This window comes from Microtus oregoni, unplaced genomic scaffold, assembly GCF_018167655.1.
Source record: "Microtus oregoni isolate MIOR12 unplaced genomic scaffold, Mior012 000051F_ref0000332, whole genome shotgun sequence".
NCBI classification, from domain to species: domain Eukaryota; kingdom Metazoa; phylum Chordata; class Mammalia; order Rodentia; family Cricetidae; genus Microtus; species Microtus oregoni.
The window spans coordinates 9121433-9259083 of NW_024543811.1; positions in this window are offsets into that span (position 1 = coordinate 9121433).

Genomic DNA, 137651 nt, shown 5'->3' on the forward strand with positions numbered 1-137651 from the left:
ACCCAGCACCCTGAGTACTGAGCACCGAGCACCCCGAGCACTGAGCACCCAGCACCCTGAGCACTGAGCACCCAGCACCCCGAGCACTGTGCACCCAGCACCCTGAGCACTGAGCACACAGCACCCCGAGCACTGAGCACCCAGCACCCTGAGCACTGAGCACCCAGCACCCCGAGCACTGAGCACCCAGCACCCTGAGCACTGAGCACCCAGCACCCCGAGTACTGAGCACCGAGCACCCCGAGAACTGAGCACCCAGCACCCCGAGCACTGAGCACTGAGCACCCTGAGCACTGAGTACCCAGCACCCCGAGTACTGAGCACCCAGCAGCCCGAGCACTGAGCACCCAGCACCCTGAGCACTGAGCACCCAGCACCCTGAGTACTGAGCACCCAGCACCCCGAGCACTGAGCACCCAGCACCCCGAGCACTGAGCACCCAGCACACCGAGCACTGAGCAACGAGCACCCCGAGCACTGTGCACCCAGCACCCTGAGAACTGAGCACCCAGCACCCTCAGTACTGAGCACCCAGCATCCTGAGCACTGAGTACTGAGCACCCCGAGCACTGAGCACCCAGCACCCTGAGTACTGAGCACCCAGCACACTGAGCACTGAGCATCCAGCACCCCGAGCACTGAACACCCAGCACTCTGAGTACTGAGAACCGAGCACCCCGAGCACTGAGCACCCAGCACCTTGAGCACTGAGCACCCTGAGTACTGAGCACCCAGCACCCTGAGTACTGAGCACCCAGCACCAAGAGCACTGAGCACGGAGCACCCCGAGGACTGAGCACCCAGCACCCTGATCACTGAGCACAGAGCACCCCGAGGACTGAGCACCCAGCACCCTGAGCACTGAGCACCCAGCACCCCGAGCACTGAGCACCCAGCACCCTGAGCACTGAGCACCCAGCACCCCGAGTACTGAGCACCGAGCACCCCGAGAACTGAGCACCCAGCACCCCGAGCACTGAGCACTGAGCACCCTGAGCACTGAGCACCCAGCACCCCGAGTACTGAGCACTGAGCACCCTAAGTACTGAGCACCCAGCACCCCGAGTACTGAGCACTGAGCACCATGAGTACTGAGCACCAAGTACCCTGCGCACTGAGCACTGAGAACCCTGAGTACTGAGCACCGAGCACCCCGAGCACTGAGCACCCAACACCCTGAGTACTGAGCACTGAGCTCCCCGAGCACTGAGCACCCTGAGTACTGAGCACCCAGCACCCTTAGTACTGAGCACCCAGCTCCCCGAGAATGAGCACCCTGAGCACTGAGTACCCAGCACCATGAGTACTGAGCACCGAGCACCCTGAGCACTGAGCACCCAGCACCCTGAGTACTGAGCACCCAGCACCCTGAGTACTGAGCACCCAGCAACCTGAGCACTGAGCACTGAGAACCCTGAGCACTGAGCACCCAGCACCCCGAGTACTGAGCAATGAGCACCCTGAGTACTGAGCACCCAGCACCCCAAGTACTGAGCACTGAGCACCCTGAGTACTGAGCACCCAACACCCTGAGCACTGAGCACTGAGAACCCTGAGTACTGAGCACCAAGCACCCCGAGCACTGAGCACCCAGCACCCCGAGGACTGAGCACCCAGCACCCTGAGTACTGAGCACTGAGCACCCAGCACCCCGAGCACTGAGCACCCTGAGCTCTTAGCACCCTGAGTACTGAGCACCCAGCACCCTGAGTACTGAGCACCCAGCACCCTGAGCACTGAGCACCCAGCACCCCGAGCACTGAGCACCCAGCACCCTGAGTACTGAGCACTGAGCACCCAGCACCCCGAGCACTGAGCACTCAGCACCCTGTGTACTGTGCACTGAGTACCCAGTACCCCGTGCACTGAGACCCAGCACCCTGAGCACTGAGCACCCAGCACCCCGAATACTGAGCACCCAGCACCCTGAGTACTGAACACCCAGCACCCAGAGCACTGAGCACTGAGCACCCAGCACCCTGAGCACTGAGCACTGAGCAACCAGCACCCTGAGCACTGAGCACCCAGCACCCCGTGCACTGAGCACCCAGCACCCTGAGCACACAGCACCCTGAGCACTGAGAACCCTGAGCACTGCGCAATGAGCACCCAGCACCCTGAGTACTGAGCACCCAACACTCTGAGCACTGAGCACCCAGCACGCTGAGTACTGAGCACCCAGCACCCCGAGCACTGAGCACCCAGCACCCTGTGTACTGAGCACCGAGCACCCCGAGCACTGAGCACCCAGCACCCTGAGTACTGAGCACCCAGCACCCCGAGAATGAGCACCCAGCACCCCGAGCACTGAGCACCCAGCACCCTGAGCACTGAGCACCCAGCACCCTGAGTACTGAGCACCCAGCACCCCGAGCACTGAGCACCCAGCACCCTGAGTACTGAGCACCCTGAGTACTGAGCACGCAGCAACCTGAGTACTGAGCACCCTGCACCCCGAGCACTGAGCTCCCTGAGTACTGAGCACCCAGCACCCTGAGCACTGAGCACCCAGCACCCTGAGTACTGAGCACTGAGCACCCAGAGAACTGAGCACCCAGCACCCCGAGGACTGAGCACCCAGCACCCTGTGCACTGAGCACTGAGCATCCAGCACCCCGAGCACTGAGCACCCTGAGCTCTTAGCACCCAGAGTACTGAGCACCCAGCACCCTGAGTACGGAGCACCCAGCACCCTGAGCACTGAGCACCCAGCACCCTGAGTACTGAGCACCCAGCACCCTGAGTACTGAGCACCGAGCACCCCGAGCACTGAGCACCCAGCACCCTGAGCACTGAGCACCCAGCACCCCGAGCACTGTGCACCCAGCACCCTGAGCACTGAGCACACAGCACCCCGAGCACTGAGCACCCAGCACCCTGAGCACTGAGCACCCAGCACCCCGAGCACTGAGCACCCAGCACCCTGAGCACTGAGCACCCAGCACCCCGAGTACTGAGCACCGAGCACCCCGAGAACTGAGCACCCAGCACCCCGAGCACTGAGCACTGAGCACCCTGAGCACTGAGTACCCAGCACCCCGAGTACTGAGCACCCAGCAGCCCGAGCACTGAGCACCCAGCACCCCGAGCACTGAGCACCCAGCACCCTGAGTACTGAGCACCCAGCACCCCGAGCACTGAGCACCCAGCACCCCGAGCACTGAGCACCCAGCACACCGAGCACTGAGCAACGAGCACCCCGAGCACTGTGCACCCAGCACCCTGAGACCTGAGCACCCAGCACCCTGAGTACTGAGCACCCAGCATCCTGAGCACTGAGTACTGAGCACCCCGAGCACTGAGCACCCAGCACCCTGAACACTGAGCACCCAGCACCCCTTGCACTGAGCACCCAGCACCCGGAGTACTGAGCACGCAGCACCCTGAGTACTGAGCACCCAGCACCCCGAGCACTGAGCACCCAGCACCCTGAGCACTGAGCACCCAGGACCCTGAGTACTGAGCACCCAGCACCCCGAGCACTGAGCACCCAGCACCCTGAGTACTGAACACCCAGCACCCAGAGCACTGAGCACTGAGCACCCAGCACCCTGAGCACTGAGCACTGAGCAACCAGCACCCTGAGCACTGAGCACCCAGCACCCCGAGCACTGAGCACCCAGCACCCTGAGCACCCAGCACCCTGAGCACTGAGAACCCTGAGCACTGAGCAATGAGCACCCAGCACCCTGAGTACTGAGCACCCAACACTCTGAGCACTGAGCACCCAGTACGCTGAGTACTGAGCACCCAGCACCCCGAGCACTGAGCACCCAGCACCCTTTGTACTGAGCACCGAGCACCCCGAGCACTGAGCACCCAGCACCCTGAGTACTGAGCACCCAGCACCCCGAGAATGAGCACCCAGCACCCCGAGCACTGAGCACCCAGCACCCTGAGCACTGAGCACCCAGCACCCTGAGTACTGAGCACCCAGCACCCTGAGCACTGAGCACCCAGCACCCTGAGTACTGAGCACCCTGAGTACTGAGCACGCAGCAACCTGAGTACTGAGCACCCTGCACCCCGAGCACTGAGCTCCCTGAGTACTGAGCACCCAGCACCCTGAGCACTGAGCACCCAGCACCCTGAGTACTGAGCACTGAGCACCCAGAGAACTGAGCACCCAGCACCCCGAGGACTGAGCACCCAGCACCCTGTGCACTGAGCACTGAGCATCCAGCACCCCGAGCACTGAGCACCCTGAGCTCTTAGCACCCAGAGTACTGAGCACCCAGGACCCTGAGCACGGAGCACCCAGCACCCTGAGCACTGAGCACCCAGCACCCTGAGTACTGAGCACCCAGCACCCTGAGTACTGAGCACCGAGCACCCCGAGCACTGAGCACCCAGCACCCTGAGCACTGAGCACCCAGCACCCCGAGCACTGTGCACCCAGCACCCTGAGCACTGAGCACACAGCACCCCGAGCACTGAGCACCCAGCACCCTGAGCACTGAGCACCCAGCACCCCGAGCACTGAGCACCCAGCACCCTGAGCACTGAGCACCCAGCACCCCGAGTACTGAGCACCGAGCACCCCGAGAACTGATCACCCAGCACCCCGAGCACTGAGCACTGAGCACCCTGAGCACTGAGTACCCAGCACCCCGAGTAGTGAGCACCCAGCAGCCCGAGCACTGAGCACCCAGCACCCCGAGCACTGAGCACCCAGCACCCTGAGTACTGAGCACCCAGCACCCCGAGCACTGAGCACCCAGCACCCCGAGCACTGAGCACCCAGCACACCGAGCACTGAGCAACGAGCACCCCGAGCACTGTGCACCCAGCACCCTGAGAACTGAGCACCCAGCACCCTGAGTACTGAGCACCCAGCATCCTGAGCACTGAGTACTGAGCACCCCGAGCACTGAGCACCCAGCACCCTGAACACTGAGCACCCAGCACCCCTTGCACTGAGCACCCAGCACCCGGAGTACTGAGCACGCAGCACCCTGAGTACTGAGCACCCAGCACCCCGAGCACTGAGCACCCAGCACCCTGAGCACTGAGCACCCAGGACCCTGAGTACTGAGCACCCAGCACCCCGAGCACTGAGCACCCAGCACCCTGAGTATTGAGCACCGAGCACCCCGAGCACTGAGCACCCAGCACCCTGAGTACTGAGCACCGAGCACCCCGAGCACTGAGCACCCAGCACCCTGAGTACTGAGCACCGAGCACCCCGAGCACTGAGCACCCAGCACCCTGAGTACTGAGCACGGAGCACCCTGAGTACTGTGCACCCAGCACCCCGAGCACTTAGCACCCAGCACCCTGAGTACTGAGCACCCAGCACCCTGAGCACTGAGCATCCAGCACCCCGAGCACTGAACACCCAGCACTCTGAGTACTGAGAACCGAGCACCCCGAGCACTGAGCACCCAGCACCTTGAGCACTGAGCACCCTGAGTACTGAGCACCCAGCACCCTGAGTACTGAGCACCCAGCACCCCGAGCACTGAGCACGGAGCACCCCGAGGACTGAGCACCCAGCACCCTGATCACTGAGCACAGAGCACCCCGAGGACTGAGCACCCAGCACACTGAGCACTGAGCACCCAGCACCCCGAGCACTGAGCACCCAGCACCCTGAGCAATGAGCACCCAGCACCCCGAGTACTGAGCACCGAGCACCCCGAGAACTGAGCACCCAGCACCCCGAGCACTGAGCACTGAGCACCCTGAGCACTGAGCACCCAGCACCCCGAGTACTGAGCACTGAGCACCCTAAGTACTGAGCACCCAGCACCCCGAGTACTGAGCACTGAGCACCATGAGTACTGAGCACCAAGTACCCTGCGCACTGAGCACTGAGAACCCTGAGTACTGAGCACCGAGCACCCCGAGCACTGAGCACCCAACACCCTGAGTACTGAGCACTGAGCTCCCCGAGCACTGAGATACCCTGAGTACTGAGCACCCAGCACCCTTAGTACTGAGCACCCAGCACACCGAGAATGAGCACCCTGAGCACTGAGTACCCAGCACCATGAGTACTGAGCACCGAGCACCCTGAGCACTGAGCACCCAGCACCCTGAGTACTGAGCACCCAGCACCCTGAGTACTGAGCCCCCAGCAACCTGAGCACTGAGCACTGAGAACCCTGAGCACTGAGCACCCAGCACCCCGAGTACTGAGCAATGAGCACCCTGAGTACTGAGCACCCAGCAACCCAAGTACTGAGCACTGAGCACCCTGAGTACTGAGCAACCAGCACCCTGAGCACTGAGCACTGAGAACCCTGAGTACTGAGCACCGAGCACCCCGAGGACTGAGCACCCAGCACCCTGAGTACTGAGCACTGAGCACCCAGCACCCCGAGCACTGAGCACCCTGAGCTCTTAGCACCCTGAGTACTGAGCACCCAGCACCCTGAGTACTGAGCACCCAGCACCCTGAGCACTGAGCACCCAGCACCCCGAGCACTGAGCACCCAGCACCCTGAGTACTGAGCACTGAGCACCCAGCACCCCGAGCACTGAGCACTCAGCACCCTGTGTACTGTGCACTGAGTACCCAGTACCCCGTGCACTGAGACCCAGCACCCTGAGCACTGAGCACCCAGCACCCCGAATACTGAGCACCCAGCACCCTGAGTACTGAACACCCAGCACCCAGAGCACTGAGCACTGAGCACCCAGCACCCTGAGCACTGAGCACTGAGCAACCAGCACCCTGAGCACTGAGCACCCAGCACCCCGAGCACTGAGCACCCAGCACCCTGAGCACCCAGCACCCTGAGCACTGAGAACCCTGAGCACTGAGCAATGAGCACCCAGCACCCTGAGTACTGAGCACCCAACACTCTGAGCACTGAGCAGCCAGCACGCTTAGTACTGAGCACCCAGCATCCCGAGCACTGAGCACCCAGCACCCTGTGTACTGAGCACCGAGCACCCCGAGCACTGAGCACCCAGCACCCTGAGTACTGAGCACCCAGCACCCCGAGAATGAGCACCCAGCACCCCGAGCACTGAGCACCCAGCACCCTGAGCACTGAGCACCCAGCACCCTGAGTACTGAGCACCCAGCACCCCGAGCACTGAGCACCCAGCACCCTGAGTACTGAGCACCCTGAGTACTGAGCACGCAGCAACCTGAGTACTGAGCACCCTGCACCCCGAGCACTGAGCTCCCTGAGTACTGAGCACCCAGCACCCTGAGCACTGAGCACCCAGCACCCTGAGTACTGAGCTCTGAGCACCCAGAGAACTGAGCACCCAGCACCCCGAGGACTGAGCACCCAGCACCCTGTGCACTGAGCACTGAGCATCCAGCACCCCGAGCACTGAGCACCCTGAGCTCTTAGCACCCAGAGTACTGAGCACCCAGCACCCTGAGTACGGAGCACCCAGCACCCTGAGCACTGAGCACCCAGCACCCTGAGTACTGAGCACCCAGCACCCTGAGTACTGAGCACCGAGCACCCCGAGCACTGAGCACCCAGCACCCTGAGCACTGAGCACCCAGCACCCCGAGCACTGTGCACCCAGCACCCTGAGCACTGAGCACACAGCACCCCGAGCACTGAGCACCCAGCACCCTGAGCACTGAGCACCCAGCACCCCGAGCACTGAGCACCCAGCACCCTGAGCACTGAGCACCCAGCACCCCGAGTACTGAGCACCGAGCACCCCGAGAACTGAGCACCCAGCACCCCGAGCACTGAGCACTGAGCACCCTGAGCACTGAGTACCCAGCACCCCGAGTACTGAGCACCCAGCAGCCCGAGCACTGAGCACCCAGCACCCCGAGCACTGAGCACCCAGCACCCTGAGTTCTGAGCACCCAGCACCCCGAGCACTGAGCACCCAGCACCCCGAGCACTGAGCACCCAGCACACCGAGCACTGAGCAACGAGCACCCCGAGCACTGTGCACCCAGCACCCTGAGAACTGAGCACCCAGCACCCTGAGTACTGAGCACCCAGCATCCTGAGCACTGAGTACTGAGCACCCCGAGCACTGAGCACCCAGCACCCTGAACACTGAGCACCCAGCACCCCTTGCACTGAGCACCCAGCACCCGGAGTACTGAGCACGCAGCACCCTGAGTACAGAGCACCCAGCACCCCGAGCACTGAGCACCCAGCACCCTGAGCACTGAGCACCCAGAAACCTGAGTACTGAGCACCCAGCACCCCGAGCACTGAGCACCCAGCACCCTGAGTACTGAGCACCGAGCACCCCGAGCACTGAGCACCCAGCACCCTGAGTACTGAGCACCGAGCACCCCGAGCACTGAGCACCCAGCACCCTGAGTACTGAGCACCGAGCACCCCGAGCACTGAGCACCCAGCACCCTGAGTATTGAGCACGGAGCACCCTGAGTACTGTGCACCCAGCACCCCGAGCACTTAGCACCCAGCACCCTGAGTACTGAGCACCCAGCACACTGAGCACTGAGCATCCAGCACCCTGAGCACTGAACACCCAGCACTCTGAGTACTGAGAACCGAGCACCCCGAGCACTGAGCACCCAGCACCTTGAGCACTGAGCACCCTGAGTACTGAGCACCCAGCACCCTGAGTACTGAGCACCCAGCACCAAGAGCACTGAGCACGGAGCACCCCGAGGACTGAGCACCCAGCACCCTGATCACTGAGCACAGAGCACCCCGAGGACTGAGCACCCAGCACCCTGAGCACTGAGCACCCAGCACCCTGAGCACTGAGCACCCAGCACCCCGAGTACTGAGCACCGAGCACCCCGAGAACTGAGCACCCAGCACCCCGAGCACTGAGCACTGAGCACCCTGAGCACTGAGCACCCAGCACCCCGAGTACTGAGCACTGAGCACCCTAAGTACTGAGCACCCAGCACCCCGAGTACTGAGCACTGAGCACCATGAGTACTGAGCACCAAGTACCCTGCGCACTGAGCACTGAGAACCCTGAGTACTGAGCACCGAGCACCCCGAGCACTGATCACCCAACACCCTGAGTACTGAGCACTGAGCTCCCCGAGCACTGAGCACCCTGAGTACTGAGCACCCAGCACCCTTAGTACTGAGCACCCAGCTCCCAGAGAATGAGCACCCTGAGCACTGAGTACCCAGCACCATGAGTACTGAGCACCGAGCACCCTGAGCACTGAGCACCCAGCACCCTGAGTACTGAGCACCCAGCACCCTGAGTACTGAGCACCCAGCAACCTGAGCACTGAGCACTGAGAACCCTGAGCACTGAGCACCCAGCACCCCGAGTACTGAGCAATGAGCACCCTGAGTACTGAGCACCCAGCACCCCAAGTACTGAGCACTGAGCACCCTGAGTACTGAGCACCCAACACCCTGAGCACTGAGCACTGAGAACCCTGAGTACTGAGCACCAAGCACCCCGAGCACTGAGCACCCAGCACCCCGAGGACTGAGCACCCAGCACCCTGAGTACTGAGCACTGAGCACCCAGCACCCCGAGCACTGAGCACCCTGAGCTCTTAGCACCCTGAGTACTGAGCACCCAGCACCCTGAGTACTGAGCACCCAGCACCCTGAGCACTGAGCACCCAGCACCCCGAGCACTGAGCACCCAGCACCCTGAGTACTGAGCACTGAGCACCCAGCACCCCGAGCACTGAGCACTCAGCACCCTGTGTACTGTGCACTGAGTACCCAGTACCCCGTGCACTGAGACCCAGCACCCTGAGCACTGAGCACCCAGCACCCCGAATACTGAGCACCCAGCACCCTGAGTACTGAACACCCAGCACCCAGAGCACTGAGCACTGAGCACCCAGCACCCTGAGCACTGAGCACTGAGCAACCAGCACCCTGAGCACTGAGCACCCAGCACCCCGAGCACTGAGCACCCAGCACCCTGAGCACACAGCACCCTGAGCACTGAGAACCCTGAGCACTGAGAAATGAGCACCCAGCACCCTGAGTACTGAGCACCCAACACTCTGAGCACTGAGCACCCAGCACGCTGAGTACTGAGCACCCAGCACCCCGAGCACTGAGCACCCAGCACCCTGTGTACTGAGCACCGAGCACCCCGAGCACTGAGCACCCAGCACCCTGAGTACTGAGCACCCAGCACCCCGAGAATGAGCACCCAGCACCCCGAGCACTGAGCACCCAGCACCCTGAGCACTGAGCACCCAGCACCCTGAGTACTGAGCACCCAGCACCCCGAGCACTGAGCACCCAGCACCCTGAGTACTGAGCACCCTGAGTACTGAGCACGCAGCAACCTGAGTACTGAGCACCCTGCACCCCGAGCACTGAGCTCCCTGAGTACTGAGCACCCAGCACCCTGAGCACTGAGCACCCAGCACCCTGAGTACTGAGCACTGAGCACCCAGAGAACTGAGCACCCAGCACCCCGAGGACTGAGCACCCAGCACCCTGTGCACTGAGCACTGAGCATCCAGCACCCCGAGCACTGAGCACCCTGAGCTCTTAGCACCCAGAGTACTGAGCACCCAGCACCCTGAGTACGGAGCACCCAGCACCCTGAGCACTGAGCACCCAGCACCCTGAGTACTGAGCACCCAGCACCCTGAGTACTGAGCACCGAGCACCCCGAGCACTGAGCACCCAGCACCCTGAGCACTGAGCACCCAGCACCCCGAGCACTGTGCACCCAGCACCCTGAGCACTGAGCACACAGCACCCCGAGCACTGAGCACCCAGCACCCTGAGCACTGAGCACCCAGCACCCCGAGCACTGAGCACCCAGCACCCTGAGCACTGAGCACCCAGCACCCCGAGTACTGAGCACCGAGCACCCCGAGAACTGAGCACCCAGCACCCCGAGCACTGAGCACTGAGCACCCTGAGCACTGAGTACCCAGCACCCCGAGTACTGAGCACCCAGCAGCCCGAGCACTGAGCACCCAGCACCCCGAGCACTGAGCACCCAGCACCCTGAGTACTGAGCACCCAGCACCCCGAGCACTGAGCACCCAGCACCCCGAGCACTGAGCACCCAGCACACCGAGCACTGAGCAACGAGCACCCCGAGCACTGTGCACCCAGCACCCTGAGACCTGAGCACCCAGCACCCTGAGTACTGAGCACCCAGCATCCTGAGCACTGAGTACTGAGCACCCCGAGCACTGAGCACCCAGCACCCTGAACACTGAGCACCCAGCACCCCTTGCACTGAGCACCCAGCACCCGGAGTACTGAGCACGCAGCACCCTGAGTACTGAGCACCCAGCACCCCGAGCACTGAGCACCCAGCACCCTGAGCACTGAGCACCCAGGACCCTGAGTACTGAGCACCCAGCACCCCGAGCACTGAGCACCCAGCACCCTGAGTACTGAGCACCGAGCACCCCGAGCACTGAGCACCCATCACCCTGAGTACTGAGCACCGAGCACCCCGAGCACTGAGCACCCAGCACCCTGAGTACTGAGCACCGAGCACCCCGAGCACTGAGCACCCAGCACCCTGAGTACTGAGCACGGAGCACCCTGAGTACTGTGCACCCAGCACCCCGAGCACTTAGCACCCAGCACCCTGAGTACTGAGCACCCAGCACACTGAGCACTGAGCATCCAGCACCCCGAGCACTGAACACCCAGCACTCTGAGTACTGAGAACCGAGCACCCCGAGCACTGAGCACCCAGCACCTTGAGCACTGAGCACCCTGAGTACTGAGCACCCAGCACCCTGAGTACTGAGCACCCAGCACCAAGAGCACTGAGCACGGAGCACCCCGAGGACTGAGCACCCAGCACCCTGATCACTGAGCACAGAGCACCCTGAGGACTGAGCACCCAGCACCCTGAGCACTGAGCACCCAGCACACCGAGCACTGAGCACCCAGCACCCCGAGCACTGAGCACCCAGCACCTTGAGCACTGAGCACCCTGAGTACTGAGCACCCAGCACCCTGAGTACTGAGCACCCAGCACCAAGAGCACTGAGCACGGAGCACCCCGAGGACTGAGCACCCAGCTCCCTGATCACTGAGCACAGAGCACCCCGAGGACTGAGCACCCAGCACCCTGAGCACTGAGCACCCAGCACCCCGAGCACTGAGCACCCAGCACCCTGAGCACTGAGCACCCAGCACCCCGAGTACTGAGCACCGAGCACCCCGAGAACTGAGCACCCAGCACCCCGAGCACTGAGCACTGAGCACCCTGAGCACTGAGCACCCAGCACCCCGAGTACTGAGCACTGAGCACCCTAAGTACTGAGCACCCAGCACCCCGAGTACTGAGCACTGAGCACCATGAGTACTGAGCACCAAGTACCCTGCGCACTGAGCACTGAGAACCCTGAGTACTGAGCACCGAGCACCCCGAGCACTGAGCAGCCAACACCCTGAGTACTGAGCACTGAGCTCCCCGAGCACTGAGCACCCTGAGTACTGAGCACCCAGCACCCTTAGTACTGAGCACCCAGCACCCCGAGAATGAGCACCCTGAGCACTGAGTACCCAGCACCATGAGTACTGAGCACCGAGCACCCTGAGCACTGAGCACCCAGCACCCTGAGTACTGAGCACCCAGCACCCTGAGTACTGAGCACCCAGCAACCTGAGCACTGAGCACTGAGAACCCAGCACCCCGAGCACTGAGCACTCAGCACCCTGTGTACTGAGCACTGAGTACGGAGTACCCCGTGCACTGAGACCCAGCACCCTGAGCACTGAGCACCCAGCACCCCGAGTACTGAGCAACCAGCAGCCCGAGCACTGAGCACCCAGCACCCCGAGCACTGAGCACCCAGCACCCTGAGTACTGAGCGCCCAGCACCCTGAGCACTGAGCACCCAGCACCCTGAGCACTGAGCACCCAGCACCCCGAGCACTGAGCAACGAGCACCCCGAGCACTGAGCACCCAGCACCCTGAGTACTGAGCACCCAGCACCCTGAGTACTGAGCACCCAGCATCCTGAGCACTGAGTACTGAGCACCCCGAGCACTGAGCACCCAGCACCCTGAGCACTGAGCACCCAACACCCCTTGCACTGAGCACCCAGCACCCTGAGCACTGTGCACCCAGGACCCTGAGTACTGAGCACCCAGCACCCCGAGCACTGAGCACCCAGCACCCTGAGTACTGAGCACCGAGCACCCCGAGCACTGAGCAGCAAGCACCCCGAGCTCTGAGCACCCAGCACCCTGAGCCCCCAGCACCCTGAGCACCCAGCACCCTGAGCACGGAGCACCCTGAGCACTGAGCACTGAGCACCCAGCACCCTGAGCACTGAGCACCCAGCACCCCGAGCACTGAGCACCCAGCACCCTGAGCACCCAGCACCCTGAACACCCAGCACCCTGAACACGGAGCACCCTGAGCACTGAGCACTGAGCACCCAGCACCCTGAGTACTGAGCACTGAGCACCCAGCACCCTGAGTACTGAGCACCCAGCACCCCGAGCACTGAGCACCCAGCACCCTGTGTACTGAGCACCGAGCACCCGGAGTACTGAGCACCCAGCACCCTGAGGACTGAGCACTGAGCACTCTGAGCACTGAGCACCCAGCACCCCGAGTACTGAGCACTGAGCACCTTGAGTACTGAGCACCCAGCACCCCGAGTACTGAGCACTGAGCACCATGAGTACTGAGCACCGAGCACCCCGAGCACTGAGCACCCAGCACCCTGAGTACTGAGCACCGAGCTCCCCGAGCACTGAGCACCCTGAGCACTAAGCACTGAGAACCCTGAGTACTGAGCACCGAGCACCCAGAGCACTGAGCACCCAGCACCCGGAGCACTGAGCACCCAGCACCCTGAGTACTGAGCACTGAGCACCCAGCAACCCGAGCACTGAGCACTCAGCACCCTGTGTACTGAGCACTGAGTACCCAGTACCCCCGAGCACTGAGACCCAGCACCCTGAGCACTGAGCACGAAGCACCCCGAGTACTGAGCACCCAGCACCCCGAGCACTGAGCACCCAGCACCCCGAGCACTGAGCACCCAGCACCCTGAGTACTGAGCACCCAGCACCCCGAACACTGAGCACCCAGCACCCCGAGCACTGTGCACCCAGCACCCTGAGAACTGAGCACCCAGCACCGTGAGTACTGAGCACCCAGCATCCTCAGCACTGAGCACCCAGCACCCTGAGCACTGAGCACGAAGCACCCCGAGTACTGAGCACCCAGCACCCCGAGCACTGAGCACCCAGCACCCCGAGCACTGAGCACCCAGCACCCTGAGTACTGAGCACCAAGAACCCCGAGCACTGAGCACCGAGCACCCCGAGCACTGTGCACCCAGCACCCTGAGAACTGAGCACCCAGCACCGTGAGTACTGAGCACCCAGCATCCTCAGCACTGAGCACCCAGCACCCTGAGCAGTGAGCACCCAGGACCCTGAGTACTGAGCACCCAGCACCCTGAGTACTGAACACCCAGCACCCAGAGCACTGAGCACTGAGCACCCAGCACCCTGAGCACTGAGCACTGAGCAACCAGCACCCTGAGCACCGAGCACCCAGCACCCCGAGCACTGAGCACCCAGCACCCTGAGCACCCAACACTCTGAGCACTGAGCACCCAGCACGCTGAGTACTGAGCACCCAGCACCCTGAGTACTGAGCACCCAGCACCCCGAGAATGAGCACCCAGCACCCCGAGCAGTGAGCACCCAGCACCCTGAGTACTGAGCACCCAGCAACCTGAGCACTGAGCACTGAGCACCCAGCACCCTGGGTACTGAGCACCCAGCACCCCGAGCACTGAGCACCCAGCACCCTGAGTCCTGAGCACCCTGAGGACTGAGCACCCAGCAACCTGAGTACTGAGCACCCTGCACCCCGAGCACTGAGCTCCCTGAGTACTGAGCACCCAGCACCCTGAGCACTGAGCACCCAGCACCCTGAGTACTGAGCACTGAGCACCCAGAGAACTGAGCACCCAGCACCCTGAGGACTGAGCACCCAGCACCCTGTGCACTGAGCACTGAGCATCCAGCAACCCGAGCACTGAGCACCCTGAGCTCTTAGCACCCTGAGTACTGAGCACCCAGCACCCTGAGTACGGAGCACCCAGCACCCTGAGCACTGAGCAACCAGCACCCTGAGTACTGAGCACCCAGCACCCTGAGTACTGAGCACCGAGCACCCCGAGCACTGAGCACACAGCACACTGAGCAGTGAGCACCCAGCACCCCGAGCACTGTGCACCCAGCACCCTGAGCACTGAGCACACAGCACCCCGAGCACTGAGCACCCAGCACCCTGAGCACTGAGCACCCAGCACCCCGAGCACTGAGCACCCAGCACCCTGAGCACTGAGCACCCCGAGGACTGAGCACCCAGCACCCTGATCACTGAGCACAGAGCACCCCGAGGACTGAGCACCCAGCACCCTGAGCACTGAGCACCCAGCACCCCGAGCACTGAGCACCCAGCACCCTGAGCACTGAGCACCCAGGACCCTGAGTACTGAGCACCCAGCACCCCGAGCACTGAGCACCCAGCACCCTGAGTACTGAGCACCGAGCACCCCGAGCACTGAGCACCCAGCACCCTGAGTACTGAGCACCGAGCACCCTGAGCACTGAGCACCCAGCACCCTGAGTACTGAGCACCGAGCACCCCGAGCACTGAGCACCCAGCACCCTGAGTACTGAGCACGGAGCACCCTGAGTACTGTGCACCCAGCACCCCGAGCACTTAGCACCCAGCACCCTGAGTACTGAGCACCCAGCACCCTGAGCACTGAGCATCCAGCACCCCGAGCACTGAACACCCAGCACTCTGAGTACTGAGAACCGAGCACCCCGAGCACTGAGCACCCAGCACCTTGAGCACTGAGCACCCTGAGTACTGAGCACCCAGCACCATGAGTACTGAGCACCCAGCACCCCGAGCACTGAGCACGGAGCACCCCGAGGACTGAGCACCCAGCACCCTGATCACTGAGCACAGAGCACCCCGAGGACTGAGCACCCAGCACCCTGAGCACTGAGCACCCAGCACCCCGAGCACTGAGCACCCAGCACCCTGAGCACTGAGCACCCAGCACCCCGAGTACTGAGCACAGAGCACCCTGAGAACTGAGCACCCAGCACCCCGAGCACTGAGCACTGAGCAACCTGAGCACTGAGCACCCAGCACCCTGAGTACTGAGCACTGAGCACCCTAAGTACTGAGCACCCAGCACCCCCCCCAGTACTGAGCTCTGAGCAGCATGAGTACTGAGCACCAAGTACCCTGCGCACTGAGCACTGAGAACCCTGAGTACAGAGCACCGAGCACCCCAAGCACTGAGCACCCAGCACCCTGAGTACTGAGCACCGAGCTCCCCGAGCACTGAGCACCCTGAGTACTGAGCACCCAGCACCCTTAGTACTGAGCACCCAGCACCCCGAGAATGAGCACCCTGAGCACTGAGTACCCAGCACCATGAGTACTGAGCACCGAGCACCCTGAGCACTGAGCACCCAGCACCCTGAGTACTGAGCACCCAGCACCCTGAGTACTGAGCACCCAGCAACCTGAGCACTGAGCACTGAGAACCCTGAGCACTGAGCACCCAGCACCCCGAGTACTGAGCAATGAGCACCCTGAGTACTGAGCACCCAGCACCCCGAGTACTGAGCACTGAGCACCCTGAGTACTGAGCACCCAGCACCCTGAGCACTGAGCACTGAGAACCCTGAGTACTGAGCACCGAGCACCCCAAGCACTGAGCACCCAGCACCCCGAGGACTGAGCACCCAGCACCCTGAGTACTGAGCACTGAGCACCCAGCACCCCGAGCACTGAGCACTCAGCACCCTGTGTACTGAGCACTGAGTACGGAGTACCCCGTGCACTGAGACACAGCACCCTGAGCACTGAGTACCCAGCACCCCGAGTACTGAGCAACCAGCAGCCCGAGCACTGAGCACCCAGCACCCCGAGCACTGAGCACCCAGCACCCTGAGTACTGAGCACCCAGCACGCCGAGCACTGAGCACCCAGCACCCTGAGCACTGAGCACCCAGCACCCCGAGCACTGAGCAACGAGCACCCCGAGCACTGAGCACCCAGCACCCTGAGTACTGAGCACCCAGCACCCTGAGTACTGAGCACCCAGCATCCTGAGCACTGAGTACTGAGCACCCCGAGCACTGAGCACCCAGCACCCTGAGCACTGAGCACCCAGCACCCCTTGCACTGAGCACCCAGCACCCGGAGTACTGAGCACCCAGCACCCCTTGCACTGAGCACCCAGCACCCTGAGTTCTGAGCACCCAGGACCCCGAGCACTGAGCACCCAGCACCCTAAGCACTGTGCACCCAGGACCCTGAGTACTGAGCACCAAGCACCCCGAGCACTGAGCACCCAGCACCCTGAGTACTGAGCACTGAGCACCCAGCACCCCGAGCACTGAGCACTCAGCACCCTGTGTACTGAGCACTGAGTACCCAGTACCCCGTGCACTGAGACCCAGCACCCTGAGCACTGAGCACCCAGCAACCCGAGTACTGAGCACCCAGCAGCCCGAGCACTGAGCACCCAGCACCCCGAGCACTGAGCACCCAGCACCCTGAGTACTGAGCACCCAGCACCCCGAGCACTGAGCACCCAGCACCCCGAGCACTGAGCACCCAGCACACCGAGCACTGAGCAACGAGCACCCCGAGCACTGTGCACCCAGCACCCTGAGAACTGAGCACCCAGCACCCTGAGTACTGAGCACCCAGCATCCTGAGCACTGAGTACTGAGCACCCCGAGCACTGAGCACCCAGCACCCTGAACACTGAGCACCCAGCACCCCTTGCACTGAGCACCCAGCACCCGGAGTACTGAGCACGCAGCACCCTGAGTACTGAGCACCCAGCACCCCGAGCACTGAGCACCCAGCACCCTGAGCACTGAGCACCCAGGACCCTGAGTACTGAGCACCCAGCACCCCGAGCATTGAGCACCCAGCACCCTGAGTACTGAGCACCGAGCACCCCGAGCACTGAGCACCAAGCACCCCGAGCACTGAGAACCCAGCACCCTGAGTACTGAGCACCAAGCACCCCGAGCACTGAGCACCCAGCACCCTGAGTACTGAGCACCGAGCATCCCGAGCACTGAGCACCCAGCACCCTGAGTACTGAGCACGGAGCACCATGAGTACTGTGCACCCAGCACCCCGAGCACTTAGCACCCAGCACCCTGAGTACTGAGCACCCAGCACCCTGAGCACTGAGCATCCAGCACCCCGAGCACTGAGCACCCAGCACTCTGAGTACTGAGAACCGAGCACCCCGAGCACTGAGCACCCAGCACCTTGAGCACTGATCAAGCTGAGTACTGAGCACCCAGCACCCTGAGTACTGAGCACCCAGCACCCCGAGCACTGAGCACGGAGTACCCCGAGGACTGAGCACCCAGCACCCTGATCACTGAGCACAGAGCACCCCGAGGACTGAGCACCCAGCACCCTGAGCACTGAGCACCCAGCACCCCGAGCACTGAGCACCCAGCACCCTGAGCACTGAGCACCCAGCACCCCGAGTACTGAGCACCGAGCACCCCGAGAACTGAGCACCCAGCACCCCGAGCACTGAGCACTGAGCACCCTGAGCACTGAGCACCGAGCACGCCGAGTACTAAGCACTGAGCACCCCGAGTACTGAGCACTGAGCACCATGAGTACTGAGCACCAAATACCCTGCGCACTGAGCACTGAGAACCCTGAGTACTGAGCACCGAGCTCCCCGAGCACTGAGCACCCTGAGTACTGAGCACCCAGCACCCTTAGTACTGAGCACCCAGCAACCCGAGAATGAGCACCCTGAGCACTGAGTACCCAGCACCATGAGTACTGAGCACCGAGCACCCTGAGCACTGAGCACCCAGCACCCTGAGTACTGAGCACCCAGCACCCTGAGTACTGAGCACCCAGCACCCTGAGCACTGAACACCCAGCAACCTGAGTACTGAGCACCCAGCACTCTGAGCACTGAGTACTGAGCACCCCGAGCACTGAGCACCCAGCACCCCGAGCACTGAGCACTGAGCACCCTGAGCACAGACCACCCAGCACCCCGAGTACTGAGCAATGAGCACCCTGAGTACTGAGCACCCAGCACCCCGAGTACTGAGCACTGAGCAGCCTGAGTACTGAGCACCCAGCACCCTGAGCACTGAGCACTGAGAACCCTGTGTACTGAGCACCGAGCACCCCGAGCACTGACCACCCAGCACCCCGAGCACTGAGCACCCAGCACCCTGAGTACTGAGCACTGAGCACCCAGCACCCTGAGCACTGAGCACTGAGAACCCTGTGTACTGAGCACCGAGCACCCCGAGCACTGACCACCCAGCACCCCGAGCACTGAGCACCCAGCACCCTGAGTACTGAGCACTGAGCACCCAGCACCCTGAGCACTGCGCACCCAGCACCCCTTGCACTGAGCACCCAGCACCCGGAGTACTGAGCACCCAGCACCCCTTGCACTGAGCACCCAGCACCCTGAGTTCTGAGCACCCAGGACCCCGAGCACTGAGCACCCAGCACCCTAAGCACTGTGCACCCAGGACCCTGAGTACTGAGCACCAAGCACCCCGAGCACTGAGCACCCAGCACCCTGAGTACTGAGCACTGAGCACCCAGCACCCCGAGCACTGAGCACTCAGCACCCTGTGTACTGAGCACTGAGTACCCAGTACCCCGTGCACTGAGACCCAGCACCCTGAGCACTGAGCACCCAGCAACCCGAGTACTGAGCACCCAGCAGCCCGAGCACTGAGCACCCAGCACCCCGAGCACTGAGCACCCAGCACCCTGAGTACTGAGCACCCAGCACCCCGAGCACTGAGCACCCAGCACCCCGAGCACTGAGCACCCAGCACACCGAGCACTGAGCAACGAGCACCCCGAGCACTGTGCACCCAGCACCCTGAGAACTGAGCACCCAGCACCCTGAGTACTGAGCACCCAGCATCCTGAGCACTGAGTACTGAGCACCCCGAGCACTGAGCACCCAGCACCCTGAACACTGAGCACCCAGCACCCCTTGCACTGAGCACCCAGCACCCGGAGTACTGAGCACGCAGCACCCTGAGTACTGAGCACCCAGCACCCCGAGCACTGAGCACCCAGCACCCTGAGCACTGAGCACCCAGGACCCTGAGTACTGAGCACCCAGCACCCCGAGCATTGAGCACCCAGCACCCTGAGTACTGAGCACCGAGCACCCCGAGCACTGAGCACCAAGCACCCCGAGCACTGAGAACCGAGCACCCTGAGTACTGAGCACCAAGCACCCCGAGCACTGAGCACCCAGCACCCTGAGTACTGAGCACCGAGCATCCCGAGCACTGAGCACCCAGCACCCTGAGTACTGAGCACGGAGCACCATGAGTACTGTGCACCCAGCACCCCGAGCACTTAGCACCCAGCACCCTGAGTACTGAGCACCCAGCACCCTGAGCACTGAGCATCCAGCACCCCGAGCACTGAGCACCCAGCACTCTGAGTACTGAGAACCGAGCACCCCGAGCACTGAGCACCCAGCACCTTGAGCACTGATCAAGCTGAGTACTGAGCACCCAGCACCCTGAGTACTGAGCACCCAGCACCCCGAGCACTGAGCACGGAGTACCCCGAGGACTGAGCACCCAGCACCCTGATCACTGAGCACAGAGCACCCCGAGGACTGAGCACCCAGCTCCCTGAGCACTGAGCACCCAGCACCCCGAGCACTGAGCACCCAGCACCCTGAGCACTGAGCACCCAGCACCCCGAGTACTGAGCACCGAGCACCCCGAGAACTGAGCACCCAGCACCCCGAGCACTGAGCACTGAGCACCCTGAGCACTGAGCACCGAGCACGCCGAGTACTAAGCACTGAGCACCCCGAGTACTGAGCACTGAGCACCATGAGTACTGAGCACCAAATACCCTGCGCACTGAGCACTGAGAACCCTGAGTACTGAGCACCGAGCACCCCGAGCACTGAGCACCCAGCACCCTGAGTACTGAGCACCGAGCTCCCCGAGCACTGAGCACCCTGAGTACTGAGCACCCAGCACCCTTAGTACTGAGCACCCAGCAACCCGAGAATGAGCACCCTGAGCACTGAGTACCCAGCACCATGAGTACTGAGCACCGAGCACCCTGAGCACTGAGCACCCAGCACCCTGAGTACTGAGCACCCAGCACCCTGAGTACTGAGCACCCAGCACCCTGAGCACTGAACACCCAGCAACCTGAGTACTGAGCACCCAGCACTCTGAGCACTGAGTACTGAGCACCCCGAGCACTGAGCACCCAGCACCCCGAGCACTGAGCACTGAGCACCCTGAGCACAGACCACCCAGCACCCCGAGTACTGAGCAATGAGCACCCTGAGTACTGAGCACCCAGCACCCCGAGTACTGAGCACTGAGCAGCCTGAGTACTGAGCACCCAGCACCCTGAGCACTGAGCACTGAGAACCCTGTGTACTGAGCACCGAGCACCCCGAGCACTGACCACCCAGCACCCCGAGCACTGAGCACCCAGCACCCTGAGTACTGAGCACTGAGCACCCAGCACCCCGTGCACTGAGCACTCAGCACCCTGTGAACTGAGCACTGAGTACGGAGTACCCCGTGCACTGAGACCCAGCACCCTGAGCACTGAGCACCCCGCTCCCCGAGTACTGAGCAACCAGCAGCCCGAGCACTGAGCACCCAGCACCCCGAGCACTGAGCAACGAGCACCCCGAGCACTGAGCACCCAGCACCCTGAGTACTGAGCACCCAGCACCCTGAGTACTGAGCACCCAGCATCCTGAGCACTGAGTACTGAGCACCCCGAGCACTGAGCACCCAGCACCCTGAGCACTGAGCACCCAGCACCCCTTGCACTGAGCACCCAGCACCCGGAGTACTGAGCACCCAGCACCCCTTGCACTGAGCACCCAGCACCCTGAGTACTGAGCACCCAGGACCCCGAGCACTGAGCACCCAGCACCCTAAGCACTGTGCACCCAGGACCCTGAGTACTGAGCACCCAGCACCCCGAGCACTGAGCACCCAGCACCCTGAGTACTGAGCACTGAGCACCCAGCACCCCGAGCACTGAGCACTCAGCACCCTGTGTACTGAGCACTGAGTACCCAGTACCCCGTGCACTGAGACCCAGCACCCTGAGCACTGAGCACCCAGCAACCCGAGTACTGAGCACCCAGCAGCCCGAGCACTGAGCACCCAGCACCCCGAGCACTGAGCATCCAGCACCCTGAGTACTGAGCACCCAGCACCCCGAGCACTGAGCACCCAGCACCCCGAGCACTGAGCACCCAGCACACAGAGCACTGAGCAACGAGCACCCCGAGCACTGTGCACGCAGCACCCTGAGAACTGAGCACCCAGCACCCTGAGTACTGAGCACCCAGCATCCTGAGCACTGAGTACTGAGCACCCCGAGCACTGAGCACCCAGCACCCTGAACACTGAGCACCCAGCACCCCTTGCACTGAGCACCCAGCACCCGGAGTACTGAGCACGCAGCACCCTGAGTACTGAGCACCCAGCACCCCGAGCACTGAGCACCCAGCACCCTGAGCACTGAGCACCCAGGACCCTGAGTACTGAGCACCCGGCACCCCGAGCACTGAGCACCCAGCACCCTGAGTACTGAGCACCGAGCACCCTGAGCACTGAGCACCCAGCACCCCGAGCACTGAGCACTCAGCACCCTGTGTACTGAGCACTGAGTACGGAGTACCCCGTGCACTGAGACCCAGCACCCTGAGAACTGAGCACCCCGCTCCCCGAGTACTGAGCAACCAGCAGCCCGAGCACTGAGCACCCAGCACCCCGAGCACTGAGCACCCAGCACCCTGAGTACTGAGCACCCAGCACCCTGAGTACTGAGCACCCAGCACCCTGAGTACTGAGCACCCAGCATCCTGAGCACTGAGTACTGAGCACCCCGAGCACTGAGCACCCAGCACCCTGAGCACTGAGCACCCAGCACCCCTTGCACTGAGCACACAGCACCCGGAGTACTGAGCACCCAGCACCCCTTGCACTGAGCACCCAGCACCCTGAGTACTGAGCACCCAGCACCCCGAGCACTGAGCACCCAGCACCCTGAGCACTGTGTACCCAGGACCCTGAGTACTGAGCACCCAGCACCCCGAGCACTGAGCACCCAGCACCCTGAGTACTGAGCACCGAGCACCCTGAGCACTGAGCAGCAAGCACCCCGAGCTCTGAGCACCCAGGACCCTGAGCACCCAGCACCCTGAGCACCGAGCACCCTGAGCACGGAGCACCCTGAGCAATGAGCACTGAGCACCCAGCAACCTGAGCACTGAGCACCCAGCAACCCGAGCACTGAGCACCCAGCACCCTGAGCACCCAGCACCCTGAGCACCCAGCACCCTGAACACGGAGCACCCTGAGCACTGAGCACTGAGCACCCAGCACCCTGAGTACTGAGCACCTACCACTCTGAGCACTGAGCACCCACCACGCTGAGTACTGAGCACTGAGCACCCAGCCCCCTGAGTACTGAGCACCCAGCAAACCGAGCACTGAGCACCCAGCACCCTGTGTACTGAGCACCGAGCACCCGGAGTACTGAGCACCCAGCACCCTGAGCACTGAGCACTGAGCACTCTGAGCACTGAGCACCCAGCACCCCGAGTACTGAGCACTGAGCACCTTGAGTACTGAGCACCCAGCACCCCGAGTACTGAGCACTGAGCACCCTGAGTACTGAGCACCCAGCACCCTGAGTACTGAGCACCGAGCACCCCGAGCACTGAGCACCCAGCACCCCGAGCACTGAGCACCCAGCACCCTTAGTACTGAGCACCCAGCTCCCCGAGAATGAGCACCCTGAGCACTGAGTACCCAGCACCATGAGTACTGAGCACCGAGCACCCTGAGCACTGAGCACCCAGCACCCTGAGTACTGAGCACCCAGCACCCTGAGTACTGAGCACCCAGCAACCTGAGCACTGAGCACTGAGAACCCTGAGCACTGAGCACCCAGCACCCCGAGTACTGAGCAATGAGCACCCTGAGTACTGAGCACCCAGCACCCCAAGTACTGAGCACTGAGCACCCTGAGTACTGAGCACCCAACACCCTGAGCACTGAGCACTGAGAACCCTGAGTACTGAGCACCAAGCACCCCGAGCACTGAGCACCCAGCACCCCGAGGACTGAGCACCCAGCACCCTGAGTACTGAGCACTGAGCACCCAGCACCCCGAGCACTGAGCACCCTGAGCTCTTAGCACCCTGAGTACTGAGCACCCAGCACCCTGAGTACTGAGCACCCAGCACCCTGAGCACTGAGCACCCAGCACCCCGAGCACTGAGCACCCAGCACCCTGAGTACTGAGCACTGAGCACCCAGCACCCCGAGCACTGAGCACTCAGCACCCTGTGTACTGTGCACTGAGTACCCAGTACCCCGTGCACTGAGACCCAGCACCCTGAGCACTGAGCACCCAGCACCCCGAATACTGAGCACCCAGCACCCTGAGTACTGAACACCCAGCACCCAGAGCACTGAGCACTGAGCACCCAGCACCCTGAGCACTGAGCACTGAGCAACCAGCACCCTGAGCACTGAGCACCCAGCACCCCGAGCACTGAGCACCCAGCACCCTGAGCACACAGCACCCTGAGCACTGAGAACCCTGAGCACTGAGCAATGAGCACCCAGCACCCTGAGTACTGAGCACCCAACACTCTGAGCACTGAGCACCCAGCACGCTGAGTACTGAGCACCCAGCACCCCGAGCACTGAGCACCCAGCAACCTGTGTACTGAGCACCGAGCACCCCGAGCACTGAGCACCCAGCACCCTGAGTACTGAGCACCCAGCACCCCGAGAATGAGCACCCAGCACCCCGAGCACTGAGCACCCAGCACCCTGAGCACTGAGCACCCAGCACCCTGAGTACTGAGCACCCAGCACCCCGAGCACTGAGCACCCAGCACCCTGAGTACTGAGCACCCTGAGTACTGAGCACGCAGCAACCTGAGTACTGAGCACCCTGCACCCCGAGCACTGAGCTCCCTGAGTACTGAGCACCCAGCACCCTGAGCACTGAGCACCCAGCACCCTGAGTACTGAGCACTGAGCACCCAGAGAACTGAGCACCCAGCACCCCGAGGACTGAGCACCCAGCACCCTGTGCACTGAGCACTGAGCATCCAGCACCCCGAGCACTGAGCACCCTGAGCTCTTAGCACCCAGAGTACTGAGCACAAAGCACCCTGAGTACGGAGCACCCAGCACCCTGAGCACTGAGCACCCAGCACCCTGAGTACTGAGCACCCAGCACCCTGAGTACTGAGCACCGAGCACCCCGAGCACTGAGCACCCAGCACCCTGAGCACTGAGCACCCAGCACCCCGAGCACTGTGCACCCAGCACCCTGAGCACTGAGCACACAGCACCCCGAGCACTGAGCACCCAGCACCCTGAGCACTGAGCACCCAGCACCCCGAGCACTGAGCACCCAGCACCCTGAGCACTGAGCACCCAGCACCCCGAGTACTGAGCACCGAGCACCCCGAGAACTGAGCACCCAGCACCCCGAGCACTGAGCACTGAGCACCCTGAGCACTGAGTACCCAGCACCCCGAGTACTGAGCACCCAGCAGCCCGAGCACTGAGCACCCAGCACCCCGAGCACTGAGCACCCAGCACCCTGAGTACTGAGCACCCAGCACCCCGAGCACTGAGCACCCAGCACCCCGAGCACTGAGCACCCAGCACACCGAGCACTGAGCAACGAGCACCCCGAGCACTGTGCACCCAGCACCCTGAGACCTGAGCACCCAGCACCCTGAGTACTGAGCACCCAGCATCCTGAGCACTGAGTACTGAGCACCCCGAGCACTGAGCACCCAGCACCCTGAACACTGAGCACCCAGCACCCCTTGCACTGAGCACCCAGCACCCGGAGTACTGAGCACGCAGCACCCTGAGTACTGAGCACCCAGCACCCCGAGCACTGAGCACCCAGCACCCTGAGCACTGAGCACCCAGGACCCTGAGTACTGAGCACCCAGCACCCCGAGCACTGAGCACCCAGCACCCTGAGTACTGAGCACCGAGCACCCCGAGCACTGAGCACCCAGCACCCTGAGTACTGAGCACCGAGCACCCCGAGCACTGAGCACCCAGCACCCTGAGTACTGAGCACCGAGCACCCCGAGCACTGAGCACCCAGCACCCTGAGTACTGAGCACGGAGCACCCTGAGTACTGTGCACCCAGCACCCCGAGCACTTAGCACCCAGCACCCTGAGTACTGAGCACCCAGCACACTGAGCACTGAGCATCCAGCACCCCGAGCACTGAACACCCAGCACTCTGAGTACTGAGAACCGAGCACCCCGAGCACTGAGCACCCAGCACCTTGAGCACTGAGCACCCTGAGTACTGAGCACCCAGCACCCTGAGTACTGAGCACCCAGCACCAAGAGCACTGAGCACGGAGCACCCCGAGGACTGAGCACCCAGCACCCTGATCACTGAGCACAGAGCACCCCGAGGACTGAGCACCCAGCACCCTGAGCACTGAGCACCCAGCACCCCGAGCACTGAGCACCCAGCACCCCGAGCACTGAGCACCCAGCACCTTGAGCACTGAGCACCCTGAGTACTGAGCACCCAGCACCCTGAGTACTGAGCACCCAGCACCAAGAGCACTGAGCACGGAGCACCCCGAGGACTGAGCACCCAGCACCCTGATCACTGAGCACAGAGCACCCCGAGGACTGAGCACCCAGCACCCTGAGCACTGAGCACCCAGCACCCCGAGCACTGAGCACCCAGCACCCTGAGCACTGAGCACCCAGCACCCCGAGTACTGAGCACCGAGCACCCCGAGAACTGAGCACCCAGCACCCCGAGCACTGAGCACTGAGCACCCTGAGCACTGAGCACCCAGCACCCCGAGTACTGAGCACTGAGCACCCTAAGTACTGAGCACCCAGCACCCCGAGTACTGAGCACTGAGCACCATGAGTACTGAGCACCAAGTACCCTGCGCACTGAGCACTGAGAACCCTGAGTACTGAGCACCGAGCACCCCGAGCACTGAGCAGCCAACACCCTGAGTACTGAGCACTGAGCTCCCCGAGCACTGAGCACCCTGAGTACTGAGCACCCAGCACCCTTAGTACTGAGCACCCAGCACCCCGAGAATGAGCACCCTGAGCACTGAGTACCCAGCACCATGAGTACTGAGCACCGAGCACCCTGAGCACTGAGCACCCAGCACCCTGAGTACTGAGCACCCAGCACCCTGAGTACTGAGCACCCAGCAACCTGAGCACTGAGCACTGAGAACCCAGCACCCCGAGCACTGAGCACTCAGCACCCTGTGTACTGAGCACTGAGTACGGAGTACCCCGTGCACTGAGACCCAGCACCCTGAGCACTGAGCACCCAGCACCCCGAGTACTGAGCAACCAGCAGCCCGAGCACTGAGCACCCAGCACCCCGAGCACTGAGCACCCAGCACCCTGAGTACTGAGCGCCCAGCACCCTGAGCACTGAGCACCCAGCACCCTGAGCACTGAGCACCCAGCACCCCGAGCACTGAGCAACGAGCACCCCGAGCACTGAGCACCCAGCACCCTGAGTACTGAGCACCCAGCACCCTGAGTACTGAGCACCCAGCATCCTGAGCACTGAGTACTGAGCACCCCGAGCACTGAGCACCCAGCACCCTGAGCACTGAGCACCCAACACCCCTTGCACTGTGCACCCAGGACCCTGAGTACTGAGCACCCAGCACCCCGAGCACTGAGCACCCAGCACCCTGAGTACTGAGCACCGAGCACCCCGAGCACTGAGCAGCAAGCACCCCGAGCTCTGAGCACCCAGCACCCTGAGCCCCCAGCACCCTGAGCACCCAGCACCCTGAGCACGGAGCACCCTGAGCACTGAGCACTGAGCACCCAGCACCCTGAGCACTGAGCACCCAGCACCCCGAGCACTGAGCACCCAGCACCCTGAGCACCCAGCACCCTGAACACCCAGCACCCTGAACACGGAGCACCCTGAGCACTGAGCACTGAGCACCCAGCACCCTGAGTACTGAGCACTGAGCACCCAGCACCCTGAGTACTGAGCACCCAGCACCCCGAGCACTGAGCACCCAGCACCCTGTGTACTGAGCACCGAGCACCCGGAGTACTGAGCACCCAGCACCCTGAGGACTGAGCACTGAGCACTCTGAGCACTGAGCACCCAGCACCCCGAGTACTGAGCACTGAGCACCTTGAGTACTGAGCACCCAGCACCCCGAGTACTGAGCACTGAGCACCCCGAGCACTGAGCACCCAGCACCCTGAGTACTGAGCACCGAGCTCCCCGAGCACTGAGCACCCTGAGCACTAAGCACTGAGAACCCTGAGTACTGAGCACCGAGCACCCCGAGCACTGAGCACCCAGCACCCGGAGCACTGAGCACCCAGCACCCTGAGTACTGAGCACTGAGCACCCAGCAACCCGAGCACTGAGCACTCAGCACCCTGTGTACTGAGCACTGAGTACCCAGTACCCCCGAGCACTGAGACCCAGCACCCTGAGCACTGAGCACGAAGCACCCCGAGTACTGAGCACCCAGCACCCCGAGCACTGAGCACCCAGCACCCCGAGCACTGAGCACCCAGCACCCTGAGTACTGAGCACCCAGCACCCCGAACACTGAGCACCCAGCACCCCGAGCACTGTGCACCCAGCACCCTGAGAACTGAGCACCCAGCACCGTGAGTACTGAGCACCCAGCATCCTCAGCACTGAGCACCCAGCACCCTGAGCACTGAGCACGAAGCACCCCGAGTACTGAGCACCCAGCACCCCGAGCACTGAGCACCCAGCACCCCGAGCACTGAGCACCCAGCACCCTGAGTACTGAGCACCCAGAACCCCGAGCACTGAGCACCGAGCACCCCGAGCACTGTGCACCCAGCACCCTGAGAACTGAGCACCCAGCACCGTGAGTACTGAGCACCCAGCATCCTCAGCACTGAGCACCCAGCACCCTGAGCAGTGAGCACCCAGGACCCTGAGTACTGAGCACCCAGCACCCTGAGTACTGAACACCCAGCACCCAGAGCACTGAGCACTGAGCACCCAGCACCCTGAGCACTGAGCACTGAGCAACCAGCACCCTGAGCACCGAGCACCCAGCACCCCGAGCACTGAGCACACAGCACCCTGAGCACCCAACACTCTGAGCACTGAGCACCCAGCACGCTGAGTACTGAGCACCCAGCACCCTGAGTACTGAGCACCCAGCACCCCGAGAATGAGCACCCAGCACCCCGAGCAGTGAGCACCCAGCACCCTGAGTACTGAGCACCCAGCAACCTGAGCACTGAGCACTGAGCACCCAGCACCCTGGGTACTGAGCACCCAGCACCCCGAGCACTGAGCACCCAGCACCCTGAGTCCTGAGCACCCTGAGTACTGAGCACCCAGCAACCTGAGTACTGAGCACCCTGCACCCCGAGCACTGAGCTCCCTGAGTACTGAGCACCCAGCACCCTGAGCACTGAGCACCCAGCACCCTGAGTACTGAGCACTGAGCACCCAGAGAACTGAGCACCCAGCACCCTGAGGACTGAGCACCCAGCACCCTGTGCACTGAGCACTGAGCATCCAGCAACCCGAGCACTGAGCACCCTGAGCTCTTAGCACCCTGAGTACTGAGCACCCAGCACCCTGAGTACGGAGCACCCAGCACCCTGAGCACTGAGCAACCAGCACCCTGAGTACTGAGCACCCAGCACCCTGAGTACTGAGCACCGAGCACCCCGAGCACTGAGCACACAGCACACTGAGCACTGAGCACCCAGCACCCCGAGCACTGTGCACCCAGCACCCTGAGCACTGAGCACACAGCACCCCGAGCACTGAGCACCCAGCACCCTGAGCACTGAGCACCCAGCACCCCGAGCACTGAGCACCCAGCACCCTGAGCACTGAGCACCCCGAGGACTGAGCACCCAGCACCCTGATCACTGAGCACAGAGCACCCCGAGGACTGAGCACCCAGCACCCTGAGCACTGAGCACCCAGCACCCCGAGCACTGAGCACCCAGCACCCTGAGCACTGAGCACCCAGGACCCTGAGTACTGAGCACCCAGCACCCCGAGCACTGAGCACCCAGCACCCTGAGTACTGAGCACCGAGCACCCCGAGCACTGAGCACCCAGCACCCTGAGTACTGAGCACCGAGCACCCCGAGCACTGAGCACCCAGCACCCTGAGTACTGAGCACCGAGCACCCCGAGCACTGAGCACCCAGCACCCTGAGTACTGAGCACGGAGCACCCTGAGTACTGTGCACCCAGCACCCCGAGCACTTAGCACCCAGCACCCTGAGTACTGAGCACCCAGCACCCTGAGCACTGAGCATCCAGCACCCCGAGCACTGAACACCCAGCACTCTGAGTACTGAGAACCGAGCACCCCGAGCACTGAGCACCCAGCACCTTGAGCACTGAGCACCCTGAGTACTGAGCACCCAGCACCATGAGTACTGAGCACCCAGCACCCCGAGCACTGAGCACGGAGCACCCCGAGGACTGAGCACCCAGCACCCTGATCACTGAGCACAGAGCACCCCGAGGACTGAGCACCCAGCACCCTGAGCACTGAGCACCCAGCACCCCGAGCACTGAGCACCCAGCACCCTGAGCACTGAGCACCCAGCACCCCGAGTACTGAGCACAGAGCACCCCGAGAACTGAGCACCCAGCACCCCGAGCACTGAGCACTGAGCAACCTGAGCACTGAGCACCCAGCACCCTGAGTACTGAGCACTGAGCACCCTAAGTACTGAGCACCCAGCACCCCCCCCAGTACTGAGCTCTGAGCAGCATGAGTACTGAGCACCAAGTACCCTGCGCACTGAGCACTGAGAACCCTGAGTACAGAGCACCGAGCACCCCAAGCACTGAGCACCCAGCACCCTGAGTACTGAGCACCGAGCTCCCCGAGCACTGAGCACCCTGAGTACTGAGCACCCAGCACCCTTAGTACTGAGCACCCAGCACCCCGAGAATGAGCACCCTGAGCACTGAGTACCCAGCACCATGAGTACTGAGCACCGAGCACCCTGAGCACTGAGCACCCAGCACCCTGAGTACTGAGCACCCAGCACCCTGAGTACTGAGCACCCAGCAACCTGAGCACTGAGCACTGAGAACCCTGAGCACTGAGCACCCAGCACCCCGAGTACTGAGCAATGAGCACCCTGAGTACTGAGCACCCAGCACCCCGAGTACTGAGCACTGAGCACCCTGAGTACTGAGCACCCAGCACCCTGAGCACTGAGCACTGAGAACCCTGAGTACTGAGCACCGAGCACCCCAAGCACTGAGCACCCAGCACCCCGAGGACTGAGCACCCAGCACCCTGAGTACTGAGCACTGAGCACCCAGCACCCCGAGCACTGAGCACTCAGCACCCTGTGTACTGAGCACTGAGTACGGAGTACCCCGTGCACTGAGACACAGCACCCTGAGCACTGAGTACCCAGCACCCCGAGTACTGAGCAACCAGCAGCCCGAGCACTGAGCACACAGCACCCCGAGCACTGAGCACCCAGCACCCTGAGTACTGAGCACCCAGCACGCCGAGCACTGAGCACCCAGCACCCTGAGCACTGAGCACCCAGCACCCCGAGCACTGAGCAACGAGCACCCCGAGCACTGAGCACCCAGCACCCTGAGTACTGAGCACCCAGCACCCTGAGTACTGAGCACCCAGCATCCTGAGCACTGAGTACTGAGCACCCCGAGCACTGAGCACCCAGCACCCTGAGCACTGAGCACCCAGCACCCCTTGCACTGAGCACCCAGCACCCGGAGTACTGAGCACCCAGCACCCCTTGCACTGAGCACCCAGCACCCTGAGTTCTGAGCACCCAGGACCCCGAGCACTGAGCACCCAGCACCCTAAGCACTGTGCACCCAGGACCCTGAGTACTGAGCACCAAGCACCCCGAGCACTGAGCACCCAGCACCCTGAGTACTGAGCACTGAGCACCCAGCACCCCGAGCACTGAGCACTCAGCACCCTGTGTACTGAGCACTGAGTACCCAGTACCCCGTGCACTGAGACCCAGCACCCTGAGCACTGAGCACCCAGCAACCCGAGTACTGAGCACCCAGCAGCCCGAGCACTGAGCACCCAGCACCCCGAGCACTGAGCACCCAGCACCCTGAGTACTGAGCACCCAGCACCCCGAGCACTGAGCACCCAGCACCCCGAGCACTGAGCACCCAGCACACCGAGCACTGAGCAACGAGCACCCCGAGCACTGTGCACCCAGCACCCTGAGAACTGAGCACCCAGCACCCTGAGTACTGAGCACCCAGCATCCTGAGCACTGAGTACTGAGCACCCCGAGCACTGAGCACCCAGCACCCTGAACACTGAGCACCCAGCACCCCTTGCACTGAGCACCCAGCACCCGGAGTACTGAGCACGCAGCACCCTGAGTACTGAGCACCCAGCACCCCGAGCACTGAGCACCCAGCACCCTGAGCACTGAGCACCCAGGACCCTGAGTACTGAGCACCCAGCACCCCGAGCATTGAGCACCCAGCACCCTGAGTACTGAGCACCGAGCACCCCGAGCACTGAGCACCAAGCACCCCGAGCACTGAGAACCCAGCACCCTGAGTACTGAGCACCAAGCACCCCGAGCACTGAGCACCCAGCACCCTGAGTACTGAGCACCGAGCATCCCGAGCACTGAGCACCCAGCACCCTGAGTACTGAGCACGGAGCACCATGAGTACTGTGCACCCAGCACCCCGAGCACTTAGCACCCAGCACCCTGAGTACTGAGCACCCAGCACCCTGAGCACTGAGCATCCAGCACCCCGAGCACTGAGCACCCAGCACTCTGAGTACTGAGAACCGAGCACCCCGAGCACTGAGCACCCAGCACCTTGAGCACTGATCAAGCTGAGTACTGAGCACCCAGCACCCTGAGTACTGAGCACCCAGCACCCCGAGCACTGAGCACGGAGTACCCCGAGGACTGAGCACCCAGCACCCTGATCACTGAGCACAGAGCACCCCGAGGACTGAGCACCCAGCACCCTGAGCACTGAGCACCCAGCACCCCGAGCACTGAGCACCCAGCACCCTGAGCACTGAGCACCCAGCACCCCGAGTACTGAGCACCGAGCACCCCGAGAACTGAGCACCCAGCACCCCGAGCACTGAGCACTGAGCACCCTGAGCACTGAGCACCGAGCACGCCGAGTACTAAGCACTGAGCACCCCGAGTACTGAGCACTGAGCACCATGAGTACTGAGCACCAAATACCCTGCGCACTGAGCACTGAGAACCCTGAGTACTGAGCACCGAGCACCCCGAGCACTGAGCACCCAGCACCCTGAGTACTGAGCACCGAGCTCCCCGAGCACTGAGCACCCTGAGTACTGAGCACCCAGCACCCTTAGTACTGAGCACCCAGCAACCCGAGAATGAGCACCCTGAGCACTGAGTACCCAGCACCATGAGTACTGAGCACCGAGCACCCTGAGCACTGAGCACCCAGCACCCTGAGTACTGAGCACCCAGCACCCTGAGTACTGAGCACCCAGCACCCTGAGCACTGAACACCCAGCAACCTGAGTACTGAGCACCCAGCACTCTGAGCACTGAGTACTGAGCACCCCGAGCACTGAGCACCCAGCACCCCGAGCACTGAGCACTGAGCACCCTGAGCACAGACCACCCAGCACCCCGAGTACTGAGCAATGAGCACCCTGAGTACTGAGCACCCAGCACCCCGAGTACTGAGCACTGAGCAGCCTGAGTACTGAGCACCCAGCACCCTGTGCACTGAGCACTGAGAACCCTGTGTACTGAGCACCGAGCACCCCGAGCACTGACCACCCAGCACCCCGAGCACTGAGCACCCAGCACCCTGAGTACTGAGCACTGAGCACCCAGCACCCCGTGCACTGAGCACTCAGCACCCTGTGAACTGAGCACTGAGTACGGAGTACCCCGTGCACTGAGACCCAGCACCCTGAGCACTGAGCACCCCGCTCCCCGAGTACTGAGCAACCAGCAGCCCGAGCACTGAGCACCCAGCACCCCGAGCACTGAGCAACGAGCACCCCGAGCACTGAGCACCCAGCACCCTGAGTACTGAGCACCCAGCACCCTGAGTACTGAGCACCCAGCATCCTGAGCACTGAGTACTGAGCACCCCGAGCACTGAGCACCCAGCACCCTGAGCACTGAGCACCCAGCACCCCTTGCACTGAGCACCCAGCACCCGGAGTACTGAGCACCCAGCACCCCTTGCACTGAGCACCCAGCACCCTGAGTACTGAGCACCCAGGACCCCGAGCACTGAGCACCCAGCACCCTAAGCACTGTGCACCCAGGACCCTGAGTACTGAGCACCCAGCACCCCGAGCACTGAGCACCCAGCACCCTGAGTACTGAGCACTGAGCACCCAGCACCCCGAGCACTGAGCACTCAGCACCCTGTGTACTGAGCACTGAGTACCCAGTACCCCGTGCACTGAGACCCAGCACCCTGAGCACTGAGCACCCAGCAACCCGAGTACTGAGCACCCAGCAGCCCGAGCACTGAGCACCCAGCACCCCGAGCACTGAGCATCCAGCACCCTGAGTACTGAGCACCCAGCACCCCGAGCACTGAGCACCCAGCACCCCGAGCACTGAGCACCCAGCACACAGAGCACTGAGCAACGAGCACCCCGAGCACTGTGCACGCAGCACCCTGAGAACTGAGCACCCAGCACCCTGAGTACTGATCACCCAGCATCCTGAGCACTGAGTACTGAGCAGCCCAAGCACTGAGCACCCAGCACCCTGAGCACTGAGCACGCAGCACCCCTTGCACTGAGCACCCAGCACCCGGAGTACTGAGCACGCAGCACCCTGAGTACTGAGCACCCAGCACCCCGAGCACTGAGCACCCAGCACCCTGAGCACTGAGCACCCAGGACCCTGAGTACTGAGCACCCAGCACCCCGAGCACTGAGCACCCAGCACCCTGAGTACTGAGCACCGAGCACCCTGAGCACTGAGCACCCAGCACCCCGAGCACTGAGCACTCAGCACCCTGTGTACTGAGCACTGAGTACGGAGTACCCCGTGCACTGAGACCCAGCACCCTGAGAACTGAGCACCCCGCTCCCCGAGTACTGAGCAACCAGCAGCCCGAGCACTGAGCACCCAGCACCCTGAGCACTGAGCACCCAGCACCCTGAGTACTGAGCACCCAGCACCCTGAGTACTGAGCACCCAGCACCCTGAGTACTGAGCACCCAGCATCCTGAGCACTGAGTACTGAGCACCCCGAGCACTGAGCACCCAGCACCCTGAGCACTGAGCACCCAGCACCCCTTGCACTGAGCACACAGCACCCGGAGTACTGAGCACCCAGCACCCCTTGCACTGAGCACCCAGCACCCTGAGTACTGAGCACCCAGCACCCCGAGCACTGAGCACCCAGCACCCTGAGCACTGTGTACCCAGGACCCTGAGTACTGAGCACCCAGCACCCCGAGCACTGAGCACCCAGCACCCTGAGTACTGAGCACCGAGCACCCTGAGCACTGAGCAGCAAGCACCCCGAGCTCTGAGCACCCAGCACCCTGAGCACCCAGCACCCTGAGCACCGAGCACCCTGAGCACGGAGCACCCTGAGCAATGAGCACTGAGCACCCAGCAACCTGAGCACTGAGCACCCAGCAACCCGAGCACTGAGCACCCAGCACCCTGAGCACCCAGCACCCTGAGCACCCAGCACCCTGAACACGGAGCACCCTGAGCACTGAGCACTGAGCACCCAGCACCCTGAGTACTGAGCACCTACCACTCTGAGCACTGAGCACCCACCACGCTGAGTACTGAGCACTGAGCACCCAGCCCCCTGAGTACTGAGCACCCAGCAAACCGAGCACTGAGCACCCAGCACCCTGTGTACTGAGCACCGAGCACCCGGAGTACTGAGCACCCAGCACCCTGAGCACTGAGCACTGAGCACTCTGAGCACTGAGCACCCAGCACCCCGAGTACTGAGCACTGAGCAACTTGAGTACTGAGCACCCAGCACCCCGAGTACTGAGCACTGAGCACCCTGAGTACTGAGCACCCAGCACCCTGAGTACTGAGCACCGAGCACCCCGAGCACTGAGCACCCAGCACCCCGAGCACTGAGCACCCAGCACCCTGAGTACTGAGCACCCAGCACCCCGAGAATGAGCACCCTGACCACGGAGTACCCAGCACCATGAGTACTGAGCACCCAGCACCGTGAGCACTGTGCACCCAGCAACCTGAGTACTGAGCACCCAGCACTCTGAGCACTGAGCACCCAGCACCCCGAGCACTGAGCACCCAGCACCCCGAGCACTGAGCACTGAGCACCCTGAGCACTGAGCAGCCAGCACCCCGAGTACTGAGCACTGAGCACCCTGAGTACTGAGTACCCAGCACCCCGAGTTCTGAGCACTGAGCACCCTGAGTACTGAGCACCCAGCACCCTGAGCACTGAGCACTGAGAACCCTGAGTACTGAGCACCGAGCACCCCGAGCACTGAGCACCCAGCACCCCGAGCACTGAGCACCCAGCACCCTGAGTACTGAGCACTGAGCACCCAGCAACCCGAGCACTGAGCACTCAGCACCCTGTGTACTGAGCACTGAGAACCCTGAGTACTGAGCACCCTGCACCCTGAGTACTGAGCACCCAGCACCCCGAGCACTGAGCACCCAGCACCCCGAGCACTGAGCACCCAGCACCCTGAGTACTGAGCACCCAGCACCCCGAGCACTGAGCACCGAGCACCCCGAGCACTGTGCACCCAGCACCCTGAGCACTGAACACACAGCACCCTGAGTACTGAGCACTGAGCACCCTGAGTACTGAGCACCCAGCACCCTGAGCACTGAGTACCCAGCACCCTGAGCGCTGAGCACCCAGCACCCTGAGCACTGAGCACCCAGCACCCTGAGAACTGAGCACCCAGCACCCTGAGTACTGAGCACCCAGCACCCTGAGCACTGAGCACCCAGGACCCTGAGTACTGAGCACCCAGCACCCCGAGCATTGAGCACCCAGCACCCTGAGTACTGAGCACCGAGCACCCCGAGCACTGAGCACCAAGCACCCCGAGCACTGAGAACCCAGCACCCTGAGTACTGAGCACCAAGCACCCCGAGCACTGAGCACCCAGCACCCTGAGTACTGAGCACCGAGCATCCCGAGCACTGAGCACCCAGCACCCTGAGTACTGAGCACGGAGCACCATGAGTACTGTGCACCCAGCACCCCGAGCACTTAGCACCCAGCACCCTGAGTACTGAGCACCCAGCACCCTGAGCACTGAGCATCCAGCACCCCGAGCACTGAGCACCCAGCACTCTGAGTACTGAGAACCGAGCACCCCGAGCACTGAGCACCCAGCACCTTGAGCACTGATCAAGCTGAGTACTGAGCACCCAGCACCCTGAGTACTGAGCACCCAGCACCCCGAGCACTGAGCACGGAGTACCCCGAGGACTGAGCACCCAGCACCCTGATCACTGAGCACAGAGCACCCCGAGGACTGAGCACCCAGCACCCTGAGCACTGAGCACCCAGCACCCCGAGCACTGAGCACCCAGCACCCTGAGCACTGAGCACCCAGCACCCCGAGTACTGAGCACCGAGCACCCCGAGAACTGAGCACCCAGCACCCCGAGCACTGAGCACTGAGCACCCTGAGCACTGAGCACCGAGCACGCCGAGTACTAAGCACTGAGCACCCCGAGTACTGAGCACTGAGCACCATGAGTACTGAGCACCAAATACCCTGCGCACTGAGCACTGAGAACCCTGAGTACTGAGCACCGAGCACCCCGAGCACTGAGCACCCAGCACCCTGAGTACTGAGCACCGAGCTCCCCGAGCACTGAGCACCCTGAGTACTGAGCACCCAGCACCCTTAGTACTGAGCACCCAGCAACCCGAGAATGAGCACCCTGAGCACTGAGTACCCAGCACCATGAGTACTGAGCACCGAGCACCCTGAGCACTGAGCACCCAGCACCCTGAGTACTGAGCACCCAGCACCCTGAGTACTGAGCACCCAGCACCCTGAGCACTGAACACCCAGCAACCTGAGTACTGAGCACCCAGCACTCTGAGCACTGAGTACTGAGCACCCCGAGCACTGAGCACCCAGCACCCCGAGCACTGAGCACTGAGCACCCTGAGCACAGACCACCCAGCACCCCGAGTACTGAGCAATGAGCACCCTGAGTACTGAGCACCCAGCACCCCGAGTACTGAGCACTGAGCAGCCTGAGTACTGAGCACCCAGCACCCTGTGCACTGAGCACTGAGAACCCTGTGTACTGAGCACCGAGCACCCCGAGCACTGACCACCCAGCACCCCGAGCACTGAGCACCCAGCACCCTGAGTACTGAGCACTGAGCACCCAGCACCCCGTGCACTGAGCACTCAGCACCCTGTGAACTGAGCACTGAGTACGGAGTACCCCGTGCACTGAGACCCAGCACCCTGAGCACTGAGCACCCCGCTCCCCGAGTACTGAGCAACCAGCAGCCCGAGCACTGAGCACCCAGCACCCCGAGCACTGAGCAACGAGCACCCCGAGCACTGAGCACCCAGCACCCTGAGTACTGAGCACCCAGCACCCTGAGTACTGAGCACCCAGCATCCTGAGCACTGAGTACTGAGCACCCCGAGCACTGAGCACCCAGCACCCTGAGCACTGAGCACCCAGCACCCCTTGCACTGAGCACCCAGCACCCGGAGTACTGAGCACCCAGCACCCCTTGCACTGAGCACCCAGCACCCTGAGTACTGAGCACCCAGGACCCCGAGCACTGAGCACCCAGCACCCTAAGCACTGTGCACCCAGGACCCTGAGTACTGAGCACCCAGCACCCCGAGCACTGAGCACCCAGCACCCTGAGTACTGAGCACTGAGCACCCAGCACCCCGAGCACTGAGCACTCAGCACCCTGTGTACTGAGCACTGAGTACCCAGTACCCCGTGCACTGAGACCCAGCACCCTGAGCACTGAGCACCCAGCAACCCGAGTACTGAGCACCCAGCAGCCCGAGCACTGAGCACCCAGCACCCCGAGCACTGAGCATCCAGCACCCTGAGTACTGAGCACCCAGCACCCCGAGCACTGAGCACCCAGCACCCCGAGCACTGAGCACCCAGCACACAGAGCACTGAGCAACGAGCACCCCGAGCACTGTGCACGCAGCACCCTGAGAACTGAGCACCCAGCACCCTGAGTACTGATCACCCAGCATCCTGAGCACTGAGTACTGAGCAGCCCAAGCACTGAGCACCCAGCACCCTGAGCACTGAGCACGCAGCACCCCTTGCACTGAGCACCCAGCACCCGGAGTACTGAGCACGCAGCACCCTGAGTACTGAGCACCCAGCACCCCGAGCACTGAGCACCCAGCACCCTGAGCACTGAGCACCCAGGACCCTGAGTACTGAGCACCCAGCACCCCGAGCACTGAGCACCCAGCACCCTGAGTACTGAGCACCGAGCACCCTGAGCACTGAGCACCCAGCACCCCGAGCACTGAGCACTCAGCACCCTGTGTACTGAGCACTGAGTACGGAGTACCCCGTGCACTGAGACCCAGCACCCTGAGAACTGAGCACCCCGCTCCCCGAGTACTGAGCAACCAGCAGCCCGAGCACTGAGCACCCAGCACCCTGAGCACTGAGCACCCAGCACCCTGAGTACTGAGCACCCAGCACCCTGAGTACTGAGCACCCAGCACCCTGAGTACTGAGCACCCAGCATCCTGAGCACTGAGTACTGAGCACCCCGAGCACTGAGCACCCAGCACCCTGAGCACTGAGCACCCAGCACCCCTTGCACTGAGCACACAGCACCCGGAGTACTGAGCACCCAGCACCCCTTGCACTGAGCACCCAGCACCCTGAGTACTGAGCACCCAGCACCCCGAGCACTGAGCACCCAGCACCCTGAGCACTGTGTACCCAGGACCCTGAGTACTGAGCACCCAGCACCCCGAGCACTGAGCACCCAGCACCCTGAGTACTGAGCACCGAGCACCCTGAGCACTGAGCAGCAAGCACCCCGAGCTCTGAGCACCCAGCACCCTGAGCACCCAGCACCCTGAGCACCGAGCACCCTGAGCACGGAGCACCCTGAGCAATGAGCACTGAGCACCCAGCAACCTGAGCACTGAGCACCCAGCAACCCGAGCACTGAGCACCCAGCACCCTGAGCACCCAGCACCCTGAGCACCCAGCACCCTGAACACGGAGCACCCTGAGCACTGAGCACTGAGCACCCAGCACCCTGAGTACTGAGCACCTACCACTCTGAGCACTGAGCACCCACCACGCTGAGTACTGAGCACTGAGCACCCAGCCCCCTGAGTACTGAGCACCCAGCAAACCGAGCACTGAGCACCCAGCACCCTGTGTACTGAGCACCGAGCACCCGGAGTACTGAGCACCCAGCACCCTGAGCACTGAGCACTGAGCACTCTGAGCACTGAGCACCCAGCACCCCGAGTACTGAGCACTGAGCAACTTGAGTACTGAGCACCCAGCACCCCGAGTACTGAGCACTGAGCACCCTGAGTACTGAGCACCCAGCACCCTGAGTACTGAGCACCGAGCACCCCGAGCACTGAGCACCCAGCACCCCGAGCACTGAGCACCCAGCACCCTGAGTACTGAGCACCCAGCACCCCGAGAATGAGCACCCTGACCACGGAGTACCCAGCACCATGAGTACTGAGCACCCAGCACCGTGAGCACTGTGCACCCAGCAACCTGAGTACTGAGCACCCAGCACTCTGAGCACTGAGCACCCAGCACCCCGAGCACTGAGCACCCAGCACCCCGAGCACTGAGCACTGAGCACCCTGAGCACTGAGCAGCCAGCACCCCGAGTACTGAGCACTGAGCACCCTGAGTACTGAGTACCCAGCACCCCGAGTTCTGAGCACTGAGCACCCTGAGTACTGAGCACCCAGCACCCTGAGCACTGAGCACTGAGAACCCTGAGTACTGAGCACCGAGCACCCCGAGCACTGAGCACCCAGCACCCCGAGCACTGAGCACCCAGCACCCTGAGTACTGAGCACTGAGCACCCAGCAACCCGAGCACTGAGCACTCAGCACCCTGTGTACTGAGCACTGAGAACCCTGAGTACTGAGCACCCTGCACCCTGAGTACTGAGCACCCAGCACCCCGAGCACTGAGCACCCAGCACCCCGAGCACTGAGCACCCAGCACCCTGAGTACTGAGCACCCAGCACCCCGAGCACTGAGCACCGAGCACCCCGAGCACTGTGCACCCAGCACCCTGAGAACTGAGCACCCAGCACCCTGAGTACTGAGCACCCAGCATCCTCAGCACTGAGCACCCAGCACACTGAGCACTGAGCACCCAGGACCCTGAGTACTGAGCACCCAGCACCCTGAGTACTGAACACCCAGCACCCTGAGCACTGAGCACCCAGCACCCTGAGCACTGAGCACTGAGCACCCAGCACCCCGAGCATTGAGCACCCAGCACCCTGAGCACTGAGCACCCTGAGGACTGAGCACCCAGCACCCTGAGTACTGAGCAGCCAGCACCCTGAGTACTGAGCACCCAGCATCCTGAGTACTGAGCACTGATCACCCTGAGCACTGAGCACCCAGCACCCCGAGCACTGAGCAACCAGCACCCTGAGTACTGAGCACCCTGAGCACTGAGCACCCAGCACCCTGAGTACTGAGCACCCAGCACCCCGAGCACTGAGCACCCAGCACCCCGAGCACTGAGCACCCACCACCGTGAGCACTGAGCACCCAGCACCTTGAGTACTGAGCACCGAGCACCCCGAACACTGAGCACCCAGCACCCTAAGTACTGAGCACCCAGCACCCTGAGAACTGAGCACCCAGCACCCCGAGCACTGAGCACCCAGCACCCTGAGTACTGAGCACCCAGCACCCTGAGTTCTGAGCACCCAGTACCCCGAACACTGAGCACCCAGCACCCTGAGTACTGACCACCCAGCACCCTGAGTACTGAGCACTGAGCACCCTGAGCACTGAGCACCCAGCAACCCGAGCACTGAGCACCCAGCACCCTGAGTACTGAGCACCCAGCACCCTGAGTACTGAGCACTCAGCACCCTGAGTACTGAGCACCGAGCACCCCGAGCACTGAGCACCCAGCACCCTGAGCACTGAGCACCCTGAGGACTGAGCACCCAGCACCCTGAGTACTGAGCACCAAGCACCTTGAGTACTGAGCACCCAGCATCCTGAGTACTGAGCACTGATAACCCTGAGCACTGAGCACCCAGCACCCCGAGCACTGAGCAACCAGCACCCCGAGCACTGAGCACCCAGCACCCTGAGTACTGAGCACCCTGAGTACTGAGCACCCTGCACCCTGAGCACTGAGCACCCAGCACCCTGAGTGCTGAGCAACCAGCACCCCGAGCACTGAGCACCCAGCACCCTGAGTACTGAGCACCGAGCAACCCGAGCACTGAGCACCCAGCACCCTGAGTACTGAGCACTGAGCACCCCGAGTTCTGAGCACCCAGCACCCCGAGCACTGAGCACCCAGCACCCTGAGTACTGAGAACAGATCACCCTGAGTACTGAGCACCCAGCACCCTGAGTACTGAGCCCCCAGCACCCTGAGTACTGAGCACCCAGCACCCCGAGCCCTGGGCACCCAGCACCCTGAGTACTGAGAACAGATCACCCTGAGTACTGAGCACCCAGCACCCCGAGAATGAGCACCCAGCACCCTGAGTACTGAGAAGCGAGCACCCTCAGTACTGAGCACACAGCACCCTGAGTACTGAGCCCCAGCACCCTGAGTACTGAGCACCCAGCACCCCGAGCACTGAGCACCCCGCACCCCGAGCACGGAGCACCCAGTACCCCGAGCACTGAGTACTGAGCACACAGCACCCTGTGTACTGAGCACCGAGCTCCCCGAGCACTGATCACCCTGAGTACTGAGCACCCACCACCCCGATCACTGAGCACCCAGCACCCTGAGCACTGAGCACACAGCACCCTGAGCACTGAGCACCCAGCACCCTGAGTACTGAGCACCCAGCACGCTGAGTACTGAACACCCAGGACCCCGAGCACTGAGCACCCAGCACCCTGAGTACTGAGCACTGAGCACCCAGCACCCCGAGCACTGAGCACCCAGCACCCTGTGTACTGAGCACTGAGCACCAGGAGTACTAAGCAACCAGCACCCTGAGTACTGAGCACACAGGACCCTGAGCACTGAGCACCCAGCACCCCGAGCACTGAGCACCCAGCACCCTGAGTACTGAGCACCCTGAGTACTGAGCACCCAGTACCCTGAGTACTGAGCACCCTGAATACTGAGCACCCAGCCCCCTGAGCACTGAGCACCCAGCACCCTGAGTACTGAGCACCCAGCACCCTGAGCACTGAGCACCCAGCACCCTGAGTACTGAGCACCCAGCACCCTGAGTACTGAGCACCCAGCACCGTGAGTACTGAGCACCCAGCACCCTGAGCACTGAGCACCCAGCATCCTGAGTACTGAGCACTGAGCACCCCGAGTTCTGAGCACCGGGCACCCCGAGCACTAAGCACCCAGCACCCCGAGCACCGAGCACCCAGCACCCTGAGCACTGAGCACCCAGCACCCTGAGCACTGAGCACCAAGCACACTGAGAACTGAGCACCCAGCACCCTGAGCACTGAGCACCCAGCACCCTGAGCACTGAGCACTCAGCACCCTGAGTACTGAGCACCCAGCACCCTGAGCACTGAGCACCCAGCAAACCGAGCACTGAGCACCCAGCACCCCGAGCACTGAGCACCCAGCACCCCGAGCACTGAGCACCCAGCACCCCGAGCACTGAGCACCCAGCACCCTGAGTACTGAGCACACAGCACCCTGAGTACTGAGCACCCAGCACCCTGAGCAATGAGCACCCAGCACCCTGAGTACTGAGCACCCAGCACCCCAAGCACTGAGCACCCTGAGTACTGAGCACCCAGCACCCCAAGCACTGAGCACCGTGAGTACTGAGCACCCAGCACCCTGATTAATGAGCACCCAGCACCCCGAGCACTGAGCACCCAGCACCCTGAGTACTGAGCACTGAGCACACTGAGTATTGAGCACCCAGCACCCTGAATAATGAGCACCCAACGTACTGTGCACCGAGCACCCTGAGCACTGAGCACCCAGCACCCTGAGTACTGAGCACCCAGCACCCTGAGCAATGAGCACCCTGAGTACTGAGCACCCAGCACCTTGAGCACTGAGCACCGAGCACTGCGAGCACTGAGCACCCAGCACCCGGAGTACTGAGCACCCAGCACCCTGAGCACTGAACACACAGCACCCTGAGTACTGAGCATCAAGCACACTGAGCACTGGGCACCCAGCACCCTGAGCACTGAGCACCCAGCAACCTGAGCACTGAGCACCCAACGTACTGAGCACCGAGCACCCTGAGTACTGAGTACCCAGCACCCTGAGCACTGAGCACCCAGCACCCTGAGCACTGAGCACACAGCACCCTGAGCACTGAGCACCCAGCACCCTGAGTACTGAGCACTGAGCACCCAGCATCCCGAGCACTGAGCACCCAGCACCCTGAGCACTGAGCACCCAGCATCCGAGTACTGAGCACCCAGCACCCTGAGTACTGAGCACCCAGCACCCTGAGTACTGAGCACCCAGCACCCGGAGTACTGAGCACCCAGCATCCAGAGTACTGAGCACCCAGCACCCTGAGCACTGAGCACCCAGCACACCGAGCACTGAGCACCCAGCACCCTGAGTACTGAGCACCCAGCACCCCGAGCACTGAGCACCCAGCACCCTGAGCACTGAGCACCCAGCACCCTGAGTACTGAGCATGAAACACCCTGAGCACTGGGCACCCAGCACCCTGAGCACTGAGCACCCAGCAACCTGAGCACTGAGCACCCAACGTACTGAGCACCGAGCACCCTGAGTACTGATCACCCAGCTCCCTGAGTACTGAGCACCGATCACCCCGAGCACTGAGCACCGGGCACCCCGAGCACTGAGCACCCAGCACCCTGAGTACTGAGCACCCAGCACCCTGAGTACTGAGCTCCGAGCACCCCGAGCACTGAGCACCCAGCGCCCCGAGCACTGAGTACCCAGCACCCTGAGTACTGAGCACCCAGCACCCTGACTACTGAGCACCCAGCACCCTGAGTACTGAACACCCAGCACCCTGAGCACTGAGCACTGAGCACCCTGAGCACTGAGTACTGAGCACTGAGCACCCTGAGCACTGAGCACCCAGCACCCCGAGTACTGAGCACCCAGCACCCCGAGCACTGAGCACCCAGCGCCCCGAGCACTGAGAACCCAGCACCCCGAGTACTGAGCACTGAGCACCCTGAGTACTGAGCACCAAGCACCCAGAGTACTGAGCACTGAGCACCCTGAGTACTGAGCACCCAGCACCCTGAGCACTGAGTACCCAGCACCCTGAGTACTGAGCACTGAGCACCCTGAGCACTGAGCACCCAGCACCCCGAGTACTGAGCACCCAGCACCCCGAGCACTGAGCACCCAGCGCCCCGAGCACTGAGAACCCAGCACCCCGAGTACTGAGCACTGAGCACCCTGAGTACTGAGCACCAAGCACCCCGAGTACTGAGCACTGAGCACCCCGAGTACTGAGCACTGAGCACCCTGAGTACTGAGCACCAAGCACCCCGAGTACTGAGCACTGAGCACCCTGAGTACTGAGCACCCAGCACCCTGAGCACTGAGTACCCAGCACCCTGAGTACTGAGCACTGAGAACCCTGAGTACTGAGCACCGAGCACCCTGAGTACTGAGCACCCAGCACCCTGATCACTGAGCACGGAGCACCCCGAGGACTGTGCACCCAGCACCCTGAGCACTGTGCACCCAGCACCCTGAGTACTGAGCACCCAGCACCCTGAGCACTGAGCACCCAGCACCCTGAGCACTGAGCACCCAGCACCCTGAGTACTGAGCAACCAGCACCCTGAGCATTGAGCACTGAGCACCCAGCACCCTGAGCACTGAGCACTGAGCATCCAGCACCCCGAGCACTGAGCACCCAGCACACTGAGCACTGAGCACCCAGAACCCTGAGCACTGATCACCCAGCACCCTGAGCACTGAGCACCCAGCACCCTGAGTACTGAGCACCCAGCACCCTGAGTACTGAGCACTCAGCACCCTGAGTACTGAGCACCGAGCACCCCGAGCACTGAGCACCCAGCACCCTGAGCACTGAGCACCCTGAGGACTGAGCACCCAGCACCCTGAGCACTGAGCACCCAGCACCCCGAGAATGAGCACCCAGCACCCCGAGTACTGAGCACCGAGCACCCCGAGAACTGAGCACCCAGCACCCTGAGCACTGAACACCCAGCACCCTGAGTACTGAGCACCCAGCACCCTGAGTACTGAACACCCAGCACCCTTAGCACTGAGCACTGAGCACCCTGAGCACTGAGTACTGAGCACCGAGCACCCCGAGCACTGAGCACACAGCACCCGGAGTACTGAGCACCCAGCACCCTGAGTACTAAGCACCGAGCACCCTGAGTACTGAGCACACAGCACCCTGAGCACTGAACACACAGCACCCTGAGTACTGAGCACCTCGAGCCCTGAGCACCCAGCACCCTGAGTACTGAGCACTGAGCAGCCCGAGCACTGAGCACCCAGCACCCCGAGCACTGAGCACCCAGCACCCCGAGCACTGAGCACCCAGCACCCTGAGTACTGAGTACCCAGCACCCTGAGTACTGAGCACCCAGCGCCCTGAGCACTGAGTACCCAGCAACCTGAGCACTGAGCACCCAGCACCCTGAGCACTGAGCACCCAGCACCCTGAGTACTGAGCACTGAGCACCCAGCACCCCGAACACTGAGCACCCAGCACCCTGAGTACTAAGCACCCAGCACCCTGAGCACTGAGCACCCAGCACCCTGAGTACTGAGCACACAGCACCCCGAGCACTGAGCACCCAGCACCCCGAGTACTGAGCACACAGCACCCCGAGCACTGAGCACCCAGCGCCCCGAGCACTGAGAACCCAGCACCCCGAGTACTGAGCACTGAGCACCCTGAGTACTGAGCACCAAGCACCCCGAGTACTGAGCACTGAGCACCCTGAGTACTGAGCACCCAGCACCCTGAGCACTCAGTACCCAGCACCCTGAGTACTGAGCACTGAGAACCCTGAGTACTGAGCACCGAGCACCCTGAGTACTGAGCACCCAGCACCCTGATCACTGAGCACGGAGCACCCCGAGGTCTGTGCACCCAGCACCCTGAGCACTGGGCACCCAGCACCTTGAGTACTGAGCACCCAGCACCCTGAGTACTGAGCAACCAGCACCCAGAGCATTGAGCACTGAGCACCCAGCACCCTGAGCACTGAGCACTGAGCATCCAGCACCCCGAGCACTGAGCACCCAGCACCCTGAGTACTGAGCACCCAGCACCCTGAGCACTGAGCACCCAGCACCCTGAGCACTGAGCACCCAGCACCCTGAGTACTGAGCAACCAGCACCCTGAGCATTGAGCACTGAGCACCCAGCACCCTGAGCACTGAGCACTGAGCATCCAGCACCCCGAGCACTGAGCACCCAGCACACTGAGCACTGAGCACCCAGCACCCTGAGCACTGATCACCCAGCACCCTGAGCACTGAGCACCCAGCACCCTGAGTACTGAGCACTCAGCACCCTGAGTACTGAGCACCGAGCACCCCGAGCACTGAGCACCCAGCACCCTGAGCACTGAGCACCCTGAGGACTGAGCACCCAGCACCCTGAGCACTGAGCACCCAGCACCCCGAGAATGAGCACCCAGCACCCCGAGTACTGAGCAGCGAGCACCCCGAGTACTGAGCACCCAGCACCCTGAGCACTGAGCACCCAGCACCCTGAGTACTGAGCACCCAGCACCCTGAGTACTGAACACCCAGCACCCTGAGCACTGAGCACTGAGCACCCTGAGCACTGAGTACTGAGCACCGAGCACCCCGAGCACTGAGCACCCAGCACCCGGAGTACTGAGCACCCAGCACCCTGAGTACTAAGCACCGAGCACCCTGAGTACTGAGCACCCAGCACCCTGAGCACTGAACACACAGCACCCTGAGAACTGAGCACCTCGAGCACTGAGCACCCAGCACCCTGAGTACTGAGCACTGAGCAGCCCGAGCACTGAGCACCCAGCACCCCGAGCACTGAGCACCCAGCACCCCGAGCACTGAGCACCCAGCACCCTGAGTACTGAGTACCCAGCACCCTGAGTACTGAGCACCCAGCGCCCTGAGCACTGAGCACCCAGCACCCTGAGTACTGAGCACCCAGCACCCTGAGTACTGAGCACTGAGCACCCAGCACCCCGAACACTGAGCAACCAACACCCTGAGTACTACGCACCCAGCACCCTGAGCACTGAGCACCCAGCACCCAGAGTACTGAGCACTGAGCACCCAGCACCCCGAGCACTGAGCACCCAGCACCCTGAGCACTGAGCACCGAGCACCCCGAGCACTGAGCACCCAGCACCCTGAGTACTGAGCACCCAGCACCCCGAGCACTGAGCACCCAGCACCCTGAGTACTGAGCACCGAGCACCCTGAGTACTGAGCACCCAGCACCCTGAGTACTGAGCACCCAGCACCCTGAGTAGTGAGCACCCAACGTACTGAGCACCGAGCACCCCGAGCACTGAGCACCCAGCAACCTGAGTACTGAGCACCGATCACCCCGAGCACTGAGCACCCAGCACCCTGAGTACTGAACACCCAGCACCCTGAGCACTGAGCACTGAGCACCCTGAGCATTGAGTACTGAGCACTGAGCACCCTGAGCACTGAGCACCCAGCACCGCGAGTACTGAGCACCCAGCAATCCGAGCACTGAGCACCCAGCGCCCCGAGCACTGAGCACCCAGCACCCCGAGCACTGAGCACTGAGCACCCTGAGTACTGAGCACCAAGCACCCCGAGTACTGAGCACTGAGCACCCTGAGTACTGAGCACCCAGCACCCTGACCACTGAGTACCCAGCACCCTGAGTACTGAGCACCAAGCACCCCGAGCACTGAGCACCGAGCACACTGAGTACTGAGCCCTGGGTGCTGGGTACTCAGGGTGCTGGGTGCTCAGTACTCGGGTGCTGGGTACTCAGTGCTCAGGGTGCTGGGTGCTCAGTACTCAGGGTGCTGGGTACTCAGTACTCAGGGTGCTGGGTGCTCTGGGCTCGGGGTGCTGGGTGCTCAGTGCTCGCGGTGCTGGGTGCTCAGTGCTCGGGGTGCTCGGTTCTCAGTACTCAGGGTACTGGGTGCTCAGTGCTCGAGGTGCTCAGTACTCAGGGTGCTGTGTGTTCAGTGCTCAGGGTGCTGGGTGCTCACTACTCAGGGTGCTCGGTCCATAGTACTCAGGGTGCTGGGTGCTCAGGACTCCGGGTGCTGGGTGCTCAGTGCTCGGGGTGCTCGGTGCTCAGTGCTCAAGGCGCTGGGTGCTCAGTACTCAGGGTGCTCATTGCTCAGGGTGCTGGGTGCTCAGTACACAGGGTGCTGGGTGCTCAGTGCCCCGGGTGCTCGGTGCTCAGTTCGTTGGGTGCTCAGTACTCAGGGTGCTGGGTGCTCAGTACTCGGGGTGCTGGGTGCTCATTAATCAGGGAGCTGGGTGCTCAGTACTCAGGGTGCTCAGTGCTTGGGGTGCAGGGTGCTCAGTACTCAGGGTTCTCTGTGCTTTTGGTGCTGGGTGCTCAGTACTCAGGGTGCTGGGTGCTCAGTGCTCAGGGTGTTGGGTGATCAGTACTCAGGGTGCTGGGTGCTCAGTACTCCGGGTGCTGGGTGCTCAGTGCTCGGGGTGCTGGGTGCTCAGTGCTCGGGGTGCTGGGTGCTCAGTGCTCGGGGTGCTGGGTGCTCAGTGCTCGGGGCGCTGGGTGCTCATTGCTCAGGGTGCTGGGTGCTCAGTGCTCGGGGTGCTGGGTATTCAGTGCTCGGGGTGCTTGGTGCTCAGTGCTCGGGGTGCTGGGTGCTCAGTGCTCAGGGTGCTGGGTGCTCGGTGCTCGGGGTGGTGGGTGCTTAGTGTTCGGGGTGCCCGGTGCTCAGTACTCAGGATGCTGGGTGCTCAGTGCTCAGGGTACTCGGTGCTCAGTACGTTGGGTGCTCAGTACTCAGGGTGCTGGGTGCTCAGTGCTCAGGGTGCTGGGTGCTCAGTGCTCAGGGTGCTGGGTGCTCAGTGCTCAGGGTGCTGGGTGCTCGGGGTGCTGGGTGCTTAGTGCTAGGGGTGCCCGGTGCTCAGTACTCGGGGTGCTCAGTGCTCAGTACTCAGGGTGCTGTGTGCTCAGTGCTCAGGGTGCTGGGTGCTCAGTACTCAGGGTGCTGGGTGCTCGGTGCTCAGTACGCTGGGTGCTCAGTACTGAGGGTGTTGGGTGCTCAGTACTCAGGGTGCTCGGTGCTCAGTACTCAGGGTGCTGGGTGCTCAGTGCTCGGGGTGCTGGGTGCTCAGTGCTCAGTGCTCAGGGTGCTGGGTGCTCAGTGCTCCGGGTGCTGGGTGCTCGGTGCTCGGGGTGCTGGGTGCTTAGTGCTCGGGGTGCTGGGTGCTCAGTACTCAGGGTGCTGGGTGCTCAGTACTCAGGGTGCTCAGTACTCAGGGTGCTGGGTGCTCAGTACTCAGGGTGCTCAGTACTCAGGGTGCTGGGTGCTCAGTGCTCGGGGTGCTGGGTGCTCAGTACTCAGGGTGCTCAGTACTCAGGGTGCTGGGTGCTCAGTACTCAGGGTGCTGGGTGCTCAGTCCTCAGGGTGCTCAGTGCTCAGGGTGCTGGGTGCTCAGTGCTCGGGGTGCTCGGTGCTCAATACTCAGGGTACTGGGTGCTCAATGCTCAGGGTGCTGGGTGCTCTCTGCTCAGGGTGCTCAGTGCTCTGTACTCAGGGTGCTGGGTGCTCAGTACTCAGGGTACTGGGTGCTCAATGCTCGGGGTGCTGGGTGCTCTCTGCTCAGGGTGCTCAGTGCTCTGAACTCAGGGTGCTGGGTGCTCATTACTCAGGGTGGTGGGTGCTCAGTGCTCCGGGTGCTGGGTGCTCAGTACTCAGGGTGCTGGGTGCTCATTGCTCAGGGTGCTCTGTGCTCAGTGCTCGGGGGGCTGGGTGCTCAGTGCTCAGGGTGCTGGGTGCTCAGTACTTAGGGTGCTGGGTGCTCATTGCTCAGGGTGCTCGGTGCTCAGTACTCAAGGTGCTGGGTGCTCAGTGCTCACGGTGCTGGGTGCTCAGTCCTCGGGGTGCTCCGTGCTCAGTGCTCAGGGTGCTGGGTGCTCAGTACTCAGGGTGCTCGGTGCTCAGTACTAAGGGTGCTCAGTGCTCAGTACTCAGGGTGCTCAGTGCTCAGTGTTCGGGGTGCTGGGTGCTCAGTGCTCGGGGTGCTGGGTGCTCAGTACTCAGGGTGCTGGGTGCTCACTGCTCAGTACTCAGCGTTCTGGGTGCTCAGTGCTCGGCGTGCTGGGTCTTCAGTGCTCAGGGTGCTGGGCGCTCAGTACTCAGGGTGCTGGGTACTCAGTGCTCGGGGTGCTGGGTCCTCAGTGCTCAGGGTGCTGGGTGATCAGTACTCAGGGTGCTGGGTCCTCAGTGCTCAGGGTGCTGGGTGCTCAGTACTCAGTGTGCTCAGTGCTCAGGGTGCTGGGTGCTCAGAACTCAGGGTGCTGGGTGCTCAGTACTCAGGGTGCTGGGTTCTCAGTACTCAGGGTGCTTGGTGCTCAGTACTCAGGGTGCTGGGTGCTCAGTGCTCAGGGTGCTCGGTGCTCAGTACTCATGGTGCTGGGTGCTCATTCTTGGGGTGCTGGGTGCTCAGTACTCAGGTTGCTCAGTTCTCTGGGTGCTCGGTGCTCAGTACTCATGGTGCTGGGTGCTCAGAACTCAGGGTGCTCGGTGCTCAGTTCTCAGGGTGCTCGGTGCTCAGTGTTTGGGGTGCTGGGTGCTCAGTACTCAGGGTGCTGGGTGCTCAGTGCTCAGGGTGCTGGGTGCTCAGTGGTCAGGGTGCTGGGTGCTCAGTACTCAGTGCTCAGGATGCTGGGTGCTCAGTGCTCAGGGTGCTGGGTGCTCAGTGCTCAGGGTGCTCAGTGCTCAGTGCTCGGTACTCAGGGTGCTGGGTGCTCAGTACTCAGGGTGCTGGGTGCTCAGTGATCGGGGTGCCCGGTGCTCAGTGCTCGGGGTGCTCGGTGCTCAGTACTCAGGGTGCTGAGTGCTCAGTGCTCTTGGTGCTCGGTGCTCAGTACTCAGGGTGCTGGGTGCTCAGTGCTGGGTGCTCAGTGCTCGGGGTGCTGGGTGCTCAGTGCTCGGGGTGCTGGGTGCTCAGTACTCAGGGTGCTCAGTGCTCAGTACTCAGGGTGCTGGGTGCTCAGTGCTCGGGGTGCTGGGTGCTCAGTACTCAGGGTGCTGGGTGCTCAGTCCTCGGGGTGCTCGGTGCTCAGTACGTTGGGTGCTCAGTACTCAGGGTGCTGGGTGCTCAGTGCTCAGGGTGCTTGATGCTCAGTACTCAGGGTGCTGGGTGCTCAGTGCTCAGGGTGCTGGGTGCTCAGTGCTCGGGGTGCTGGGTGCTCAGTACTCAGGGTGCTGGGTGCTCAGTACTCAGGGTGCTGGGTGCTCAGTACTCGGGGTGTTGGGTGCTCAGTGCTCAGCGTGCTGGGTGCTCAGTACTCACGGTGCTCGGTGCACAGTGCTTGGGGTGCTGGGTTCTCAGTACTCAGGGTGCTGGGTGCTCAGTGCTCAGGGTGCTGGGTGCTCAGTGCTCAGGGTGCTGGGTGCTCAGTACACAGGGTGCTGGGTGCTTAGTACTCAGGGTGCTCAGTGCTCAGTACACAGGGTGCTGGGTGCTCAGTGCTCTGGGTGTTGGGTGCTCAGTGCTCAGTACTCAGGGTGCTGGGTGCTCAGTGCTCGGGGTGCTGGGTGCTCAGTACTCAGGGTGCTGGGTGCTCAGTGCTCAGGGGGCTGGGTGCTCAGTGCTCAGGGTGCTGGGTGCTCAGTGATCGGGGTCCTGGGTGCTCAGTACTCAGGGTGCTCAGTGCTCGGGGAGCTCGGTGCTCAGTACTCAGGGTGCTAGGTGCTCAGTACTCAGTGCTCGGGGTCCTGGGTGCTCTGTGCTCGGGGTGCTGGGTGCCCAGTGCTCTGGGTGCTTAATGCTCAGTACTCAGGGTGCTGGGTGCTCAGTACTCAGGGTGCATAGTGCTCGGGGTGCTGGGTGCTCAGTACTCAGGGTGCTGGGTTCTCAGTACTCAGGGTGCTGCGTGCTCAGTGCTCGGGGTGCTGGGTGCTCAGTACTCACCGTGCTCGGTTCTCAGTACTCAGGGTGCTGGGTGCTCATACTCGGGGTGCTGGGTGCTCAGTGCTCGGGGTGCTGGGTGCTCAGTACTCAGGGTGCTGGGGGCTCAGTACTCAGGGTGCTGGGTGCTCAGTACCCAGGGTGATCTGTTCTCAGTACTCAGGGTGCTGGGTGCTCAGTGCTCGGGGTGCTGGGTGCTCAGTACTCGGCGTGCTCAGTGCTCAGTACTCAGGGTGCTGTGTGCTCAGTGCTCGGGGTGCTCCCTGCTCAGTACTCAGGGTGCTGGGTGCTCAGTGCTCAGGGTGCTGGGTGCTAAGTACTCAGGGTGCTGGGTGCTCAGTGCTCAGGGAGCTGGGTGCTCAGTATTCAGGTTGCTCAGTACTCAGGGTGCTGGGTGCTCAGTACTCAGGGTGCTCAGTACTCAGGGTGCTGGGTGCTCAGTGCTCGGGGTGCTGGGTGCTCAGTTCTCGAGGTGCTCAGTACTCAGGGTGTTGTGTGTTCAGTGCTCAGGGTACTGGGTGCTCAGTACTCAGGGTGCTCGGTGCTTAGTACTCAGGGTGCTGGGTGCTCAGTACTCCGGGTGCTGGGTGCTCAGTGCTCGGGGTGCTCGGTGCTCAGTGCTCAAAGTGCTGGGTGCTCAGTACTCAGGGTGTTCATTGCTCAGGGTGCTGGGTGCTCAGTACTCAGGGTGCTGGGTGCTCAGTGCTCAGGGTGCTCGGTGCTCAGTACGTTGGGTGCTCATTACTCAGGGTACTGGGTGCTCAGTGCTCAGGGTGCTGGGTGCTCAGTGCTCAGGGTGCTGGGTGCTCAGTGCTCAGGGTGCTGGGTGCTCAGTGCTCAGGGTGCTGGGTGCTCAGTGCTCAGGGTGTTGGGTGCTCAGTACTCAGGGTGCTGGGTGCTCAGTGCTCAGGGTGCTGGTTGCTCAGTACTCTGGGTGCTGGGTGCTAGGTGCTCAGTACGCTGGGTGCTCAGTACTCAGTGTGCTCAGTGCTCAGGGTGCTGGGTGCTCAGAACTCAGGGTGCTGGGTGCTCAGTACTCAGGGTGCTGGGTTCTCAGTACTCAGGGTGCTTGGTGCTCAGTACTCAGGGTGCTGGGTGCTCAGTGCTCAGGGTGCTCGGTGCTCAGTACTCATGGTGCTGGGTGCTCATTCTTGGGGTGCTGGGTGCTCAGTACTCAGGTTGCTCAGTTCTCTGGGTGCTCGGTGCTCAGTACTCATGGTGCTGGGTGCTCAGAACTCAGGGTGCTCGGTGCTCAGTTCTCAGGGTGCTCGGTGCTCAGTGTTTGGGGTGCTGGGTGCTCAGTACTCAGGGTGCTGGGTGCTCAGTGCTCAGGGTGCTGGGTGCTCAGTGGTCAGGGTGCTGGGTGCTCAGTACTCAGTGCTCAGGATGCTGGGTGCTCAGTGCTCAGGGTGCTGGGTGCTCAGTGCTCAGGGTGCTCAGTGCTCAGTGCTCGGTACTCAGGGTGCTGGGTGCTCAGTACTCAGGGTGCTGGGTGCTCAGTGATCGGGGTGCCCGGTGCTCAGTGCTCGGGGTGCTCGGTGCTCAGTACTCAGGGTGCTGGGTGCTCAGTGCTCTTGGTGCTCGGTGCTCAGTACTCAGGGTGCTGGGTGCTCAGTGCTGGGTGCTCAGTGCTCGGGGTGCTGGGTGCTCAGTGCTCGGGGTGCTGGGTGCTCAGTACTCAGGGTGCTCAGTGCTCAGTACTCAGGGTGCTGGGTGCTCAGTGCTCGGGGTGCTGGGTGCTCAGTACTCAGGGTGCTGGGTGCTCAGTCCTCGGGGTGCTCGGTGCTCAGTACGTTGGGTGCTCAGTACTCAGGGTGCTGGGTGCTCAGTGCTCAGGGTGCTTGATGCTCAGTACTCAGGGTGCTGGGTGCTCAGTGCTCAGGGTGCTGGGTGCTCAGTGCTCGCGGTGCTGGGTGCTCAGTACTCAGGGTGCTGGGTGCTCAGTACTCAGGGTGCTGGGTGCTCAGTACTCGGGGTGTTGGGTGCTCAGTGCTCAGCGTGCTGGGTGCTCAGTACTCACGGTGCTCGGTGCTCAGTGCTTGGGGTGCTGGGTTCTCAGTACTCAGGGTGCTGGGTGCTCAGTGCTCAGGGTGCTGGGTGCTCAGTGCTCAGGGTGCTGGGTGCTCAGTACACAGGGTGCTGGGTGCTTAGTACTCAGGGTGCTCAGTGCTCAGTACACAGGGTGCTGGGTGCTCAGTGCTCTGGGTGCTGGGTGCTCAGTGCTCAGTACTTAGGGTGCTGGGTGCTCAGTGCTCGGGGTGCTGGGTGCTCAGTACTCAGCGTGCTGGGTGCTCAGTACTCAGGGTGCTGGGTGCTCAGTGCTCAGGGGGCTGGGTGCTCAGTGCTCAGGGTGCTGGGTGCTCAGTGATCGGGGTCCTGGGTGCTCAGTACTCAGGGTGCTCAGTGCTCGGGGAGCTCGGTGCTCAGTACTCAGGGTGCTAGGTGCTCAGTACTCAGTGCTCGGGGTCCTGGGTGCTCCGTGCTCGGGGTGCTGGGTGCCCAGTGCTCTGGGTGCTTAGTGCTCAGTACTCAGGGTGCTGGGTGCTCAGTACTCAGGGTGCTTAGTGCTCGGGGTGCTGGGTGCTCAGTACTCAGGGTGCTGGGTTCTCAGTACTCAGGGTGCTGGGTGCTCAGTGCTCGGGTTGCTGGGTGCTCAGTGCTCGGCGTGCTGGGTGCTCAGTACTCAGGGTGCTGGGGCTCAGTACTCAGGGTGCTGGGTGCTCAGTACTCAGGGTGCTCGGTTCTCAGTACTCAGGGTGCTGGGTGCTCATACTCGGGGTGCTGGGTGCTCAGTGCTCGGGGTGCTGGGTGCTCAGTACTCAGGGTGCTGGGGGCTCAGTACTCAGGGTGCTGGGTGCTCAGTACTCAGGGTGATCTGTTCTCAGTACTCAGGGTGCTGGGTGCTCAGTGCTCGGGGTGCTGGGTGCTCAGTACTCGGCGTGCTCAGTGCTCAGTACTCAGGGTGCTGTGTGCTCAGTGCTCGGGGTGCTCCCTGCTCAGTACTCAGGGTGCTGGGTGCTCAGTGCTCAGGGTGCTGGGTGCTAAGTACTCAGGGTGCTGGGTGCTCAGTGCTCAGGGTGCTGGGTGCTCAGTATTCAGGTTGCTCAGTACTAAGGGTGCTGGGTGCTCAGTACTCAGGGTGCTCAGTACTCAGGGTGCTGGGTGCTCAGTGCTTGGTGCTCAGTGCTCGGGGTGCTGGGTGCTCAGTGCTCGGGGTGCTGGGTGCTCAGTACTCAGGGTGCTCAGTGCTCAGTACTCAGGGTGCTGGGTGCTCAGTGCTCGGGGTGCTGGGTGCTCAGTACTCAGGGTGCTGGGTGCTCAGACCTCGGGGTGCTCGGTGCTCAGTACGTTGGGTGCTCAGTACTCAGGGTGCTGGGTGCTCAGTGCTCAGGGTGCTTGATGCTCAGTACTCAGGGTGCTGGGTGCTCAGTGCTCAGGGTGCTGGGTGCTCAGTGCTCGGGGTGCTGGGTGCTCAGTACTCAGGGTGCTGGGTGCTCAGTACTCAGGGTGCTGGGTGCTCAGTACTCGGGGTGTTGGGTGCTCAGTGCTCAGCGTGCTGGGTGCTCAGTACTCACGGTGCTCGGTGCTCAGTGCTTGGGGTGCTGGCTTCTCAGTACTCAGGGTGCTGGGTGCTCAGTGCTCAGGGTGCTGGGTGCTCAGTGCTCAGGGTGCTGGGTGCTCAGTACACAGGGTGCTGGGTGCTTAGTACTCAGGGTGCTGGGTGCTCAGTACTCAGGGTGCTCAGTACTCAGGGTGCTGGGTGCTCAGTGCTCGGGGTGCTGGGTGCTCAGTTCTCGAGGTGCTCAGTACTCAGGGTGTTGTGTGTTCAGTGCTCAGGGTGCTGGGTGCTCAGTACTCAGGGTGCTCGGTGCTTAGTACTCAGGGTGCTGGGTGCTCAGTACTCCGGGTGCTGGGTGCTCAGTGCTCGGGGTGCTCGGTGCTCAGTGCTCAAAGTGCTGGGTGCTCAGTACTCAGGGTGTTCATTGCTCAGGGTGCTGGGTGCTCAGTACTCAGGGTGCTGGGTGCTCAGTGCTCAGGGTGCTCGGTGCTCAGTACGTTGGGTGCTCATTACTCAGGGTACTGGGTGCTCAGTGCTCAGGGTGCTGGGTGCTCAGTGCTCAGGGTGCTGGGTGCTCAGTGCTCAGGGTGCTGGGTGCTCAGTGCTCAGGGTGCTGGGTGCTCAGTGCTCAGGGTGCTGGGTGCTCAGTACTCAGGGTGCTGGGTGCTCAGTGCTCAGGGCGCTGGTTGCTCAGTACTCTGGGGCCTGGGTGCTAGGTGCTCAGTACGCTGGGTGCTCAGTACTCAGGGTGCTGGGTGCTCAGTACTCAGGGTGCTGGGTGCTCAGTACTCAGGGTGCTCGGTGCTCAGTACTCAGGGTGCTGGGTGCTCAGTGCTCGGGGTGCTGGGTGCTCAGTACTCAGGGTGCTGGGTGCTCAGTGCTCGGGGTGCTCGGTGCTCAGTACGCTGGGTGCTCAGTACTCAGGGTGCTGGGTGCTCAGTACTCAGGGTGCTGGGTGCTTAGTACTCAGGGTGCTAGGTGCTCAGTGCTCGGGGTGCTGGGTGCTCAGTGCTCAGTACTCAGGGTGCTGGGTGCTCAGTGTTCAGGGTGCTGGGTGCTCAGTGCTCAGGGTTCTGGGTGCTCAGTGCTCAGGGTGCTGGGTGCTCAGTACTCAGGGTGCTGGGTGCTCAGTACTCAGGGTGCTGGGTGCTCAGTGCTCGGGGTGCTGGGTGCTCAGTACTCGGGGTGCTGGGTGCTCAGTGCTCGGGGTGCTCGGTGCTCAGTACTCAGGGTGCTTTGTGCTCAGTGCTTGAGGTGCTCAGTACTCAGGGTGCTGTCTGTTCAGTGCTCAGGTTGTTGGGTGCTCAGTACTCAGGGTGCTCAGTGCTTCGTACTCAGGGTGCTGGGTGCTCAGTGCTCGGGGTGCTGGGTGCTCAGTGCTCAGTACTCAGCGTGCTGTGTGCTCAGTGCTCGGGGTGCTGGGTGCTCAGTGCTCAGTACTCAGGGTGCTGGGTGCTCAGTGCTCAGTTTGCTGGGTGCTCAGTGCTCGGGGTGCTCTGTGCTCAGTAGTCAGGGTGCTGGGTGATCAGTACTCCGGGTGCTGGGTGCTCACTTCTCGGGGCGCTCGGTGCTCAGTACTCAGTGCTCAGGGTGCTCAGTGCTCAGGGTGCTGGGTGCTCAGTGATCAGGGTGCTGGGTGCTCAGTACTCAGGTTGCTGGGTGCTCAGTACTCAGGGTGCTCGGTGCTCAGTACTCATGGTGCTGGGTGCTCATTCTTGGGGTGCTGGGTGCTCAGTACTCAGGTTGCTCAGTTCTCTGGGTGCTCGGTGCTCAGTACTCATGGTGCTGGGTGCTCAGAACTCAGGGTGCTCGGTGCTCAGTTCTCAGGGTGCTCGGTGCTCAGTGTTTGGGGTGCTGGGTGCTCAGTACTCAGGGTGCTGGGTGCTCAGTGCTCAGTGTGCTGGGTGCTCAGTGGTCAGGGTGCTGGGTGCTCAGTACTCAGTGCTCAGGATGCTGGGTGCTCAGTGCTCAGGGTGCTGGGTGCTCAGTGCTCAGGGTGCTCAGTGCTCAGTGCTCGGTACTCAGGGTGCTGGGTGCTCAGTACTCAGGGTGCTGGGTGCTCAGTGATCGGGGTGCCCGGTGCTCAGTGCTCGGGGTGCTCGGTGCTCAGTACTCAGGGTGCTGGGTGCTCAGTGCTCTTGGTGCTCGGTGCTCAGTACTCAGGGTGCTGGGTGCTCAGTGCTGGGTGCTCAGTGCTCGGGGTGCTGGGTGCTCAGTGCTCGGGGTGCTGGGTGCTCAGTACTCAGGGTGCTCAGTGCTCAGTACTCAGGGTGCTGGGTGCTCAGTGCTCGGGGTGCTGGGTGCTCAGTACTCAGGGTGCTGGGTGCTCAGTCCTCGGGGTGCTCGGTGCTCAGTACGTTGGGTGCTCAGTACTCAGGGTGCTGGGTGCTCAGTGCTCAGGGTGCTTGATGCTCAGTACTCAGGGTGCTGGGTGCTCAGTGCTCAGGGTGCTGGGTGCTCAGTGCTCGGGGTGCTGGGTGCTCAGTACTCAGGGTGCTGGGTGCTCAGTACTCCGGGTGCTGGGTGCTCAGTGCTCAGGGTGCTGGGTGCTCAGTGCTCAGGGTGCTTGATGCTCAGTACTCAGGGTGCTGGGTGCTCAGTGCTCAGGGTGCTGGGTGCTCAGTGCTCGGGGTGCTGGGTGCTCAGTACTCAGGGTGCTGGGTGCTCAGTACTCAGGGTGCTGGGTGCTCAGTACTCGGGGTGTTGGGTGCTCAGTGCTCAGCGTGCTGGGTGCTCAGTACTCACGGTGCTCGGTGCTCAGTGCTTGGGGTGCTGGGTTCTCAGTACTCAGGGTGCTGGGTGCTCAGTGCTCAGGGTGCTGGGTGCTCAGTGCTCAGGGTGCTGGGTGCTCAGTACACAGGGTGCTGGGTGCTTAGTACTCAGGGTGCTCAGTGCTCAGTACACAGGGTGCTGGGTGCTCAGTGCTCGGGGTGCTGGGTGCTCAGTACTCAGCGTGCTGGGTGCTCAGTACTCAGGGTGCTGGGTGCTCAGTGCTCAGGGGGCTGGGTGCTCAGTGCTCAGGGTGCTGGGTGCTCAGTGATCGGGGTCCTGGGTGCTCAGTACTCAGGGTGCTCAGTGCTCGGGGAGCTCGGTGCTCAGTACTCAGGGTGCTAGGTGCTCAGTACTCAGTGCTCGGGGTCCTGGGTGCTCCGTGCTCGGGGTCCTGGGTGCCCAGTGCTCTGGGTGCTTAGTGCTCAGTACTCAGGGTGCTGGGTGCTCAGTACTCAGGGTGCTTAGTGCTCGGGGTGCTGGGTGCTCAGTACTCAGGGTGCTGGGTTCTCAGTACTCAGGGTGCTGGGTGCTCAGTGCTCGCGGTGCTGGGTGCTCAGTGCTCGGCGTGCTGGGTGCTCAGTACTCAGGGTGCTGGGGCTCAGTACTCAGGGTGCTGGGTGCTCAGTACTCAGGGTGCTCGGTTCTCAGTACTCAGGGTGCTGGGTGCTCATACTCGGGGTGCTGGGTGCTCAGTGCTCGGGGTGCTGGGTGCTCAGTACTCAGGGTGCTGGGGGCTCAGTACTCAGGGTGCTGGGTGCTCAGTACTCAGGGTGATCTGTTCTCAGTACTCAGGGTGCTGGGTGCTCAGTGCTCGGGGTGCTGGGTGCTCAGTACTCGGCGTGCTCAGTGCTCAGTGCTCTGGGTGCTGGGTGCTCAGTGCTCAGTACTCAGGGTGCTGGGTGCTCAGTGCTCGGGGTGCTGGGTGCTCAGTACTCAGGGTGCTGGGTGCTCAGTGCTCAGGGGGCTGGGTGCTCAGTGCTCAGGGTGCTGGGTGCTCAGTGATCGGGGTCCTGGGTGCTCAGTACTCAGGGTGCTGGGTGCTCAGTACTCAGGGTGATCTGTTCTCAGTACTCAGGGTGCTGGGTGCTCAGTGCTCGGGGTGCTGGGTGCTCAGTACTCAGGGTGCTGGGTGCTCAGTGCTCAGGGTGCTGGGTGCTCAGTGCTCGGGGCGCTGGGTGCTCAGTGCTCCGGGTGCTCGGAGCTCAGTACTCAGGGTGCTGTGTGCTCAGTGCTCGTTGTGATCGGTGCTCAGTAGTCAGGGTGCTGGGTGCTCAGTGCTCGGGGTGCTCGGTGCTCAGTACGTTGGGTGCTCACTACTCAGGGTGCTGGGTGCTCAGTGCTCAGGGTGCTGGGTGCTCAGTGCTCAGTGTGCTGGGTGCTCAGTGCTCAGGGTGCTGGGTGCTCAGTGCTCAGGGTGCTGGGTGCTCAGTGCTCGGGGTGCTGGGTGCTCAGTGCTCGGGGTGCTGGGTGCTCAGTACTCGGGGTGCTGGGTGCTCAGTACTCGGGGTGCTGGGTGCTCAGTACTTAGGGTGCTGGGTGCTCAGTGCTCGGGGTGCTGGGTGCTCAGTACTCAGGGTGCTGGGTGCTCAGTACTCGTGGTGCTGGGTGCTCAGTACTCAGGGTGCTGGGTGCTCAGTACTCGGGGTGCTGGGTGCTCAGTACTCGGGTGCTGGGTGCTCAGTGCTCAGGGTGCTGGGTGCTCATTGCTCGGGGTGCTGGGTGCTCAGTGCTCAGTACTCAGGGTGCTGGGTGCTCAGTACTCAGTGTGCTGGGTGCTTAGTACTCGGTTGCTGGGTGCTCAGTGCTCAGGGTGCTGGGTGCTCAGTGCTCGGTGTGCTGGGTGCTCAGTGCTCAGTACTCAGGGTGCTGGGTGCTCAGTGCTCGGGGTCCTGGGTACTCAGTGCTCAGGGTGCTGGGTGCTCAGTACTCAGGGTGCTGGGTGCTCAGTACTCAGGGTGCTGGGTGCTCAGTGCTCAGGGTGCTGGGTGCTCAGTGCTCAGGGTCCTGGGTACTCAGTGCTCAGGGTGCTCAGTGCTCAGTACTCAGGGTGCTGGGTACTCAGTGCTCAGGGTGCTGTGTGCTCAGTGCTCAGGGTGCTGGGTGCTCAGTGCTCAGGGTCCTGGGTACTCAGTGCTCAGGGTGCTGGGTGCTCAGTACTCAGGGTGCTGGGTGCTCAGTACTCAGGGTGCTGGGTGCTCAGTGCTCGGGGTGCTGGGTGCTCAGTGCTCGCGGTGCTGGGTGCTCAGTGCTCGGGGTGCTCGGTGCTCAGTACTCAGTGTGATGGGTGCTCAGTGCTCGAGGTGCTCAGTACTCAGGGTGCTGTGTGTTCAGTGCTCAGGGTGCTGGGTGCTCAGTACTCAGGGTGCTGGGTGCTCAGTGCTCGGGGTGCTCGGTGCTCAGTACGCTGGGTGCTCAGTACTCAGGGTGCTGGGTGCTCAGTACTCAGGGTGCTGGGTGCTTAGTACTCAGGGTGCTAGGTGCTCAGTGCTCGGGGTGCTGGGTGCACAGTGCTCAGTACTCAGGGTGCTGGGTGCTCAGTGCTCAGGGTGCTGGGTGCTCAGTGCTCAGGGTGCTGGGTGCTCAGTGCTCAGGGTGCTGGGTGCTCAGTGCTCAGGGTGCTGGGTGCTCAGTACTCAGGGTGCTGGGTGCTCAGTACTCAGGGTGCTGGGTGCTCAGTGCTCGGGGTGCTGGGTGCTCAGTGCTCGGTGTGCTGGGTGCTCAGTACTCAGGGTGCTGGGTGCTCAGTCCTCGGGGTGCTCGGTGCTCAGTACGTTGGGTGCTCAGTACTCAGGGTGCTGGGTGCTCAGTGCTCAGGGTGCTTGATGCTCAGTACTCAGGGTGCTGGGTGCTCAGTGCTCAGGGTGCTGGGTGCTCAGTGCTCGGGGTGCTGGGTGCTCAGTACTCAGTGTGCTGGGTGCTCAGTACTCCGGGTGCTGGGTGCTCAGTGCTCAGGGTGCTGGGTGCTCAGTGCTCAGGGTGCTTGATGCTCAGTACTCAGGGTGCTGGGTGCTCAGTGCTCAGGGTGCTGGGTGCTCAGTGCTCGGGGTGCTGGGTGCTCAGTACTCAGGGTGCTGGGTGCTCAGTACTCAGGGTGCTGGGTGCTCAGTACTCGGGGTGTTGGGTGCTCAGTGCTCAGCGTGCTGGGTGCTCAGTACTCACGGTGCTCGGTGCTCAGTGCTTGGGGTGCTGGGTTCTCAGTACTCAGGGTGCTGGGTGCTCAGTGCTCAGGGTGCTGGGTGCTCAGTGCTCAGGGTGCTGGGTGCTCAGTACACAGGGTGCTGGTTGCTTAGTACTCAGGGTGCTCAGTGCTCAGTACACAGTGTGCTGGGTGCTCAGTGCTCTGGGTGCTGGGTGCTCAGTGCTCAGTACTCAGGGTGCTGGGTGCTCAGTGCTCGGGGTGCTGGGTGCTCAGTACTCAGCGTGCTGGGTGCTCAGTACTCAGGGTGCTGGGTGCTCAGTGCTCAGGGGGCTGGGTGCTCAGTGCTCAGGGTGCTGGGTGCTCAGTGATCGGGGTCCTGGGTGCTCAGTACTCAGGGTGCTCAGTGCTCGGGGAGCTCGGTGCTCAGTACTCAGGGTGCTAGGTGCTCAGTACTCAGTGCTCGGGGTCCTGGGTGCTCCGTGCTCGGGGTGCTGGGTGCCCAGTGCTCTGGGTGCTTAGTGCTCAGTACTCAGGGTGCTGGGTGCTCAGTACTCAGGGTGCTAAGTGCTCGGGGTGCTGGGTGCTCAGTACTCAGGGTGCTGGGTTCTCAGTACTCAGGGTGCTGGGTGCTCAGTGCTCGGGGTGCTGGGTGCTCAGTGCTCGGCGTGCTGGGTGCTCAGTACTCAGGGTGCTGGGGCTCAGTACTCAGGGTGCTGGGTGCTCAGTACTCAGGGTGCTCGGTTCTCAGTATTCAGGGTGCTGGGTGCTCATACTCGGGGTGCTGGGTGCTCAGTGCTCGGGGTGCTGGGTGCTCAGTACTCAGGGTGCTGGGGGCTCAGTACTCAGGGTGCTGGGTGCTCAGTACTCAGGGTGATCTGTTCTCAGTACTCAGGGTGCTGGGTGCTCAGTGCTCGGGGTGCTGGGTGCTCAGTATTCGGGGTGCTCAGTGCTCAGTACTCAGGGTGCTGTGTGCTCAGTGCTCGGGGTGCTCCCGGCTCAGTACTCAGGGTGCTGGGTGCTCAGTGCTCAGGGTGCTGGGTGCTAAGTTCTCAGGGTGCTGGGTGCTCAGTGCTCAGGGTGCTGGGTGCTCAGTATTCAGGTTGCTCAGTACTCAGGGTGCTGGGTGCTCAGTACTCAGGGTGCTCAGTACTCAGGGTGCTGGGTGCTCAGTGCTCGGAGTGCTGGGTGCTCAGTTCTCGAGGTGCTCAGTACTCAGGGTGTTGTGTGTTCAGTGCTCAGGGTGCTGGGTGCTCAGTACTCAGGGTGCTCGGTGCTTAGTACTCAGGGTGCTGGGTGCTCAGTACTCCGGGTGCTGGGTGCTCAGTGCTCGGGGTGCTCGGTGCTCAGTGCTCAAAGTGCTGGGTGCTCAGTACTCAGGGTGTTCATTGCTCAGGGTGCTGGGTGCTCAGTACTCAGGGTGCTGGGTGCTCAGTGCTCAGGGTGCTCGGTGCTCAGTACGTTGGGTGCTCATTACTCAGGGTACTGGGTGCTCAGTGCTCAGGGTGCTGGGTGCTCAGTGCTCAGGGTGCTGGGTGCTCAGTGCTCAGGGTGCTGGGTGCTCAGTGCTCAGGGTGCTGGGTGCTCAGTGCTCAGGGTGCTGGGTGCTCAGTACTCAGGGTGCTGGGTGCTCAGTGCTCAGGGTGCTGGTTGCTCAGTACTCTGGGTGCTGGGTGCTAGGTGCTCAGTACGCTGGGTGCTCAGTACTCAGGGTGCTGGGTGCTCAGTACTCAGGGTGCTGGGTGCTCAGTACTCAGGGTGCTCGGTGCTCAGTACTCAGGGTGCTGGGTGCTCAGTGCTCAGGGTGCTGGGTGCTCAGTACTCAGGGTGCTGGGTGCTCAGTGCTCGGGGTGCTCGGTGCTGAGTACGCTGGGTGCTCAGTACTCAGGGTGCTGGGTGCTCAGTACTCAGGGTGCTGGGTGCTTAGTACTCAGGGTGCTAGGTGCTCAGTGCTCGGGGTGCTGGGTTCTCAGTGCTCAGTACTCAGGGTGCTGGGTGCTCAGTGCTCAGGGTGCTGGGTGCTCAGTGCTCAGGGTGCTGGGTGCTCAGTGCTCAGGGCGCTGGGTGCTCAGTACTCAGGGTGCTGGGTGCTCAGTACTCAGGGTGCTGGGTGCTCAGTGCTCGGGGTGCTGGGTGCTCAGTGCTCGGTGTGCTGGGTGCTCAGTGCTCGGGGTTCTTGGTGGTCAGTACTCAGGGTGCTTTGTGCTCAGTGCTTGAGGTGCTCAGTACTCAGGGTGCTGTCTGTTCAGTGCTCAGGTTGCTGGGTGCTCAGTACTCAGGGTGCTCGGTGCTTAGTACTCAGGGTGCTGGGTGCTCAGTGCTCGGGGTGCTGGGTGCTCAGTGCTCAGTACTCAGCGTGCTGTGTGCTCAGTGCTCGGGGTGCTGGGTGCTCAGTGCTCAGTACTCATGGTGCTGGGTGCTCAGTGCTCAGTTTGCTGGGTGCTCAGTGCTCGGGGTGCTCTGTGCTCAGTAGTCAGGGTGCTGGGTGCTCAGTACTCCGGGTGCTGGGTGCTCAGTTCTCGGGGCGCTCGGTGCTCAGTACTCAGTGCTCAGGGTGCTCAGTGCTCAGTGCTCAGGGTGCTGGGTGTTCAGTACTCAGGGTGCTGGGTGCTCAGTACTCAAGGTGCTGGGTGCTCAGTGCTCAGGGTGCTGGGTGCTCAGTGATCAGGGTGCTGGGTGCTCAGTACTCAGGTTGCTGGGTGCTCAGTACTCGGGGTGCTGGGTGCTCAGTACTCAGGGTGCTGGGTGCTCAGTACTCAGGGTGCTGGGTGCTCAGTGCTCGGGGTTCGGGTGCTCAGTGCTCAGGGTGATCGGTGCTCAGTACTCAGGGTGCTGGGTGCTCAGTGCTCAGGGTGCTGGGTGCTCAGTCCTCAGGGTGCTCAGTGCTCAGGGTGCTGGGTGCTCAGTGCTCGGGGTGCTCGGTGCTCAGTACTCAGGGTGCTGAGTGCTCAGTACTCAGGGTGCTGGGTGCTCAGTGCTCAGGGTGCTGGGTGATCAGTGCTCAGTGTGCTGGGTGCTCAGTGCTCAGGGTGCTGGGTGCTCAGTGCTCGGGGTGCTGGGTGCTCAGTACTCAGGGTGCTGGGTGCTCAGTGCTCAGGGTGCTGGGTGCTCAGTGCTCGGGGCGCTGGGTGCTCAGTGCTCCGGGTGCTCGGAGCTCAGTACTCAGGGTGCTGTGTGCTCAGTGCTCGTTGTGATCGGTGCTCAGTAGTCAGGGTGCTGGGTGCTCAGTGCTCGGGGTGCTCGGTGCTCAGTACGTTGGGTGTTCACTACTAAGGGTGCTGGGTGCTCAGTGCTCAGGGTGCTGGGTGCTCAGTGCTCAGTGTGCTGGGTGCTCAGTTCTCAGGGTGCTGGGTGCTCAGTTCTCAGGGTGCTGGGTGCTCAGTGCTCGGGGTGCTGGGTGCTCAGTGCTCAGGGTGCTGGGTGCTCAGTACTCGGGGTGCTGGGTGCTCAGTACTCAGGGTGCTGGGTGCTCAGTACTTAGGGTGCTGGGTGCTCAGTGCTCGGGGTGCTGGGTGCTCAGTACTCAGGGTGCTGGGTGCTCAGTACTCGGGGTGCTGGGTGCTCAGTACTCAGGGTGCTGGGTGCTCAGTACTCGGGGTGCTGGGTGCTCAGTACTCGGGTGCTGGGTGCTCAGTGCTCAGGGTGCTGGGTGCTCATTGCTCGGGGTGCTGGGTGCTCAGTGCTCAGTACTCAGGGTGCTGGGTGCTCAGTACTCAGTGTGCTGGGTGCTTAGTACTCGGGTGCTGGGTGCTCAGTGCTCAGGGTGCTGGGTGCTCAGTGCTCGGTGTGCTGGGTGCTCAGTGCTCAGTACTCAGGGTGCTGGGTGCTCAGTGCTCGGGGTGCTGGGTGCTCAGTGCTCAGTACTCAGGGTGCTGGGTACTCAGTGCTCAGGGTGCTGTGTGCTCAGTGCTCAGGGTGCTGGGTGCTCAGTGCTCAGGGTCCTGGGTACTCAGTGCTCAGGGTGCTGGGTGCTCAGTACTCAGGGTGCTGGGTGCTCAGTACTCAGGGTGCTGGGTGCTCAGTGCTCGGGGTGCTGGGTGCTCAGTGCTCGCGGTGCTGGGTGCTCAGTGCTCGGGGTGCTCGGTGCTCAGTACTCAGTGTGCTGGGTGCTCAGTGCTCGAGGTGCTCAGTACTCAGGGTGCTGTGTGTTCAGTGCTCAGGGTGCTGGGTGCTCAGTACTCAGGGTGCTCGTTGCTTAGTACTCAGGGTGCTGGGTGCTCAGTACTCTGGGTGCTCGGTGCTCAGTGCTCAAGGTGCTGGGTGCTCAGTACTCAGGGTGCTCATTGCTCAGGGTTCTGGGTGCTCAGTACTCAGGGTGCTGGGTGCTCAGTGCTCAGGGTGCTCGGTGCTCAGTACTCAGGGTGCTCAGTACTCAGGGTGCTGGGTGCTCAGTGCTCAGGGTGCTGGGTGCTCAGTGCTCAGGGTGCTGGGTGCTCAGTGCTCATTGTGCTGGGTGCTCAGTGCTCAGGGTGCTGGGTGCTCGGTGCTCGGGGTGCTGGTTGCTTAGTGCTCGGGGTGCCCGGTGCTCAGTACTCGGGGTGCTCACTGCTCAGTACTCAGGGTGTTGGGTGCTCAGTGCTCAGGGTGCTGGGTGCTCAGTACTCAGGGTGCTGGGTGCTCGGTGCTCAGTACGCTGGGTGCTCAGTACTCAGGGTGCTGGGTCCTCAGTGCTCAGTGTGCTGGGTGCTCAGTGCTCGGGGTGCTCAGTGCTCAGTACTCAGGGTGCTGGGTGCTCAGTGCTCGAGGTGCTCAGTACTCAGGGTGCTGTGTGTTCAGTGCTCAGGGTGCTGGGTGCTCAGTACTCAGGGTGCTCGGTGCTTAGTACTCTCGGTGCTGGGTGCTCAGTGCTCGGGGTGCTGTGTGCTCAGTGCTCAGTACTCAGGGTGCTGGGTGCTCAGTGCTCAAGGTGCTGTGTGCTCAGTGCTCAGGGTGCTGGGTGCTCAGTGCTCAGGGTGCTGGGTACTCATTGCTCAGGGTGCTGGTTGCTCAGTACTCAGGGTGCTGGGTGCTCAGTGCTCAGGGTGCTGGGTACTCATTGCTCAGGGTGCTGGTTGCTCAGTACTCAGGGTGCTGGGTGCTCAGTACTCAGGGTGCTCAGTACTCAGGGTGCTGGGTGCTCAGTGCTCGGAGTGCTGGGTGCTCAGTTCTCGAGGTGCTCAGTACTCAGGGTGTTGTGTGTTCAGTGCTCAGGGTGCTGGGTGCTCAGTACTCAGGGTGCTCGGTGCTTAGTACTCAGGGTGCTGGGTGCTCAGTACTCCGGGTGCTGGGTGCTCAGTGCTCGGGGTGCTCGGTGCTCAGTGCTCAAAGTGCTGGGTGCTCAGTACTCAGGGTGTTCATTGCTCAGGGTGCTGGGTGCTCAGTACTCAGGGTGCTGGGTGCTCAGTGCTCAGGGTGCTCGGTGCTCAGTACGTTGGGTGCTCATTACTCAGGGTACTGGGTGCTCAGTGCTCAGGGTGCTGGGTGCTCAGTGCTCAGGGTGCTGGGTGCTCAGTGCTCAGGGTGCTGGGTGCTCAGTGCTCAGGGTGCTGGGTGCTCAGTGCTCAGGGTGCTGGGTGCTCAGTACTCAGGGTGCTGGGTGCTCAGTGCTCAGGGTGCTGGTTGCTCAGTACTCTGGGTGCTGGGTGCTAGGTGCTCAGTACGCTGGGTGCTCAGTACTCAGGGTGCTGGGTGCTCAGTACTCAGGGTGCTGGGTGCTCAGTACTCAGGGTGCTCGGTGCTCAGTACTCAGGGTGCTGGGTGCTCAGTGCTCAGGGTGCTGGGTGCTCAGTACTCAGGGTGCTGGGTGCTCAGTGCTCGGGGTGCTCGGTGCTGAGTACGCTGGGTGCTCAGTACTCAGGGTGCTGGGTGCTCAGTACTCAGGGTGCTGGGTGCTTAGTACTCAGGGTGCTAGGTGCTCAGTGCTCGGGGTGCTGGGTTCTCAGTGCTCAGTACTCAGGGTGCTGGGTGCTCAGTGCTCAGGGTGCTGGGTGCTCAGTGCTCAGGGTGCTGGGTGCTCAGTGCTCAGGGCGCTGGGTGCTCAGTACTCAGGGTGCTGGGTGCTCAGTACTCAGGGTGCTGGGTGCTCAGTGCTCGGGGTGCTGGGTGCTCAGTGCTCGGTGTGCTGGGTGCTCAGTGCTCGGGGTTCTTGGTGGTCAGTACTCAGGGTGCTTTGTGCTCAGTGCTTGAGGTGCTCAGTACTCAGGGTGCTGTCTGTTCAGTGCTCAGGTTGCTGGGTGCTCAGTACTCAGGGTGCTCGGTGCTTAGTACTCAGGGTGCTGGGTGCTCAGTGCTCGGGGTGCTGGGTGCTCAGTGCTCAGTACTCAGCGTGCTGTGTGCTCAGTGCTCGGGGTGCTGGGTGCTCAGTGCTCAGTACTCATGGTGCTGGGTGCTCAGTGCTCAGTTTGCTGGGTGCTCAGTGCTCGGGGTGCTCTGTGCTCAGTAGTCAGGGTGCTGGGTGCTCAGTACTCCGGGTGCTGGGTGCTCAGTTCTCGGGGCGCTCGGTGCTCAGTACTCAGTGCTCAGGGTGCTCAGTGCTCAGTGCTCAGGGTGCTGGGTGTTCAGTACTCAGGGTGCTGGGTGCTCAGTACTCAAGGTGCTGGGTGCTCAGTGCTCAGGGTGCTGGGTGCTCAGTGATCAGGGTGCTGGGTGCTCAGTACTCAGGTTGCTGGGTGCTCAGTACTCGGGGTGCTGGGTGCTCAGTACTCAGGGTGCTGGGTGCTCAGTACTCAGGGTGCTGGGTGCTCAGTGCTCGGGGTTCGGGTGCTCAGTGCTCAGGGTGATCGGTGCTCAGTACTCAGGGTGCTGGGTGCTCAGTGCTCAGGGTGCTGGGTGCTCAGTCCTCAGGGTGCTCAGTGCTCAGGGTGCTGGGTGCTCAGTGCTCGGGGTGCTCGGTGCTCAGTACTCAGGGTGCTGAGTGCTCAGTACTCAGGGTGCTGGGTGCTCAGTGCTCAGGGTGCTGGGTGATCAGTGCTCAGTGTGCTGGGTGCTCAGTGCTCAGGGTGCTGGGTGCTCAGTGCTCGGGGTGCTGGGTGCTCAGTACTCAGGGTGCTGGGTGCTCAGTGCTCAGGGTGCTGGGTGCTCAGTGCTCGGGGCGCTGGGTGCTCAGTGCTCCGGGTGCTCGGAGCTCAGTACTCAGGGTGCTGTGTGCTCAGTGCTCGTTGTGATCGGTGCTCAGTAGTCAGGGTGCTGGGTGCTCAGTGCTCGGGGTGCTCGGTGCTCAGTACGTTGGGTGCTCACTACTAAGGGTGCTGGGTGCTCAGTGCTCAGGGTGCTGGGTGCTCAGTGCTCAGTGTGCTGGGTGCTCAGTTCTCAGGGTGCTGGGTGCTCAGTTCTCAGGGTGCTGGGTGCTCAGTGCTCGGGGTGCTGGGTGCTCAGTGCTCAGGGTGCTGGGTGCTCAGTACTCGGGGTGCTGGGTGCTCAGTACTCAGGGTGCTGGGTGCTCAGTACTTAGGGTGCTGGGTGCTCAGTCCTCGGGGTGCTGGGTGCTCAGTACTCAGGGTGCTGGGTGCTCAGTACTCGGGGTGCTGGGTGCTCAGTACTCAGGGTGCTGGGTGCTCAGTACTCGGGGTGCTGGGTGCTCAGTACTCGGGTGCTGGGTGCTCAGTGCTCAGGGTGCTGGGTGCTCATTGCTCGGGGTGCTGGGTGCTCAGTGCTCAGTACTCAGGGTGCTGGGTGCTCAGTACTCAGTGTGCTGGGTGCTTAGTACTCGGGTGCTGGGTGCTCAGTGCTCAGGGTGCTGGGTGCTCAGTGCTCGGTGTGCTGGGTGCTCAGTGCTCAGTACTCAGGGTGCTGGGTGCTCAGTGCTCGGGGTGCTGGGTGCTCAGTGCTCAGTACTCAGGGTGCTGGGTACTCAGTGCTCAGGGTGCTGTGTGCTCAGTGCTCAGGGTGCTGGGTGCTCAGTGCTCAGGGTCCTGGGTACTCAGTGCTCAGGGTGCTGGGTGCTCAGTACTCAGGGTGCTGGGTGCTCAGTACTCAGGGTGCTGGGTGCTCAGTGCTCGGGGTGCTGGGTGCTCAGTGCTCGCGGTGCTGGGTGCTCAGTGCTCGGGGTGCTCGGTGCTCAGTACTCAGTGTGCTGGGTGCTCAGTGCTCGAGGTGCTCAGTACTCAGGGTGCTGTGTGTTCAGTGCTCAGGGTGCTGGGTGCTCAGTACTCAGGGTGCTCGTTGCTTAGTACTCAGGGTGCTGGGTGCTCAGTACTCTGGGTGCTCGGTGCTCAGTGCTCAAGGTGCTGGGTGCTCAGTACTCAGGGTGCTCATTGCTCAGGGTTCTGGGTGCTCAGTACTCAGGGTGCTGGGTGCTCAGTGCTCAGGGTGCTCGGTGCTCAGTACTCAGGGTGCTCAGTACTCAGGGTGCTGGGTGCTCAGTGCTCAGGGTGCTGGGTGCTCAGTGCTCAGGGTGCTGGGTGCTCAGTGCTCATTGTGCTGGGTGCTCAGTGCTCAGGGTGCTGGGTGCTCGGTGCTCGGGGTGCTGGTTGCTTAGTGCTCGGGGTGCCCGGTGCTCAGTACTCGGGGTGCTCACTGCTCAGTACTCAGGGTGTTGGGTGCTCAGTGCTCAGGGTGCTGGGTGCTCAGTACTCAGGGTGCTGGGTGCTCGGTGCTCAGTACGCTGGGTGCTCAGTACTCAGGGTGCTGGGTCCTCAGTGCTCAGTGTGCTGGGTGCTCAGTGCTCGGGGTGCTCAGTGCTCAGTACTCAGGGTGCTGGGTGCTCAGTGCTCGAGGTGCTCAGTACTCAGGGTGCTGTGTGTTCAGTGCTCAGGGTGCTGGGTGCTCAGTACTCAGGGTGCTCGGTGCTTAGTACTCTCGGTGCTGGGTGCTCAGTGCTCGGGGTGCTGTGTGCTCAGTGCTCAGTACTCAGGGTGCTGGGTGCTCAGTGCTCAAGGTGCTGTGTGCTCAGTGCTCAGGGTGCTGGGTGCTCAGTGCTCAGGGTGCTGGGTACTCATTGCTCAGGGTGCTGGTTGCTCAGTACTCAGGGTGCTGGGTGCTCAGTGCTCAGGGTGCTGGGTGCTCAGTACTCAGGGTGCTGGGTGCTCAGTGCTCGGGGTGCTGTATGCTCAGTGCTCAGGGTGCTGGGTGCTCAGTACTCAGGGTGCTGGGTGCTCAGTACTCAGGGTGCTGGGTGCTCAGTACTCAGGGTGCTGGGTGCTCAGTGCTCAGGGTGCTGGGTGATCAGTGCTCAGTGTGCTGGGTGCTCAGTGCTCAGGGTGCTGGGTGCTCAGTACTCAGGGTGCTGGGTGCTCAGTACTCAGGGTGCTGGGTGCTCAGTACTCAGGGTGCTGGGTGCTCAGTACTCAGGGTGCTGGGTGCTCAGTACTCAGGGTGCTGGGTGCTCAGTGCTCGGGGTGCTCGGTGCTGAGTACGCTGGGTGCTCAGTACTCAGGGTGCTGGGTGCTCAGTACTCAGGGTGCTGGGTGCTTAGTACTCAGGGTGCTAGGTGCTCAGTGCTCGGGGTGCTGGGTTCTCAGTGCTCAGTACTCAGGGTGCTGGGTGCTCAGTGCTCAGGGTGCTGGGTGCTCAGTGCTCAGGGTGCTGGGTGCTCAGTGCTCAGGGCGCTGGGTGCTCAGTACTCAGGGTGCTGGGTGCTCAGTACTCAGGGTGCTGGGTGCTCAGTGCTCGGGGTGCTGGGTGCTCAGTGCTCGGTGTGCTGGGTGCTCAGTGCTCGGGGTTCTTGGTGGTCAGTACTCAGGGTGCTTTGTGCTCAGTGCTTGAGGTGCTCAGTACTCAGGGTGCTGTCTGTTCAGTGCTCAGGTTGCTGGGTGCTCAGTACTCAGGGTGCTCGGTGCTTAGTACTCAGGGTGCTGGGTGCTCAGTGCTCGGGGTGCTGGGTGCTCAGTGCTCAGTACTCAGCGTGCTGTGTGCTCAGTGCTCGGGGTGCTGGGTGCTCAGTGCTCAGTACTCAGGGTGCTGGGTGCTCAGTGCTCAGTTTGCTGGGTGCTCAGTGCTCGGGGTGCTCTGTGCTCAGTAGTCAGGGTGCTGGGTGCTCAGTACTCCGGGTGCTGGGTGCTCAGTTCTCGGGGCGCTCGGTGCTCAGTACTCAGTGCTCAGGGTGCTCAGTGCTCAGTGCTCAGGGTGCTGGGTGTTCAGTACTCAGGGTGCTGGGTGCTCAGTACTCAAGGTGCTGGGTGCTCAGTGCTCAGGGTGCTGGGTGCTCAGTGATCAGGGTGCTGGGTGCTCAGTACTCAGGTTGCTGGGTGCTCAGTACTCGGGGTGCTGGGTGCTCAGTACTCAGGGTGCTGGGTGCTCAGTACTCAGGGTGCTGGGTGCTCAGTGCTCGGGGTTCGGGTGCTCAGTGCTCAGGGTGATCGGTGCTCAGTACTCAGGGTGCTGGGTGCTCAGTGCTCAGGGTGCTGGGTGCTCAGTCCTCAGGGTGCTCAGTGCTCAGGGTGCTGGGTGCTCAGTGCTCGGGGTGCTCGGTGCTCAGTACTCAGGGTGCTGAGTGCTCAGTACTCAGGGTGCTGGGTGCTCAGTGCTCAGGGTGCTGGGTGATCAGTGCTCAGTGTGCTGGGTGCTCAGTGCTCAGGGTGCTGGGTGCTCAGTGCTCGGGGTGCTGGGTGCTCAGTACGTTGGGTGCTCACTACTAAGGGTGCTGGGTGCTCAGTGCTCAGGGTGCTGGGTGCTCAGTGCTCAGTGTGCTGGGTGCTCAGTTCTCAGGGTGCTGGGTGCTCAGTACTCAGGGTGCTGGGTGCTCAGTGCTCGGGGTGCTGGGTGCTCAGTGCTCAGGGTGCTGGGTGCTCAGTACTCGGGGTGCTGGGTGCTCAGTACTCAGGGTGCTGGGTGCTCAGTACTTAGGGTGCTGGGTGCTCAGTGCTCGGGGTGCTGGGTGCTCAGTACTCAGGGTGCTGGGTGCTCAGTACTCGGGGTGCTGGGTGCTCAGTACTCAGGGTGCTGGGTGCTCAGTACTCGGGGTGCTGGGTGCTCAGTACTCGGGTGCTGGGTGCTCAGTGCTCAGGGTGCTGGGTGCTCATTGCTCGGGGTGCTGGGTGCTCAGTGCTCAGTACTCAGGGTGCTGGGTGCTCAGTACTCAGAGTGCTGGGTGCTTAGTACTCGGGTGCTGGGTGCTCAGTGCTCAGGGTGCTGGGTGCTCAGTGCTCGGTGTGCTGGGTGCTCAGTGCTCAGTACTCAGGGTGCTGGGTGCTCAGTGCTCGGGGTGCTGGGTGCTCAGTGCTCAGTACTCAGGGTGCTGGGTGCTCAGTACTCAGGGTGCTGGGTGCTCAGTACTCAGGGTGCTGGGTGCTCAGTGCTCGGGGTGCTGGGTGCTCAGTGCTCGCGGTGCTGGGTGCTCAGTGCTCGGGGTGCTCGGTGCTCAGTACTCAGTGTGCTGGGTGCTCAGTGCTCGAGGTGCTCAGTACTCAGGGTGCTGTGTGTTCAGTGCTCAGGGTGCTGGGTGCTCAGTACTCAGGGTGCTCGTTGCTTAGTACTCAGGGTGCTGGGTGCTCAGTACTCTGGGTGCTCGGTGCTCAGTGCTCAAGGTGCTGGGTGCTCAGTACTCAGGGTGCTCATTGCTCAGGGTTCTGGGTGCTCAGTACTCAGGGTGCTGGGTGCTCAGTGCTCAGGGTGCTCGGTGCTCAGTACTCAGGGTGCTCAGTACTCAGGGTGCTGGGTGCTCAGTGCTCAGGGTGCTGGGTGCTCAGTGCTCAGGGTGCTGGGTGCTCAGTGCTCATTGTGCTGGGTGCTCAGTGCTCAGGGTGCTGGGTGCTCGGTGCTCGGGGTGCTGGTTGCTTAGTGCTCGGGGTGCCCGGTGCTCAGTACTCGGGGTGCTCAGTGCTCAGTACTCAGGGTGTTGGGTGCTCAGTGCTCAGGGTGCTGGGTGCTCAGTACTCAGGGTGCTGGGTGCTCGGAGCTCAGTACGCTGGGTGCTCAGTACTCAGGGTGCTGGGTCCTCAGTGCTCAGTGTGCTGGGTGCTCAGTGCTCAGGGTGCTGGGTGCTCAGTACTCAGGGTGCTCGGTGCTTAGTACTCTCGGTGCTGGGTGCTCAGTGCTCGGGGTGCTGTGTGCTCAGTGCTCAGTACTCAGGGTGCTGGGTGCTCAGTGCTCAAGGTGCTGTGTGCTCAGTGCTCAGGGTGCTGGGTGCTCAGTGCTCAGGGTGCTGGGTACTCATTGCTCAGGGTGCTGGTTGCTCAGTACTCAGGGTGCTGGGTGCTCAGTGCTCAGGGTGCTGGGTGCTCAGTACTCAGGGTGCTGGGTGCTCAGTGCTCGGGGTGCTGTATGCTCAGTGCTCAGGGTGCTGGGTGCTCAGTACTCAGGGTGCTGGGTGCTCAGTACTCAGGGTGCTGGGTGCTCAGTACTCAGGGTGCTGGGTGCTCAGTGCTCAGGGTGCTGGGTGATCAGTGCTCAGTGTGCTGGGTGCTCAGTGCTCAGGGTGCTGGGTGCTCAGTACTCAGGGTGCTGGGTGCTCAGTACTCAGGGTGCTGGGTGCTCAGTACTCAGGGTGCTGAGTGCTCAGTACTCAGGGTGCTGGGTGCTCAGTACTCAGGGTGCTCGGTGCTCAGTGCTCGGGGTGCTGGGTGCTCAGTGCTCGGGCCGCTGGGTGCTCAGTGCTCCGGGTGCTCGGAGCTCAGTACTCAGGGTGCTGTGTGCTCAGTGCTCGTTGTGATCGGTGCTCAGTAGTCAGGGTGCTGGGTGCTCAGTGCTCGGGGTGCTCGGTGCTCAGTACGTTGGGTGCTCACTACTCAGGGTGCTGGGTGCTCAGTGCTCACGGTGCTGGGTGCTCAGTGCTCAGTGTGCTGGGTGCTCAGTGCTCAGGGTGCTGGGTGCTCAGTACTCAGGGTGCTGGGTGCTCAGTGCTCGGGGACCTGGGTGCTCAGTGCTCAGGGTGCTGGGTGCTCAGTACTCGGGGTGCTGGGTGCTCAGTACTCAGGGTGCTGGGTGCTCAGTACTTAGGGTGCTGGGTGCTCAGTGCTCGGGGTGCTGGGTGCTCAGTACTCAGGGTGCTGGGTGCTCAGTACTCGGGGTGCTGGGTGCTCAGTACTCAGGGTGCTGGGTGCTCAGTACTCGGGGTGCTGGGTGCTCAGTACTCGGGTGCTGGGTGCTCAGTGCTCAGGGTGCTGGGTGCTCATTGCTCGGTGTGCTGGGTGCTCAGTGCTCAGTACTCAGGGTGCTGGGTGCTCAGTACTCAGGGTGCTGGGTGCTTAGTACTCGGGTGCTGGGTGCTCAGTGCTCAGGGTGCTGGGTGCTCAGTGCTCGGTGTGCTGGGTGCTCAGTGCTCAGTACTCAGGGTGCTGGGTGCTCAGTGCTCGGGGTGCTGGGTGCTCAGTGCTCAGTACTCAGGGTGCTGGGTACTCAGTGCTCAGGGTGCTGTGTGCTCAGTGCTCAGGGTGCTGTGTGCTCAGTGCTCAGGGTCCTGGGTACTCAGTGCTCAGGGTGCTGGGTGCTCAGTACTCAGGGTGCTGGGTGCTCAGTACTCAGGGTGCTGGGTGCTCAGTGGTCGGGGTGCTGGGTGCTCAGTGCTCGCGGTGCTGGGTGCTCAGTGCTCGGGGTGCTCGGTGCTCAGTACTCAGTGTGCTGGGTGCTCAGTGCTCGAGGTGCTCAGTACTCAGGGTGCTGTGTGTTCAGTGCTCAGGGTGCTGGGTGCTCAGTACTCAGGGTGCTCGTTGCTTAGTACTCAGGGTGCTGGGTGCTCAGTACTCCGGGTGCTCGGTGCTCAGTGCTCAAGGTGCTGGGTGCTCAGTACTCAGGGTGCTGGGTGCTCAGTGCTCAGGGTGCTGGGTGCTCAGTGCTCGGGGCGCTGGGTGCTCAGTGCTCCGGGTGCTCGGAGCTCAGTACTCAGGGTGCTGTGTGCTCAGTGCTCGTTGTGATCGGTGCTCAGTAGTCAGGGTGCTGGGTGCTCAGTGCTCGGGGTGCTCGGTGCTCAGTACGTTGGGTGCTCACTACTAAGGGTGCTGGGTGCTCAGTGCTCAGGGTGCTGGGTGCTCAGTGCTCAGTGTGCTGGGTGCTCAGTTCTCAGGGTGCTGGGTGCTCAGTACTCAGGGTGCTGGGTGCTCAGTGCTCGGGGTGCTGGGTGCTCAGTGCTCAGGGTGCTGGGTGCTCAGTACTCGGGGTGCTGGGTGCTCAGTACTCAGGGTGCTGGGTGCTCAGTACTTAGGGTGCTGGGTGCTCAGTGCTCGGGGTGCTGGGTGCTCAGTACTCAGGGTGCTGGGTGCTCAGTACTCGGGGTGCTGGGTGCTCAGTACTCAGGGTGCTGGGTGCTCAGTACTCGGGGTGCTGGGTGCTCAGTACTCGGGTGCTGGGTGCTCAGTGCTCAGGGTGCTGGGTGCTCATTGCTCGGGGTGCTGGGTGCTCAGTGCTCAGTACTCAGGGTGCTGGGTGCTCAGTACTCAGTGTGCTGGGTGCTTAGTACTCGGGTGCTGGGTGCTCAGTGCTCAGGGTGCTGGGTGCTCAGTGCTCGGTGTGCTGGGTGCTCAGTGCTCAGTACTCAGGGTGCTGGGTGCTCAGTGCTCGGGGTGCTGGGTGCTCAGTGCTCAGTACTCAGGGTGCTGGGTACTCAGTGCTCAGGGTGCTGTGTGCTCAGTGCTCAGGGTGCTGGGTGCTCAGTGCTCAGGGTCCTGGGTACTCAGTGCTCAGGGTGCTGGGTGCTCAGTACTCAGGGTGCTGGGTGCTCAGTACTCAGGGTGCTGGGTGCTCAGTGCTCGGGGTGCTGGGTGCTCAGTGCTCGCGGTGCTGGGTGCTCAGTGCTCGGGGTGCTCGGTGCTCAGTACTCAGTGTGCTGGGTGCTCAGTGCTCGAGGTGCTCAGTACTCAGGGTGCTGTGTGTTCAGTGCTCAGGGTGCTGGGTGCTCAGTACTCAGGGTGCTCGTTGCTTAGTACTCAGGGTGCTGGGTGCTCAGTACTCTGGGTGCTCGGTGCTCAGTGCTCAAGGTGCTGGGTGCTCAGTACTCAGGGTGCTCATTGCTCAGGGTTCTGGGTGCTCAGTACTCAGGGTGCTGGGTGCTCAGTGCTCAGGGTGCTCGGTGCTCAGTACTCAGGGTGCTCAGTACTCAGGGTGCTGGGTGCTCAGTGCTCAGGGTGCTGGGTGCTCAGTGCTCAGGGTGCTGGGTGCTCAGTGCTCATTGTGCTGGGTGCTCAGTGCTCAGGGTGCTGGGTGCTCGGTGCTCGGGGTGCTGGTTGCTTAGTGCTCGGGGTGCCCGGTGCTCAGTACTCGGGGTGCTCAGTGCTCAGTACTCAGGGTGTTGGGTGCTCAGTGCTCAGGGTGCTGGGTGCTCAGTACTCAGGGTGCTGGGTGCTCGGTGCTCAGTACGCTGGGTGCTCAGTACTCAGGGTGCTGGGTCCTCAGTGCTCAGTGTGCTGGGTGCTCAGTGCTCGGGGTGCTCAGTGCTCAGTACTCAGGGTGCTGGGTGCTCAGTGCTCGAGGTGCTCAGTACTCAGGGTGCTGTGTGTTCAGTGCTCAGGGTGCTGGGTGCTCAGTACTCAGGGTGCTCGGTGCTTAGTACTCTCGGTGCTGGGTGCTCAGTGCTCGGGGTGCTGTGTGCTCAGTGCTCAGTACTCAGGGTGCTGGGTGCTCAGTGCTCAAGGTGCTGTGTGCTCAGTGCTCAGGGTGCTGGGTGCTCAGTGCTCAGGGTGCTGGGTACTCATTGCTCAGGGTGCTGGTTGCTCAGTACTCAGGGTGCTGGGTGCTCAGTGCTCAGGGTGCTGGGTGCTCAGTACTCAGGGTGCTGGGTGCTCAGTGCTCGGGGTGCTGTATGCTCAGTGCTCAGGGTGCTGGGTGCTCAGTACTCAGGGTGCTGGGTGCTCAGTACTCAGGGTGCTGGGTGCTCAGTACTCAGGGTGCTGGGTGCTCAGTGCTCAGGGTGCTGCGTGATCAGTGCTCAGTGTGCTGGGTGCTCAGTGCTCAGGGTGCTGGGTGCTCAGTACTCAGGGTGCTGGGTGCTCAGTACTCAGGGTGCTGGGTGCTCAGTACTCAGGGTGCTGGGTGCTCAGTACTCAGGGTGCTGGGTGCTCAGTACTCAGGGTGCTGGGTGCTCAGTGCTCGGGGTGCTCGGTGCTGAGTACGCTGGGTGCTCAGTACTCAGGGTGCTGGGTGCTCAGTACTCAGGGTGCTGGGTGCTTAGTACTCAGGGTGCTAGGTGCTCAGTGCTCGGGGTGCTGGGTGCTCAGTGCTCAGTACTCAGGGTGCTGGGTGCTCAGTGCTCAGGGTGCTGGGTGCTCAGTGCTCAGGGTGCTGGGTGCTCAGTGCTCAGGGCGCTGGGTGCTCAGTACTCAGGGTGCTGGGTGCTCAGTACTCAGGGTGCTGGGTGCTCAGTGCTCGGGGTGCTGGGTGCTCAGTGCTCGGTGTGCTGGGTGCTCAGTGCTCGGGGTTCTTGGTGGTCAGTACTCAGGGTGCTTTGTGCTCAGTGCTTGAGGTGCTCAGTACTCAGGGTGCTGTCTGTTCAGTGCTCAGGTTGCTGGGTGCTCAGTACTCAGGGTGCTCGGTGCTTAGTACTCAGGGTGCTGGGTGCTCAGTGCTCGGGGTGCTGGGTGCTCAGTGCTCAGTACTCAGCGTGCTGTGTGCTCAGTGCTCGGGGTGCTGGGTGCTCAGTGCTCAGTACTCAGGGTGCTGGGTGCTCAGTGCTCAGTTTGCTGGGTGCTCAGTGCTCGGGGTGCTCTGTGCTCAGTAGTCAGGGTGCTGGGTGCTCAGTACTCCGGGTGCTGGGTGCTCAGTTCTCGGGGCGCTCGGTGCTCAGTACTCAGTGCTCAGGGTGCTCAGTGCTCAGTGCTCAGGGTGCTGGGTGTTCAGTACTCAGGGTGCTGGGTGCTCAGTACTCAAGGTGCTGGGTGCTCAGTGCTCAGGGTGCTGGGTGCTCAGTGATCAGGGTGCTGGGTGCTCAGTACTCAGGTTGCTGGGTGCTCAGTACTCGGGGTGCTGGGTGCTCAGTACTCAGGGTGCTGGGTGCTCAGTACTCAGGGTGCTGGGTGCTCAGTGCTCGGGGTTCGGGTGCTCAGTGCTCAGGGTGATCGGTGCTCAGTACTCAGGGTGCTGGGTGCTCAGTGCTCAGGGTGCTGGGTGCTCAGTCCTCAGGGTGCTCAGTGCTCAGGGTGCTGGGTGCTCAGTGCTCGGGGTGCTCGGTGCTCAGTACTCAGGGTGCTGAGTGCTCAGTACTCAGGGTGCTGGGTGCTCAGTGCTCAGGGTGCTGGGTGATCAGTGCTCAGTGTGCTGGGTGCTCAGTGCTCAGGGTGCTGGGTGCTCAGTGCTCGGGGTGCTGGGTGCTCAGTACTCAGGGTGCTGGGTGCTCAGTGCTCAGGGTGCTGGGTGCTCAGTGCTCGGGGCGCTGGGTGCTCAGTGCTCCGGGTGCTCGGAGCTCAGTACTCAGGGTGCTGTGTGCTCAGTGCTCCTTGTGATCGGTGCTCAGTAGTCAGGGTGCTGGGTGCTCAGTGCTCGGGGTGCTCGGTGCTCAGTACTTTGGGTGCTCACTACTAAGGGTGCTGGGTGCTCAGTGCTCAGGGTGCTGGGTGCTCAGTGCTCAGTGTGCTGGGTGCTCAGTTCTCAGGGTGCTGGGTGCTCAGTACTCAGGGTGCTGGGTGCTCAGTGCTCGGGGTGCTGGGTGCTCAGTGCTCAGGGTGCTGGGTGCTCAGTACTCGGGGTGCTGGGTGCTCAGTACTCAGGGTGCTGGGTGCTCAGTACTTAGGGTGCTGGGTGCTCAGTGCTCGGGGTGCTGGGTGCTCAGTACTCAGGGTGCTGGGTGCTCAGTACTCGGGGTGCTGGGTGCTCAGTACTCAGGGTGCTGGGTGCTCAGTACTCGGGGTGCTGGGTGCTCAGTACTCGGGTGCTGGGTGCTCAGTGCTCAGGGTGCTGGGTGCTCATTGCTCGGGGTGCTGGGTGCTCAGTGCTCAGTACTCAGGGTGCTGGGTGCTCAGTACTCAGAGTGCTGGGTGCTTAGTACTCGGGTGCTGGGTGCTCAGTGCTCAGGGTGCTGGGTGCTCAGTGCTCGGTGTGCTGGGTGCTCAGTGCTCAGTACTCAGGGTGCTGGGTGCTCAGTGCTCGGGGTGCTGGGTGCTCAGTGCTCAGTACTCAGGGTGCTGGGTGCTCAGTACTCAGGGTGCTGGGTGCTCAGTACTCAGGGTGCTGGGTGCTCAGTGCTCGGGGTGCTGGGTGCTCAGTGCTCGCGGTGCTGGGTGCTCAGTGCTCGGGGTGCTCGGTGCTCAGTACTCAGTGTGCTGGGTGCTCAGTGCTCGAGGTGCTCAGTACTCAGGGTGCTGTGTGTTCAGTGCTCAGGGTGCTGGGTGCTCAGTACTCAGGGTGCTCGTTGCTTAGTACTCAGGGTGCTGGGTGCTCAGTACTCTGGGTGCTCGGTGCTCAGTGCTCAAGGTGCTGGGTGCTCAGTACTCAGGGTGCTCATTGCTCAGGGTTCTGGGTGCTCAGTACTCAGGGTGCTGGGTGCTCAGTGCTCAGGGTGCTCGGTGCTCAGTACTCAGGGTGCTCAGTACTCAGGGTGCTGGGTGCTCAGTGCTCAGGGTGCTGGGTGCTCAGTGCTCAGGGTGCTGGGTGCTCAGTGCTCATTGTGCTGGGTGCTCAGTGCTCAGGGTGCTGGGTGCTCGGTGCTCGGGGTGCTGGTTGCTTAGTGCTCGGGGTGCCCGGTGCTCAGTACTCGGGGTGCTCAGTGCTCAGTACTCAGGGTGTTGGGTGCTCAGTGCTCAGGGTGCTGGGTGCTCAGTACTCAGGGTGCTGGGTGCTCGGTGCTCAGTACGCTGGGTGCTCAGTACTCAGGGTGCTGGGTCCTCAGTGCTCAGTGTGCTGGGTGCTCAGTGCTCAGGGTGCTGGGTGCTCAGTACTCAGGGTGCTCGGTGCTTAGTACTCTCGGTGCTGGGTGCTCAGTGCTCGGGGTGCTGTGTGCTCAGTGCTCAGTACTCAGGGTGCTGGGTGCTCAGTGCTCAAGGTGCTGTGTGCTCAGTGCTCAGGGTGCTGGGTGCTCAGTGCTCAGGGTGCTGGGTACTCATTGCTCAGGGTGCTGGTTGCTCAGTACTCAGGGTGCTGGGTGCTCAGTGCTCAGGGTGCTGGGTGCTCAGTACTCAGGGTGCTGGGTGCTCAGTGCTCGGGGTGCTGTATGCTCAGTGCTCAGGGTGCTGGGTGCTCAGTACTCAGGGTGCTGGGTGCTCAGTACTCAGGGTGCTGGGTGCTCAGTACTCAGGGTGCTGGGTGCTCAGTGCTCAGGGTGCTGGGTGATCAGTGCTCAGTGTGCTGGGTGCTCAGTGCTCAGGGTGCTGGGTGCTCAGTACTCAGGGTGCTGGGTGCTCAGTACTCAGGGTGCTGGGTGCTCAGTACTCAGGGTGCTGGGTGCTCAGTACTCAGGGTGCTGGGTGCTCAGTACTCAGGGTGCTCGGTGCTCAGTGCTCGGGGTGCTGGGTGCTCAGTGCTCGGGCCGCTGGGTGCTCAGTGCTCCGGGTGCTCGGAGCTCAGTACTCAGGGTGCTGTGTGCTCAGTGCTCGTTGTGATCGGTGCTCAGTAGTCAGGGTGCTGGGTGCTCAGTGCTCGGGGTGCTCGGTGCTCAGTACGTTGGGTGCTCACTACTCAGGGTGCTGGGTGCTCAGTGCTCACGGTGCTGGGTGCTCAGTGCTCAGTGTGCTGGGTGCTCAGTGCTCAGGGTGCTGGGTGCTCAGTACTCAGGGTGCTGGGTGCTCAGTGCTCGGGGACCTGGGTGCTCAGTGCTCAGGGTGCTGGGTGCTCAGTACTCGGGGTGCTGGGTGCTCAGTACTCAGGGTGCTGGGTGCTCAGTACTTAGGGTGCTGGGTGCTCAGTGCTCGGGGTGCTGGGTGCTCAGTACTCAGGGTGCTGGGTGCTCAGTACTCGGGGTGCTGGGTGCTCAGTACTCAGGGTGCTGGGTGCTCAGTACTCGGGGTGCTGGGTGCTCAGTACTCGGGTGCTGGGTGCTCAGTGCTCAGGGTGCTGGGTGCTCATTGCTCGGTGTGCTGGGTGCTCAGTGCTCAGTACTCAGGGTGCTGGGTGCTCAGTACTCAGGGTGCTGGGTGCTTAGTACTCGGGTGCTGGGTGCTCAGTGCTCAGGGTGCTGGGTGCTCAGTGCTCGGTGTGCTGGGTGCTCAGTGCTCAGTACTCAGGGTGCTGGGTGCTCAGTGCTCGGGGTGCTGGGTGCTCAGTGCTCAGTACTCAGGGTTCTGGGTACTCAGTGCTCAGGGTGCTGTGTGCTCAGTGCTCAGGGTGCTGTGTGCTCAGTGCTCAGGGTCCTGGGTACTCAGTGCTCAGGGTGCTGGGTGCTCAGTACTCAGGGTGCTGGGTGCTCAGTACTCAGGGTGCTGGGTGCTCAGTGGTCGGGGTGCTGGGTGCTCAGTGCTCGCGGTGCTGGGTGCTCAGTGCTCGGGGTGCTCGGTGCTCAGTACTCAGTGTGCTGGGTGCTCAGTGCTCGAGGTGCTCAGTACTCAGGGTGCTGTGTGTTCAGTGCTCAGGGTGCTGGGTGCTCAGTACTCAGGGTGCTCGTTGCTTAGTACTCAGGGTGCTGGGTGCTCAGTACTCCGGGTGCTCGGTGCTCAGTGCTCAAGGTGCTGGGTGCTCAGTACTCAGGGTGCTCATTGCTCAGGGTTCTGGGTGCTCAGTACTCAGGGTGCTGGGTGCTCAGTGCTCAGGGTGCTCGGTGCTCAGTACTCAGGGTGCTCAGTACTCAGGGTGCTGGGTGCTCAGTGCTCAGGGTGCTGGGTGCTCAGTGCTCAGGGTGCTGGGTGCTCAGTGCTCATTGTGCTGGGTGCTCAGTGCTCAGGGTGCTGGGTGCTCGGTGCTCGGTGTGCTGGTTGCTTAGTGCTCAGTACGCTGGGTGCTCAGTACTCAGGGTGCTGGGTCCTCAGTGCTCGGTGTGCTGGGTGCTCAGTGCTCAGTACTCAGGGTGCTGGGTGCTCAGTACTCGGGGTGCTCAGTGCTCAGTACTCAGGGTGTTGGGTGCTCAGTGCTCAGGGTGCTGGGTGCTCAGTACTCAGGGTGCTGGGTGCTCGGTGCTCAGTACGCTGGGTGCTCAGTACTCAGGGTGCTGGGTCCTCAGTGCTCGGTGTGCTGGGTGCTCAGTGCTCGGGGTGCTCAGTGCTCAGTACTCAGGGTGCTGGGTGCTCAGTGCTCGAGGTGCTCAGTACTCAGGGTGCTGTGTGTTCAGTGCTCAGGGTGCTGGGTGCTCAGTACTCAGGGTGCTCGGTGCTTAGTACTCAGGGTGCTGGGTGCTCAGTGCTCGGGGTGCTGTGTGCTCAGTGCTCAGTACTCAGGGTGCTGGGTGCTCAGTGCTCAAGGTGCTGTGTGCTCAGTGCTCAGGGTGCTGGGTGCTCAGTGCTCAGGGTGCTGGGTACTCATTGCTCAGGGTGCTGGGTGCTCAGTACTCAGGGTGCTGGGTGCTCAGTGCTCAGGGTGCTGGGTGCTCAGTACTCAGGGTGCTGGGTGCTCAGTGCTCGGGGTGCTGGGTGCTCAGTGCTCAGGGTGCTGGGTGCTCAGTACTCAGGGTGCTGGGTGCTCAGTGCTCGGGGTGCTCGGTGCTCAGTACTCAGGGTGCTGAGTGCTCAGTACTCAGGGTGCTGGGTGCTCAGTACTCAGGGTGCTGTGTGCTCAGTGCTCAGGGTGCTGGGTGATCTGTGCTCAGTGTGCTGGGTGCTCAGTGCTCAGGGTGCTGGGTGCTCAGTGCTCGGGGTGCTGGGTGCTCAGTACTCAGGGTGCTGGGTGCTCAGTGCTCAGGGTGCTGGGTGCTCAGTGCTCGGGGCGCTGGGTGCTCAGTGCTCCGGGTGCTCGGAGCTCAGTACTCAGGGTGCTGTGTGCTCAGTGCTCGTTGTGATCGGTGCTCAGTAGTCAGGGTGCTGGGTGCTCAGTGCTCGGGGTGCTCGGTGCTCAGTACGTTGGGTGCTCACTACTCAGGGTGCTGGGTGCTCAGTGCTCAGGGTGCTGGGTGCTCAGTGCTCAGTGTGCTGGGTGCACAGTGCTCAGGGTGCTGGGTGCTCAGTACTCAGGGTGCTGGGTGCTCAGTGCTCGGGGTGCTGGGTGCTCAGTGCTCGGGGTGCTGGTTGCTCAGTACTCGGGGTGCTGGGTTCTCAGTACTCAGGGTGCTGGGTGGTCAGTACTTAGGGTGCTGGGTGCTCAGTGCTCGGGGTGCTGGGTGCTCAGTACTCAGGGTGCTGGGTGCTCAGTACTCGGGGTGCTGGGTGCTCAGTACTCAGGGTGCTGGGTGCTCAGTACTCGGGGTGCTGGGTGCTCAGTACTCGGGTGCTGGGTGCTCAGTGCTCAGGGTGCTGGGTGCTCATTGCTCGGGGTGCTGGGTGCTCAGTGCTCAGTACTCAGGGTGCTGGGTGCTCAGTACTCAGTGTGCTGGGTGCTTAGTACTCGGGTGCTGGGTGCTCAGTGCTCAGGGTGCTGGGTGCTCAGTGCTCGGTGTGCTGGGTGCTCAGTGCTCAGTACTCAGGGTGCTGGGTGCTCAGTGCTCGGGGTGCTGGGTGCTCAGTGCTCAGTACTCAGTGTGCTGGGTACTCAGTGCTCAGGGTGCTGTGTGCTCAGTGCTCAGGGTGCTGGGTGCTCAGTGCTCAGGGTCCTGGGTACTCAGTGCTCAGGGTGCTGGGTGCTCAGTACTCAGGGTGCTGGGTGCTCAGTACTCAGGGTGGTGGGTGCTCAGTGCTCGGGGTGCTGGGTGCTCAGTGCTCGCAGTGCTGGGTGCTCAGTGCTCAGTACTCAGGGTGCTGGGTGCTCAGTGCTCGGGGTGCTGGGTGCTCAGTGCTCAGTACTCAGGGTGCTGGGTGCTCAGTGCTCGGGGTGCTGGGTGCTCAGTGCTCAGTACTCAGGGTGCTGGGTACTCAGTGCTCAGGGTGCTGTGTGCTCAGTGCTCAGGGTGCTCAGTGCTCAGGGTCCTGGGTACTCAGTGCTCAGGGTGCTGGGTGCTCAGTACTCAGGGTGCTGGGTGCTCAGTACTCAGGGTGCTGGGTGCTCAGTGCTGGGTGCTCAGTGCTCGGGGTGCTGGGTGCTCAGTGCTCGGGGTGCTGGGTGCTCAGTACTCAGGGTGCTCAGTGCTCAGTACTCAGGGTGCTGGGTGCTCAGTGCTCGGGGTGCTGGGTGCTCAGTACTCAGGGTGCTGGGTGCTCAGTCCTCGGGGTGCTCGGTGCTCAGTACGTTGGGTGCTCAGTACTCAGGGTGCTGGGTGCTCAGTGCTCAGGGTGCTTGATGCTCAGTACTCAGGGTGCTGGGTGCTCAGTGCTCAGGGTGCTGGGTGCTCAGTGCTCGGGGTGCTGGGTGCTCAGTACTCAGGGTGCTGGGTGCTCAGTACTCCGGGTGCTGGGTGCTCAGTGCTCAGGGAGCTGGGTGCTCAGTGCTCAGGGTGCTTGATGCTCAGTACTCAGGGTGCTGGGTGCTCAGTGCTCAGGGTGCTGGGTGCTCAGTGCTCGGGGTGCTGGGTGCTCAGTACTCAGGGTGCTGGGTGCTCAGTACTCAGGGTGTTGGGTGCTCAGTACTCGGGGTGTTGAGTGCTCAGTGCTCAGCGTGCTGGGTGCTCAGTACTCACGGTGCTCGGTGCTCAGTGCTTGGGGTGCTGGGTTCTCAGTACTCAGGGTGCTGGGTGCTCAGTGCTCAGGGTGCTGGGTGCTCAGTGCTCAGGGTGCTGGGTGCTCAGTACACAGGGTGCTGGGTGCTTAGTACTCAGGGTGCTCAGTGCTCAGTACACAGGGTGCTGGGTGCTCAGTGCTCGGGGTGCTGGGTGCTCAGTACTCAGCGTGCTGGGTGCTCAGTACTCAGGGTGCTGGGTGCTCAGTGCTCAGGGGGCTGGGTGCTCAGTGCTCAGGGTGCTGGGTGCTCAGTGATCGGGGTCCTGGGTGCTCAGTACTCAGGGTGCTCAGTGCTCGGGGAGCTCGGTGCTCAGTACTCAGGGTGCTAGGTGCTCAGTACTCAGTGCTCGGGGTCCTGGGTGCTCCGTGCTCGGGGTGCTGGGTGCCCAGTGCTCTGGGTGCTTAGTGCTCAGTACTCAGGGTGCTGGGTGCTCAGTACTCAGGGTGCTTAGTGCTCGGGGTGCTGGGTGCTCAGTACTCAGGGTGCTGGGTTCTCAGTACTCAGGGTGCTGGGTGCTCAGTGCTCGCGGTGCTGGGTGCTCAGTGCTCGGCGTGCTGGGTGCTCAGTACTCAGGGTGCTGGGGCTCAGTACTCAGGGTGCTGGGTGCACAGTACTCAGGGTGCTCGGTTCTCAGTACTCAGGGTGCTGGGTGCTCATACTCGGGGTGCTGGGTGCTCAGTGCTCGGGGTGCTGGGTGCTCAGTACTCAGGGTGCTGGGGGCTCAGTACTCAGGGTGCTGGGTGCTCAGTACTCAGGGTGATCTGTTCTCAGTACTCAGGGTGCTGGGTGCTCAGTGCTCGGGGTGCTGGGTGCTCAGTACTCGGCGTGCTCAGTGCTCAGTACTCAGGGTGCTGTGTGCTCAGTGCTCGGGGTGCTCCCTGCTCAGTACTCAGGGTGCTGGGTGCTTAGTGCTCAGGGTGCTGGGTGCTAAGTACTCAGGGTGCTGGGTGCTCAGTGCTCAGGGTGCTGGGTGCTCAGTATTCAGGTTTCTCAGTACTCAGGGTGCTGGGTGCTCAGTACTCAGGGTGCTCAGTACTCAGGGTGCTCGGTGCTCAGTGCTCGGGGTGCTGGGTGCTCAGTTCTCGAGGTGCTCAGTACTCAGGGTGTTGTGTGTTCAGTGCTCAGGTTGCTGGGTGCTCAGTACTCAGGGTGCTCGGTGCTTAGTACTCAGGGTGCTGGGTGCTCAGTACTCCGGGTGCTGGGTGCTCAGTGCTCGGGGTGCTCGGTGCTCAGTGCTCAAAGTGCTGGGTGCTCAGTACTCAGGGTGTTCATTGCTCAGGGTGCTGGGTGCTCAGTACTCAGGGTGCTGGGTGCTCAGTGCTCAGGGTGCTCGGTGCTCAGTACGTTGGGTGCTCATTACTCAGGGTACTGGGTGCTCAGTGCTCAGGGTGCTGGGTGCTCAGTGCTCAGGGTGCTGGGTGCTCAGTGCTCAGGGTGCTGGGTGCTCAGTGCTCAGGGTGCTGGGTGCTCAGTGCTCAGGGTGCTGGGTGCTCAGTACTCAGTGTGCTGGGTGCTCAGTGCTCAGGGTGCTGGTTGCTCAGTACTCTGGGTGCTGGGTGCTAGGTGCTCAGTACGCTGGGTGCTCAGTACTCAGGGTGCTGGGTGCTCAGTACTCAGGGTGCTGGGTGCTCAGTACTCAGGGTGCTCGGTGCTCAGTACTCAGGGTGCTGGGTGCTCAGTGCTCGGGGTGCTGGGTGCTCAGTACTCAGGGTGCTGGGTGCTCAGTACTCTGGGTGCTGGGTGCTTAGTACTCAGGGTGCTAGGTGCTCAGTGCTCGGGGTGCTGGGTGCTCAGTGCTCAGTACTGAGGGTGCTGGGTGCTCAGTGCTCAGGGTGCTGGGTGCTCAGTGCTCAGGGTGCTGGGTGCTCAGTGCTCAGGGTGCTGGGTGCTCAGTACTCAGGGTGCTGGGTGCTCAGTACTCAGGGTGCTGGGTGCTCAGTGCTCGGGGTGCTGGGAGCTCAGTGCTCGGTGTGCTGGGTGCTCAGTGCTCGGGGTTCTCGGTGGTCAGTACTCAGGGTGCTTTGTGCTCAGTGCTTGAGGTGCTCAGTACTCAGGGTGCTGTCTGTTCAGTGCTCAGGTTGCTGGGTGCTCAGTACTCAGGGTGCTCGGTGCTTAGTACTCAGGGTGCTGGGTGCTCAGTGCTCGGGGTGCTGGGTGCTCAGTGCTCAGTACTCAGCGTGCTGTGTGCTCAGTGCTCGGGGTGCTGGGTGCTCAGTGCTCAGTACTCAGGGTGCTGGGTGCTCAGTGCTCAGTTTGCTGGGTGCTCAGTGCTCGGGGTGCTCTGTGCTCAGTAGTCAGGGTGCTGGGTGCTCAGTACTCCGGGTGCTGGGATCTCAGTACTCAAGTTGCTGTGTGCTCAGTGCTCAGGGTGCTGGGTGCTCAGTGATCAGGGTGCTGGGTGCTCAGTACTCAGGGTGCTGGGTGCTCAGTACTCGGGGTGCTGGGTGCTCAGTACTCAGGGTGCTGGGTGCTCAGTACTCAGGGTGCTGGGTGCTCAGTGCTCGGGGTTCTGGGTGCTAAGTGCTCAGGGTGATCGGTGCTCAGTACTCAGGGTGCTGGGTGCTCAGTGCTCAGGGTGCTGGGTGCTCAGTCCTCAGGGTGCTCAGTGCTCAGGGTGCTGGGTGCTCAGTGCTCGGGGTGCTCGGTGCTCAGTCCTCAGGGTGCTGAGTGCTCAGTACTCAGGGTGCTGGGTGCTCAGTGCTCAGGGTGCTGGGTGATCAGTGCTCAGTGTGCTGGGTGCTCAGTGCTCAGGGTGCTGGGTGCTCAGTGCTCGGGGTGCTGGGTGCTCAGTACTCAGGGTGCTGGGTGCTCAGTGCTCAGGGTGCTGGGTGCTCAGTGCTCGGGGCGCTGGGTGCTCAGTGCTCCGGGTGCTCGGAGCTCAGTACTCAGGGTGCTGTGTGCTCAGTGCTCGTTGTGATCGGTGCTCAGTAGTCAGGGTGCTGGGTGCTCAGTGCTCGGTGTGCTCGGTGCTCAGTACGTTGGGTGCTCACTACTCAGGGTGCTGGGTGCTCAGTGCTCAGGGTGCTGGGTGCTCAGTGCTCAGTGTGCTGGGTGCTCAGTGCTCAGGGTGCTGGGTGCTCAGTACTCAGGGTGCTGGGTGCTCAGTGCTCGGGGTGCTTGGTGCTCAGTGCTCAGGGTGCTGGGTGCTCAGTACTCGGGGTGCTGGGTGCTCAGTACTCAGGGTGCTGGGTGCTCAGTACTTAGGGTGCTGGGTGCTCAGTGCTCGGGGTGCTGGGTGCTCAGTACTCAGGGTGCTGGGTGCTCAGTACTCGGGGTGCTGGGTGCTCAGTACTCAGGGTGCTGGGTGCTCAGTACTCGGGGTGCTGGGTGCTCAGTACTCGGGTGCTGGGTGCTCAGTGCTCAGGGTGCTGGGTGCTCATTGCTCGGGGTGCTGGGTGCTCAGTGCTCAGTACTCAGGGTGCTGGGTGCTCAGTACTCAGTGTGCTGGGTGCTTAGTACTCGGTTGCTGGGTGCTCAGTGCTCAGGGTGCTGGGTGCTCAGTGCTCGGTGTGCTGGGTGCTCAGTGCTCAGTACTCAGGGTGCTGGGTGCTCAGTGCTCGGGGTGCTGGGTGCTCAGTGCTCAGTACTCAGGGTGCTGGGTACTCAGTGCTCAGGGTGCTGTGTGCTCAGTGCTCAGGGTGCTGGGTGCTCAGTGCTCAGAGTCCTGGGTACTCAGTGCTCAGGGTGCTGGGTGCTCAGTACTCAGGGTGCTGGGTGCTCAGTACTCAGGGTGCTGGGTGCTCAGTGCTCGGGGTGCTGGGTGCTCAGTGCTCGCGGTGCTGGGTGCTCAGTGCTCGGGGTGCTCGGTGCTCAGTACTCAGTGTGCTGGGTGCTCAGTGCTCGAGGTGCTCAGTACTCAGGGTGCTGTGTGTTCAGTGCTCAGGGTGCTGGGTGCTCAGTACTCAGGGTGCTGGGTGCTCAGTGCTCGGGGTGCTCGGTGCTCAGTACGCTGGGTGCTCAGTACTCAGGGTGCTGGGTGCTCAGTACTCAGGGTGCTGGGTGCTTAGTACTCAGGGTGCTAGGTGCTCAGTGCTCGGGGTGCTGGGTGCACAGTGCTCAGTACTCAGGGTGCTGGGTGCTCAGTGCTCAGGGTGCTGGGTGCTCAGTGCTCAGGGTGCTGGGTGCTCAGTGCTCAGGGTGCTGGGTGCTCAGTACTCAGGGTGCTGGGTGCTCAGTACTCAGGGTGCTGGGTGCTCAGTGCTCGGGGTGCTGGGTGCTCAGTGCTCGGTGTGCTGGGTGCTCAGTACTCAGGGTGCTGGGTGCTCAGTCCTCGGGGTGCTCGGTGCTCAGTACGTTGGGTGCTCAGTACTCAGGGTGCTGGGTGCTCAGTGCTCAGGGTGCTTTATGCTCAGTACTCAGGGTGCTGGGTGCTCAGTGCTCAGGGTGCTGGGTGCTCAGTGCTCGGGGTGCTGGGTGCTCAGTACTCACGGTGCTGGGTGCTCAGTACTCCGGGTGCTGGGTGCTCAGTGCTCAGGGTGCTGGGTGCTCAGTGCTCAGGGTGCTTGATGCTCAGTACTCAGGGTGCTGGGTGCTCAGTGCTCAGGGTGCTGGGTGCTCAGTGCTCGGGGTGCTGGGTGCTCAGTACTCAGGGTGCTGGGTGCTCAGTACTCAGGGTGCTGGGTGCTCAGTACTCGGGATGTTGGGTGCTCAGTGCTCAGCGTGCTGGGTGCTCAGTACTCACGGTGCTCGGTGCTCAGTGCTCGGGGTGCTGGGTTCTCAGTACTCAGGGTGCTGGGTGCTCAGTGCTCAGGGTGCTGGGTGCTCAGTGCTCAGGGTGCTGGGTGCTCAGTACACAGGGTGCTGGGTGCTTAGTACTCAGGGTGCTCAGTGCTCAGTACACAGGGTGCTGGGTGCTCAGTGCTCTGGGTGCTGGGTGCTCAGTGCTCAGTACTCAGGGTGCTGGGTGCTCAGTGCTCGGGGTGCTGGGTGCTCAGTACTCAGCGTGCTGGGTGCTCAGTACTCAGGGTGCTGGGTGCTCAGTGCTCAGGGGGCTGGGTGCTCAGTGCTCAGGGTGCTGGGTGCTCAGTGATCGGGGTCCTGGGTGCTCAGTACTCAGGGTGCTCAGTGCTCGGGGAGCTCGGTGCTCAGTACTCAGGGTGCTAGGTGCTCAGTACTCAGTGCTCGGGGTCCTGGGTGCTCCGTGCTCGGGGTGCTGGGTGCCCAGTGCTCTGGGTGCTTAGTGCTCAGTACTCAGGGTGCTGGGTGCTCAGTACTCAGGGTGCTTAGTGCTCGGGGTGCTGGGTGCTCAGTACTCAGGGTGCTGGGTTCTCAGTACTCAGGGTGCTGGGTGCTCAGTGCTCGGGGTGCTGGGTGCTCAGTGCTCGGCGTGCTGGGTGCTCAGTACTCAGGGTGCTGGGGCTCAGTACTCAGGGTGCTGGGTGCTCAGTACTCAGGGTGCTCGGTTCTCAGTACTCAGGGGGCTGGGTGCTCATACTCGGGGTGCTGGGTGCTCAGTTCTCGGGGTGCTGGGTGCTCAGTACTCAGGGTGCTGGGGGCTCAGTACTCAGGGTGCTGGGTGCTCAGTACTCAGGGTGATCTGCTCTCAGTACTCAGGGTGCTGGGTGCTCAGTGCTCGGGGTGCTGGGTGCTCAGTATTCGGGGTGCTCAGTGCTCAGTACTCAGGGTGCTGTGTGCTCAGTGCTCGGGGTGCTCCCTGCTCAGTACTCAGGGTGCTGGGTGCTCAGTGCTCAGGGTGCTGCGTGCTAAGTACTCAGGGTGCTGGGTGCTCAGTGCTCAGGGTGCTGGGTGCTCAGTATTCAGGTTGCTCAGTACTCAGGGTGCTGGGTGCTCAGTACTCAGGGTGCTCAGTACTCAGGGTGCTGGGTGCTCAGTGCTCGGGGTGCTGGGTGCTCAGTTCTCGAGGTGCTCAGTACTCAGGGTGTTGTGTGTTCAGTGCTCAGGGTGCTGGGTGCTCAGTACTCAGGGTGCTCGGTGCTTAGTACTCAGGGTGCTGGGTGCTCAGTACTCCGGGTGCTGGGTGCTCAGTGCTCGGGGTGCTCGGTGCTCAGTGCTCAAAGTGCTGGGTGCTCAGTACTCAGGGTGTTCATTGCTCAGGGTGCTGGGTGCTCAGTACTCAGGGTGCTGGGTGCTCAGTGCTCAGGGTGCTCGGTGCTCAGTACGTTGGGTGCTCATTACTCAGGGTACTGGGTGCTCAGTGCTCAGGGTGCTGGGTGCTCAGTGCTCAGGGTGCTGGGTGCTCAGTGCTCAGGGTGCTGGGTGCTCAGTGCTCAGGGTGCTGGGTGCTCAGTGCTCAGGGTGCTGGGTGCTCAGTACTCAGGGTGCTGGGTGCTCAGTGCTCAGGGTGCTGGTTGCTCAGTACTCTGGGTGCTGGGTGCTAGGTGCTCAGTACGCTGGGTGCTCAGTACTCAGGGTGCTGGGTGCTCAGTACTCAGGGTGCTGGGTGCTCAGTACTCAGGGTGCTCGGTGCTCAGTACTCAGGGTGCTGGGTGCTCAGTGCTCGGGGTGCTGGGTGCTCAGTACTCAGGGTGCTGGGTGCTCAGTGCTCGGGGTGCTCGGTGCTGAGTACGCTGGGTGCTCAGTACTCAGGGTGCTGGGTGCTCAGTACTCAGGGTGCTGGGTGCTTAGTACTCAGGGTGCTAGGTGCTCAGTGCTCGGGGTGCTGGGTGCTCAGTGCTCAGTACTCAGGGTGCTGGGTGCTCAGTGCTCAGGGTGCTGGGTGCTCAGTGCTCAGGGTGCTGGGTGCTCAGTGCTCAGGGCGCTGGGTGCTCAGTACTCAGGGTGCTGGGTGCTCAGTACTCAGGGTGCTGGGTGCTCAGTGCTCGGGGTGCTGGGTGCTCAGTGCTCGGTGTGCTGGGTGCTCAGTGCTCGGGGTTCTTGGTGGTCAGTACTCAGGGCGCTTTGTGCTCAGTGCTTGAGGTGCTCAGTACTCAGGGTGCTGTCTGTTCAGTGCTCAGGTTGCTGGGTGCTCAGTACTCAGGGTGCTCGGTGCTTAGTACTCAGGGTGCTGGGTGCTCAGTGCTCGGGGTGCTGGGTGCTCAGTGCTCAGTACTCAGCGTGCTGTGTGCTCAGTGCTCGGGGTGCTGGGTGCTCAGTGCTCAGTACTCAGGGTGCTGGGTGCTCAGTGCTCAGTTTGCTGGGTGCTCAGTGCTCGGGGTGCTCTGTGCTCAGTAGTCAGGGTGCTGGGTGCTCAGTACTCCGGGTGCTGGGTGCTCAGTTCTCGGGGCGCTCGGTGCTCAGTACTCAGTGCTCAGGGTGCTCAGTGCTCAGTGTTCAGGGTGCTGGGTGTTCAGTACTCAGGGTGCTGGGTGCTCAGTACTCAAGGTGCTGGGTGCTCAGTGCTCAGGGTGCTGGGTGCTCAGTGATCAGGGTGCTGGGTGCTCAGTACTCAGGTTGCTGGGTGCTCAGTACTCGGGGTGCTGGGTGCTCAGTACTCAGCGTGCTGGGTGCTCAGTACTCAGGGTGCTGGGTGCTCAGTGCTCGGGGTTCGGGTGCTCAGTGCTCAGGGTGATCGGTGCTCAGTACTCAGGGTGCTGGGTGCTCAGTGCTCAGGGTGCTGGGTGCTCAGTCCTCAGGGTGCTCAGTGCTCAGGGTGCTGGGTGCTCAGTGCTCGGGGTGCTCGGTGCTCAGTACTCAGGGTGCTGAGTGCTCAGTACTCAGGGTGCTGGGTGCTCAGTGCTCAGGGTGCTGGGTGATCAGTGCTCAGTGTGCTGGGTGCTCAGTGCTCAGGGTGCTGGGTGCTCAGTGCTCGGGGTGCTGGGTGCTCAGTACTCAGGGTGCTGGGTGCTCAGTGCTCAGGGTGCTGGGTGCTCAGTGCTCCGGGTGCTCGGAGCTCAGTACTCAGGGTGCTGTGTGCTCAGTGCTCGTTGTGATCGGTGCTCAGTAGTCAGGGTGCTGGGTGCTCAGTGCTCGGGGTGCTCGGTGCTCAGTACGTTGGGTGCTCACTACTAAGGGTGCTGGGTGCTCAGTGCTCAGGGTGCTGGGTGCTCAGTGCTCAGTGTGCTGGGTGCTCAGTTCTCAGGGTGCTGGGTGCTCAGTACTCAGGGTGCTGGGTGCTCAGTGCTCGGGGTGCTGGGTGCTCAGTGCTCAGGGTGCTGGGTGCTCAGTACTCGGGGTGCTGGGTGCTCAGTACTCAGGGTGCTGGGTGCTCAGTACTTAGGGTGCTGGGTGCTCAGTGCTCAGGGTGCTGGGTGCTCAGTACTCAGGGTGCTGGGTGCTCAGTACTCGGGGTGCTGGGTGCTCAGTACTCAGGGTGCTGGGTGCTCAGTACTCGGGGTGCTGGGTGCTCAGTACTCGGGTGCTGGGTGCTCAGTGCTCAGGGTGCTGGGTGCTTATTGCTCGGGGTGCTGGGTGCTCAGTGCTCAGTACTCAGGGTGCTGGGTGCTCAGTACTCAGTGTGCTGGGTGCTTAGTACTCGGGTGCTGGGTGCTCAGTGCTCAGGGTGCTGGGTGCTCAGTGCTCGGAGTGCTGGGTGCTCAGTGCTCAGTACTCAGGGTGCTGGGTGCTCAGTGCTCGGGGTGCTGGGTGCTCAGTGCTCAGTACTCAGGGTGCTGGGTACTCAGTGCTCAGGGTGCTGTGTGCTCAGTGCTCAGGGTGCTGGGTGCTCAGTGCTCAGGGTCCTGGGTACTCAGTGCTCAGGGTGCTGGGTGCTCAGTACTCAGGGTGCTGGGTGCTCAGTACTCAGGGTGCTGGGTGCTCAGTGCTCGGGGTGCTGGGTGCTCAGTGCTCGCGGTGCTGGGTGCTCAGTGCTCGGGGTGCTCGGTGCTCAGTACTCAGTGTGCTGGGTGCTCAGTGCTCGAGGTGCTCAGTACTCAGGGTGCTGTGTGTTCAGTGCTCAGGGTGCTGGGTGCTCAGTACTCAGGGTGCTCGTTGCTTAGTACTCAGGGTGCTGGGTGCTCAGTACTCTGGGTGCTCGGTGCTCAGTGCTCAAGGTGCTGGGTGCTCAGTACTCAGGGTGCTCAATGCTCAGGGTTCTGGGTGCTCAGTACTCAGGGTGCTGGGTGCTCAGTGCTCAGGGTGCTCGGTGCTCAGTACTCAGGGTGCTCAGTACTCAGGGTGCTGGGTGCTCAGTGCTCAGGGTGCTGGGTGCTCAGTGCTCAGGGTGCTGTGTGCTCAGTGCTCATTGTGCTGGGTGCTCAGTGCTCAGGGTGCTGGGTGCTCGGTGCTCGGGGTGCTGGTTGCTTAGTGCTCAGGGTGCCCGGTGCTCAGTACTCGGGGTGCTCAGTGCTCAGTACTCAGGGTGTTGGGTGCTCAGTGCTCAGGGTGCTGGGTGCTCAGTACTCAGGGTGCTGGGTGCTCGGTGCTCAGTATGCTGGGTGCTCAGTACTCAGGGTGCTGGGTCCTCAGTGCTCAGTGTGCTGGGTGCTCAGTGCTCGGGGTGCTCAGTGCTCAGTACTCAGGGTGCTGGGTGCTCAGTGCTCGAGGTGCTCAGTACTCAGGGTGCTGTGTGTTCAGTGCTCAGGGTGCTGGGTGCTCAGTACTCAGGGTGCTCGGTGCTTAGTACTCACGGTGCTGGGTGCTCAGTGCTCGGGGTGCTGTGTGCTCAGTGCTCAGTACTCAGGGTGCTGGGTGCTCAGTGCTCAAGGTGCTGTGTGCTCAGTGCTCAGGGTGCTGGGTGCTCAGTGCTCAGGGTGCTGGGTACTCATTGCTCAGGGTGCTGGTTGCTCAGTACTCAGGGTGCTGGGTGCTCAGTGCTCAGGGTGCTGGGTGCTCAGTACTCAGGGTGCTGGGTGCTCAGTGCTCGGGGTGCTGTATGCTCAGTGCTCAGGGTGCTGGGTGCTCAGTACTCAGGGTGCTGGGTGCTCAGTACTCAGGGTGCTGGGTGCTCAGTACTCAGGGTGCTGGGTGCTCAGTGCTCAGGGCGCTGGGTGATCAGTGCTCAGTGTGCTGGGTGCTCAGTGCTCAGGGTGCTGGGTGCTCAGTACTCAGGGTGCTGGGTGCTCAGTACTCAGGGTGCTGGGTGCTCAGTACTCAGGGTGCTGAGTGCTCAGTACTCAGGGTGCTGGGTGCTCAGTACTCAGGGTGCTCGGTGCTCAGTGCTCGGGGTGCTGGGTACTCAGTGCTCGGGCCGCTGGGTGCTCAGTGCTCCGGGTGCTCGGAGCTCAGTACTCAGGGTGCTGTGTGCTCAGTGCTCGTTGTGATCGGTGCTCAGTAGTCAGGGTGCTGGGTGCTCAGTGCTCGGGGTGCTCGGTGCTCAGTACGTTGGGTGCTCACTAATCAGGGTGCTGGGTGCTCAGTGCTCACGGTGCTGGGTGCTCAGTGCTCAGTGTGCTGGGTGCTCAGTGCTCAGGGTGCTGGGTGCTCAGTACTCAGGGTGCTGGGTGCTCAGTGCTCGGGGTGCTGGGTGCTCAGTGCTCAGGGTGCTGGGTGCTCAGTACTCGGGGTGCTGGGTGCTCAGTACTCAGGGTGCTGGGTGCTCAGTACTTAGGGTGCTGGGTGCTCAGTGCTCGGGGTGCTGGGTGCTCAGTACTCAGGGTGCTGGGTGCTCAGTACTCGGGGTGCTGGGTGCTCAGTACTCAGGGTGCTGGGTGCTCAGTACTCGGGGTGCTGGGTGCTCAGTACTCGGGTGCTGGGTGCTCAGTGCTCAGGGTGCTGGGTGCTCATTGCTCGGTGTGCTGGGTGCTCAGTGCTCAGTACTCAGGGTGCTGGGTGCTCAGTACTCAGGGTGCTGGGTGCTTAGTACTCGGGTGCTGGGTGCTCAGTGCTCAGGGTGCTGGGTGCTCAGTGCTCGGTGTGCTGGGTGCTCAGTGCTCAGAACTCAGGGTGCTGGGTGCTCAGTACTCGGGGTGCTGGGTGCTCAGTACTCAGGGTGCTGGGTGCTCAGTACTCGGGGTGCTGGGTGCTCAGTACTCGGGTGCTGGGTGCTCAGTGCTCAGGGTGCTGGGTGCTCATTGCTCGGGGTGCTGGGTGCTCAGTGCTCAGTACTCAGGGTGCTGGGTGCTCAGTACTCAGTGTGCTGGGTGCTTAGTACTCGGGTGCTGGGTGCTCAGTGCTCAGGGTGCTGGGTGCTCAGTGCTCGGAGTGCTGGGTGCTCAGTGCTCAGTACTCAGGGTGCTGGGTGCTCAGTGCTCGGGGTGCTGGGTGCTCAGTGCTCAGTACTCAGGGTGCTGGGTACTCAGTGCTCAGGGTGCTGTGTGCTCAGTGCTCAGGGTGCTGGGTGCTCAGTGCTCAGGGTCCTGGGTACTCAGTGCTCAGGGTGCTGGGTGCTCAGTACTCAGGGTGCTGGGTGCTCAGTACTCAGGGTGCTGGGTGCTCAGTGCTCGGGGTACTGGGTGCTCAGTGCTCGCGGTGCTGGGTGCTCAGTGCTCGGGGTGCTCGGTGCTCAGTACTCAGTGTGCTGGGTGCTCAGTTCTCGAGGTGCTCAGTACTCAGGGTGCTGTGTGTTCAGTGCTCAGGGTGCTGGGTGCTCAGTACTCAGGGTGCTCGTTGCTTAGTACTCAGGGTGCTGGGTGCTCAGTACTCTGGGTGCTCGGTGCTCAGTGCTCAAGGTGCTGGGTGCTCAGTACTCAGGGTGCTCATTGCTCAGGGTTCTGGGTGCTCAGTACTCAGGGTGCTGGGTGCTCAGTGCTCAGGGTGCTCGGTGCTCAGTACTCAGGGTTCTCAGTACTCAGGGTGCTGGGTGCTCAGTGCTCAGGGTGCTGGGTGCTCAGTGCTCAGGTTGCTGGGTGCTCAGTGCTCATTGTGCTGGGTGCTCAGTGCTCAGGGTGCTGGGTGCTCGGTGCTCGGGGTGCTGGTTGCTTAGTGCTCGGGGTGCCCGGTGCTCAGTACTCGGGGTGCTCAGTGCTCAGTACTCAAGGTGTTGGGTGCTCAGTGCTCAGGGTGCTGGGTGCTCAGTACTCAGGGTGCTGGGTGCTCGGTGCTCAGTACGCTGGGTGCTCAGTACTCAGGGTGCTGGGTCCTCAGTGCTCAGTGTGCTGGGTGCTCAGTGCTCGGGGTGCTCAGTGCTCAGTACTCAGGGTGCTGGGTGCTCAGTGCTCGAGGTGCTCAGTACTCAGGGTGCTGTGTGTTCAGTGCTCAGGGTGCTGGGTGCTCAGTACTCAGGGTGCTCGGTGCTTAGTACTCACGGTGCTGGGTGCTCAGTGCTCGGGGTGCTGTGTGCTCAGTGCTCAGTACTCAGGGTGCTGGGTGCTCAGTGCTCAAGGTGCTGTGTGCTCAGTGCTCAGGGTGCTGGGTGCTCAGTGCTCAGGGTGCTGGGTACTCATTGCTCAGGGTGCTGGTTGCTCAGTACTCAGGGTGCTCGGTGCTCAGTGCTCAGGGTGCTGGGTGCTCAGTACTCAGGGTGCTTGGTGCTCAGTGCTCGGTGTGCTGTATGCTCAGTGCTCAGGGTGCTGGGTGCTCAGTACTCAGGGTGCTGGGTGCTCAGTACTCAGGGTGCTGGGTGCTCAGTACTCAGGGTGCTGGGTGCTCAGTGCTCAGGGTGCTGGGTGATCAGTGCTCAGTGTGCTGGGTGCTCAGTGCTCAGGGTGCTGGGTGCTCAGTACTCAGGGTGCTGGGTGCTCAGTACTCAGGGTGCTGGGTGCTCAGTACTCAGGGTGCTGAGTGCTCAGTACTCAGGGTGCTGGGTGCTCAGTACTCAGGGTGCTCGGTGCTCAGTGCTCGGGGTGCTGGGTGCTCAGTGCTCGGGCCGCTGGGTGCTCAGTGCTCCGGGTGCTCGGAGCTCAGTACTCAGGGTGCTGTGTGCTCAGTGCTCGTTGTGATCGGTGCTCAGTAGTCAGGGTGCTGGGTGCTCAGTGCTCGGGGTGCTCGGTGCTCAGTACGTTGGGTGCTCACTAATCAGGGTGCTGGGTGCTCAGTGCTCACGGTGCTGGGTGCTCAGTGCTCAGTGTGCTGGGTGCTCAGTGCTCAGGGTGCTGGGTGCTCAGTACTCAGGGTGCTGGGTGCTCAGTGCTCGGGGTGCTGGGTGCTCAGTGCTCAGGGTGCTGGGTGCTCAGTACTCGGGGTGCTGGGTGCTCAGTACTCAGGGTGCTGGGTGCTCAGTACTTAGGGTGCTGGGTGCTCAGTGCTCGGGGTGCTGGGTGCTCAGTACTCAGGGTGCTGGGTGCTCAGTACTCGGGGTGCTGGGTGCTCAGTACTCAGGGTGCTGGGTGCTCAGTACTCGGGGTGCTGGGTGCTCAGTACTCGGGTGCTGGGTGCTCATTGCTCAGGGTGCTGGGTGCTCATTGCTCGGTGTGCTGGGTGCTCAGTGCTCAGTACTCAGGGTGCTGGGTGCTCAGTACTCAGGGTGCTGGGTGCTTAGTACTCGGGTGCTGGGTGCTCAGTGCTCAGGGTGCTGGGTGCTCAGTGCTCGGTGTGCTGGGTGCTCAGTGCTCAGAACTCAGGGTGCTGGGTGCTCAGTGCTCGGGGTGCTGGGTGCTCAGTGCTCAGTACTCAGGGTGCTGGGTACTCAGTGCTCAGGGTGCTGTGTGCTCAGTGCTCAGGGTGCTGGGTGCTCAGTGCTCAGGGTCCTGGGTACTCAGTGCTCAGTGTGCTGGGTGCTCAGTACTCAGGGTGCTGGGTGCTCAGTACTCAGGGTGCTGGGTGCTCAGTGCTCGGGGTGCTGGGTGCTCAGTGCTCGCGGTGCTGGGTGCTCAGTGCTCGGGGTGCTCGGTGCTCAGTACTCAGTGTGCTGGGTGCTCAGTGCTCGAGGTGCTCAGTACTCAGGGTGCTGTGTGTTCAGTGCTCAGGGTGCTGGGTGCTCAGTACTCAGGGTGCTCGTTGCTTAGTACTCAGGGTGCTGGGTGCTCAGTACTCCGGGTGCTCGGTGCTCAGTGCTCAAGGTGCTGGGTGCTCAGTACTCAGGGTGCTCATTGCTCAGGGTTCTGGGTGCTCAGTACTCAGGGTGCTGGGTGCTCAGTGCTCAGGGTGCTCGGTGCTCAGTACTCAGGGTGCTCAGTACTCAGGGTGCTGGGTGCTCAGTGCTCAGGGTGCTGGGTGCTCAGTGCTCAGGGTGCTGGGTGCTCAGTGCTCATTGTGCTGGGTGCTCAGTGCTCAGGGTGCTGGGTGCTCGGTGCTCGGGGTGCTGGTTGCTTAGTGCTCAGTACGCTGGGTGCTCAGTACTCAGGGTGCTGGGTCCTCAGTGCTCGGTGTGCTGGGTGCTCAGTGCTCAGTACTCAGGGTGCTGGGTGCTCAGTACTCGGGGTGCTCAGTGCTCAGTACTCAGGGTGTTGGGTGCTCAGTGCTCAGGGTGCTGGGTGCTCAGTACTCAGGGTGCTGGGTGCTCGGTGCTCAGTACGCTGGGTGCTCAGTACTCAGGGTGCTGGGTCCTCAGTGCTCGGTGTGCTGGGTGCTCAGTGCTCGGGGTGCTCAGTGCTCAGTACTCAGGGTGCTGGGTGCTCAGTGCTCGAAGTGCTCAGTACTCAGGGTGCTGTGTGTTCAGTGCTCAGGGTGCTGGGTGCTCAGTACTCAGGGTGCTCGGTGCTTAGTACTCAGGGTGCTGGGTGCTCAGTGCTCGGGGTGCTGTGTGCTCAGTGCTCAGTACTCAGGGTGCTGGGTGCTCAGTGCTCAAGGTGCTGTGTGCTCAGTGCTCAGGGTGCTGGGTGCTCAGTGCTCAGGGTGCTGGGTACTCATTGCTCAGGGTGCTGGGTGCTCAGTACTCAGGGTGCTGGGTGATCAGTGCTCAGGGAGCTGGGTGCTCAGTACTCAGGGTGCTGGGTGCTCAGTGCTCGGGGTGCTGGGTTCTCAGTGCTCAGGGTGCTGGGTGCTCAGTACTCAGGGTGCTGGGTGCTCAGTGCTCGGGGTGCTCGGTGCTCAGTACTCAGGGTGCTGAGTGCTCAGTACTCAGGGTGCTGGGTGCTCAGTACTCAGGGTGCTGTGTGCTCAGTGCTCAGGGTGCTGGGTGATCAGTGCTCAGTGTGCTGGGTGCTCAGTGCTCAGGGTGCTGGGTGCTCAGTGCTCGGGGTGCTGGGTGCTCAGTACTCGGGGTGCTGGGTGCTCAGTGCTCAGGGTGCTGGGTGCTCAGTGCTCGGGGCGCTGGGTGCTCAGTGCTCCGGGTGCTCGGAGCTCAGTACTCAGGGTGCTGTGTGCTCAGTGCTCGTTGTGATCGGTGCTCAGTAGTCAGGGTGCTGGGTTCTCAGTGCTCGGGGTGCTCGGTGCTCAGTACGTTGGGTGCTCACTACTCAGGGTGCTGGGTGCTCAGTGCTCAGGGTGCTGGGTGCTCAGTGCTCAGTGTGCTGGGTGCTCAGTGCTCAGGGTGCTGGGTGCTCAGTACTCAGGGTGCTGGGTGCTCAGTGCTCGGGGTGCTGGGTGCTCAGTGCTCAGGGTGCTGGGTGCTCAGTACTCGGGGTGCTGGGTGCTCAGTACTCAGGGTGCTGGGTGGTCAGTACTTAGGGTGCTGGGTGCTCAGTGCTCGGGGTGCTGGGTGCACAGTACTCAGGGTGCTGGGTGCTCAGTACTCGGGGTGCTGGGTGCTCAGTACTCAGGGTGCTGGGTGCTCAGTACTCGGGGTGCTGGGTGCTCAGTACTCGGGTGCTGGGTGCTCAGTGCTCAGGGTGCTGGGTGCTCATTGCTCGGGGTGCTGGGTGCTCAGTGCTCAGTACTCAGGGTGCTGGGTGCTCAGTACTCAGTGTGCTGGGTGCTTAGTACTCGGGTGCTGTGTGCTCAGTGCTCAGGGTGCTGGGTGCTCAGTGCTCAGGGTGCTGGGTACTCATTGCTCAGGGTGCTGGTTGCTCAGTACTCAGGGTGCTGGGTGCTCAGTGCTCAGGGTGCTGGGTGCTCAGTACTCAGGGTGCTGGGTGCTCAGTGCTCGGGGTGCTGTATGCTCAGTGCTCAGGGTGCTGGGTGCTCAGTACTCAGGGTGCTGGGTGCTCAGTACTCAGGGTGCTGGGTGCTCAGTACTCAGGGTGCTGGGTGCTCAGTGCTCAGGGTGCTGGGTGATCAGTGCTCAGTGTGCTGGGTGCTCAGTGCTCAGGGTGCTGGGTGCTCAGTACTCAGGGTGCTGGGTGCTCAGTACTCAGGGTGCTGGGTGCTCAGTACTCAGGGTGCTGAGTGCTCAGTACTCAGGGTGCTGGGTGCTCAGTACTCAGGGTGCTCGGTGCTCAGTGCTCGGGGTGCTGGGTACTCAGTGCTCGGGCCGCTGGGTGCTCAGTGCTCCGGGTGCTCGGAGCTCAGTACTCAGGGTGCTGTGTGCTCAGTGCTCGTTGTGATCGGTGCTCAGTAGTCAGGGTGCTGGGTGCTCAGTGCTCGGGGTGCTCGGTGCTCAGTACGTTGGGTGCTCACTAATCAGGGTGCTGGGTGCTCAGTGCTCACGGTGCTGGGTGCTCAGTGCTCAGTGTGCTGGGTGCTCAGTGCTCAGGGTGCTGGGTGCTCAGTACTCAGGGTGCTGGGTGCTCAGTGCTCGGGGTGCTGGGTGCTCAGTGCTCAGGGTGCTGGGTGCTCAGTACTCGGGGTGCTGGGTGCTCAGTACTCAGGGTGCTGGGTGCTCAGTACTTAGGGTGCTGGGTGCTCAGTGCTCGGGGTGCTGGGTGCTCAGTACTCAGGGTGCTGGGTGCTCAGTACTCGGGGTGCTGGGTGCTCAGTACTCAGGGTGCTGGGTGCTCAGTACTCGGGGTGCTGGGTGCTCAGTACTCGGGTGCTGGGTGCTCAGTGCTCAGGGTGCTGGGTGCTCATTGCTCGGTGTGCTGGGTGCTCAGTGCTCAGTACTCAGGGTGCTGGGTGCTCAGTACTCAGGGTGCTGGGTGCTTAGTACTCGGGTGCTGGGTGCTCAGTGCTCAGGGTGCTGGGTGCTCAGTGCTCGGTGTGCTGGGTGCTCAGTGCTCAGAACTCAGGGTGCTGGGTGCTCAGTACTCGGGGTGCTGGGTGCTCAGTACTCAGGGTGCTGGGTGCTCAGTACTCGGGGTGCTGGGTGCTCAGTACTCGGGTGCTGGGTGCTCAGTGCTCAGGGTGCTGGGTGCTCATTGCTCGGGGTGCTGGGTGCTCAGTGCTCAGTACTCAGGGTGCTGGGTGCTCAGTACTCAGTGTGCTGGGTGCTTAGTACTCGGGTGCTGGGTGCTCAGTGCTCAGGGTGCTGGGTGCTCAGTGCTCGGAGTGCTGGGTGCTCAGTGCTCAGTACTCAGGGTGCTGGGTGCTCAGTGCTCGGGGTGCTGGGTTCTCAGTGCTCAGTACTCAGGGTGCTGGGTACTCAGTGCTCAGGGTGCTGTGTGCTCAGTGCTCAGGGTGCTGGGTGCTCAGTGCTCAGGGTCCTGGGTACTCAGTGCTCAGGGTGCTGGGTGCTCAGTACTCAGGGTGCTGGGTGCTCAGTACTCAGGGTGCTGGGTGCTCAGTGCTCGGGGTGCTGGGTGCTCAGTGCTCGCGGTGCTGGGTGCTCAGTTCTCGGGGTGCTCGGTGCTCAGTACTCAGTGTGCTGGGTGCTCAGTGCTCGAGGTGCTCAGTACTCAGGGTGCTGTGTGTTCAGTGCTCAGGGTGCTGGGTGCTCAGTACTCAGGGTGCTCGTTGCTTAGTACTCAGGGTGCTGGGTGCTCAGTACTCTGGGTGCTCGGTGCTCAGTGCTCAAGGTGCTGGGTGCTCAGTACTCAGGGTGCTCATTGCTCAGGGTTCTGGGTGCTCAGTACTCAGGGTGCTGGGTGCTCAGTGCTCAGGGTGCTCGGTGCTCAGTACTCAGGGTGCTCAGTACTCAGGGTGCTGGGTGCTCAGTGCTCAGGGTGCTGGGTGCTCAGTGCTCAGGTTGCTGGGTGCTCAGTGCTCATTGTGCTGGGTGCTCAGTGCTCAGGGTGCTGGGTGCTCGGTGCTCGGGGTGCTGGTTGCTTAGTGCTCGGGGTGCCCTGTGCTCAGTACTCGGGGTGCTCAGTGCTCAGTACTCAGGGTGTTGGGTGCTCAGTGCTCAGGGTGCTGGGTGCTCAGTACTCAGGGTGCTGGGTGCTCGGTGCTCAGTACGCTGGGTGCTCAGTACTCAGGGTGCTGGGTCCTCAGTGCTCAGTGTGCTGGGTGCTCAGTGCTCGGGGTGCTCAGTGCTCAGTACTCAGGGTGCTGGGTGCTCAGTGCTCGAGGTGCTCAGTACTCAGGGTGCTGTGTGTTCAGTGCTCAGGGTGCTGGGTGCTCAGTACTCAGGGTGCTCGGTGCTTAGTACTCACGGTGCTGGGTGCTCAGTGCTCGGGGTGCTGTGTGCTCAGTGCTCAGTACTCAGGGTGCTGGGTGCTCAGTGCTCAAGGTGCTGTGTGCTCAGTGCTCAGGGTGCTGGGTGCTCAGTGCTCAGGGTGCTGGGTACTCATTGCTCAGGGTGCTGGTTGCTCAGTACTCAGGGTGCTGGGTGCTCAGTGCTCAGGGTGCTGGGTGCTCAGTACTCAGGGTGCTGGGTGCTCAGTGCTCGGGGTGCTGTATGCTCAGTGCTCAGGGTGCTGGGTGCTCAGTACTCAGGGTGCTGGGTGCTCAGTACTCAGGGTGCTGGGTGCTCAGTACTCAGGGTGCTGGGTGCTCAGTGCTCAGGGTGCTGGGTGATCAGTGCTCAGTGTGCTGGGTGCTCAGTGCTCAGGGTGCTGGGTGCTCAGTACTCAGGGTGCTGGGTGCTCAGTACTCAGGGTGCTGGGTGCTCAGTACTCAGGGTGCTGAGTGCTCAGTACTCAGGGTGCTGGGTGCTCAGTACTCAGGGTGCTCGGTGCTCAGTGCTCGGGGTGCTGGGTGCTCAGTGCTCGGGCCGCTGGGTGCTCAGTGCTCCGGGTGCTCGGAGCTCAGTACTCAGGGTGCTGTGTGCTCAGTGCTCGTTGTGATCGGTGCTCAGTAGTCAGGGTGCTGGGTGCTCAGTGCTCGGGGTGCTCGGTGCTCAGTACGTTGGGTGCTCACTAATCAGGGTGCTGGGTGCTCAGTGCTCACGGTGCTGGGTGCTCAGTGCTCAGTGTGCTGGGTGCTCAGTGCTCAGGGTGCTGGGTGCTCAGTACTCAGGGTGCTGGGTGCTCAGTGCTCGGGGTGCTGGGTGCTCAGTGCTCAGGGTGCTGGGTGCTCAGTACTCGGGGTGCTGGGTGCTCAGTACTCAGGGTGCTGGGTGCTCAGTACTTAGGGTGCTGGGTGCTCAGTGCTCGGGGTGCTGGGTGCTCAGTACTCAGGGTGCTGGGTGCTCAGTACTCGGGGTGCTGGGTGCTCAGTACTCAGGGTGCTGGGTGCTCAGTACTCGGGGTGCTGGGTGCTCAGTACTCGGGTGCTGGGTGCTCAGTGCTCAGGGTGCTGGGTGCTCATTGCTCGGTGTGCTGGGTGCTCAGTGCTCAGTACTCAGGGTGCTGGGTGCTCAGTACTCAGGGTGCTGGGTGCTTAGTACTCGGGTGCTGGGTGCTCAGTGCTCAGGGTGCTGGGTGCTCAGTGCTCGGTGTGCTGGGTGCTCAGTGCTCAGAACTCAGGGTGCTGGGTGCTCAGTGCTCGGGGTGCTGGCTGCTCAGTGCTCAGTACTCAGGGTGCTGGGTACTCAGTGCTCAGGGTGCTGTGTGCTCAGTGCTCAGGGTGCTGGGTGCTCAGTGCTCAGGGTCCTGGGTACTCAGTGCTCAGTGTGCTGGGTGCTCAGTACTCAGGGTGCTGGGTGCTCAGTACTCAGGGTGCTGGGTGCTCAGTGCTCGGGGTGCTGGGTGCTCAGTGCTCGCGGTGCTGGGTGCTCAGTGCTCGGGGTGCTCGGTGCTCAGTACTCAGTGTGCTGGGTGCTCAGTGCTCGAGGTGCTCAGTACTCAGGGTGCTGTGTGTTCAGTGCTCAGGGTGCTGGGTGCTCAGTACTCAGGGTGCTCGTTGCTTAGTACTCAGGGTGCTGGGTGCTCAGTACTCCGGGTGCTCGGTGCTCAGTGCTCAAGGTGCTGGGTGCTCAGTACTCAGGGTGCTCATTGCTCAGGGTTCTGGGTGCTCAGTACTCAGGGTGCTGGGTGCTCAGTGCTCAGGGTGCTCGGTGCTCAGTACTCAGGGTGCTCAGTACTCAGGGTGCTGGGTGCTCAGTGCTCAGGGTGCTGGGTGCTCAGTGCTCAGGGTGCTGGGTGCTCAGTGCTCGTTGTGCTGGGTGCTCAGTGCTCAGGGTGCTGGGTGCTCGGTGCTCGGGGTGCTGGTTGCTTAGTGCTCAGTACGCTGGGTGCTCAGTACTCAGGGTGCTGGGTCCTCAGTGCTCGGTGTGCTGGGTGCTCAGTGCTCAGTACTCAGGGTGCTGGGTGCTCAGTACTCGGGGTGCTCAGTGCTCAGTACTCAGGGTGTTGGGTGCTCAGTGCTCAGGGTGCTGGGTGCTCAGTACTCAGGGTGCTGGGTGCTCGGTGCTCAGTACGCTGGGTGCTCAGTACTCAGGGTGCTGGGTCCTCAGTGCTCGGTGTGCTGGGTGCTCAGTGCTCGGGGTGCTCAGTGCTCAGTACTCAGGGTGCTGGGTGCTCAGTGCTCGAAGTGCTCAGTACTCAGGGTGCTGTGTGTTCAGTGCTCAGGGTGCTGGGTGCTCAGTACTCAGGGTGCTCGGTGCTTAGTACTCAGGGTGCTGGGTGCTCAGTGCTCGGGGTGCTGTGTGCTCAGTGCTCAGTACTCAGGGTGCTGGGTGCTCAGTGCTCAAGGTGCTGTGTGCTCAGTGCTCAGGGTGCTGGGTGCTCAGTGCTCAGGGTGCTGGGTACTCATTGCTCAGGGTGCTGGGTGCTCAGTACTCAGGGTGCTGGGTGATCAGTGCTCAGGGAGCTGGGTGCTCAGTACTCAGGGTGCTGGGTGCTCAGTGCTCGGGGTGCTGGGTTCTCAGTGCTCAGGGTGCTGGGTGCTCAGTACTCAGGGTGCTGGGTGCTCAGTGCTCGGGGTGCTCGGTGCTCAGTACTCAGGGTGCTGAGTGCTCAGTACTCAGGGTGCTGGGTGCTCAGTACTCAGGGTGCTGTGTGCTCAGTGCTCAGGGTGCTGGGTGATCAGTGCTCAGTGTGCTGGGTGCTCAGTGCTCAGGGTGCTGGGTGCTCAGTGCTCGGGGTGCTGGGTGCTCAGTACTCGGGGTGCTGGGTGCTCAGTGCTCAGGGTGCTGGGTGCTCAGTGCTCGGGGCGCTGGGTGCTCAGTGCTCCGGGTGCTCGGAGCTCAGTACTCAGGGTGCTGTGTGCTCAGTGCTCGTTGTGATCGGTGCTCAGTAGTCAGGGTGCTGGGTTCTCAGTGCTCGGGGTGCTCGGTGCTCAGTACGTTGGGTGCTCACTACTCAGGGTGCTGGGTGCTCAGTGCTCAGGGTGCTGGGTGCTCAGTGCTCAGTGTGCTGGGTGCTCAGTGCTCAGGGTGCTGGGTGCTCAGTACTCAGGGTGCTGGGTGCTCAGTGCTCGGGGTGCTGGGTGCTCAGTGCTCAGGGTGCTGGGTGCTCAGTACTCGGGGTGCTGGGTGCTCAGTACTCAGGGTGCTGGGTGGTCAGTACTTAGGGTGCTGGGTGCTCAGTGCTCGGGGTGCTGGGTGCTCAGTACTCAGGGTGCTGGGTGCTCAGTACTCGGGGTGCTGGGTGCTCAGTACTTAGGGTGCTGGGTGCTCAGTACTCGGGGTGCTGGGTGCTCAGTACTCGGGTGCTGGGTGCTCAGTGCTCAGGGTGCTGGGTGCTCATTGCTCGGGGTGCTGGGTGCTCAGTGCTCAGTACTCAGGGTGCTGGGTGCTCAGTACTCAGTGTGCTGGGTGCTTAGTACTCGGGTGCTGGGTGCTCAGTGCTCAGGGTGCTGGGTGCTCAGTGCTCGGTGTGCTGGGTGCTCAGTGCTCAGTACTCAGGGTGCTGGGTGCTCAGAGCTCGGGGTGCTGGGTGCTCAGTGCTCAGTACTCAGGGTGCTGGGTACTCAGTGCTCAGGGTGCTGTGTGCTCAGTGCTCAGGGTGCTGGGTGCTCAGTGCTCAGGGTCCTGGGTACTCAGTGCTCAGGGTGCTGGGTGCTCAGTGCTCAGGGTGCTGGGTGCTCAGTACTCAGGGTGCTGGGTGCTCATTGCTCGGGGTGCTGGGTGCTCAGTGATCAGGGTGCTGGGTGCTCAGTACTCAGGGTGCTGGGTGCTCAGTGCTCGGGGTGCTGGGTGCTCAGTGCTCGGGGTGCTGGGTGCTCAGTGCTCAGGGTGCGGGGTGCTCAGTACTCAGGGGGCTGGGAGCTCAGTGCTCAGGGTGATCGGTGCTCAGTACTCAGGGTGCTCAGTACTCAGGGTGCTGGGAGCTCAGTGCTCAGGGTGATCGGTGCTCAGTACTCAGGGTGCTCAGTACTCAGGTTGCTGGGTGCTCAGTGCTCGTGTTGCTGGGTGCTCAGTACTCAGGGTGCTGGGTGCTCAGTGCTCGGGGTTCTGGGTGCTCAGTGCTCAGGGTGATCGGTGCTCAGTACTCAGGGTGCTGGGTGCTCAGTGCTCAGGGTGCTGGGTGCTCAGTGCTCAGGGTGCTGGGTGCTCAGTCCTCAGGGTGCTCAGTACTCAGGGTGCTGGGTGCTCAGTGCTCGGGGTGCTCGGTGCTCAGTGCTCGGGGTGCTGGGCGCTCAGTGCTCAGGGTGCTGGGTGCTCAGTACTCAGGGGGCTGGGAGCTCAGTGCTCAGGGTGATCGGTGCTCAGTACTCAGGGTGCTCAGTACTCAGGGTGCTGGGAGCTCAGTGCTCAGGGTGGTCGGTGCTCAGTACTCAGGGTGCTCAGTACTCAGGTTGCTGGGTGCTCAGTGCTCGTGTTGCTGGGTGCTCAGTACTCAGGGTGCTGGGTGCTCAGTGCTCGGGGTTCTGGGTGCTCAGTCCTCAGGGTGCTCAGTGCTCAGGGTGCTGGGTGCTCAGTGCTCGGGGTGCTCGGTGCTCAGTACTCAGGGTGCTGAGTGCTCAGTACTCAGGGTGCTGGTTGCTCAGTACTCAGGGTGCTGGGTGCTCAGTGCTCAGGGTGCTGGGTGATCAGTGCTCAGGGTGCTGGGTGCTCAGTGCTCAGGGTGCTCGGTGCTCAGTGCTCGGGGTGCTGGGTGCTCAGTACTCAGGGTGCTGGGTGCTCAGTGCTCAGGGTGCTGGGTGCTCAGAGCTCGGGGCGCTGGGTGCTCAGTGCTCGGGGTGCTCGGAGCTCAGTACTCAGGGTGCTGGGTGCTCAGTGCTCGGGGTGCTCGGTGCTCAGTATGTTGGGTGCTCACTACTCAGGGTGCTGGGTGCTCAGTGCTCAGGGTGCTGGGTGCTCAGTGCTCGGGGTGCTCAGTGCTCAGTACTTTGGGTGCTCACTACTCAGGGTGCTGGGTGCTCAGTGCTCAGGGTGCTGGGTGCTCAGTGCTCAGGGTGCTGGGTGCTCAGTGCTCAGGGTGGTGGGTGCTCAGTACTCAGGTTGCTGGGTGCTCAGTGCTCGGGGTGCTGGGTGCTCAGTGCTCAGGGTGCTGGGTGCTCAGTACTCGGGGTGCTGGGTGCTCAGTACTCAGGGTGCTGGGTGCTCAGTACTCAGGGTGCTGGGTGCTCAGTGCTCGGGGTGCTGGGTGCTCAGTACTCAGGGTGCTGTGTGCTCAGTACTCAGGGTGCTGGGTGCTCAGTGCTCGGGGTGCTCGGTGCTCAGTGCTCAAGGAGTTGGGTGCTCAGTACTCAGGGTGCTCATTGCTCAGGGTGCTGGGTGCTCAGTACTCAGGGTGCTGGGTGCTCAGTGCTCAGGGTGCTCGGTGCTCAGTACCCTGGGTGCTGGGTGCTCAGTGCTCGGGGTGCTCGGTGCTCAGTACTCAGGGTGCTGGGTGCTCAGTGCTCGGGGTGCTGGGGGCTCAGTACTCAGGGTGCTGGGTGCTCAGTGCTCGGTGTGCTGGGTCCTCAGTGCTCGGTGTGCTGGGTGCTCAGTGCTCGGGGTGCTCGGAGCTCAGTACCCTGGGTGCTGGGTGCTCAGTGCTCGGGGTGCTCGGTGCTCAGTACTCAGGGTGCTGGGTGCTCAGTGCTCGGGGTGCTGGGTGCTCAGTACTCAGGGTGCTGGGTGCTCAGTGCTCGGGGTGCTGGGTCCTCAGTGCTCGGTGTGCTGGGTGCTCAGTGCTCGGGGGGCTCAGTGCTCAGTACTCAGGGTGCTGGGTGCTCAGTGCTCGAGGTGCTCAGTACTCAGGGTGCTGTGTGTTCAGTGCTCAGCTTGCTGGGTGCTCAGTACTCAGGGTGCTCGGTGCTTAGTACTCAGGGTGCTGGGTGCTCAGTGCTCGGGGTGCTGGGCGCTCAGTGCTCAGTACTCAGGGTGCTGGGTGCTCAGTGCTCGGGGTGCTGGGTGCTCAGTGCTCAGTACTCAGGGTGCTGGGTGCTCAGTGCTCAGGGTGCTGGGTGCTCAGTGCTCGGGGTGCTGGGTGCTCAGTGCTCAGTACTCAGGGTGCTGGGTGCTCAGTGCTCAGTTTGCTCGGTGCTCAGTGCTCGGGGTGCTCTGTGCTCAGTAGTCAGGGTGCTGGGTGCTCAGTACTCCGGGTGCTGGGTGCTCAGTTCTCGGGGAGCTCGGTGCTCAGTACTCAGTGCTCAGGGTGCTCAGTGCTCAGTGCTCAGGGTGCTGGGTGTTCAGTACTCAGGGTGCTGGGTGCTCAGTACTCAAGGTGCTGGGTGCTCAGTGCTCAGGGTGCTGGGTGCTCAGTGATCAGGGTGCTGGGTGCTCAGTACTCAGGTTGCTGGGTGCTCAGTACTCGGGGTGCTGGGTGATCAGTACTCACCGTGCTGGGTGCTCAGTACTCAGGGTGCTGGGTGCTCAGTGCTCGGGGTTCTGGGTGCTCAGTGCTCAGGGTGATCGGTGCTCAGTACTCAGGGTGCTGGGTGCTCAGTGCTCAGGGTGCTGGGTGCTCAGTCCTCAGGGTGCTCAGTGCTCAGGGTGCTGGGTGCTCAGTGCTCGGTGTGCTCGGTGCTCAGTACTCAGGGTGCTGAGTGCTCAGTACTCAGGGTGCTGGGTGCTCGGTGCTCAGGGTGCTGGGTGATCAGTGCTCAGTGTGCTGGGTGCTCAGTGCTCAGGGTGCTGGGTGCTCAGTGCTCGGGGTGCTGGGTGCTCAGTACTCAGGGTGCTGGGTGCTCAGTGCTCAGGGTGCTGGGTGCTCAGTGCTCGGGGCGCTGGGTGCTCAGTGCTCCGGGTGCTCGGAGCTCAGTACTCAGGGTGCTGTGTGCTCAGTGCTCGTTGTGATCGGTGCTCAGTAGTCAGGGTGCTGCGTGCTCAGTGCTCGGGGTGCTCGGTGCTCAGTACGTTGGGTGCTCACTACTCAGGGTGCTGGGTGCTCAGTGCTCAGGGTGCTGGGTGCTCAGTGCTCAGTGTGCTGGGTGCTCAGTGCTCAGGGTGCTGGGTGCTCAGTACTCAGGGTGCTGGGTGCTCAGTGCTCGGGGTGCTGGGTGCTCAGTGCTCAGGGTGCTTGGTGCTCAGTACTCGGGGTGCTGGGTGCTCAGTACTCAGGGTGTTGGGTGCTCAGTGCTCAGGGAGCTGGGTGCTCAGTACTCAGGGTGCTGGGTGCTCGGTGCTCAGTACGCTGGGTGCTCAGTACTCAGGGTGCTGGGTCCTCAGTGCTCGGTGTGCTGGGTGCTCAGTGCTCGGGGTGCTCAGTGCTCAGTACTCAGGGTGCTGGGTGCACAGTGCTCGAGGTGCTCAGTACTCAGGGTGCTGTGTGTTCAGTGCTCAGGGTGCTGGGTGCTCAGTACTCAGGGTGCTCGGTGCTTAGTACTCAGGGTGCTGGGTGCTCAGTGCTCGGGGTGCTGTGTGCTCAGTGCTCAGTACTCAGGGTGCTGGGTGCTCAGTGCTCAAGGTGCTGTGTGCTCAGTGCTCAGGGTGCTGGGTGCTCAGTGCTCAGGGTGCTGTGTACTCATTGCTCAGGGTGCTGGGTGCTCAGTACTCAGGGTGCTGGGTGCTCAGTGCTCAGGGTGCTGGGTGCTCAGTACTCAGGGTGCTGGGTGCTCAGTGCTCGGGGTGCTGGGTGCTCAGTGCTCAGGGTGCTGGGTGCTCAGTACTCAGGGTGCTGGGTGCTCAGTGCTCGGGGTGCTCGGTGCTCAGTACTCAGGGTCCTGAGTGCTCAGTACTCAGGGTGCTGGGTGCTCAGTACTCAGGGTGCTGTGTGCTCAGTGCTCAGGGTGCTGGGTGATCAGTGCTCAGTGTGCTGGGTGCTCAGTGCTCAGGGTGCTGGGTGCTCAGTGCTCGGGGTGCTGGGTGCTCAGTACTAAGGGTGCTGGGTGCTCAGTGCTCGGGGTGCTGGGTGCTCAGTGCTCAGTAATCAGGGTGCTGGGTGCTCAGTGCTCAGGGTGCTGGGTGCTCAGTGCTCGGGGTGCTGGGTGCTCAGTACTCAGGGTGCTGGGTGCTCAGTACTCAGGGTGCTGGGTGCTCAGTGCTCGGGGTGCTGGGTGCTCAGTACTCAGGGTGCTGGGTGCTCATTGCTCGGGGTGCTGGGTCCTCAGTGCTCGGGGTGCTGTGTGCTCAGTGCTCAGTACTCAGGGTGCTGGGTGCTCAGTGCTCAAGGTGCTGTGTGCTCAGTGCTCAGGGTGCTGGGTGCTCAGTGCTCAGGGTGCTGGGTACTCATTGCTCAGGGTGCTGGGTGCTCAGTACTCAGGGTGCTGGGTGCTCAGTGCTCAAGGTGCTGGGTGCTCAGTACTCAGGGTGCTGGGTGCTCCGTGCTCAGGGTGCTGGGTGCTCAGTGCTCAGGGTGCTGGGTGCTCAGTACTCAGGGTGCTGGGTGCTCAGTGCTCGGGGTGCTGGGTGCTCAGTGCTCGGGGTGCTGGGTGCTCAGTGCTCAGGGTGCTGGGTGCTCAGTACTCAGGGGGCTGGGAGCTCAGTGCTCAGGGTGATCGGTGCTCAGTACTCAGGGTGCTCAGTACTCAGGGTGCTGGGAGCTCAGTGCTCAGGGTGGTCGGTGCTCAGTACTCAGGGTGCTCAGTACTCAGGTTGCTGGGTGCTCAGTGCTCGTGTTGCTGGGTGCTCAGTACTCAGGGTGCTGGGTGCTCAGTGCTCGGGGTTCTGGGTGCTCAGTCCTCAGGGTGCTCAGTGCTCAGGGTGCTGGGTGCTCAGTGCTCGGGGTGCTCGGTGCTCAGTACTCAGGGTGCTGAGTGCTCAGTACTCAGGGTGCTGGTTGCTCAGTACTCAGGGTGCTGGGTGCTCAGTGCTCAGGGTGCTGGGTGATCAGTGCTCAGGGTGCTGGGTGCTCAGTGCTCAGGGTGCTCGGTGCTCAGTGCTCGGGGTGCTGGGTGCTCAGTACTCAGGGTGCTGGGTGCTCAGTGCTCAGGGTGCTGGGTGCTCAGAGCTCGGGGCGCTGGGTGCTCAGTGCTCGGGGTGCTCGGAGCTCAGTACTCAGGGTGCTGGGTGCTCAGTGCTCGGGGTGCTCGGTGCTCAGTACGTTGGGTGCTCACTACTCAGGGTGCTGGGTGCTCAGTGCTCAGGGTGCTTGGTGCTCAGTGCTCGGGGTGCTCGGTGCTCAGTACTTTGGGTGCTCACTACTCAGGGTGCTGGGTGCTCAGTGCTCAGGGTGCTGGGTGCTCAGTGCTCAGGGTGCTGGGTGCTCAGTGCTCAGGGAGGTGGGTGCTCAGTACTCAGGTTGCTGGGTGCTCAGTGCTCGGGGTGCTGGGTGCTCAGTGCTCAGGGTGCTGGGTGCTCAGTACTCGGGGTGCTGGGTGCTCAGTACTCAGGGTGCTGGGTGCTCAGTACTCAGGGTGCTGGGTGCTCAGTGCTCGGGGTGCTGGGTGCTCAGTACTCAGGGTGCTGTGTGCTCAGTACTCAGGGTGCTGGGTGCTCAGTGCTCGGGGTGCTCGGTGCTCAGTGCTCAAGGAGTTGGGTGCTCAGTACTCAGGGTGCTCATTGCTCAGGGTGCTGGGTGCTCAGTACTCAGGGTGCTGGGTGCTCAGTGCTCAGGGTGCTCGGTGCTCAGTACCCTGGGTGCTGGGTGCTCAGTGCTCGGGGTGCTCGGTCCTCAGTACTCAGGGTGCTGGGTGCTCAGTGCTCGGGGTGCTGGGTGCTCAGTACTCAGGGTGCTGGGTGCTCAGTGCTCGGGGTGCTGGGTCCTCAGTGCTCGGTGTGCTGGGTGCTCAGTGCTCGGGGTGCTCGGAGCTCAGTACCCTGGGTGCTGGGTGCTCAGTGCTCAGGGTGCTCGGTGCTCAGTACTCAGGGTGCTGGGTGCTCAGTGCTCGGGGTGCTGGGTGCTCAGTACTCAGGGTGCTGGGTGCTCAGTGCTCGGGGTGCTGGGTCCTCAGTGCTCGGTGTGCTGGGTGCTCAGTGCTCGGGGGGCTCAGTGCTCAGTACTCAGGGTGCTGGGTGCTCAGTGCTCGAGGTGCTCAGTACTCAGGGTGCTGTGTGTTCAGTGCTCAGCTTGCTGGGTGCTCAGTACTCAGGGTGCTCGGTGCTTAGTACTCAGGGTGCTGGGTGCTCAGTGCTCGGGGTGCTGGGCGCTCAGTGCTCAGTACTCAGGGTGCTGGGTGCTCAGTGCTCGGGGTGCTGGGTGCTCAGTGCTCAGTACTCAGGGTGCTGGGTGCTCAGTGCTCAGGGTGCTGGGTGCTCAGTGCTCGGGGTGCTGGGTGCTCAGTGCTCAGTACTCAGGGTGCTGGGTGCTCAGTGCTCAGTTTGCTGGGTGCTCAGTGCTCGGGGTGCTCGGTGCTCAGTACTTTGGGTGCTCACTACTCAGGGTGCTGGGTGCTCAGTGCTCAGGGTGCTGGGTGCTCAGTGCTCAGGGTGCTGGGTGCTCAGTGCTCAGGGAGGTGGGTGCTCAGTACTCAGGTTGCTGGGTGCTCAGTGCTCGGGGTGCTGGGTGCTCAGTGCTCAGGGTGCTGGGTGCTCAGTACTCGGGGTGCTGGGTGCTCAGTACTCAGGGTGCTGGGTGCTCAGTACTCAGGGTGCTGGGTGCTCAGTGCTCGGGGTGCTGGGTGCTCAGTACTCAGGGTGCTGTGTGCTCAGTACTCAGGGTGCTGGGTGCTCAGTGCTCGGGGTGCTCGGTGCTCAGTGCTCAAGGAGTTGGGTGCTCAGTACTCAGGGTGCTCATTGCTCAGGGTGCTGGGTGCTCAGTACTCAGGGTGCTGGGTGCTCAGTGCTCAGGGTGCTCGGTGCTCAGTACCCTGGGTGCTGGGTGCTCAGTGCTCGGGGTGCTCGGTGCTCAGTACTCAGGGTGCTGGGTGCTCAGTGCTCGGGGTGCTGGGTGCTCAGTACTCAGGGTGCTGGGTGCTCAGTGCTCGGGGTGCTGGGTCCTCAGTGCTCGGTGTGCTGGGTGCTCAGTGCTCGGGGTGCTCGGAGCTCAGTACCCTGGGTGCTGGGTGCTCAGTGCTCAGGGTGCTCGGTGCTCAGTACTCAGGGTGCTGGGTGCTCAGTGCTCGGGGTGCTGGGTGCTCAGTACTCAGGGTGCTGGGTGCTCAGTGCTCGGGGTGCTGGGTCCTCAGTGCTCGGTGTGCTGGGTGCTCAGTGCTCGGGGGGCTCAGTGCTCAGTACTCAGGGTGCTGGGTGCTCAGTGCTCGAGGTGCTCAGTACTCAGGGTGCTGTGTGTTCAGTGCTCAGCTTGCTGGGTGCTCAGTACTCAGGGTGCTCGGTGCTTAGTACTCAGGGTGCTGGGTGCTCAGTGCTCGGGGTGCTGGGCGCTCAGTGCTCAGTACTCAGGGTGCTGGGTGCTCAGTGCTCGGGGTGCTGGGTGCTCAATGCTCAGTACTCAGGGTGCTGGGTGCTCAGTACTCAGGGTGCTGGGTGCTCAGTGCTCGGGGTTCTGGGTGCTCAGTGCTCAGGGTGATCGGTGCTCAGTACTCAGGGTGCTGGGTGCTCAGTGCTCAGGGTGCTGGGTGCTCAGTCCTCAGGGTGCTCAGTGCTCAGGGTGCTGGGTGCTCAGTGCTCGGTGTGCTCGGTGCTCAGTACTCAGGGTGCTGAGTGCTCAGTACTCAGGGTGCTGGGTGCTCGGTGCTCAGGGTGCTGGGTGATCAGTGCTCAGTGTGCTGGGTGCTCAGTGCTCAGGGTGCTGGGTGCTCAGTGCTCGGGGTGCTGGGTGCTCAGTACTCAGGGTGCTGGGTGCTCAGTGCTCAGGGTGCTGGGTGCTCAGTGCTCGGGGCGCTGGGTGCTCAGTGCTCCGGGTGCTCGGAGCTCAGTACTCAGGGTGCTGTGTGCTCAGTGCTCGTTGTGATCGGTGCTCAGTAGTCAGGGTGCTGCGTGCTCAGTGCTCGGGGTGCTCGGTGCTCAGTACGTTGGGTGCTCACTACTCAGGGTGCTGGGTGCTCAGTGCTCAGGGTGCTGGGTGCTCAGTGCTCAGTGTGCTGGGTGCTCAGTGCTCAGGGTGCTGGGTGCTCAGTACTCAGGGTGCTGGGTGCTCAGTGCTCGGGGTGCTGGGTGCTCAGTGCTCAGGGTGCTGGGTGCTCAGTACTCGGGGTGCTGGGTGCTCAGTACTCAGGGTGTTGGGTGCTCAGTGCTCAGGGTGCTGGGTGCTCAGTACTCAGGGTGCTGGGTGCTCGGTGCTCAGTACGCTGGGTGCTCAGTACTCAGGGTGCTGGGTCCTCAGTGCTCGGTGTGCTGGGTGCTCAGTGCTCGGGGTGCTCAGTGCTCAGTACTCAGGGTGCTGGGTGCACAGTGCTCGAGGTGCTCAGTACTCAGGGTGCTGTGTGTTCAGTGCTCAGGGTGCTGGGTGCTCAGTACTCAGGGTGCTCGGTGCTTAGTACTCAGGGTGCTGGGTGCTCAGTGCTCGGGGTGCTGTGTGCTCAGTGCTCAGTACTCAGGGTGCTGGGTGCTCAGTGCTCAAGGTGCTGTGTGCTCAGTGCTCAGGGTGCTGGGTGCTCAGTGCTCAGGGTGCTGTGTACTCATTGCTCAGGGTGCTGGGTGCTCAGTACTCAGGGTGCTGGGTGCTCAGTGCTCAGGGTGCTGGGTGCTCAGTGCTCGGGGTGCTGGGTGATCAGTGCTCAGTGTGCTGTGTGCTCAGTGCTCAGGGTGCTGGGTGATCAGTGCTCAGTGTGCTGGGTGCTCAGTGCTCAGGGTGCTGGGTGCTCAGTGCTCGGGGTGCTGGGTGCTCAGTACTCAGGGTGCTGGGTGCTCAGTGCTCGGGGTGCTGGGTGCTCAGTGCTCAGTAATCAGGGTGCTGGGTGCTCAGTGCTCAGTGTGCTGGGTGCTCAGTGCTCAGGGTGCTGGGTGCTCAGTGCTCGGGGTGCCTGGTGCTCAGTACTCAGGGTGCTGGGTGCTCAGTACTCAGGGTGCTGGGTGCTCAGTGCTCGGGGTGCTGGGTGCTCAGTACTCAGGGTGCTGGGTGCTCATTGCTCGGGGTGCTGGGTCCTCAGTGCTCGGGGTGCTGTGTGCTCAGTGCTCAGTACTCAGGGTGCTGGGTGCTCAGTGCTCAAGGTGCTGTGTGCTCAGTGCTCAGGGTGCTGGGTGCTCAGTGCTCAGGGTGCTGGGTACTCATTGCTCAGGGTGCTGGGTGCTCAGTACTCAGGGTGCTGGGTGCTCAGTGCTCAAGGTGCTGGGTGCTCAGTACTCAGGGTGCTGGGTGCTCAGTGCTCAGGGTGCTGGGTGCTCAGTGCTCAGGGTGCTGGGTGCTCAGTACTCAGGGTGCTGGGTGCTCAGTGCTCGGGGTGCTGGGTGCTCAGTGCTCGGGGTGCTGGGTGCTCAGTGCTCAGGGTGCTGGGTGCTCAGTACTCAGGGGGCTGGGAGCTCAGTGCTCAGGGTGATCGGTGCTCAGTACTCAGGGTGCTCAGTACTCAGGGTGCTGGGAGCTCAGTGCTCAGGGTGGTCGGTGCTCAGTACTCAGGGTGCTCAGTACTCAGGTTGCTGGGTGCTCAGTGCTCGTGTTGCTGGGTGCTCAGTACTCAGGGTGCTGGGTGCTCAGTGCTCGGGGTTCTGGGTGCTCAGTCCTCAGGGTGCTCAGTGCTCAGGGTGCTGGGTGCTCAGTGCTCGGGGTGCTCGGTGCTCAGTACTCAGGGTGCTGAGTGCTCAGTACTCAGGGTGCTGGTTGCTCAGTACTCAGGGTGCTGGGTGCTCAGTGCTCAGGGTGCTGGGTGATCAGTGCTCAGGGTGCTGGGTGCTCAGTGCTCAGGGTGCTCGGTGCTCAGTGCTCGGGGTGCTGGGTGCTCAGTACTCAGGGTGCTGGGTGCTCAGTGCTCAGGGTGCTGGGTGCTCAGAGCTCGGGGCGCTGGGTGCTCAGTGCTCGGGGTGCTCGGAGCTCAGTACTCAGGGTGCTGGGTGCTCAGTGCTCGGGGTGCTCGGTGCTCAGTACGTTGGGTGCTCACTACTCAGGGTGCTGGGTGCTCAGTGCTCAGGGTGCTGGGTGCTCAGTGCTCGGGGTGCTCGGTGCTCAGTACTTTGGGTGCTCACTACTCAGGGTGCTGGGTGCTCAGTGCTCAGGGTGCTGGGTGCTCAGTGCTCAGGGTGCTGGGTGCTCAGTGCTCAGGGAGGTGGGTGCTCAGTACTCAGGTTGCTGGGTGCTCAGTGCTCGGGGTGCTATGTGCTCAGTGCTCAGGGTGCTGGGTGCTCAGTACTCGGGGTGCTGGGTGCTCAGTACTCAGGGTGCTGGGTGCTCAGTACTCAGGGTGCTGGGTGCTCAGTGCTCGGGGTGCTGGGTGCTCAGTACTCAGGGTGCTGTGTGCTCAGTACTCAGGGTGCTGGGTGCTCAGTGCTCGGGGTGCTCGGTGCTCAGTGCTCAAGGAGTTGGGTGCTCAGTACTCAGGGTGCTCATTGCTCAGGGTGCTGGGTGCTCAGTACTCAGGGTGCTGGGTGCTCAGTGCTCAGGGTGCTCGGTGCTCAGTACCCTGGGTGCTGGGTGCTCAGTGCTCGGGGTGCTCGGTGCTCAGTACTCAGGGTGCTGGGTGCTCAGTGCTCGGGGTGCTGGGTGCTCAGTACTCAGGGTGCTGGGTGCTCAGTGCTCGGGGTGCTGGGTCCTCAGTGCTCGGTGTGCTGGGTGCTCAGTGCTCGGGGTGCTCGGAGCTCAGTACCCTGGGTGCTGGGTGCTCAGTGCTCAGGGTGCTCGGTGCTCAGTACTCAGGGTGCTGGGTGCTCAGTGCTCGGGGTGCTGGGTGCTCAGTACTCAGGGTGCTGGGTGCTCAGTGCTCGGGGTGCTGGGTCCTCAGTGCTCGGTGTGCTGGGTGCTCAGTGCTCGGGGGGCTCAGTGCTCAGTACTCAGGGTGCTGGGTGCTCAGTGCTCGAGGTGCTCAGTACTCAGGGTGCTGTGTGTTCAGTGCTCAGCTTGCTGGGTGCTCAGTACTCAGGGTGCTCGGTGCTTAGTACTCAGGGTGCTGGGTGCTCAGTGCTCGGGGTGCTGGGCGCTCAGTGCTCAGTACTCAGGGTGCTGGGTGCTCAGTGCTCGGGGTGCTGGGTGCTCAGTGCTCAGTACTCAGGGTGCTGGGTGCTCAGTGCTCAGGGTGCTGGGTGCTCAGTGCTCGGGGTGCTGGGTGCTCAGTGCTCAGTACTCAGGGTGCTGGGTGCTCAGTGCTCAGTTTGCTGGGTGCTCAGTGCTCGGGGTGCTCTGTGCTCAGTAGTCAGGGTGCTGGGTGCTCAGTACTCCGGGTGATGGGTGCTCAGTTCTCGGGGCGCTCGGTGCTCAGTAATCAGTGCTCAGGGTGCTCAGTGCTCAGTGCTCAGGGTGCTGGGTGTTCAGTACTCAGGGTGCTGGGTGCTCAGTACTCAAGGTGCTGGGTGCTCAGTGCTCAGGGTGCTGGGTGCTCAGTGATCAGGGTGCTGGGTGCTCAGTACTCAGGTTGCTGGGTGCTCAGTACTCGGGGTGCTGGGTGCTCAGTACTCAGGGTGCTGGGTGCTCAGTACTCAGGGTGCTGGGTGCTCAGTGCTCGGGGTTCTGGGTGCTCAGTGCTCAGGGTGATCGGTGCTCAGTACTCAGGGTGCTGGGTGCTCAGTGCTCAGGGTGCTGGGTGCTCAGTCCTCAGGGTGCTCAGTGCTCAGGGTGCTGGGTGCTCAGTGCTCGGGGTGCTCGGTGCTCAGTACGTTGGGTGCTCACTACTCAGGGTGCTGGGTGCTCAGTGCTCAGGGTGCTGGGTGCTCAGTGCTCAGTGTGCTGGGTGCTCAGTGCTCAGGGTGCTGGGTGCTCAGTACTCAGGGTGCTGTGTGCTCAGTGCTCGGGGTGCTGGGTGCTCAGTGCTCAGGGTGCTGGGTGCTCAGTACTCGGGGTGCTGGGTGCTCAGTACTCAGGGTGCTGGGTGCTCAGTACTTAGGGTGCTGGGTGCTCAGTGCTCGGGGTGCTGGGTGCTCAGTACTCAGGGTGCTGGGTGCTCAGTACTCGGGGTGCTGGGTGCTCAGTACTCAGGGTGCTGGGTGCTCAGTACTCGGGGTGCTGGGTGCTCAGTACTCGGGTGCTGGGTGCTCAGTGCTCAGGGTGCTGGGTGCTCATTGCTCGGGGTGCTGGGTGCTCAGTGCTCAGTACTCAGGGTGCTGGGTGCTCAGTACTCAGTGTGCTGGGTGCTTAGTACTCGGGTGCTGGGTGCTCAGTGCTCAGGGTGCTGGGTGCTCAGAGCTCGGTGTGCTGGGTGCTCAGTGCTCAGTACTCAGGGTGCTGGGTGCTCAGTGCTCGGGGTGCTGGGTGCTCAGTGCTCAGTACTCAGGGTGCTGGGTACTCAGTGCTCAGGGTGCTGTGTGCTCAGTGCTCAGGGTGCTGGGTGCTCAGTGCTCAGGGTCCTGGGTACTCAGTGCTCAGGGTGCTGGGTGCTCAGTACTCAGGGTGCTGGGTGCTCAGTACTCAGGGTGCTGGGTGCTCAGTGCTCGGGGTGCTGGGTGCTCAGTGCTCGCGGTGCTGGGTGCTCAGTGCTCGGGGTGCTCGGTGCTCAGTACTCAGTGTGCTGGGTGCTCAGTGCTCGAGGTGCTCAGTACTCAGGGTGCTGTGTGTTCAGTGCTCAAGGTGCTGGGTGCTCAGTACTCAGGGTGCTCGTTGCTTAGTACTCAGGGTGCTGGGTGCTCAGTACTCTGGGTGCTCGGTGCTCAGTGCTCAAGGTGCTGGGTGCTCAGTACTCAGGGTGCTCATTGCTCAGGGTTCTGGGTGCTCAGTACTCAGGGTGCTGGGTGCTCAGTGCTCAGGGTGCTCGGTGCTCAGTACTCAGGGTGCTCAGTACTCAGGGTGCTGGGTGCTCAGTGCTCAGGGTGCTGGGTGCTCAGTGCTCAGGGTGCTGGGTGCTCAGTGCTCATTGTGCTGGGTGCTCAGTGCTCAGGGTGCTGGGTGCTCGGTGCTCGGGGTGCTGGTTGCTTAGTGCTCGGGGTGCCCGGTGCTCAGTACTCGGGGTGCTCAGTGCTCAGTACTCAGGGTGTTGGGTGCTCAGTGCTCAGGGTGCTGGGTGCTCAGTACTCAGGGTGCTGGGTGCTCGGTGCTCAGTACGCTGGGTGCTCAGTACTCAGGGTGCTGGGTCCTCAGTGCTCAGTGTGCTGGGTGCTCAGTGCTCGGGGTGCTCAGTGCTCAGTACTCAGGGTGCTGGGTGCTCAGTGCTCGAGGTGCTCAGTACTCAGGGTGCTGTGTGTTCAGTGCTCAGGGTGCTGGGTGCTCAGTACTCAGGGTGCTCGGTGCTTAGTACTCACGGTGCTGGGTGCTCAGTGCTCGGGGTGCTGTGTGCTCAGTGCTCAGTACTCAGGGTGCTGGGTGCTCAGTGCTCAAGGTGCTGTGTGCTCAGTGCTCAGGGTGCTGGGTACTCATTGCTCAGGGTGCTGGTTGCTCAGTACTCAGGGTGCTGGGTGCTCAGTGCTCAGGGTGCTGGGTGCTCAGTACTCAGGGTGCTGGGTGCTCAGTGCTCGGGGTGCTGTATGCTCAGTGCTCAGGGTGCTGGGTGCTCAGTACTCAGGGTGCTGGGTGCTCAGTACTCAGGGTGCTGGGTGCTCAGTACTCAGGGTGCTGGGTGCTCAGTACTCAGGGTGCTGAGTGCTCAGTACTCAGGGTGCTGGGTGCTCAGTACTCAGGGTGCTCGGTGCTCAGTGCTCGGGGTGCTGGGTGCTCAGTGCTCGGGCCGCTGGGTGCTCAGTGCTCCGGGTGCTCGGAGCTCAGTACTCAGGGTGCTGTGTGCTCAGTGCTCGTTGTGATCGGTGCTCAGTAGTCAGGGTGCTGGGTGCTCAGTGCTCGGGGTGCTCGGTGCTCAGTACGTTGGGTGCTCACTACTCAGGGTGCTGTGTGCTCAGTGCTCACGGTGCTGGGTGCTCAGTGCTCAGTGTGCTGGGTGCTCAGTGCTCAGGGTGCTGGGTGCTCAGTACTCAGGGTGCTGGGTGCTCAGTGCTCGGGGTGCTGGGTGCTCAGTGCTCAGGGTGCTGGGTGCTCAGTACTCGGGGTGCTGGGTGCTCAGTACTCAGGGTGCTGGGTGCTCAGTACTTAGGGTGCTGGGTGCTCAGTGCTCGGGGTGCTGGGTGCTCAGTACTCAGGGTGCTGGGTGCTCAGTACTCGGGGTGCTGGGTGCTCAGTACTCAGGGTGCTGGGTGCTCAGTACTCGGGGTGCTGGGTGCTCAGTACTCGGGTGCTGGGTGCTCAGTGCTCACGGTGCTGGGTGCTCATTGCTCGGTGTGCTGGGTGCTCAGTGCTCAGTACTCAGGGTGCTGGGTGCTCAGTACTCAGTGTGCTGGGTGCTTAGTACTCGGGTGCTGGGTGCTCAGTGCTCAGGGTGCTGGGTGCTCAGTGCTCGGTGTGCTGGGTGCTCAGTGCTCAGTACTCAGGGTGCTGGGTGCTCAGTGCTCGGGGTGCTGTGTGCTCAGTGCTCAGTACTCAGGGTGCTGGGTACTCAGTGCTCAGGGTGCTGTGTGCTCAGTGCTCAGGGTGCTGGGTGCTCAGTGCTCAGGGTCCTGGGTACTCAGTGCTCAGGGTGCTGGGTGCTCAGTACTCAGGGTGCTGGGTGCTCAGTACTCAGGGTGCTGGGTGCTCAGTGCTCGGGGTGCTGGGTGCTCAGTGCTCGGGGTGCTGGGTGCTCAGTGCTCGGGGTGCTCGGTGCTCAGTACTCAGTGTGCTGGGTGCTCAGTGCTCGAGGTGCTCAGTACTCAGGGTGCTGTGTGTTCAGTGCTCAGGGTGCTGGGTGCTCAGTACTCAGGGTGCTCGTTGCTTAGTACTCAGGGTGCTGGGTGCTCAGTACTCCGGGTGCTCGGTGCTCAGTGCTCAAGGTGCTGGGTGCTCAGTACTCAGGGTGCTCATTGCTCAGGGTTCTGGGTGCTCAGTACTCAGGTTTCTGGGTGCTCAGTGCTCAGGGTGCTCGGTGCTCAGTACTCAGGGTGCTCAGTACTCAGGGTGCTGGGTGCTCAGTGCTCAGGGTGCTGGGTGCTCAGTGCTCAGGGTGCTGGGTGCTCAGTGCTCATTGTGCTGGGTGCTCAGTGCTCAGGGTGCTGGGTGCTCGGTGCTCGGGGTGCTGGTTGCTTAGTGCTCAGTACGCTGGGTGCTCAGTACTCAGGGTGCTGGGTCCTCAGTGCTCGGTGTGCTGGGTGCTCAGTGCTCAGTACTCAGGGTGCTGGGTGCTCAGTACTCGGGGTGCTCAGTGCTCAGTACTCAGGGTGTTGGGTGCTCAGTGCTCAGGATGCTGGGTGCTCAGTACTCAGGGTGCTGGGTGCTCGGTGCTCAGTACGCTGGGTGCTCAGTACTCAGGGTGCTGGGTCCTCAGTGGTCGGTGTGCTGGGTGGTCAGTGCTCGGGGTGCTCAGTGCTCAGTACTCAGGGTGCTGGGTGCTCAGTGCTCGAGGTGCTCAGTACTCAGGGTGCTGTGTGTTCAGTGCTCAGGGTGCTGGGTGCTCAGTACTCAGGGTGCTCGGTGCTTAGTACTCAGGGTGCTGGGTGCTCAGTGCTCGGGGTGCTGTGTGCTCAGTGCTCAGTACTCAGGGTGCTGGGTGCTCAGTGCTCAAGGTGCTCTGTGCTCAGTGCTCAGGGTGCTGGGTGCTCAGTGCTCAGGGTGCTGTGTACTCATTGCTCAGGGTGCTGGGTGCTCAGTACTCAGGGTGCTGGGTGCTCAGTGCTCAGGGTGCTGGGTGCTCAGTACTCAGGGTGCTGGGTGCTCAGTGCTCGGGGTGCTGGGTGCTCAGTGCTCAGGGTGCTGGGTGCTCAGTACTCAGGGTGCTGGGTGCTCAGTGCTCGGGGTGCTCGGTGCTCAGTACTCAGGGTGCTCAGTGCTCAGTACTCAGGGTGCTGGGTGCTCAGTACTCAGGGTGCTGTGTGCTCAGTGCTCAGGGTGCTGGGTGATCAGTGCTCAGTGTGCTGGGTGCTCAGTGCTCAGGGTGCTGGGTGCTCAGTGCTCGGGGTGCTGGGTGCTCAGTACTCAGGGTGCTGGGTGCTCAGTGCTCAGGGTGCTGGGTGCTCAGTGCTCGGGGCGCTGGGTGCTCAGTGCTCCGGGTGCTCGGAGCTCAGTACTCAGGGTGCTGTGTGCTCAGTGCTCGTTGTGATCGGTGCTCAGTAGTCAGGGTGCTGGGTGCTCAGTGCTCGGGGTGCTCGGTGCTCAGTACGTTGGGTGCTCACTACTCAGGGTGCTGGGTGCTCAGTGCTCAGGGTGCTGGGTGCTCAGTGCTCAGTGTGCTGGGTGCTCAGTGCTCAGGGTGCTGGGTGCTCAGTACTCAGGGTGCTGGGTGCTCAGTGCTCGGGGTGCTGGGTGCTCAGTGCTCAGGGTGCTGGGTGCTCAGTACTCGGGGTGCTGGGTGCTCAGTACTCAGGGTGCTGGGTGGTCAGTACTTAGGGTGCTGGGTGCTCAGTGCTCGGGGTGCTGGGTGCTCAGTACTCAGGGTGCTGGGTGCTCAGTACTCGGGGTGCTGGGTGCTCAGTACTCAGGGTGCTGGGTGCTCAGTACTCGGTGTGCTGGGTGCTCAGTACTCGGGTGCTGGGTGCTCAGTGCTCAGGGTGCTGGGTGCTCATTGCTCGGGGTGCTGGGTGCTCAGTGCTCAGTACTCAGGGTGCTGGGTGCTCAGTACTCAGTGTGCTGGGTGCTTAGTACTCGGGTGCTGGGTGCTCAGTGCTCAGGGTGCTGGGTGCTCAGTGCTCGGTGTGCTGGGTGCTCAGTGCACAGTACTCAGGGTGCTGGGTGCTCAGTGCTCGGGGTGCTGGGTGCTCAGTGCTCAGTACTCAGGGTGCTGGGTACTCAGTGCTCAGGGTGCTGTGTGCTCAGTGCTCAGGGTGCTGGGTGCTCAGTGCTCAGGGTCCTGGGTACTCAGTACTCAGTGTGCTGGGTGCTCAGTACTCAGGGTGCTGGGTGCTCCGTACACAGTGTGCTGGGTGCTCAGTACTCAGGGTGCTGGGTGCTCAGTACTCAGGGTGGTGGGTGCTCAGTGCTCGGGGTGCTGGGTGCTCAGTGCTCGCAGTGCTGGGTGCTCAGTGCTCGGTGTGCTCGGTGCTCAGTACTCAGTGTGCTGGGTGCTCAGTGCTCGAGGTGCTCAGTACTCAGGGTGCTGTGTGTTCAGTGCTCAGGGTGCTGGGTGCTCAGTACTCAGGGTGCTCGTTGCTTAGTACTCAGGGTGCTGGGTGCTCAGTACTCCGGGTGCTCGGTGCTCAGTGCTCAAGGTGCTGGGTGCTCAGTACTCAGGGTGCTCATTGCTCAGGGTTCTGGGTGCTCAGTACTCAGGGTGCTGGGTGCTCAGTGCTCAGGGTGCTCGGTGCTCAGTACTCAGGGTGCTCAGTACTCAGGGTGCTGGGTGCTCAGTGCTCAGGGTGCTGGGTGCTCAGTGCTCGTTGTGCTGGGTGCTCAGTGCTCATTGTGCTGGGTGCTCAGTTCTCAGGGTGCTGGGTGCTCGGTGCTCGGGGTGCTGGTTGCTTAGTGCTCGGGGTGCCCGGTGCTCAGTACTCAGGGTGCTCAGTGCTCAGTACTCAGGGTGTTGGGTGCTCAGTGTTCAAGGTGCTGGGTGCTCAGTACTCAGGGTGCTGGGTGCTCGGTGCTCAGTACGCTGGGAGCTCAGTACTCAGGGTGCTGGGTGCTCAGTGCTCGGGGTGCTCAGTGCTCAGTACTCAGGCTGCTGGGTGCTCAGTGCTCGAGGTGCTCAGTACTCAGGGTGCTGTGTGTTCAGTGCTCAGGGTGCTGGGTGCTCAGTAGTCAGGGTGCTCGGTGCTTAGTACTCAGGGTGCTGGGTGCTCAGTGCTCGGGGTGCTGTGTGCTCAGTGCTCAGTACTCAGGGTGCTGGGTGCTCAGTGCTCAAGGAGCTGTGTGCTCAGTGCTCAGGGTGCTGGGTGCTCAGTGCTCAGGGTGCTGGGTACTCAGTGCTCAGGGTGCTGGGTGCTCAGTACTCAGGGTGCTGGGTGCTCAGTGCTCGGGGTGCTGGGTGCTCAGTGCTCAGGGTGCTGGGTGCTCAGTACTCAGGGTGCTGGGTGCTCAGTGCTCGGGGTGCTGGGTGCTCAGTGCTCGGGGTGCTGGGTGCTCAGTGCTCAGGGTGCTGGGTGCTCAGTACTCAGGGGGCTGGGAGCTCAGTGCTCAGGGTGATCGGTGCTCAGTACTCAGGGTGCTCAGTACTCAGGGTGCTGGGAGCTCAGTGCTCAGGGTGATCGGTGCTCAGTACTCAGGGTGCTCAGTACTCAGGTTGCTGGGTGCTCAGTGCTCGTGTTGCTGGGTGCTCAGTACTCAGGGTGCTGGGTGCTCAGTGCTCAGGGTTCTGGGTGCTCAGTGCTCAGAGTGATCGGTGCTCAGTACTCAGGGTGCTGGGTGCTCAGTGCTCAGGGTGCTGGGTGCTCAGTCCTCAGGGTGCTCAGTGCTCAGGGTGCTGGGTGCTCAGTGCTCGGGGTGCTCGGTGCTCAGTACTCAGGGTGCTGAGTGCTCAGTACTCAGGGTGCTGGGTGCGCAGTACTCAGGGTGCTGGGTGCTCAGTGCTCAGGGTGCTGGGTGATCAGTGCTCAGGGTGCTGGGTGCTCAGTGCTCAGGGTGCTCGGTGCTCAGTGCTCGGGGTGCTGGGTGCTCAGTACTCAGGGTGCTGGGTGCTCAGTGCTCAGGGTGCTGGGTGCTCAGAGCTCGGGGCGCTGGGTGCTCAGTGCTCGGGGTGCTCGGAGCTCAGTACTCAGGTTGCTGGGTGCTCAGTGCTCGGGGTGCTCGGTGCTCAGTACGTTGGGTGCTCACTACTCAGGGTGCTGGGTGCTCAGTGCTCAGGGTGCTGGGTGCTCAGTGCTCGGGGTGCTCGGTGCTCAGTACTTTGGGTGCTCACTACTCAGGGTGCTGGGTGCTCAGTGCTCAGGGTGCTGGGTGCTCAGTGCTCAGGGTGCTGGGTGCTCAGTGCTCAGGGTGGTGGGTGCTCAGTACTCAGGTTGCTGGGTGCTCAGTGCTCGGGGTGCTGGGTGCTCAGTGCTCAGAGTGCTGGGTGCTCAGTACTCGGGGTGCTGGGTGCTCAGTACTCAGGGTGCTGGGTGCTCAGTACTCGGGGTGCTGGGTGCTCAGTGCTCGGGGTGCTGGGTGCTCAGTACTCAGGTTGCTGTGTGCTCAGTACTCAGGGTGCTGGGTGCTCAGTGCTCGGGGTGCTCGGTGCTCAGTGCTCAAGGAGTTGGGTGCTCAGTACTCAGGGTGCTCATTGCTCAGGGTGCTGGGTGCTCAGTACTCAGGGTGCTGGGTGCTCAGTGCTCATGGTGCTCGGTGCTCGGGGCGCTGGGTGCTCAGTGCTCGGGGTGCTCGGAGCTCAGTACCCTGGGTGCTGGGTGCTCAGTGCTCGGGGTGCTCGGTGCTCAGTACTCAGGGTGCTGGGTGTTCAGTGCTCGGGGTGCTGGGTGCTCAGTACTCAGGGTGCTGGGTGCTCAGTGCTCGGGGTGCTGGGTCCTCAGTGCTCGGTGTGCTGGGTGCTCAGTGCTCAGGGTGCTCAGTGCTCAGTACTCAGGGTGCTGGGTGCTCAGTGCTCAAGGGGCTCAGTACTCAGGGTGCTGTGTGTTCAGTGCTCAGGGTGCTGGGTGCTCAGTACTCAGGGTGCTCGGTGCTTAGTACTCAGGGTGCTGGGTGCTCAGTGCTCGGGGTGCTGGGTGCTCAGTGCTCAGTACTCAGGGTGCTGGGTGCTCAGTGCTCGGGGTGCTGGGTGCTCAGTTCTCAGTACTCAGGGTGCTGGGTGCTCAGTGCTCAGGGTGCTGGGTGCTCAGTGCTCGGGGTGCTGGGTGCTCAGTACTCAGGGTGCTGGGTGCTCAGTACTCAGGGTGCTGGGTGCTCAGTGCTCGGGGTGCTGGGTGCTCAGTACTCAGGGTGCTGGGTGCTCATTGCTCGGGGTGCTGGGTCCTTAGTGCTCGGTGTGCTGGGTGCTCAGTGCTCGGGGTGCTCAGTGCTCAGTACTCAGGGTGCTGGGTGCTCAGTGCTCGAGGTGCTCAGTACTCAGGGTGCTGTGTGTTCAGTGCTCAGGGTGCTGGGTGCTCAGTACTCAGGGTGCTCGGTGCTTAGTACTCAGGGTGCTGGGTGCTCAGTGCTCGGGGTGCTGTGTGCTCAGTGCTCAGTACTCAGGGTGCTGGGTGCTCAGTGCTCAAGGTGCTGTGTGCTCAGTGCTCAGGGTGCTGGGTGCTCAGTGCTCAGGGTGCTGGGTACTCATTGCTCAGGGTGCTGGGTGCTCAGTACTCAGGGTGCTGGGTGCTCAGTGCTCAAGGTGCTGGGTGCTCAGTACTCAGGATGCTGGGTGCTCAGTGCTCAGGGTGCTGGGTGCTCAGTGCTCAGGGTGCTGGGTGCTCAGTACTCAGGGTGCTGGGTGCTCAGTGCTCGGGGTGCTGGGTGCTCAGTGCTCGGGGTGCTGGGCGCTCAGTGCTCAGGGTGCTGGGTGCTCAGTACTCAGGGGGCTGGGAGCTCAGTGCTCAGGGTGATCGGTGCTCAGTACTCAGGGTGCTCAGTACTCAGGGTGCTGGGAGCTCAGTGCTCAGGGTGGTCGGTGCTCAGTACTCAGGGTGCTCAGTACTCAGGTTGCTGGGTGCTCAGTGCTCGTGTTGCTGGGTGCTCAGTACTCAGGGTGCTGGGTGCTCAGTGCTCGGGGTTCTGGGTGCTCAGTCCTCAGGGTGCTCAGTGCTCAGGGTGCTGGGTGCTCAGTACTCAGGGTGCTGGTTTCTCAGTACTCAGGGTGCTGGGTGCTCAGTGCTCAGGGTGCTGGGTGCTCAGTGCTCGGGGTGCTGGGTGCTCAGTACTCAGGGTGCTGGGTGCTCAGTACTCAGGGTGCTGGTTTCTCAGTACTCAGGGTGCTGGGTGCTCAGTGCTCAGGGTGCTGGGTGATCAGTGCTCAGGGTGCTGGGTGCTCAGTGCTCAGGGAGCTCGGTGCTCAGTGCTCGGGGTGCTGAGTGCTCAGTACTCAGGGTGCTGGTTTCTCAGTACTCAGGGTGCTGGGTGCTCAGTGCTCAGGGTGCTGGGTGATCAGTGCTCAGGGTGCTGGGTGCTCAGTGCTCAGGGTGCTCGGTGCTCAGAGCTCGGGGCGCTGGGTGCTCAGTGCTCGTGTTGCTGGGTGCTCAGTACTCAGGGTGCTGGGTGCTCAGTGCTCGGGGTTCTGGGTGCTCAGTCCTCAGGGTGCTCAGTGCTCAGGGTGCTGGGTGCTCAGTACTCAGGGTGCTGGGTGCTCAGTGCTCGGGGTTCTGGGTGCTCAGTCCTCAGGGTGCTCAGTACTCAGGGTGCTGAGTGCTCAGTACTCAGGGTGCTGGTTTCTCAGTACTCAGGGTGCTGGGTGCTCAGTGCTCAGGGTGCTGGGTGATCAGTGCTCAGGGTGCTGGGTGCTCAGTGCTCAGGGTGCTCGGTGCTCAGTGCTCGGGGTGCTGGGTGCTCAGTACTCAGGGTGCTGGGTGCTCAGTGCTCAGGGTGCTGGGTGCTCAGAGCTCGGGGCGCTGGGTGCTCAGTGCTCGGGGTGCTCGGAGCTCAGTACTCAGGGTGCTGGGTGCTCAGTGCTCGGGGTGCTCGGTGCTCAGTACGTTGGGTGCTCACTACTCAGGGTGCTGGGTGCTCAGTGCTCAGGGTGCTGGGTGCTCATTGCTCGGGGTGCTCGGTGCTCAGTACTTTGGGTGCTCACTACTCAGGGTGCTGGGTGCTCAGTGCTCAGGGTGCTGGGTGCTCAGTGCTCAGGGTGCTGGGTGCTCAGTGCTCAGGGTGGTGGGTGCTCAGTACTCAGGTTGCTGGGTGCTCAGTGCTCGGGGTGCTGGGTGCTCAGTGCTCAGGGTGCTGGGTGCTCAGTACTCGGGGTGCTGGGTGCTCAGTACTCAGGGTGCTGGGTGCTCAGTACTCAGGGTGCTGGGTGCTCAGTGCTCGGGGTGCTGGGTGCTCAGTACTCAGGGTGCTGTGTGCTCAGTACTCAGGGTGCTGGGTGCTCAGTGCTCGGGGTGCTCGGTGCTCAGTGCTCAAGGAGTTGGGTGCTCAGTACTCAGGGTGCTCATTGCTCAGGGTGCTGGGTGCTCAGTACTCAGGGTGCTGGGCGCTCAGTGCTCAGGGTGCTCGGTGCTCAGTACCCTGGGTGCTGGGTGCTCAGTGCTCGGGGTGCTCGGTGCTCAGTACTCAGGGTGCTGAGTGCTCAGTGCTCGGGGTGCTGGGTGCTCAGTACTCAGGGTGCTGGGTGCTCAGTGCTCGGGGTGCTGGGTCCTCAGTGCTCGGTGTGCTGGGTGCTCAGTGCTCGGGGTGCTCGGAGCTCAGTACCCTGGGTGCTGGGTGCTCAGTGCTCGGGGTGCTCGGTGCTCAGTACTCAGGGTGCTGGGTGCTCAGTGCTCGGGGTGCTGGGTGCTCAGTACTCAGGGTGCTGGGTGCTCAGTGCTCGGGGTGCTGGGTCCTCAGTGCTCGGTGTGCTGGGTGCTCAGTGCTCGGGGGGCTCAGTGCTCAGTACTCAGGGTGCTGGGTGCTCAGTGCTCGAGGTGCTCAGTACTCAGGGTGCTGTGTGTTCAGTGCTCAGCTTGCTGGGTGCTCAGTACTCAGGGTGCTCGGTGCTTAGTACTCAGGGTGCTGGGTGCTCAGTGCTCGGGGTGCTGGGTGCTCAGTGCTCAGTACTCAGGGTGCTGGGTGCTCAGTGCTCGGGGTGCTGGGTGCTCAGTGCTCAGTACTCAGGGTGCTGGGTGCTCAGTGCTCAGGGTGCTGGGTGCTCAGTGCTCGGGGTGCTGGGTGCTCAGTACTCAGGGTGCTGGGTGCTCAGTACTCCGGTTGCTGGGTGCTCAGTTCTCGGGGTGCTCGGTGCTCAGTACTCAGTGCTCAGGGTGCTCAGTGCTCAGTGCTCAGGGTGCTGGGTGTTCAGTACTCAGGGTGCTGGGTGCTCAGTACTCAGGGTGCTGGGTGCTCAGTGCTCAGGGTGCTGGGTGCTCAGTACTCAGGGTGCTGGGTGCTCAGTACTCAGGGTGCTGGGTGCTCAGTGCTCAGGGTGCTGGTTACTCAGTGCTCAGGGTGCTCGGTGCTCAGTACTCGGGGTGCTGGGTGCTCCTTCTCGGGGTGCTGGATGCTCAATGCTCGGGGTGCTGGGTGCTCAGTACTCAGGGTGCTGGGTGCTCAGTGCTCAGGGTGCTGGGTGCTCAGTACTCAGGGTGCTGGGTGCTCAGTGCTCAGGGTGCTGGGTGCTCAGTACTCAGGGTGCTGGGAGCTCAGTGCTCAGGGTGATCTTTGCTCAGTACTCAGGTTGCTCAGTGCTTGGGGTGCTGGGTGCACAGTGCTCAGGGTGCTGGGTGCTCAGTGCTCAGGGTGGTCTTTGCTCAGTACTCAGGGTGCTCAGTGCTCAGGGTGCTGGGTTCTCAGTACTCAGGGTGCTGGGTGCTCAGTGATCAGGGTGCTGTGTGCTCAGTCCTCAGGGTGCTCAGTGCTCAGGGTGCTGGGTGCTCAGTGCTCGGGTTGCTCGGTGCTCAGTACTCAGGGTTCTGAGTGCTCAGTACTCAGGGTGCTGGGTGCTCAGTACTCAGGGTGCTGGGTGCTCAGTGCTCAGCGTGCTGGGTGATCAGTGCTCAGTGTGCTGGGTGCTCAGTGCTCAGGGTGCTGGGGGCTCAGTGCTCGGGGTGCTGGGTGTTCAGTACTCAGGGTGCTGGGTGCTCAGTGCTCAGGGTGCTGTGTGCTCAGTGCTCGGGGTGCTGGGTGCTCAGTGCTCAGTACTCAGGGTGCTGGGTGCTCAGTGCTCGGGGTGCTGGGTGCTCAGTGCTCAGTACTCAGGGTGCTGGGGGCTCAGTGCTCAGGGTGCTGTGTGCTCACTGCTCAGGGTTCTGGGTGCTCAGTGCTCAGGGTGCTGGGTACTCAGTGCTCAGGGTGCTGGGGGCTCAGTGCTCAGGGTGCTGGGTGCTCAGTACTCAGGGTGCTGGGTGCTCAGTGCTCGGAGTGCTGGGTGCTCAGTGCTCAGGGTGCTGGGTACTCAGTACTCAGGGTGCTGGGTGCTCAGTGCTCGGGTTGCTGGGTGCTCAGTGCTCGGGGTGCTGGGTGCTCAGTACTCAGGGTGCTGGGTGCTCAGTACTCAGGGGGCTGGGAGCTCAGTGCTCAGGGTGATCGGTGCTCAGTACTCAGGGTGCTCAGTACTCAGGGTGCTGGGAGCTCAGTGCTCAGGGTGATCGGTGCTCAGTACTCAGGGTGCTCAGTACTCAGGGTGCTGGGTGCTCAGTGCTCAGGTTGCTGGGTGCTCAGTGCTCGGGGTGCTGGGTGCCCAGTGCTCAGGGTGCTGGGTGCTCAGTACTCAGGGTGCTGGGTGCTCAGTGCTCAGTGCTCAGAGTTCTGGGTGTTCAGTACTCAGGGTGCTGGGTGCTCAGTACTCAGGGTTCTGGGTGCTCAGTGCTCAGAGTGGTGGGTGCTCAGTACTCAGAGTGCTCGGTGCTCAGTGCTCAGGGTGCTGGGTGCTCAGTACTCAGGGTGCTGTGTGCTCAGTACTCAGGGTGCTGGGTGCTCAGTGCTCAGGGTGCTGGGTACTCAGTGCTCAGGGTGCTCGGTGCTCAGTACTCGGGGTGCTGGGTGCTCATTCTCGGGGTGCTGGGTGCTCAGTGCTCGGGGTGCTGGGTGCTCATTACTCAGGGTGCTGGGTTCTCAGTGCTCAGGGTGCTGGGTGCTCAGTACTCAGGGTGCTGGGTGCTCAGTGCTCAGGGTGCTGGGTGCTCAGTACTCAGGGTGCTGGGTGCTCAGTGCTCAGGGTGCTGGGTGCTCAGTACTCAGGGTGCTGGGAGCTCAGTGCTCAGGGTGATCGGTGCTCAGTACTCAGGGTGCTCAGTACTAAGGGTGCTGGGTGCTCAGTGCTCGGGGTGCTGGGTGCTCAGTACTCAGGGTGCTGGGTGCTCAGTGCTCGGGGTCTTGGATGCTCAGTGCTCAGGGTGATCGGTGCTCAGTACTCAGGGTGCTGGGTGCTCAGTACTCAGGGTGCTGGGTGCTCAGTCCTCAGGGTGCTCTGTCCTCAGGGTGCTGGGTGCTCAGTGCTCGGGGTGCTCGGTGCTCAGTACTCAGGGTGCTGGGTGCTCAGTGCTCAGGGTGCTGGGTGCTCAGTACTCAGGGTGCTGGGTGCTCAGTGCTCAGGGTGCTGGGTGCTCAGTACTCAGGGTGCTGGGTGCTCAGTGCTCAGGGTGCTGGGTGCTCAGTACTCAGGTTGCTGGGAGCTCAGTGCTCAGGGTGATCGGTGCTCAGTACTCAGGGTGCTCAGTACTCAGGGTGCTGGGTGCTCAGTGCTCGGGGTGCTGGGTGCTCAGTGCTCAGGGTGATCAGTGCTCAGTACTCAGTGTCCTGGGTGCTCAGTGCTCAGGATGCTGGGTGCTCAGTCCTCAGGGTGATCGGTGCTCAGTACTCAGGGTGCTGGGTGCTCAGTGCTCAGGGTGCTGGGTGCTCAGTGCTCAGTGCTCAGGGTGCTGGGTGCTCAGTGCTCAGGGTGCTGGTTGCTCAGTACTCAGGGTGCTGGGTGCTCAGTACTCAGGGTGCTGGGTGCTCAGTGCTCAGGGTGCTTGGTGCTCAGTACTCAGGGTGCTGGGTGATCAGTGCTCGGGGTGCTGGGTGCTCAGTGCTCAGGGTGCTGGGTGCTCAGTGCTCAGGGTGCTGGGTGCTCAGTACTCAGGGTGCTGGGTGCTAAGTGCTCTGGGTGCTCGGTGCTCAGTACTCAAGGTGCTGGGTGCTCAGTGCTCAGGGTGCTGGGTGCTCAGTGCTCGGGGTGCTCAGTGCTCAGTACGTTGGGTGCTCAGTACTCAGGGTGCTGGGTGCTCAGTGCTCAGGGTGCTGGGTGCTCAGTGCTCAGGGTGCTGGGTGCTCAGTGCTCAGGGTGCTTGATGCTCAGTTCTCAGGGTACTGGGTGCTCAGTGCTCAGGGTGCTGGGTGCTCAGTGCTCGGGGTGCTGGGTGCTCAGTACTCAGGGTGCTGGGTGCTCAGTACTCAGGGTGCTGGGTGCTCAGTACTCGGGGTGTTGGGTGCTCAGTGCTCAGCGTGCTGGGTGCTCAGTACTCACGGTGCTCAGGGCTCAGTGCTTGGGGTGCTGGGTTCTCAGTATTCAGGGTGCTGGGTGCTCAGTGCTCAGGGTGCTGGGTGCTCAGTGCTCAGGGTGCTGGGTGCGCAGTACTCAGTGCTCAGGATGCTGGGTGCTCAGTGCTCAGTACTCAGGGTGCTGGGTGCTCAGTACTCAGGGTGCTCAGTGCTCGGGGAGCTCAGTGCTCAGTACTCAGGGTGCTAGGTGCTCAGTTCTCAGTGCTCGGGGTCCTGGGTGCTCCGTGCTCGAGGTGCTGGGTGCCCAGTGCTCTGGGTGCTTAGTGCTCAGTACTCAGGGTGCTGGGTGCTCAGTACTCAGGGTGCTCAGTGCTTGGGGTGCTGGGTGCTCAGTACTCAGGGTGCTGGGTTCTCAGTACTCAGGGTGCTGGGTGCTCATTCTCGGGGTGCTGGGTGCTCAGTGCTCGGGTTGCTGGGTGCTCAGTTCTCAGGGTGCTGGGGCTCAGTACTCAGGGTGCTGGGTGCTCAGTACTCAGGGTGCTCGGTTCTCAGTACTCAGGGTGCTGGGTGCTCATACTCGGGGTGCTGGGTGCTCAGTGCTCGGGGTGCTGGGTGCTCAGTACTCAGGGTGCTGGGGGCTCAGTACTCAGGGTGCTGGTTGCTCAGTACTCAGGGTGATCTGTTCTCAGTACTCAGGGTGCTGGGTGCTCAGTGCTCGGGGTGCTGGGTGCTCAGTGCTTGGGGTGCTGGGTGCTCAGTGCTCAGTACTCAGGGTGCTGGGTGCTCAGTGCTCCGGGTGCTGGGTGCTCAGTGCTCAGGGTGCTGGGTGCTCAGTGCTCAGGGTGCTGGGTGCTCAGTGCTCAGGGTGCTGGGTGCTCAGTGCTCAGTACTCAGGGTGCTGGGTGCTCAGTGCTTGGGGTGCTGGGTGCTCAGTGCTCAGTACTCAGGGTGCTGGGTGCTCAGTGCTCAGGGTGCTGTGTGCTCAGTGCTCAGGGTGCTGGGTGCTCAGTGCTCAGGGTGCTGGGTACTCATTGCTAAGGGTGCTGTGTTCTCAGGGTGCTGGGTGCTCAGTGCTCAGGGTGCTGGGTGCTCAGTACTCAGGGTGCTGGGTGCTCAGTGCTCGGGGTGCTGGGTGATCAGTGCTCAGGGTGCTGGGTGCTCAGTACTCAGGGTGCTGGGTGCTCAGTGCTCGGGGTGCTGGGTGCTCAGTGCTCGGTGTGCTGGGTGCTCAGTGCTCAGGGTGCTGGGTGCTCAGTACTCAGGTTGCTGGGTGCTCAGTGCTCGGGGTGCTGGGTGCTCAGTGCTCAGGTTGCTGGGTGCTCAGTACTCAGGGTGCTGGGTGCTTCGTACTCAGGGTGCTCAGTGCTGAGTACACAGGGTGCCGGGTGCTCAGTACTCGGGGTGCTGGGTGCTCAGTGCTCAGTACTCAGGGTGCTGGGTGCTCAGTACTCAGGGTGCTCAGTGCTCGGGGAGCTCAGTGCTCAGTACTCAGGGTGCTAGGTGCTCAGTACTCAGTGCTCGGGGTCCTGGGTGCTCCGTGCTCGGGGTGCTGGGTGCCCAGTGCTCTGGGTGCTTAGTGCTCAGTACTCAGGGTGCTCAGTGCTCGGGGTGCTGGGTGCTCAGTACTCAGGGTGCTCAGTGCTCAGGGTGCTGGGTGCTCAGTACTCAGGGTGCTGGGGCTCAGTACTCAGGGTGCTGGGTGCTCAGTACTCAGGGTGCTCGGTTCTCAGTACTCAGGGTGCTGGGTGCTCATACTCGGGGTGCTGGGTGCTCAGTGCTCGGGGTACTGGGTGCTCAGTACTCAGGGTGCTGGGGGCTCAGTACTCAGGGTGCTGGGTGCTCAGTACTCAGGGTGATCTGTTCTCAGTACTCAGGGTGCTGGGTGCTCAGTGCTCGGGTTGCTGGGTGCTCAGTACTCGGGGTGCTCAGTGCTCAGTACTCAGGGTGCTGGGTGCTCAGTGCTCGGGGTGCTCCCTGCTCAGTACTCAGGGTGCTGGGTGCTCAGTGCTCCGGGTGCTGGGTGTTCAGTACTCAGGGTGCTGGGTTCTCATTGCTCAGGGTGCTGGGTGCTCAGTGCTCGGGGTGCTGGGTGCTCAGTGCTCAGTACTCAGGGTGCTGGGTGCTCAGTGCTTGGGGTGCTGGGTGCTCAGTGCTCAGTACTCAGGGTGCTGGGTGCTCAGTGCTCAGGGTGCTGTGTGCTCAGTGCTCAGGGTGCTGGGTGCTCAGTGCTCAGGGTGCTGGATACTCATTGCTCAGGGTGCTGGGTGCTCAGTACTCAGGGTGCTGGGTGCTCAGTGCTCAGGGTGCTGGGTGCTCAGTACTCAGGGTGCTGGGTGCTCAGTGCTCGGGGTGCTGGGTGCTCAGTGCTCAGGTTGCTGGGTGCTCAGTCCTCAGGGTGCTGGGTGCTCAGTGCTCGGGGTGCTGGGTGCTCAGTGCTCGGGGTGCTGTGTGCTCAGTGCTCAGGGTGCTGGGTGCTCAGTACTCAGGGTGCTGGGAGCTCAGTGCTCAGGGTGATCGGTGCTCAGTACTCAGGGTGCTCAGTACTCAGGGTGCTGGGTGCTCAGTGCTCGGGGTGCTGGTTGCTCAGTACTCAGGGTGCTGGGTGCTCAGTGCTCGGGGTTCTGGGTGCTCAGTGTTCAGGGTGATCGGTGCTCAGTACTCAGGTTGCTGGATGCACAGTGCTCAGGGTGCTGGGTGCTCAGTACTCAGGGTGCTCAGTTCTCAGGGTGCTGGGTGCTCAGTGCTCGGGGTGCTCGGTGCTCAGTACTCAGGGTGCTGAGTGCTCAGTACTCAGGGTCCTGGGTGCTCAGTACTCAGGGTGCTGGGTGCTCAGTGCTCAGGGTGCTGGGTGAACAGTGCTCAGGGTGCTGGGTGCTCAGTGCTCCGGGTGCTGGGTGCTCAGTGCTCAGGGTGCTGGGTGCTCAGTACTCAGGGTGCTGGGTGCTCAGTGCTCAGGGTGGTGGGTGCTCAGAGCTCGGGGCGCTGGGTGCTCAGTGCTCGGGGTGTTCGGAGCTCAGTACTCAGGGTGCTGGGTGCTCAGTGCTCGGGGTGATCGGTGCTCAGTACTCAGGGTGCTGGGTGCTCAGTGCTCGGGGTGCTCGGTGCTCAGTACGTTGGGTGCTCACTACTCAGGGTGCTGGGTGCTCAGTGCTCAGGGTGCTGTGTGCTCAGTGCTCGGGGTGCTCGGTGCTCAGTACTTTGGTTGCTCACTACTCAGGGTGCTGGGTGCACAGTGCTCAGGGTGCTGGGTGCTCAGTGCTCAGGGTGCTGGGTGCTCAGTGCTCAGGGTGGTGGGTGCTCAGTACTCAGGTTGCTGGGTGCTCAGTGCTCGGGGTGCTGGGTGCTCAGTCCTCAGGGTGCTGGGTGCTCAGTACTCGGGGTGCTGGGTGCTCAGTACTCAGGGTGCTGGGTGCTCAGTACTCAGGGTGCTGGGTGCTCAGTGCTCGGGGTGCTGGGTGCTCAGTACTCAGGGTGATGGGTGCTCAGTACTCGGGGTGCTGGGTGCTCAGTACTCAGGGTACTGGGTGCTCAGTACTCAGGGTGCTGGGTGCTCAGTACTCGGGTGCTGGGTGCTCTGTGCTCG